This window comes from Elgaria multicarinata, chromosome 6 (genome assembly GCF_023053635.1).
Source record: "Elgaria multicarinata webbii isolate HBS135686 ecotype San Diego chromosome 6, rElgMul1.1.pri, whole genome shotgun sequence".
Lineage (NCBI taxonomy): Eukaryota > Metazoa > Chordata > Lepidosauria > Squamata > Anguidae > Elgaria > Elgaria multicarinata.
This window is the reverse complement of record NC_086176.1, coordinates 38,674,453-38,818,631: the sequence shown is the minus strand read 5'-3', so window position 1 is coordinate 38,818,631 and position 144,179 is coordinate 38,674,453. Positions and strand designations below refer to the sequence as shown.

The 144,179-nt window shown below is 43.0% G+C and overlaps 2 protein-coding genes and 1 long non-coding RNA gene across 3 annotated transcripts in view; all 3 read left to right on the top strand.

Annotated features, from left to right (window-relative positions):
- Nucleotides 1-3,953, top strand: part of LOC134400240 (uncharacterized) — a 15,269-nt gene extending 11,316 nt beyond the window's left edge. The window contains exon 3 of the long non-coding RNA XR_010025569.1: nucleotides 3,902-3,953. This is a non-coding gene — a long non-coding RNA (uncharacterized LOC134400240). The remainder of the gene's footprint in view (nucleotides 1-3,901) is intronic.
- A 59,519-nt stretch (nucleotides 3,954-63,472) lies between these two features.
- TYRP1 (tyrosinase related protein 1) lies at nucleotides 63,473-79,314 on the top strand. The gene is made up of 7 exons (XM_063129262.1): nucleotides 63,473-63,941; nucleotides 67,638-67,960; nucleotides 68,364-68,568; nucleotides 69,783-69,950; nucleotides 73,416-73,595; nucleotides 75,934-76,080; nucleotides 77,775-79,314. Exons 1-7 carry the CDS (start codon nucleotides 63,578-63,580, stop codon nucleotides 77,978-77,980), a joined length of 1,593 nt encoding a protein of 530 aa, XP_062985332.1. The 5' UTR covers nucleotides 63,473-63,577; the 3' UTR covers nucleotides 77,981-79,314.
- A 27,961-nt stretch (nucleotides 79,315-107,275) lies between these two features.
- LURAP1L (leucine rich adaptor protein 1 like) lies at nucleotides 107,276-133,276 on the top strand. The gene is made up of 2 exons (XM_063129263.1): nucleotides 107,276-107,687; nucleotides 132,783-133,276. Exons 1-2 carry the CDS (start codon nucleotides 107,409-107,411, stop codon nucleotides 133,158-133,160), a joined length of 657 nt encoding a protein of 218 aa, XP_062985333.1. The 5' UTR covers nucleotides 107,276-107,408; the 3' UTR covers nucleotides 133,161-133,276.
- The last annotated feature ends 10,903 nt before the right edge of the window (nucleotides 133,277-144,179 follow it).

Sequence of the window (144,179 nt, the reverse complement as noted above, 5' to 3'; positions counted from 1 at the left end):
TGTAGCAGGCTAAGGGTGCCTGCTTAACACATCACCAAAAAACGAGGAAGTGCATCACCATAAAGGATGGGGCAGTTTTACATGAACTTTGCATTTGCTAATTCATATGTAGAGATGCAAATTTAGAAATTATTATCAACAATGAAATATAAGTACAATAATATGTCTCACCATAGTAGGGAAGACCAGGACCAGGTCTGCCTTCTCTGTCCAAGCTCCTAGCATACCCTTACTATGATTCTTTAAACTGGACCTGCTCTAAATAGCCCTGTGAATAGTCCTGTGTAAAGTAGGCCATGACTGCCATAAGGAGACTGCCTTGCCTTGTCTCCTGACCATCAGCCAGCCTTGACCACAGCTTCTGCCTCTGGCCCATCTGTGTCTCATCTGCCTTCTCGTGATCCTGTCCCTCAGCCTGACTTTGACCATGTGTCCTGCCTCTGGCCCTTTCACTCTCACTGCTTGTGACAGAAGAACTAGGCTTTTCCTTAGCTATGTCTTGCCCTGGTGGAAAGCCAGCCAATCTTGTGCTGAGTGTACCACATGAAAGAGACTAAAATATAGGGGGGGGGGGGGGTGATCCGCTTCTCTTAGGATCAGAGAAGCAACAGCGAATTGGGCTCATCCGACTTCTCCTGAGGCGGAGGAGAAGTGAGTCGGGGGGCTGGAGGAGCATGGCGAAGAGAAGCAACCATAGGCGGAGCGCTCCTCTTTTCACGGAGCGATCTGCCCGCCATTTTGGATTTTTTCGCCCATAGGATTGCATTGCGGAAAAGATTAGTGGATAACTTTTTTGTTTTTCAAGCTATCTATTTGAAACTCGCTGTGCTTAGAGAGTTGTGGGTGGGGGTCATTTTGAGCCTATTCTCAGCACTCTGCGTGGTGCAGTTTGCTTGCTATAGTTTTTTAAAAAATAGGGTAAAAAAAGTGGGAGAGGTACCTTTTTGAAGTGGAGAGGCAGATTCAACTCCCAGTCATGATCACCTGATGAAGCATCCTCCAATCCCAAAGTTGGAGGTGGGGATAGGCAAAACTGGATACTTAGTAACTTGGGATACTGGGAAACTTCTCTTTCTTAGTCTCTGAACAGACTTTTCCCAGTGTTTTTTTTAAACAGTAGCCCCACCAAATGCACAAACACAACCTGAAATCATATACTAAGCAAATAAATAACAGATAGGAAACACAGCACTGCTACCCACCCTAACCTTGGTGAACAACTGAATAGATGTGGTGCAAGGGGATGAGGTCCCCTAGGGCATGTGGATGTGCCCAGTGCACACACACTGTCCTGTCCTTGGAGGGTCATCAGAGCCCTCCAAAGAGTAACCAGTGGAGACTGGAGAAGCTAATGCCTGTCATGAGTTGAAGTGACAGGTAGCTTCTTAAAGACTGGTACTTACTTAGGGCCAGTCAAATTGGCATATCCCCCTCCCCCTGGGCACGTCCACTTTCCTCTTACTGGTAAAAGACAGACATAGTCTTTTTTTAAAAAATCTTCTTGTTGTTTATTCAGCAACACTGCTGCTTTTAATTCCACCCCTCCTTTGTTTATTTATTTATTTATTACATTTTATATTTATACACCCCTAGCCCAAGCTCTCCTGGCTTTTCCTCTTCAGTGAAGTCAGGCAGGCTTTCATTGTGATTCAACTCCTTATTGTTGTTGTTGTTATTGCTATTAATATTAATTAGTACTGCTATTATTAACTTTACTATTGTTGTTGTTTAATAATGGCTGTGATCACAGTGCAGTCAATCAACTCTGAAGCAAGGATCACAAAGCTTTACTCTTATCCTCCTAGCCTCCTAGTTATGGGATGCAAAAGAAAAGGCATCTCTCTGTGCTGCTCCCACCTCACAGGGATGGTTTGCATTACTGGCTTTGAAACAATCCTTGGCTCACTTCCTTGTGCCCCCAGAAATGTCTGCTGCCTGCCTGCCTGGCTGCCTTCCCTCCCTCCTCCCCCTGGGAGCTGTACTACATGATGGGCTTTGTGGTTCGTGCCCACCAGCCTCTGGCATGCTTGCTGTCAGTCCTTCTCCTCTATGCCTGCCTTGCAGGGATGGTTTGCAATGTGCTACTGCTGGCTTAGAAAGAAACAAACAATCCTTGGCTCACTTCCTTGTGCTCCCAGAAATGTCTGCTGCCTGCCTGCCTGGCTGCCTTCCCTCCCTCCTCCCCCTGGGAGCTGCACTACCTGATGGGCTTTGTGGTTCGTGCCCACCAGCCTCCGGCATGCTTGGTCCCAGTCCTCCTCCTCTGTGCCCACCTCGCAGGGATGGTTTGTGTGTGTCTTGCTTTGACTCAGGGGATAAGTCCTTCCTGCGCTCACTTAGACTTTTTGAAGTTCCAAATAAATTTTTCAAGTGTGGAAGAAGATTCATATTTAGGTTTATCTACTCCCCAATTCATGGCATGTTGGGATTTCCTTTGAAATGGCCCCATTGAGCTGTCCGCAACTTTAAATCCCTGAGATACTGGGGTGTCTGATTTTCAAAAATTCCCCAAAAATCAGGGGAGGCTTGGATTTGCTTGAGGCTTGGCATGCATGTGTATACATGCATCAGGTGTCATGGTGCCTAATTTGATGTTTCTAACATGAAAACTGACGTAGTTCTAACATGGTATTTCATTTGGGGTGAGTTAAAAGGTTAAAGCCCCACCAAAAATCAGGGGATGATGGGATTTGCTTGAAACTTGCCATGAATGTGGATCTAGATGGCATCTGTGAGGGTGCCTGCTTCCAAATTTTTATCTGTCAAAATGTCGGAGTAAATCCCATGTCTGAAAATGGGGTGTCCGATTTTCAAAAATTCCCCGAAAATCAGGGGATGCTTGGATTTGCTTGAGGGTTGGCATGCGTATGTATACATGGATAAGCTATCATGGTGCTGAGTTTGAGGTTTCTAACATTAACAGAAAAAAAGTTGAAGGCTTTTTTGGATTCCAATGCAAGTCTATGGGGGGGAAAGCGGAGCTCCGATCCGGAGCTTCGCAGCGAACCGGAGCGGACTATAGGCGGAGTGGAGCAGAGCGGACCCGATCCGGAAGTTGCGAATCTGGAAGAGAAGCGAATCGGGGGGTCCGTGCACACCCCTAGTAAAATACATTCAAGGGTTATTTAACCCACGATGAGCCACAGCATTTGTCAGAGGTGTGTAGCCACTCTTTTCAATACGCAACCCCCAATTGAGATTATTGGGGTTGCGCAATGTTGTCCGAACCCAGCCATCGTGGTTTATTTGAGCGTTAAACAACCTTTGCATAACCCTCAATTAGTACTAGTATTTGTTTAATCCACAAATAACCCATGTTGGTTGGGTTCACATGACACAGTGCAACTCCCAATCACCCCGATGGTGGGTTGCATATTCAAAACGGCAGCCACACGTACCTAGCAAATGATGTGGCATTCATTAAATTACCCACGATGAGCAAGAAATGTTGTACAAACCAGCTCAGTGTGATTTATTTCACCATATCCACAAAATGGAGTCTCTCTCTCTCTCTCTGTCTCCCCCTCCCTCACATACACACACACACATTTTTACACATGGATCTCAGTTGTAGAAAGGGTCCTTATGTAAGGCTTATGGGCCAACATAAGTTCAGCAAATAACAAATATAAGAAATGATCATTTCCGATGGCCTATTTCTGTACAGTTCTCTACATGAGAGAAGGTGACCCAAAAAGATCACCTCAAGTTCTAAAACATTTTGTAAATCCCATATCAGCATAGCCGAAATCATCAGATATGAAAGATGACCTTGGGTTAACTACTTTAATCAGAATGCTTCTTATTTCAAAGTGTGGGAAAGAAATTTAAAAATAGACCTGCCCCTTTGTGTGAAACTTTTACCAAATGTAAAGCTGGCCTCTTTTTTATTTCCATGAAGGAGGAGGAGCAGTCAAAGAAAAAGAAAAAGAAGAAATCCTTCAAGAAACCAGAGGACGTATATCAAGAGGTTGGTAGAGGAGAGGAAGAACACTGCTGGGAGGTCACTTTTGGTTTGGAGGATGAAGGAAGAGAGGCAACAAAAAAAGAGAATAAGGAAATAGAACTGAGAATCTTAACATCATGAGATCTCCAGTCTCATAAAGTAATTATTCAGAGAATATAAATAAACTGATAAAATTAAATAAGAGGATTCATATTTTTGCTTGCATGATTTTAATTTCCCCACAAAAAATAAACCACCTCTTTAAGGAATAGATTAGGCCTGCACAACTTTTGATCCACAAAGCTGCAGGGACTATAGTCTGACAGGCAGCAACATCAAGAGGTTTACAAAGTTTTGTGGGCCAACAGGCACGGTTAGTGATCTATATTTAGTGGATTCACAAGTTGTGGAGGTCTGACAGAGCTTGTGAATATCTCAAATGGCATCAGTTTCCTATGCCCTTGCTTTCCAGCATTTGTCTTGCAAACCATTATTCACACAACAAAATGGTGCTGGGTGAATCACTATTGAGCGTTTCACACAAGAAGTGGGATGTAGGATAGCTCATCCCCATTCCTGCACCACCACAAATGTGGCTTGAGTTATGAGATGAGAACCAATCACACAACCGCTTCACTACCTGATAAATTTAGCACAGTTCAGCTTAAAAGTGGCTGGCTCAAGGTTTATTAGGGCCCTCAGGAAAGTCACCCACCCCTGTGTTAGTGGCTAGCTCTGTGATTACCTGGAAGCAATGGCAGGAGCAGGTGGCAATTTCCATTTCCCACAATTCTCACTCCAAGGCATTGTAGAAAATTAAAATAGAGCCCCCCACTGAAGGGTGGCCATTTAAATTTCCCACAGTGTTCTAGAGACCATGCCGTAGCATTACTCTGGGGCCAAATTAAAATGGCCACCGGCCACTGCAGATCCAGCCACCTGAGCAAGCACCATCAACATGGCATCTGCCCAAGATACCAGGTGCCAGTTCTGGACCTGATCTTAACCCACTTACTTATTCTGTTATTTTCTTCATGTGTTTGTGCCATCTGTTGCTCTCATCCAGAGGAAAAGTGAAATAGGCAAAGCACGATTAACACCAGACGGAAAAAGAAAGAAACACTCCCTGTGTCTTCCTATCCCATGGCACCATCTGAAATTGATAAGTCCTTCACAGGGCATTCCCATTGATTTCAGTGGGGACTACAACAAGAAATAATTTCTGGGCCAGATCTACCCATTGTGTCATATCGATACAATCCCATCATGGTGATGCTATATCCCTCTTACACATCTATACCTTGTAGGACACACAACGTCATCTGTTGCAGTATTTTGGGTAATTCAGAGTAAAAAGCGGGAAATAATGCTTTAAAAAGCGGTATACAGAATGCCTAATATGCCCCAAGAGTTAACAGGGCACTTCAATACCGATAAAAAGCAGTGGTGTACATCTAGCCCTGGTCTATAATAATTGCTCTTTGAGCTATTTAATTGTGGGGTATTTTTTATAAAATGATACATTGGGAGCTTTAAAAAAAAACACCAGCCACATCTTTTATGTTTGTGTGTTTGGCTATTTACTTCTCTGTGTAGTTCTTATAAAAATAACTCTTATTTTTAATTAGCACCCAGCAGTTGGCTGGACCAAGTCATTTTGCTGCCTGAGGCAAAAAACAAGATGGAACCCTCTTCCATTCCATGTACAAAAGATGACTAGACTGCTAGGGTGACCATATGAAAAGGAGGACAGGGCTCCTGTATCTTTAACAGTTGTACTGAAAAGGAAATTTCAGCAGGTGCCATTTGTATATATGGGGAACCTGGGGGAATTTCCTCTTCATCACAGCAGTTAAAGCTGCAGGTGCCCTGCCCTCTTTTAAATCTGGTAACTCTAGTATAGCTCCTGCAATTTAACTGTTGTGATGAAGAGGGAATTTCACCAGGTTCTCCATATATACAAACATCACCTGCTGAAATTCCATTTTCTATGCAACTGTTAAAGATACAGGAGCCCTGTCCTCCTTTTCATATGGTCACCCTACTGTTTCTGCAACAGTGGTGATGGGACAACATCCTCCATTGAATCTGAAGGCAGCAGACTAGCTTAGGGAGTATGGGGCAGGCCGGGAGGCACACAGCTCTCTCCTCCAACACCTTGTTGCTACCTCCCAGCATCTGCCACCTGAGGTGACTGCTTCATGCTGTCTAATGGTAGGGCCGGCCCTACATCCCTGCTTCCTGGCTGGCCCAACACTAATATCTTCCCAGGGGGGTGGAATCTAGCATGGTGCATCAAGCAGAAATGGGTGGCTGGGTCAAGCTGGCATTTTAATTTCTCACAATGCTTGCAATGTAGAGTCATGCAAATTAAAATGATGGCGTCTCCCAGGCACCCTGTGCTGACAGATAATCCCATCCTGCCTCACCCGTGCAGCCCAACCCCCTGCAAGCACTTTGACAAGGGGCCCTTCAAAGCTGGAGCTGGCCCTGAGCAAGTTATAGTTCCAGTTTTCTCAACTATGAAGGCCCCAGGGATCAGAAACAAACCTCATTCCAAGTGTAATACTCTGTCTGAACCCAGACAATTTGCAGAGTACAGCCTTTTCTGTTCACAATAATACAAAAGAGGGGGGTGAGAATCTAAGCCACCAAAATGATACAGTGTATGGACCACTCACAGTTCAAAATTTACTTTATTGCTTTGACAGTCGTTTGGCTCAGCTCTTTTAAGGGTCTATATCTGTCCTTTAAAATAATGGTGTAATCTCTTGACAGCTCTCCTGATGGGTTAGCAACTGCTTTTCAATCTCCAGGTAATTTAGCTCTCTCCTTTCTATTTAATCCAAAGCATCTTGACAAAATAAGTGAATGAATGCCTAAAGATCCAGTGAACGCTCTGCATGGAAACTGCAAAATAGCCCTCTACTAAAAGTGGGTTATTTATGAATGCTTAGCAGTAAAGAAGATTGGGGAGATTAAACAAACAACATAAGTACAAAACTGCTAAACTGACATTTTAGTTTCTGTTGTAATAGTGCTATTTGAAGTATCTGGCTCAGACTTTTTCTTCTTTTTGCCATTTACGGCAGGGAAATAAACAACCCCCCTCAAGGTTTGATTAATCTTCAGGGTGACATTTCATTAGCCAATTGGAGCCACCATCTTTTCCCATCAAGAATATCCCTGGTGGTAATAATGTTAACCTGGTACACATGACATGCCGCAGCTTGCTGTGGGTTATTTAATTCACAAAAGTTGTTTGGCCCTCGCATAACCCATGATGTCTGGGCTCACATGACACAACAACCCCCAGTTGGGGGTTGAATATCCAAAATAGCAGCCAGCAAACACTTTGACAGGCTGTCATGTCATGTGAACTGGCCCATAGTGCCATTCCTATGGGGCACTGTGTCCCAAATTAGAAAGGGAACACTGTTGGGCTGCTGAGGACAGCCAAACCTGAAGAAGAAGAAGAAGAAGAAGAAGAAGAAGAAGAAGAAGAAGAAGAAGAAGAAGAAGAAGAAGAAGAAGAAGAAGAAGAAGAAGAAGAGAGCCTTTGGCCACCTAGTCTTTAGAGGACTCTTCTCCACCCGACACAGACAGACAGACAGACACACACACACACACACACGTACCTTCAGATGTTCTGAGGATGGAGCCATGAAAGGGTAGGATTTGGGGCAATCCTTAGTTGTAAAAATTCATAGGAATACAGAATGCTGAACAGTGAGACATTTACTATTCCTAGAGTCCTGTAACACATAACAATTTTGACGTGATTTAACAAGACTTAAATAGAAGCAGATTTTTAATTATTTTTTTAAATACTCCATGTTGTAACATTGCATTTAGAGAAATGCATCCAAGTGTTTCTTTAGATTAAAGGGAAATCATGTTGCCTTACCGGGACTTTGTTTCCAGTCTCTTGTGCAATTGTAATGGGCTTCAATACATGGGTGGAGAAGGGTGACCACATGTTCTATAATTGAAAACTTCCCCTCCTTTCAGTTCTCATAGCCTTAAATAGGTTAGCACCCTCTAGTGGGTGCTTTGTAGTGTAACTTTGGTTGCAGATGATAGGAAATCTCGTGATATTTCAGAAGAATCAGGATATCCAGGGGTAGTAGAATGGAATAACCAAGGGAAGGCACAGGAGATGTGCAGGACCAACAAACTTTTGAGAGTGGCCAGTCACAAGCATGCCTTATTTCACTCTTGTGAAGAGCCCCTAGATCAGAATTACAGAAACACTGAAGGATGTTCAGCATCCATATTCTCACAGCTCAGAATATTCTCACTGCTTTGTTTTCTCTAAACGGTGGCCACTTTGCATCACCAAAAGAGACAGCACAGGTTTGCAAAACATTTGCATATGCTAATTAATATGCATGCAAGTAAATGTGTGGGGGGGGACTGAGCTAGGTTCAGGAAATTTAGGTTACCTTTGTACTTCTGTATCTGAATTATTCCAAACCAGTTTTCTTACAGCCTAACATCTATACACTTTTGAGTTTTGAGTTCATTCCTCTAACTTTTAGAACAATTTTTCTGCTTGCTTATTCACTAGCCAGGCCATTTCAATACGAAAGCATACAAATCTGTCGAGTATTTACATTTCATATAGGCAACTGCGGCATAGCACAGGCAATCAGTTCACATCACTTGTGTTGACAGAATTAATTCTGCTTTGAAAGAAAAATTTCATGGTGGACCATTACTTCAGATTTTTCTGCCTGGCACTCAGAGCAGCTATACTTCCTGTCAAGTAAATGATTTCTCTGACAATTGGGGGTGCCTCTGCTAACGTGACACAGGCAGTAACTACAATACAGAGCTTTTAAAATACAAGCTCCATTTTTGTTTCCTTACCACTGTACTTTTTGGATTTTCTTTTGTTTTACTGTTCGTTATGTTAAGAAAATAAAGACAGATAGACAAACTGCCAAAGATCAGAAGTCTGACCCTATCCCTATTTACTCAGATGTACCAACCTGCCAGGTCAATGAGGTCATTCGAGGGCATACTCCTGGTGTTCCACATAGACCCATCCTCCGATTGGCGTCCACCAAGAGAAGAGTCTTCAGCGTGGTAGCCCCTCTCCTATGGAATTCCCTGCCTCTGGAGGTCAGGCAGGTGCCAACTTTGTATTCCTTTCGGTGCCTGCTGAAAAAACGTTATTATTCCAGGAAGCCTTTCCTTAATGACCAGCCACGGTTCACTGTACATTTTGCTTCTTTTAAAATCTATTTTAGAGTGTTTTATTCTGTTTTTTATTTTATTTTCTCTTGTATACAACCCCAAAATTTTGAATGGGGAGCAGTATATAAATATTGTAAATAAATACATAAATGTATGTCCCACTGATGTTAATGGGCCTTACTAATAAGTGTGGGCATAGAATTGCAGCATTAGTGGAATCATGTGGGGTTTTGCAATGTTCTTGTAATATGCATATATTTCCCAGGCTCTATCATCAGTATCATCATTTAATTTGTATGCTTGCTACTTTCCCACAAAATGTGCCCAAAGTGGCTAACAACACAACAGCAATACAAAAACAAGAAAGCATACCAATACATGAATTGTAATAGCTCGGGTCCAGGTTATCTGAAAGACCGTATTCTCCCTTATGAGCCTGCCCGTGCTTTGAGATCTTCTGGGGAAGCCCTTCTTTCAGTCCTACCATCTTCATAGGCATGCCTGGTGGGAACATGGGAGAGGGCCTTCTCGGTGGCTGCTCCAGTGCTCTGGAACTCTCTTCCCAGGGAAGCTAGACTGGCTCCCTCCTTGATGCGCTTTCAGAAGCAGGCAAAAACTTCTTTGTTCTGGCAGGCCTTTGATGAATAATCTGGGCCTCCATCTATGCTAAGGACTTTTAAAATGTATTTTAAATGTTAATGTTTTAATATATTTTTAACTTTTGTATATATTTTTCATAGGTTTTAAAATGAATATGTTTTAAAAAATTTGTAAGGCCACTTTGAGGCCCAGTATTGGGCAAAAAGCGGAATACAAATAAATATAAGAATAAGAATAAGAATAGTTTGTTAAATAAGCAACCCAAACAATTCAGTTCACAAACATTGTAACATCTAAAACTCATTACAAAATGGTCCATATCAACCATTACAACACAATATTCATTGTTATTCATCAGTACAGCATGACCCAGAGCCAAATACACCAAACCTTTCCCAGTGTCATTGGGGCAGCTACCCCCCAAAGTACCAAGCGCAGGAAATTGCAACCAGATCTCTTACAGCCTGCAGCAGCTGAAATATCTTTCCTCTTTCAGTTAATATACTACGCAGTATCATAGTACTAGGGTAGCTGCAATGGAGCATTGAACTGGATGTTATCCTTTATTTGTCATGCAGACAGGTGATGGGCAAGTGAGTTCCAGGTACATCTGAGCATAGGATGCACTGAATGATCTTTTCACAGAAAATGCCCTATACTGATACATGTGTACTTCTTGACATAAAGTTCCAGCACACTGGGGGTTAACACGCTCCGTACCTTCGTGTTTTCGTTCCTCAGTTATGAGCACGAGACCCATTGAGTCCGCTGTTCTAATGGCGCTGCTTCGCCTGCACACAGCAGAAGAGAGCAGCGATTCCGAGTTTTAAAAAAAACATCGGGCTTAATGAGAGTTTTTTTTGTCATGCAAGGAAGGCCAGAAGGGGTGGAAGGGGCGCAGGAGGCAGATGATGTCAAGTGAGGGACCTGAGTAAACTCTGTGAGTGCCTAGTAATGAACGTGCAATAAAACACTCGTCAGATGGAGCTCATAAAAGGATGTCAGTATCAGGCATAGCCTAACTTTCCTACTCCAGCTCTTTGTTTGTGGATAATTAGAGCTAATGTTTTGAGCCAGGCTGCATATATGGGTATCTGAAAAGGGACCGCAATACTGTTTTATAACAGTTTATAAAGGCATTGACAACTGTTGGGGCCCATGACACATTCCTTATGCAATTTTCAAAAATGCTTTAAAATCTTGCTTGGTATAGATCTGGCCAGGTCATGGTGGCCAACATGCAGCATGAATACCATAAAGAGCACAGACAATTGTAGCGTATTTGATAAGGAGTAAGTGAGCCCATGGGCCTGATTCTATAGCATAGAATCAGGCCTACTCATCTCTGCAGGTAGTGGTGCACTGCTGCCTAAGCCCCAACTCAGTAGATAAAGGCAAACCTATACCAAGGTTCAGGGACCTCATAGGTACTATAATGTGCAAAGGAGTGGCACTATCTCATACACTGGGCTTGTTTGGAGATGTAATAGTCTCATAGATTGACTGCCACTGGAGTAAGTCCATTTAACTCCCAGCCTTACAAACCTGTGTAACATTATGAGATGCATGCTCGTGGATGAAGGGACAGGAAATTAGCGAAGCTAGAAATCTAAAACATGGGAGGGGGGATTAACACACTAATAGCACTACTAGGACATTACTAATAGCACTAATATGCTCTAATAGGACTTTAATAGCCACTGTTCTAAATTTCTAGTTTTGTATTCTGATACAACAGCATCTCAAATGACCATTCAAATTCTGCTCTAAATTCCAGGGTCACTGCTATGAATATTTTACATGAAGATGTAAAAAATTTTAACGTTCCTAAAAGTCACATTCTGTAAATTGGCTAGTTTTTTAAAAAAGGAAGGAAGGAAGGAAGGAAGGAAGGAAGGAAGGAAGGAAGGAAGGAAAGAAAGAAAGAAAGAAAGAAAGAAAGAAAGAAAGAAAGAAAGAAAGAAAGAAAGAAAGAAAGAAAGAAAGAGGCTGCTTTCTGGATAGTGGCCCTTGTATTCAGATTGCAGCCAAATGGGACTAAACATATTACTCTAGCTCTGAAAGGTCATTTTTCATCTAGATTATATGAGAAAATAAATCATTTGAAAACCATCCGTTGGATGGTTCCTGGCCTGAATGTCTTAGAACCTGCATTAATAGCCACCCTATCAAGGATGCAAAGGAAGTAGATTTTCGTTTCAGAATGGTCTAAAGCTGCCACCTTCTGGCAAATAAATGACACTCACCTGTAGTTTAACAAAACTGCCACATTGTTTCTGTATAATAATCCAATTATTTTATTTATTTTATTTTATTTATTACAGCCTACATATCACAAGTATTACTGTGCAGAACTCTGATTTCCCCCCTTTTCTTTAGAGCCCTTAGGGAAGAAAGATCCATCATTCCAGAGCTGCCTGTACAAGCAGCAAGAAGTGTCTTCAGCATCTTCTATCCACCTTCTATTGCTGGGATGTGTACCACAGTGACAGCAAAGCATCTTATTTCAGCATCTGTTTGTGTTGTCCCAACCCTGCAGCACACATATATTCCATAGTATTCCTTCTTAGAATTTTTTTTCAGAGCACATGCGTTTATTTCACAGAAGCACCTGTATTTCTAATCAGATCACTGGTTCTATGTACCAAGTCATGACTATTATCAACATCAAAACAACAATAACACATATTTGTTCTTATTTTTCAGATCCACACACAAATCTTTGTTTTGCTTACAGAGCTTTATTGTCTATTATTGTCCTGCTTCAGAATGGCCATACAATGCCTGGGAAATTTATTTGATAGGCTTCTCATAAATACAACTAATATATAAATAGTAGAGCAGTTTGAACACTGTAACTGTACTATATAAAGGCTAGGCAGTATTATTCCCAAAACAAATAAGTTTATTTTCCACCATCTAGATGAGTAGACTTGATATGCCTCAATATTATATGCAAACAATGGTAACAAATATAGAAATAGCTGTCCATATGGCAGTGTCATGCATTCCCAGTTGGCCATTGTAACACTAAAAGTCTCAAGGAAAGACTGACACTGGCTGCGTTCTGACAACACAATATTCAATGGTGATTTAAGTCATTAACCGTTAGTTGACCTGTCAACAGTTGGTTATTGTGTTGTCTGTCAGGCAAAACCCACCCCACAGTTGAATATTTCCCCAAAATAACCAACTAAGAAACACAACGTGCTGCACAGTTGACTAGTCACACAATCGTTGGTTAGCGCGTTGTCTGTCAGGTTCAGTGGACTATTTTGCAGGGTTGAGTTGACTATTTTGGGCAGGAGTGGCCAAAACCATCCCAGCTGCTCTGCTGCAGCTGGCAAAACTTGCAGAGGCTGCTGGAATAGTACTGGAAGGACTGAGGGAAGGGAGAGGGGAGGGGCTGTGTCAGTCAAATACCAGGTGACTATTAGTCCACTCACGCCAGCCCCAACCACTCCACAGTTGTATAGGAACATGTTGGCTGAGTTCAGACAACACGCTAATCCATGGTTGTTTCCCATTCTGTTCCTCTTACCCCCCCCCCAGTTGATTAGCATGTTGTCTGAACTCAGCTGTGTTAAGTATATGAAAGAAATACTTGCTTAGTCATTAAAATTGTGTGTGTATGGCTATCTCAGGGTTAAACAGAGAAAGTCTATCTGTGGGCAATTACCTTGAGATAGAGGCTGTTCTGGGAACCTTGCCAAGATTCTAAGTTAGCCTCATCACAGCTGTATGTAATGTAGATAAGAATTGTGTAGATCTGTATATAGTTTCTCACTTGTGTAAAATGGAACTGATCACTGCTCTCTGATCACTGCTCTCTGATCACTGCTCTCTGTGTATGCCTCAGTGTGCTGATCTGAACTGATCTGAATTGAACTGCACAGAAGCCTGAAGGAAATAAACCAGCTCTGCTGTGTAAGACCTGCGTGATGTGTGTTTGTTTCTGAGCACAAACAGAGTTCCAGAGAGAGAGAAGTTCTGGCACAATAACCCAACAAAGGTTATGGGCCCAGTCCAGTCCAGGAAGTCTACGCCAGCCTAACCCAGGCAGAAGAACCAGAACTTGGTGGGAACGGTGCAGTATCAGAACCAGAACCAGGAGTCTGCTAAAACAGAAAACTGTTAATGAAGGAAGACATCAAGCTAAAGCCAGTGCTGCAAAGTGAGGAAAAATCTCAGTCGGCTGACTCTGAGGAGGACTCTGAGCAGAAGGACGGTGAGATACCAATTCCTAAAGCAGAGGAATGGCAGGAGCTAATACGTCTGGTTTGCATCAATTGTTAGAAAAGCTGAATGACTCTAACTATGCATTATGGTCTTACAAAATGCAAATGTATCTGATTCAGGCTGAACTGTGGTATGTAGTCACAGAGGATCCACCAGATAGAGCAGATCCACAGAATGCTAAATGGTTTAAGGACGATGCAAAAGCAATGGCAGTTATTGCATTAGCTGTGGAAGACTCTCAAATTTCCTTCATTCAGTTTTTGAATACATCAAAAGAGTGCTGGAATGCGCTACAAGCTGTATATCAAAGAGAAACAGCAGGCAGTAAAATAATTCTAACCCGGAAGCTGTATGGAATGAAGCTGAAACCAGGGGAGTCTATGTCAAACCATTTGAAAAGCATGAGAGAAATCTTCAATCAACTCAGGGCACGAGGGATGGAGTTTACAACTATACACCAAGTCTATGTGATTTTGTCAAGTCTTGATTCATCGTACGATGCGGTTGTCACCATGATGGAAAGTCAAGAGGAGAAAAATTTAACCCTCGAGTATGTAGCTGGAAAACTACTGGAAACCTATGAAAGAAGACAAGCTTCAAAACAACAGAGCCTTAAACATCCTGTGGCTGAATTTCAACAAAGCCATAAAACTTCTGATGTGGTGGCTGCATTAAAGGCAAGGAAATGCTTTAATTGTGGTTCCACAGAACACTTAAGGCGGGATTGCAACAAGAAGAAGAAAAAGCAGTCGACAGCAAAGTGGAGAGAAGAAAACAACATGAATGAAGCTGAATCAACAAAGAAGTGTCTTCTAGCAAGAGTCAAAGAAACAATGAATCCTTGGTTTTTGGACTCTGGGGCTTCAATAAGTATGGCAAAAGACAAACTTTCATTTGTAACCTTGGAAACTTCTACTTCAGAGCAAAAGTGTGTTACCCTTGCAAATGGAACAAAAATCCAGATTTGTGGTGTGGGTAATGTATATTTTGATTGTCTGGGAGTTGAACTACAAAGTGTTTTATATGTACCAGAATTGGAAACAAACCTTCTAAGTGTGTTTCAGTTAACAGAAATGGGGTATGAGGTTTGTTTTACTGAAGAAAATTGTACTATAAAACAGGGAAACAAGGTGTGTGTGCAGGGAATAATGAAAGAATCTTTGTATGTGATTAATACTTGTACAAAAAATGAAGTTGTAGCCAGCAAAGTCACAACAAAAACAATAGCCAATTGCAAACCACACCAAGAGTGTATCCATTTAACTCATAAAAGGTTTGGTCATGCTAACTATAAAACAATTTCTAAGATTCCAGAATTGTGTGAAGGAGTGAAAATCAAACCATGTTCTAACTATGTAGAATGTAATGTATGCAGTGAAACCAAGTGTCATAAGTCAAACATTCCAAAACATAGTGAGAGAACAACAAAAAGAATTTTTGAATTAATTCATGCAGATCTTGCAGGTCCTTTTGAGACAAGTCAAGGAGGAAACAGATTTTTCTTGTCTATTGTTGATGATTACAGTAGATTTGGATTTGTGTATGTGTTAAAACAGAGGAGTGAAACTTTTGGAAAGTTTAAAGCCTTTGTTAAGTGGAGTAAAAATAGATTTAAAGAACCTATAGCTAATCTAAGAACGGACCGGGGAGGTGAATTTCTTAGCAACCAATTTAAAAAATTCCTCAGTGATGAGGGTATACAACATGACCTTACTGCTCCATATTCACCATTTCAAAATGGAGTTGCAGAAAGGAAAAACAGAACCTTGCAGAACATGTTAAGAGCTCTATTGAAAGAGTCAGGATTGTCTAATCTGTTCTGGGCAGAAGCTTTGTCCACCTCAAATTATTTGTTAAACAGGCTTTACCACTCTGTACATGAAAAAACTCCATATGAAATGTTTTACAAAAGAAAACCTAGAGTGTCACATATAAGGGTTTTTGGAAGTAAATGTTTTGCTCATATTCAGAAAGAAAACAGACCAGGAAAACTAGCTCAAAGAGGTTTGGAATGTAAACTGTTGGGATATGATACACAAACAAAAGGCTATCGTTTGTGGTCTCCATATCACAAAAGTGTAATTGTGAGCAGAGATGTAGTTTTTCATGAACAAATGCAGGAAACAAAACAGTATGTAAGTTTGCCTGTAGAACAGAAAGCTGTAGAAACAGAAGAAATTCCTGAACAATCTCAGCAAGAGAGGGAGGGGGAAGAAACTGTAAAGGAGGAAACTATGCCTGTAACTATGCCAAGACGATCAGAAAGGGAACGCAAAGCTCAAATTCGTTACTCAGATGAATACCAAAGCAAACAGGTTTCTCATAGAGCTTTACTAATAGCCTATGAACCTACTTCATTTGAGGAAATTCAGGAAATGGAACCTACAGAAGCTCAGGGCTGGCATGAAGCAATGTCAGAGGAAATCAGAGCAATGGAAAAAAATGAAACGTGGGAGCTAGTACCTTTACCTGAAGGTCGCAAAGCCATTACCTGTAAATGGGTATTCAAAGTAAAACAAAATGAGAAAGGACAGGTGGAACGTTACAGAGCAAGATTGGTAGCAAGAGGATTTGCTCAAAAATATCTAATAGATTTTGAAGAAGTTTATGCACCTACAACAAAATACTCAAGTGTAAAACTTTTGTTAAAAATTGCAGCAGAAAAACAATTGAATGTATTTCATTTTGACATCAAAACAGCTTTCTTATATGGAGATTTAACAGAGGAAATTTACATGACTCAACCAAAAGGTTTTGTTAAAAATCCAGGGTTAGTTTGTAAATTGAAAAAATCCATATATGGTTTGAGGCAAGCAGCAAGGTGTTGGAATAAGAAACTGGACAATGTATTGATCAAAATGGGTTTTAAACAAAGCAAAGCTGATCATTGTTTGTACACAAAACAGGATGGTTCAAATGTAGTGTATTTGCTGATTTATGTAGATGATTTGTTACTGGTTTTTAATGAAGAAGAACAGAAAAACACATTTGTAAACCAGCTGCAAAGACATTTTGAGTTAAAAGACCTTGGTTCAGTGAAAAGTTATTTGGGAATGCAAATTTCAAAAGATTCTAACACAGGGTCATTTCTGATTGAACAAAGTGGCAAAATTAAAAAATTGCTGGAAGAACACAGCATGGAGAATTGTAAAATTGTTGCCACTCCTATGGTCACTGATTTTCAAAATCAGACAGACAGTACTGAAATGGAAGACATACAGAAATATCAGAGTGTGATTGGAAGTTTACTTTATCTAGCAAACCTAAGTAGACCAGATATTACATTTGCTGTAAATCTTTTAAGCAGAAAAATGACAAAACCTTCTGTAACTGATTGGACAGCTGTAAAACGTGTATTGAGATATTTAAAAGGTACAATCAATTACAAATTGGAAATATCTACACACAAAGATGGAAATTTCTGTGTTTATGCAGATGCTGACTGGGCTAACGCAATTGATAGAAAGTCTACCAGTGGAGCAGCATTCTTTTACAATCAATCCTTGATTGATTGGTATACAAGAAAACAAAATTGTGTAGCAACCTCTAGTGCAGAAGCAGAATATATCAGCTTATCTCTGGCTTGTAATGAGATTGAGTGGTATAAACAATTATTTGCTGATCTAAGGTTGGAAATTGAGACACCAGTAACCATATTTGAGGATAATCAGGCATGTATTAGTATGGCTACATCTGAAAAGTGTAAACCAAGAACTAAACATGTGGATGTTCGTTATTCTCATGTGAAAGATATAATTCAGAAGGGCTGGATTAAGCTTGAATATTGTCCATCTGAAATGATGTTGGCTGATTTATTCACAAAACCAGTATCAATGGTAAAACACAAAGAGATGCTTTTAAAGCTGGGTCTCAGATTGTAACACAATTTAAACAACATGCGCAAGAGGAGGACTGTTAAGTATATGAAAGAAATACTTGCTTAGTCATTAAAATTGTGTGTGTATGGCTATCTCAGGGTTAAACAGAGAAAGTCTATCTGTGGGCAATTACCTTGAGATAGAGGCTGTTCTGGGAACCTTGCCAAGATTCTAAGTTAGCCTCATCACAGCTGTATGTAATGTAGATAAGAATTGTGTAGATCTGTATATAGTTTCTCACTTGTGTAAAATGGAACTGATCACTGCTCTCTGATCACTGCTCTCTGATCACTGCTCTCTGTGTATGCCTCAGTGTGCTGATCTGAACTGATCTGAATTGAACTGCACAGAAGCCTGAAGGAAATAAACCAGCTCTGCTGTGTAAGACCTGCGTGATGTGTGTTTGTTTCTGAGCACAAACAGAGTTCCAGAGAGAGAGAAGTTCTGGCACAATAACCCAACAAGCTGATGTGTGGGAAGTTCCCCCTAGTTAACCAACTGTGAGTTGACTATTCCCACCACCATTGACTACTGTGTTGTCCAAATGCAGCCACTGTATTCCCACATTGTTACTTTGGTGTTTGATGAAGCAGGGCCAGCCAAAGACGTTTTACTTTGCAAAGGACATGATTTCCCTCATATTCCATGTATAGAGGCCAGCCAGAATGACATGTGAATCTTACCTCAACATATAGTGATTGCCCTGCCTGTCATGCACTAGGAGAAGCCAGGCCAGGCTAGCAACAAGCAAGCATCGCAGCTACCAGAGCATCAACTCAGGAAGTTGGAATGGCCAGAGACTCAGAAGGAATTGTGACAGCCACCTCCCATCATCTGCTGCTTGAAACAGCCGTTTCATTCTGTCTAATGGTAGGGTTGGCCCCATCTCTAATATTACAGCCATGGCTCCCTAAAGGATTTCTTCCTAAACTGAGGAAATGATTTCGACGCCCACCCTCCACTGGGTTTACTTCTGGATCACTTTACTTCTTTTATGACTCCAAAGGACCCAGCTCAGGTGCACTCATTAAGGCTAGAGATGCCAACTCTGTCTCTGTGGCATGCCTACTTCTGCTTAGGCCCCCACAGCAGCACAGATCAGCACCTTTGACCCAACCTTCTCCCTTCCGCTGCCACCATATGATTACTTGTACCCTTCCCCAGGTACTCCAACGTCCACACCAGGTTTAAATGAATGTTATTTATTTAACAAGATGAATATGCAGGTTCAAAGCTTATTGGTTTCTCTCAGTGACAAGCATATGGTTTCAGAGCATTAAGTGTAATGGTTTCATGGGTTACTTCACTTTAATGTTTCACAATATATAACTTCAAGTACTCCTACCTACTGTAAACTACACTGTTCTCATTCCATTTCCCACACTCTAATCCACCAAAACAACAATCACGCAGCCCCTTCCTATCTCTATCCCAAACCATTCCATACCTTCTCACCTCAAAAGCAACCTATATATATTCTCCACAGTCCTCCGACTCTTCCCCTTCTCACAGCCAATCCAGACACTTCACACAAACATCCAATCAGCACTCTCCTTCCATCCAGCACTCATTCCCCCATCTATGGTTCATACTTACCAATCTGCAACAACCATACAGTGAGTAGTTACTTTAAACTCTGCAAACCTTAATAAATTCTTATACTTTACACCTAATAATATAGGCATAAGCAGTAAAACATCACAATCAGTACTGAATGTTAGATTCTTTTTGTGGAAAGGAACTGTAGAAGAATATGGCAATGTTTGGGGCAGTTAGGATACAGTATATCACAATTTAGAAAATTGGCAAGAAATCATTAAATAATAACTTGCCTGGTGAAGGTGCAAGGACTGAAATTTATAAGACAGAAAGATCAGATTGGGTGACATAATTCATCATTTCTTGTTACAAAGCCAATGAGCCAAATTTAAACTTCAAGCTCTGTGGAGTTTTGGAGGTTAGGGATCTTTCACATTTTTCAGGTCAAGATCTGGGAACTTTATTTAGCTATTTATTGGTAGCTAAGTGTCCAAGACAAGAATGATGATGATCCATGGCAAATTATCACATGTTGATAGATTGTAGGAATTTCACATGTCGCAGCATTGAGGCTGTAGTGCAGCCTTCCCCAACCGTATGCGCTCCAACTGTGATGGACTGCAACTCACATTATCTGCGTTGGGTCATCATTTATGAAAGGGACAATAGTTTATGGCACTGCAAAATATATCCAGTACTTCCATGTACTGGATATATTACACTACGTTCAACATCTAAGGTCCTTCTCCAGGTGCCTACTACGAGGGACACCTGGAAGACAGCAACAAAGGAGAGGACCTTCTCTGTGGTGGCCCCCCAATTATGGAATGATCTCCCCATCAAGGCCCGCCTGGTGCCAACATTGCTATCTTTTCGGCGCCAGGTTAAACTTTTCTTTTTTCCCAGGCATTTAACAATATGTGATGAGCTTCATTAATCTTGGATCTGTTTTTATCGTTGGTTATAGTTATTTTTAGATGTATGTTTCTGTGTATGTTGCATGTAAACCACCCAGAGTGCTATGGCTATGGGGCGGTATAGAAATGTAAATAACAATAACAATAATAATAACAACAACAACAACAACAACGTCCCCTAATTCAGCCATAAAACGGCATTAGGATGAGTGTAATCAACCTTAAAATGTTACTGATTTTGCGACATTCCATCTTGTATAGCAGTATAATGATGGGTGTCATTCTCTTTGCACAGGTTCTGTCTGCCTGTAATATACATCAGAATGGGGCTTCAAAATCCACAGTACTATACAGAGAAAATTAAGATGTATAATTTAGCTGACAACTGTATTTCAGTTGTTGGAAACTTGTCAGCTCACAGCCCCTCTTATCTTTAGTTTGAATGATGTTCCAAAGTAGCCGACATTGATTCTCCATCCCAACTTAGATGTGATCGTGCATTTAATGCAATTGCCTGCTGTTCCAGGGAGGAAGGAAAACAGACGCAAATCAGGATGATTTGAAATGTTGCACAAGACATATCATTCAAATAATTGTTTTCCCCTAGCTTCGTAACAGATTATCTTTACAAACGTATAAAAAGCCCACACAAAACCCCATAATCTGCAGGAATAAAAAGCCCAATAGAATATGTAATATACATGATGATATGAATAAAGATCCATAAAGTTCTTTGTAGAGAAGTAGCTTCTACCACAAAGGACTCCAATTAGTGAAGAGTAATTGCTCTTAAAGGCTCATTTATGCATCTTATTTTTTAAAGTACCTTAAATACACTATTTCATACATAACCGGTAGGATGCAATGAAGCTATGTGCTTTATGGGTGATTGTAATTCAATGGAAAACTGGAGAAAATGCTGTACTTTCATTTCCAGATATCCAATATGATGGAGTCATGAAAATATGTGTACACATATACGGATGGCTTGGGGAGAGCAGGGACGTAGTATTCAAGTTACCCTGTAAGAATAGTATATCTATGGTGATCATATGAAAAGGAGGGCAGGGCTCCTGTATCTTTAACAGCTGTATAGAAAAAGGAATTTCAGCAGGTGTCATTTGTATATATGGAGAACCTGGTGAAAGTCCCTCTTCATCACAACAGTTAAAGCCACAGGTGCCCTGCCCTCTTTTGTATCTAGTCAAGAGGGCAGGGCTTCTGCAGCTTTAACTGTTATGATGGAGGGAATTTCACCAGGTGCTGCATGCACACAAATGACACCTGCTGGAATTCCCTTTTTTACACAACTGTTAAAGATACAGGAGCCCTGTCCTCCTCTTCATGTGGACACCCTATATCCCTCAAACACTAGAGGGTGTTTTCTTTTTCAGGACACTGAAAGAGGCTACCTACATGTTCACAGTTGCCGAGTCTTGGTCTGGCTTTTTGACGCTCTTTACAGGCAATGGACAGGCATGGTTCAACTTACAAGAGGTTTTCTCGAGGTACACAGTAAGGCTCAGATGCTTCGTAAGGCAATATAGCACCAGTGGATCATCTTTACTGTCCCGAGGCTCCCCATCCAGATTGGTGCCTGCAAGACAAAGGGAAAATGCGGCTGCATGAAGGGTGAGTTGCAAGCAAGCACAAACGGCGACATTCCACAATAGCAATACTCATCACAGAGCACATCAGTTACGGCATCGGCTTTATCTTCCAATTTTCTGGTTTTGTGGAGCTTGAGCCAGGGGACATCTCCACAGCGTTCTGAAGGCACCCCAAAGCCCCTTGAGGGCGCCCCGAAAACGCTCGTGTAGTATGTACCTTAATCGTCCCCAGAAGAGGCGGAGGAGGAGGCGTGCTTCGGTAGCGCAGACTTGCGGGCGGGCTGCTCCAGGCTCCGTTTCCCTTTAGCCAGTAGGCCTTGCGAGAGCTCCCAGCAGCGGGGCTGGGTCGCGGGAGGGGAGAGAGCGGACGGGCGAGGAAAGGGCGGTGGCGGCGGCCCCTGCGCGGTCCCGGGGGTGTGGGAGGCGCCCTCCCCTTTCCTCACTTGAGATAGCCTTAACTCTGGTCCTAAACTGGCAAGCTTGTCTTAAGAATTGCATTTTATAAATTATGAATAATTCCACTTTAAGTATCTTTAATAATTGGTTGGAGTTCAGAGGTTCTCACAATGGAAACTGATATTTGAAATAGGCAAAACATCAGTCATTTAGGCAATATTTTAAATGCTGAAGCAGTCTTCTTATTTTTCTTTTTACTGGTGAGGCTAGAATTGAGGAAGCAGGCAGTAGAGAAGCTATATAAACTACTACATACATATTTTCTGGTGCCAGTGAATGCAGCTCTCATTTTCTGTCTCAGAACTACGTGGAATACATTGGATGATGTGTCACAAGAGAAGCCTGACTAATCTGTTGCTGGTGTGCCTGGCAGTGTACCTGATCAAGCAGGTGAGTCATTCCTCTCTGCTCTGTGAACCTGAACAGAGAAATGTTCCACAGAATAATAGTCAGTGACACTAAGTACAGCAAGTAGACTTTCAGTCTTTCCCCTACCAAGCTATAATACCAATAATGTGCATACAGCATCGCCAACTTCATTGGCAGGCCTTCATATATAACTGGCTTAGGTTGAAGATGGATGTTACATTTTAAGTGCGTGGTGGAAGGGGGGCATCAACATACACCCAGTTCATTCTGTGGTAGGAAATGTGTGTTCAAATGACCTCCACCACACTTAGAATGTACATCTGGCCTTAGTTATTGCGGTTTGGTTGGTGTTTGTTAGGATTATTCATCGTTATTGTTATGTGGTGTTTCTCTTACCAGTTTGAGAGTATGCACCAGTGGTAAAAGTGGCTAGTAGGGTCAGCTGCAGCCTTTTAGGGGGTTCCATGTATCTGTAGTTTGGACTTTGGGATGATGCCATTTTCTCTTGGGTTTTGACTTAAATATAATGACATATTATTATATTTTAGTTAAACTAGGGTGACCAAATGAAAAGGAGGACATGGCTCCTGTAACTTTAACAGTTGCATAGAAAAGGGAATTTCAGCAGGTGTCGTTTGTATATATGGAGAACCTGGTGAAATTCCCTCTTCATCACCACAGTTAAAGGTGCAGGAGCTATACTAGAGTGACCAGAGTTAAAAGAGGGCAGGGCACCTGCAGCTTTCACTGTTGTGATGAAGAGGAAATTTCACCAGGTTCTCCATATATACAAATGACACCTGCTGAAATTCCCTTTTCAATACAACTGTTAAAGATACAGGAGCCCTGTCCTCCTTTTCATATGGTCACCCTAGTTAAACTATCTGTATGAAACTGTATAATGGCTGGTTGCTAAATACAGTAAAGTTGACTTGAACTTAAAGAACAAGCATGGGCAAAAATTGGGAATGGGTGGTATTAAACGTGCATAGTTTAAGGAGATAGAGTAGAGCTATAAAATAAGACTGATGGCAGCATAGCTTCTGAGTCCAGGGTATTGGCTTCATAGGCCTTAGCGAGACCTACCTTTTATTCCACAATAGAGGAGGGAAGATCCCACGATGTGATTATCGTGAGATCCCTCCTCCATTTACACATGAGGCACAACGATCTCAGGAGGAGAGGCGTCACGCCCACCATTTTTTTTATTTTTAAAGTGACTGGAGCGCACGAATGCTCGTGCACAAAAGGTAAGTCTGTTTTTTAAATTTTAATTATTCCACCACCACCCCAGACCACCCCGATGGGTGCAGTGCCCCCGAGGAGTGCTGCATCCTGTGCCTGCAGCCGGGTCAACCCGCGGCAACGGGCCACATGTTCCGTGGTCTCAGGCTCAGCCTGAGACTGCAGAAAAACCGGGGCCAAATGGTAGGGTGAGATCCCGGGGCAAAGGAGAGATCATCCCTCCCTGATCCCGGGATCCCCTGTGCGTCATGTGGATGCACAGGGACGATCCCAGGGTTTGCCCCGGGATAAAGCCCTGTCTAGCTAAGGCCATATAAGCCATTGCTAGATGAGGGTTTAGCCCGGTGCAAAGCCCGGGCTACCTGCTGTGCATGCAGACAACGCACAGGGGATCCCGGGGTCAGGCCAGGCTAAACCCTCCCTTGACCCAGGATAACCGGATCTGCTTATGGCCCAGTTTTTCCACAGCCCCAGGCTGAGCCTGGGGCTGTGGAAGGTCTAGTTAGTTCCGTGGCTTCCCCCGGCTACTCGCTGGAGTGCTGTGCCCATCGGGCTGGGGAGGGAGAGCATGGACAGGGGGGCGGAGGGGGCATCGGACATGGTGAGTGGGCGGGCAAGCGGGGGGTGGACAGGTGAGCGGGGGGTGGACATGGCAAGCAGGCGGGTGAGCGAGGGGCATCATACATTGTGGGGGGGAGCGGGGAACCCTTTTTTTAAAAAAAAACAAAGACTTACCTTTTCGTTGGTGCGCTCCTATGCATATGGCCCTTTAAGTTTTTTTAAAAAATGCAGGACATGACGGGGCTTTCCTTTCCCCGTCGTGTCTTACGTGTAGAAAAGGGCAACGGCCCACGCTAGCTGCAGTGCGGCCTCGCTCCTTCTCCTCTCCGCATTAACTGGTAGGTCTAGCAAGGCCCATAGAGGCAATTGGATGAAAGACTACCCACTTTTTCACTTCATGCCCTGAGAATAGGATTGTGTCCTAAGGTGCAATTCAGAATTCATGTATATCAGAGGTGGGAAAACTTTTCAACTTGAGGGTCATTTCCTTCAGGGAAATCTTCCAAGTGTCACATTCCAGCAGTGGGCAGGGCAAAGTTTAAAGTGGGTAGAATGAAAGGCACATCCCATTTGCGCACATACACAGTTCCTTCCTTCCATCCATCCACATTTCTAGTCTAAGATTGCTTTTCAACATAAAGATCAATTTTCCCCAATACAGTAATAGCATCCGCAAATATGAGCCACCACCAAAACACAGATCCATCATATAAAGCTCAGTCAGCAGACCAGCCAAAATCTCACTTTCATTTCCTTGTGCACAAGCACACAGAGTCACAAAGCTCACATCTCCAAAGGGTAGAATTTAAAATTCTCTGCAGTGAAAAGTTTAGCTGTGACTGAGCAGTATGTGCTGGGGTGAAGGCAAGCAGGCAGAGGTCCAGAGAAGATTAAATGCAGTTGTGGAGAAGACCAAACATGTGGTTGTGGAGAAGTCCAGAAAATTCACGAAGCACTCAACAAACGAAGGAAGAACATGCAAGAGAACAGCATGCACTTGAGACTTCAGGGTACATGTTTTTAGACCCAGGTTTCAACCATACGGCTAACGCATATGCAGAAGGGCCATTCATGAATGGATATGACAGATGAAACAGTTTGGCAAAGGAGAGAGGCCTGGCCTGGCAGGAGAGCTCGGTGGGCCAGATAGGAAGGCCTGACAGGCTGGATCCCACCAAAGACGAAAGGTTCCCCACCACTAGGGTGACCAACTGTCAGGATTTCCCCGGATTTGTCCTGGTTTTTGTTCTTTCCATGGTGTCAGGGGGGATTTTCTATAATTTTCAATAATGTCCTGGAATGACACACCTTCCCCTTTAAGGCTGCCATTAGCATGGCAGGAGGGAATGACATGCTTTCTTGAGGCACATCATTCCCCCACCCCGAGCTCCAATTGAGGTCTTAAAGGGGAAAGTGGGTCATTCATGGACATTATAGAAAAGGCCCCAATTGGAGTGGATGGTGGTGGTACAGAATGAAATCCTTTCCCCTCCTCCACTCCAATCGGGTTCTTTAAGGTGGCGGGGGAATAACGTACTTTCTTCAGGACTCAGAAAGCTGCTTCCCCCCACACACACTAGGTGTCCTCTTTTTTGGTTTCCCAAATATGGTCACCCTACCCACCACTGGTGTAAATCATTAGCAAGATTGACATCAGAATTAGACCTGCACCTGCACACCTGATGGCTAAAACAGTGCAGAGGAGCAGGAAACCACATACAAGCCCCTTCTCAAACATCTCCAGGCACACTTCTCAAAAAGACCTTCCTGTGTTGAGCAGGGGAGTTTGCAAAGGGATTCTACACCCATTCACCTAAGCAGGGTTAGGAGCCTCTGTGCATTCATAAACCCTGCCTCCGTTAGGTACTCGCTTCCAATGCTATTGCTGATATCTGTCAGATATCACAAAGACTTTTGCCATCTTTCCACTCAAGAGAAGGACCCTCTGGCTTCACATGGCAAGCTGCAGTCTTCTTCATCGTCTTTCTCCTCCTCTTGAGTAGATTGTTGACAGCAAAAGGCTCTAGCTCCAGCCTACCATTTCACACAGCATGCGGCACTAGTAAGAATTTCGTTTCAGTTCGGTTTTGATAAGAATTTACCAAAATTTGTAAAAAATAAATAAATCCTTATTCAGGACAAAAACAACTTGAGATTATTATTTTTTAAACTGAATGTGGGAGAAATGGAAACGGACAGATTTAGCCATGCAGGCCCAGTTCTTTGACTGCTTTCCTCTTTAAACCCTGGGTTTGAATCCCTGCATATCCGGCCATGTTTGTGGTACTGAATAAGACACCTCATCTTTAACACCTATATGTCAGGCAGATACAACATGGTCTTCTCCATGCTGGGAATAGCTAGACCTATTCAATTTGGCTGGTTCAGATGGGTAAGAAATTAGTTTCAGTTCATTTTTTGATAATAATTTACCAAAATTTGCAAATCTCTTCATATTTAGGAGAAAAAGAACTTGAATTTTTTTTAAAAAAGGTATATGGGAGAAAGCAAAGCTAACAGTTCCGCCCATCTGTAGCTGCAGTTCTTCCTTGCAACAAGATCCACTTTCCGGGAAAGGCTACGAGACATGACAGGCTGGAACCTTTTACTGCTGGGGAATTGGGGGAGGGTGAACAAGCAATGCTGCAGATCACTGGGACCCTCCAAACATGTCTGGCCACTCGTCTCAGGCCTAATTCCTATTCATGTTTGCAATCGCTGCTCGCTCTGCATGAACAGAAAGCTTGTGCAAATTGAGCCGCAATTGAATAGGAACTGTTTGCAATTTCCTGCAAATTCATGCAAACCTTCTAATTTGTGCCATTTTCCTCCTTAGAGTAAAGTGGGGCTGATTCTTTCTGTGGAGGAAATTTGCAAATCCAACTGGAATCAGAAATGAGACAAACGCAAGCACGTTTTGGGCGACTTACTAATGTTTTGGGTGGACATCTGCTCATGTTCAGAGCTTCAAACGGGGCAGGTTCCCATACTTGCAAGCAAAACAAAATTCTCATGCATCTTTATGATGGCTGGATTTATGAATGTTAGTAATTCAGGTATGGATTTCATAGATGCCAAAAACAGCATGGAAGTGGAAGGACAAACTCAAGGGAGAGTTCCCTCCTCTCTAGTGAAAGGGCCTAGAGAGACACTATTCCATCTATAATATCTTAGTTTTGGGGCAGACCCTTCTGGGTAAAGCAAGCCAGTGCAGTCTGATCAACACCATGTGCAGTTCTAGGTGTGTACAGCCTCACTTGGGAGTCGTTACAAAAAGAAAGCAATTATACAGCAATATCGGGGCAATAGGGAGAACCAGCGGTACATGTCACGTTCTGCCAGGAAACCAGAACTACAGGAATTGTGGAAGACAGAACAAGAATTATGTTTCTTTGGTTTTAATGAGCAAGTATCCTAACCCTCATTAGTTTTACATATTTCCAGGAGACACAACCAGCAGTAATTATTATACAAGTTGCACTTGTACTATAGCTTTCATAAATGCCTGGAGGCAGGGCTAATTGCATGCTAGTCGAAAAAGATCTAACGTCTTAATAACTTGCACAACTCCTTGTCAGTGCGGCTTATCTTATTATGCATGTGATAATGGACCTCATTTTGACAGTCCAGAGTACGATACCAGCTTCCATTTCATCCTCTGCCAAAGAGTTCTCATAAGGTAAACGCTGAACAAATTGGTCTGGGACAACGCAGGGCACACCACAAACTCTACAGATAACGGAAGGATCACATCACAAGCTCTTGACAAGTGGATGATGTTCCTATGTTTATTTTCTGCAGGATATGGAAGATATTTTAAAAGGCACCATGTGTGTGTGTGTGTGTTGTTCCCAATGACATCCATTGAAAGAAATTTGCTATTTTAAGCAGCACAATTTTGTCTGAGTCATCAGATCACCTCTGAAACACTCAAGAAGTGTTCATTCAAACACCTCTTCAGAAGTGGGAGGACATTCAAAATATAAGGTGGGGACTGAAGGAGTTATTAATTAACTTTTAATCAAAGCTATGGTTTCAAAGGATATTTATTTTAAATACGGCATATCCTGAAAAGAAAACTTTTAATAAACATGTCATGATCACCAACTGCCAGCATTTGGATATTTATTTTTCTTCCATCATCGTTAAAGCTAAAAATATTTTATTTATTTATTTATTAAATTTATATACTGCCCCATAGCCGAAGCAAAGCATTAAATACACTGAGGACTGCATGTGAATGACAATGCTTCTCACCTCCTAGCCATGACAAAGGATATATAAGCTTATCCCATCTTGTCACATTTTCATCCCCACCCAAAAAGTTGCTTTATATACAGAGGCAGACCTCCTGACCATGTAATACAACTGTGAACAGGTCTGAAACAGCTTTCTAGGACCTATGGCACCTATTACTATGGGCCCCAGTCATGTGCTCAGGGGGCAATAAGAAGTATCTTCACGCTTGTGAGCACCTTCCCTGCCATGATCTTTATCAACAGGAAGGAATCATGACTGAAATGAGGTGATCCTACATATATTGAACACAAGGTCACCTCATTGTGTTGGTAACGTCTGCCTGTGGTAAGAGAATCATGAGAAATATAACAATATGGTTAATGGGTGTTTTTCCCTCCGCAATTGGACATAACCCTCTTAACATCAATAAATGTTTACTGTTAATTTGCACTCAATGAAGTCCACCTCACTTATTAAGGATACAGTCCTATTGCTCTTAACTGGAAGTAGAATCATAGAATAGCAGAGTTGGAAGGGGCCTATAAGGCCATCGAGTCCAACCCCCTGCTCAATGCAGGAATCCACCCTAAAGCATCCCTGACAGATGGTTGTCTGAACTCAATGGTACTTACGAGTATGAGTGTGTGTACAGATATAGATTTATAGATACAGATCTATGATTGCACTAGGGAACCTGGAGAAATCCGCCATGGACTCAAATGAGGCCCGATTCCGAAGAATTTGACCCTGGAGTCCACAGCAGACCAGCTGCACTCGCCTCCGTGCCCACAAGAGTTCCTGTGGGGCAGCTCTCCATCTTTCTAAGAGATGTGGTAGACTCATGGCAGTGGCCATTAGACTATCGCAGGAAAATTACAACCATAAATGGCATATTTCACACCATTTGCGTCCGTAAAGCATTTACTGTTACATAAATACAGCCGTAAACGGCTGCAAATTAAATAAAAGTAAGTGAACCATTTATGGCTGTAATTTTCCTGCAATAGGCTAATGGCAGGTGCTATTAGCCTATCCCATCTTTTAGAAAGCTGGAGAGCTGCTCCTTGAACTCCAGCAGACACAACAAGGTTCTAGGGAAATCCACAGGACCCCAGGCAGTCTGGATTCCCCTACACTTGATCCCCCACATCCCAAATTGCACTGTTAAATTCTCGACCCATTGAAGTATATGGGATATTTCCTGAAATTAACTTTTAATAGGGCCTCCTCCAGTAATTATTTCAAATACATGTGTTCACTTGTAGGATCAATGTGTAAGCTGTTAATGAGTTGTCACATAACTTAGAAAAAGCACTCCGCAACACCAAAGTCCAGCTGAGAAAGAACAGATGCACAGCCTCCGTTTCCTCTGCTACCGCTCTCGGTAATAGATGGTGCAAGAGAAAATATTCATTAACTGTATGTTCACTTCTAATTTTAGATGGTAAATAGCAGTCTCTGTGATATATGAGGATTTAGCTGCATGACTCCAATTAATATAAGTGGGAATCGTGCTGTTTAAAGCTCATTTGTGGAACTGGATACATTTAAGACTCTCATATTTTTTAAAGAGCTGGTCTTTGATCAGATGCAATTACAATTATGTATTGAGGTTAATTATCCTGAATTCAGAAGAAGAACAAAGAGTACGCATCCTGAAGTGCCCTGTAGAGAGATCTGTGTTTGTTTTATGTGTGTCCTTCTTTATGCAGCTCCTTCCCTGACTTCACCTTCAGTATCAAAGGCCTAATTCCACATGACTGCTGCCAACTGCCCAAGGGAAATTTGGACTTCTGTTTTTGAAACAGTAGCCCCTGAGGTCACATGCGACACAGCAAGCCACTTTTGAAGCGGAGCGAGGTTTAAAGAACAGTTAGCATAGGGCATTGTGGGCGGGTTCTGTTGATCAAAAGGGGAAAAGTCAAACATTCCAGGTATCATCATGTGGGGGGATCGTGTTTCCTTACCCTCGCTCTGGCTTCCTGCTGCTCTTATGCTATACGGATAAGCAGAATCGCACAGGAGAGAAACAAGCAATGACTACGTGGGACAGCGCCCTCTGGTGGGCAAAGTTTCTCTGATCCAAGGGGGTCACCCAACATGTTTCATGGCTAAGTAGGGGTTTGGACCCATCTTCTCCTGAATTACCACCAACACCTTTAATCACTTTGCCACATTGGTTGTCCCCAACAAAATATGTAGGTGAGAATTCATTCTCCTCCCCCAATAACCATCTCATTAAAGTGTTCCATGGTCCCCATGACTTTGAACTATGTAACGTACAGACGAAACATCTTATAAAAAGCAATCGGACTTGTTGACATATGGGATTAAGTGCATCAGAATTTTTTGATTAATCTAATAGATGAGAAAGAATAACTAACTGCAGTACTTTCCACACTACAGAGCTCCCACAAATGAGCTTGATTGATCCAATAGTCTAGCATGCGCTTAATGTTATCTTTGCACTCCCGAGTGTCCCATCATAGCAAGTGTACTTAGCATCTCTCTGAATATCAGCATGCAGAGTAAACATCAGCATGCAGAGTAAATATCAGCATTCATGAGCATTATGTTGAGAGAGTGCTATTAGCTTGTTTCAGGGGGGAGGGAAGCACCCTCAAACCGTCTATGTGATGCAGGCATTTTAATTCAGGTGGGGCATTTAATTTATGATCCAAATTCATAATTCAGAGAGTTAGATCGCACGCAGGTGGAGGCGGGGATTGGCATGAACGTGAGGAACTTGTGGCAATAGAAATAATAAATGTCTGAGGGCCCAATCAAGTTGGAAACTCTCCTGCACAAGCCCCATTAAAATGAATGGGAAGCGTACAGGTTTGCCGGATGACTTCCCACTACATTGTGCCCTAAATAGCATGGTGTTTAAAACTCTCTTTAGGAACTAGAATGTCACAAAACATTCAGGTGGCATGTGGGGAAATGTGATTGGTTACCCTGGGAACATGGTAATAGATGGGTGTGAATGTCATTGGTAGGGACAGTTTGTCCAAGCTAACCCCCTAGCTGGATATTAATAGATGATAGCCAGAGGGGACGTAACAAATTGCAGTGGAACATACTGGTAGTGTGTGGGTATATATATATATATATATATATATATATATATATATATATATATATGATTTGTTTAGAAATACTCACACTTGATATTATTAAACCAGATCCCTGCCATTCATGAAGCTTTTGCACCTAATGAGTCGGGAGGATTTTTTTTTTTTCATCAGCCAATGATATATTTTGAATTCTTCAGACACTGATATGAGCAGGCAGATGCATCCCTTAATGCTGCTGCAAGTGCAACGGGGAAAGAAGAATGAGCTTAATGAGTTAGTTTTTAGTAAACTGCCAGGGAAAGAACAAACTGATGGGAATAATAATAATAATAATAATAAAAATATTGTCCAACCGAGGGTATTGTTTAAGGCACATTTAGAAACTCAGTTTCTGGTATCAAATAATGAGCCTGCCCTTTTTTAACCAAGGCAAAATTCCAGCTACCCCTACATAAATGAATCTACACAACACGCAGTCTGTACAATGCTGTCCTGAACTATATTTACTTAATGGGCAGCAGCATCTTTTTCTACACAAATATTATCTAATTTTGAGCTTGTGGAGACCTCTCCTGGTGAAATGCTTCGGAATGCAATTTTGCTGGATGACTAGGAATTTGAATTAGATTAGCTGGAATAGTTACATCCATTTTGGGCCATACTAAAATGTTTAGCATGATATAACTGGTTTTTAAAAATCCATTGGCCATCGAGGTATTTGAAAGCATGTAAGCATAAATAAATAAATGCTAAAAGACGAATCTTTGGGGGTATAATTTGTGTATAAGCATATTCCTTCATGGTAATTTGGTTGTCTAGACTTGAAGGCTGAATTTATAGGCTGTGCTACAAGCCACACTCTGGGCTTAATTTCAAAACTCTATTTCTATAGGTCATAAAGAGGACTTTTGAAGTAATAATGAAGAAATGAGTGCCTTTTATCATGTGCTTTTTTTAAAAAAAAAATAACATCTGAAGAATCATAATCAGGGGTGCTTCCAAACAGAGGGCTCCTAGCACTACCAAGAAGGAGGCATGGTGCAGCAATTCCATGGTGGTCTGTTTTTCCTGAATGGATTTTCCAGGGTAATAAAAAAAAAGCAAGAAGAAGTGGTGGGAAAACACGGAAGGGTTATGAGTGGAAGATGACAAGATCTGGACTCCATGTAAAAATCTGTGAAGGAGGCAGTATGATGTGCAACGAAAGCCTTAGATTGAATTCAGGAGCTGCCTTCTGCAAGAAGAAGGGCTCCATTCATGGGAAGTACTTTTGTCCAATCTTTGGGAACACCCCCCCCCTTCTGAACCCACCATTCAGCATGGTTTCCTGACTCTCTGTGTAGAATTTTCAGGGGCCGGAAGGGATGGAGAAGTCAAATTCTGTCAGCAGTTGATCCAGCACAAATCTGAATCCAAGCCTTAGCAGCATTCAGACATCAGTTTAAGCCATAATGGGTTAATAAGCTACTTACAATAGCTTATTTTGACAATAAGCTACCGTTAACCCCCACATGATCAGAGAAATAAGCTACTGTGCATAGCTTATTAAGGAACTGTGCATAATTTGAGTCATCTCCCCGCCCCCTGTCCTGCTTAGTCCTCCTGCCCAAGCAGTGGCACTGTTTCACTGATTGACAACATCACAGCAGCCTGTTTAAACCTTCCACAATATACCAATGAGAGAGTGGAGGTTTATTCAGTGCTTCCAGCATCACACAGACAAGGGTAACGGGGGGCTCTAAAGCACTAGAAGTATGCAGGATTGGGACCAAACTTCATACATGGGCTCCCCTAGTCAGGAGGCACCAGATGCACCATCGAAAACCTGCAAAATTACATGAAAAGGAGAGAAAAAAACCAGGAGTGGCGCAGATAAACCCTTGGAAGTTTGCAAGAACTTCATACACAGCCTCTGCTAGCAGGGATACACATCAGGCCCATTAAAAACCATGTTTAGTGACAAAGCCATGCAAGCAAAACCACCTTTTCACCCCAATGGGAGATATAACTCCATGAAGGTTTGCAAGAGTAGGACATACACAGCATCCCCTGGCAAGGATGCACGCAAGGCAAAATGACAAGCCTGTGCAGCTGCCACCACCCAACTGAGATGGCGTTTGACACATGTGGAGGTTGCAGAGTACACTGCTGGGGGAAGAGTTAGGGTGGGGTCAGGCGGCAAGTGCAGTCAGTTGCTAGGCAGATCATGGAAGCAGAGATCTGCTGGCTGGAGGACAGTGGCAGCAGCAATTTTGGCTGCTCTTGTGAAGTAACTCTGTAGATGACCAAAATAACCCAATGTGACTGCCACACAATACGATAACCCATGACGGATTAAATAACTCACTCTGCAGACCGTGGTTTATCAGAGTAGGTTATTTTAGCCAAAGCTATTGTGGGTTAAAAAAAAAACTCCCAACAGACATTATGATAATCCATGGGTTAAATAAGTCATTGTGACATCTGAGCCCAGTCAGTGTCTGAAATCCCAACATTTGGGAAAAGAATGGATTCCCTAGGAACATTCTGATACATCAGATTTACAGATTGACCCAGAACATCTATCTGAGCCTGTGTTTTAAGTGTTTATTATCAACACCAACTTTCTCAAGGAAAACTAATACTGCTGGGAAGAGTGAATTTCATAGAATCATATAATAGTAGAGTTGGAAGGGGCCTATAAGGCCATCAAGTGCAACCACTGCTCAATGCAGGAATCCGGCGTATCCAGCTTCAGATTCAACCAACACTTATCATGCCACAGTCTGATTTATAATGAGCTTGATTTTCTTGATATTCATAGAGATAATCAGTTTCCTGTGTAAATCAGTAGTATGACCATTAATTGAAGAAAAAGTGTCGGACTAAAATTTTCATGGCAAAAGTGGGAGGTTCATAATTACCTTAAAAGCCTGTGAGAATCCTTGTCTTCACTCTGGATAGAAATCATTAGAGTAATCATGGGTTTCTAATGAATGTCCCATTTGGCTTTTTAAATGAGGAAGGTGCCAAAGCTAGTAATGACCAACTTGCAGTTAGCAGCAGGAAAAAAACATTTTCCCTTCTTCAAATTCAAGCCTGGCTCAGAGAATCAGATGCACCAAAAAGCCATTGAGCATGTCATTATCAAATCAAGTCATGCATGGTGATCAAACTCATGTTCTGTTTACTGACCTGGATAAAATCTGCCATTTTTCTTGTACATATGCCATGGGGACCAATGTTGAAACCTGACTCGAAATGAATTTTGGAGATCTGTGTGATGTTTTTTGTTAGTTAATATTTCACTTACTGCTGCTCCTGATGCTAGGATACCAGCCACTGCACGTCTGTGGAAAAAGCCAGATTTGACCAGTTTTGTTATCATGAAGACCAATTCACATGACAAGTTGTGAGCAACTGTGTTTGCAGTGAATCTGAATCTACAGCAAGTTGCTTTACGTTGATCCCAGATCAGCAGACAACCACAAAACATGGCAGAGGCATGGTGACCCATTAACTAGCTGCATAATAAAATGCTCAGATGATTGGCCATATGGTGATGGTTAAATAGGGACAGCAAGGTCTCCTACATTACAGAAGGCAGTCCTCTGTCTGATGGGCCATCAAGAACATGTTTGGTGTAAAGTTGAAGAACCATAAGAAAGGAGAGCAGGGGTCCATCAAGCACCTGGACAGCACAGTGGGGCTTAATCTACACCAAGCAGGATATTGAAATATGAAAGCGGTATATAAAAGGCAGGAGCCACACTATTGCTTTATAGTGGTATTGAAGTGCACTGACAACTGTTGGGACCCATTGACACATACTATATATTGTTTTCATACCGCTTTCATGGTGCAATATCCTGCTTGGTGTAGATTAGGCCTAAGAAGACGCACAGGTCACCTAGCCATTCTTCCTCATTATGGTGAGCTGTCCTATGTTTCTATCTAAAGGATAGTTATTATCTATAAATTTGCATTCATACACATAAATTAGCATATGCAAAAGTAATGCAAATTGGGGGCTTCTTCTTTGGAGATTTGTTTCCTCTTTTTTGGCTACCCTACTGTTTAACCATAGTAACGCCAACATGGCAATTTATCTGGGATATTTCTGGAGGTAAGTTGAAATTCATGAATTCACTTTTACTAATCAGAAACAGCCATGCTTCCGGGGCATCAGGTATAACAATTTCAATATCATTGTCAAATGTTCCCAGGAAGTTCCACTTTCTGGATCCTGTCTTGTTCTGCTCATGTTTCAGTCCATTCTGATATTGAGGGTAGGACAGGGAAGAGTTTCTTTTAGTTTTCCTGATTTCCATTTGAAGTAGTATTAGGCTAGTGGCATCTCACTATCCACAGGTGGGCATTCAGTCAAGAACATTCTCTGCCACCCATTATAGTAGTCATAACAATGGCTTCTGGTAAGAGCTACCTACCAATGTCTCTATGGCTCCGTTGTGCACATAATTCTAGTTAACACCAATGATATAACACCAGTAGTATAACATGGTTATGATATGCAAACAATTGGTTATTTATTTCATTTTATTCTATTTAATATTGCATTTATATCCCACCTTTTTTCCTCCAAGGGACACAAGGCGGCATACATTATCTAGGCATGTGCTCCGCTCCTATTAGAAGCGCAGAAGTAGGAGCGAATTGGCCTGCTCCGCCTTAACCAGAGGCGGAGTAGAAGCGGACCGTGGACCCCTAGAAGCAAGGCGAAGAGAAGCGCCCATTTTTCGGAGCTCCTCTTTCAGGCGGACCGCTCCGATCACCATCTTGAAACATCTCGCCCATAGATAACTGGGTTGTTTTTGAAGCTATCGTTTTGAAAATTCTTGTGCTTAGACAGTCGTGGATGGGGGTCATTTTGAGACTACTCTCACCTCTCTGCGTCATGCGGGTCGCGTGCTATATTTTTTAAAAATTTGGGTCAACAAACAGGGACAGCGCGGGTCAAACGGCGGTTTTCGCCCATAGGATTGCATTGCGGAAAAGAAACGGGGATAACTGGGTTGATTTTTAAGCTATCGTTCTGAAAATTCTTGTACTTAGACAGTCGTGGATGGGGGTCATTTTGAGACTACTCTCACCTCTCTGCGTGGTGCGGGTCGCACACTAGAATTTTTTAAAAAGTAGGGTAAAGGCAGGAAAAAGATTACCTTTTCGATTGCTGAGGGGCGGAGTCAACTCCTGGTCATGATCACATTATCCCAAAGTTGGAGGAGGGGATAGGCAAAACGGGTAACTTGGGATTCTGGGAAACTTCTCTTTCTTAGTCTGAACGGACTTTTCCCAGTGTTTTTTAAAACAGTAGCCCCACCAAATGCACAAACACAACCTGTGAAATCATATACTAAGCAAATAATAAGAGATAGAAACACAGCACTGCTACCCACCCTAACTTTGGGGAACAACTGAAAAGATGTGGTGCAAGGGGATGAGCTCCCCTAGGGCATCTCATTGTGGACATGCCCCCACTCTCTCCTGTACTTGGAAGGCCATCAGAGCCTTCCAAAGAGAGTAACCCGGTGGAGCAATGCCTATCATGAGTTGAAGTGAGCGGTCAACTTCTCTTAGTGGTGGAGCGATGCCTATCATGAGTTGAAGTGACAGTTCCACTTTTCTGTTGTGGTGGAGCAATGGCTTTCATGAGTTGAACGGACAGCCTTGCTTCTTAAAAGACTGGTTGACCAGTCAAATTGGCAGCTGCTGCTTCCCCCCCCCGGGCACGTCCCCCTATTGCTGGTAAAAGACAGATATAGCCTTTTTTTAAAAAGTTCTTCTTGCTGTTTATTCAGCAACACTGCTGCTTTTAATTCCACCCCTCCTTCGTTTATTTATTTATTTATTTATTCCATTTTATATGCATTACTGGCTTATCCTTGGCTCACTTCCTTATGCCCCCAGAAATGTCTGCTGCCTGCCTGCCTGCCTTCCCTCTCTCCTCCCCTGCCTGCCTTGCAGGGATGTTGTGTGTGTCTGGCTTTGACTCAGGGGAGAAGTCCTTCCTGTGCTCACTTGGAGTTTTGGAAGTTCCAAATCCATTTTTCAAGCGTGGAAGAAGATTCATAGGTTGATCTCTACTCCCCAATTCATGGCATGTTGGGATTTCCTTTGAAATGGCCCCATTGAGAGGTCTGCAGGTTTAAGCCCCGCCAAAAAACAGGGGATGATGGGACTGCCTTGAGTCTCAGCGTGCGGCGTATGTATCCCTGGATAAGCTGTCATGGTGGTGAGTTTGAGGTTTTTTTTTAACGTGCAAATTGACGGAGCTATTGGAAAGGGGTGTGAATGGGTGTTGGATTTTCATAAATTCCCCAAAAATCAGGGGATGATGGGACTGCCTTGAGTCTCGGCGTGCGTATGTATCCCTGGATAAGCTTTCATGGTGGTGAGTTTGAGGTTTCTAACGTGCAAATTGACGGAGCTATGGAAAGGGGAGTGAATGGGGTGCCCGATTTTCAAAAATTCCCCAAAAATCAGGGGATGATGGGACTGCCTTGAGTGTGGGCGTGCATGTGTATCCCTGGATAAGCTGTCATGGTGGTGACTTTGAGGTTTTTTTTTAACGTGCAAATTGACGGAGCTATTGGAAAGGGGTGTGAATGGGTGTTGGATTTTCATAAATTCCCCAAAAATCAGGGGATGATGGGACTGCCTTGAGTCTCGGCAAGCATATGTATCTGTGGATAAGCTTTCATGGTGGCAAGTTTGAGGTTTCTAACGTGCAAATTGACGGAGCTATGGAAAGGGGTGTGAATGGGGTGCCTGATTTTCAAAAATTCCCCAAAAATCAGGGGATGATGGGATTGCCTTGAAACTTGGCATCCATGTGGACACATGGATAAGCTATCATGGTGGCAAGTTTGAGGTTTCTAACGTGCAAATTGACGGAGCTATCGAAAGGGGTGTGACTTAGGGTTATGGGTGGTGCGTTAGAGGTTAGAGCCCCGTCAAAAATCAGGGGATGATGGGATTGCCTTGAGTCTGGGCATCCATGTGGCGAGTTTGAGGTTTCTAACGTGCAAATTGACGGAGCTATGGAAAGGGGTCTGAATGGGGTGCCCGATTTTCATAAATTCCCCAAAAATCAGGGGATGATGGGATTGCCTTGAAACTTGGCGTGCGTGTGTATATGTCCATGAGGTGTCATGGTGCCAAACGTGAGGTTTCTAACTTGAACCAAAAAAAAGTTGTATACTTTTTTAGCTTTCAATGCAAGCCTATGGGGGGGGAAACGGAGCTCCGATCCAGATCCGGAGCTCCGAGCGGAGCGGAGCGGAAATGGGCGGAGCGGGGGCGGGGCGAAGCGGCCCGATCCGAAAATCGCGGATCTGGAAGTGAAGCGGAGCGGGGGGTCCATGCACACCCCTAACATTATCCTCCTCCTCTCTATTTTATCCTCACAACAACCACCCTGTGAGGTAGGTTGGGCTGAGAGTCTGTTACTGGCTCAAAGTCACCCAGTAGGTTTCCATGGCCGAGTGGTTACTAGAACCCAGATCTCCCAACTCGCAGTCCAACACTTTAGCCACTACACCACACTACACCACTGATCATGGTAAGTAATATTAAGGTCTTGATCTTCACCAATGACAAATAAGCAGAGATGTGACCTCTTTTATTAAATCTGAACCATTAGGAAGTGCTTATATTAGGGAAAGTTTACCCCCTTGCATTCTTCCCATCAATATTTTCAAGACAAAGTATCATTTGAGAACCTCATTCACAAAGCCCTTGTAAACTCATAAAGAGCTAAGGAGCTTAGCTTCCTATACCCTTCTTAGGAAATTGTTTGACTACTTAATTTAGAAACACATCCCAAAGGGTCTATTGTTAGGAAACATACCAAAATATATTTTCACTCAGTGTTTAAAAATAAAACTCAAGAGACAGATGAATACCATCTGAAATAAAAGGTGTGAAGATATTTCATGTCACACCAAAGGATTGGTGTTTATGTTAAGTTTGAACATTGCTGACTGATCTTAATTTGTTTTCCAACCAAGACAACTAAATGTCTGCTCAACAGCCATCCTCATGCCCAAGCACAGATGGGGGGGGAAAGGGGGACCCTTTACTTAGGCTTGCAGGTCCAAGGATATCAGTCTGAGCTGGAACCCCATTAGCATTAGTCAGCTCAGTGGAGAACACTGTCCCATCATTAGTGTGGAAGACAGATTCATCTGCCAGTCCAGTCAGCTTATGTACATGGAAGAGGAGGGGGTGCCATCTTGTTCTTTGCCATAGGCAAAGTGTGGTGAAGTGGCTAAAGTGTTGGACTGGGAGTCGGGAGATCCAGGTTCTAGTCCTCACTCAGCCATGGAAACCCACTGGGTGACTTTGGGCCAGTCCCAGACTCTCAGCCCAACCCACCTCACAGGGTTGTTGTTGTGAGGATAAAGTGGAGAGGAGGAGGATTATGTACACCGCCTTGGGTTCCTTGGAGGGAAAAAGGTGGGATATAAATGCAATAAATGACGATGATGATGATGATGATGATGATGATGATGATGATGATGATGGGAGGCAGCGAAATGTCTTGGGCCGTCCCTACCCAGGAGATTGCCTCTGCCAAAAGCGATCTCCAGGACATCTTTCCTCGGGAGCACCCTCCTGCCCACTATTAGCTCTGGCTCAACAGAGAATGGGACGCTGTTCTGGAGGACAGCATTTGGGACTGGCAGGCTCCCTGAAGAGCCACCCTGGCCACTTTCCCCTGCCGACATGGCTCTCCAGAAGTCGGGTGGCAGAGGCAGTGAGTGGTAGCGGCCCAGCCCTGCTGAACCCTGGACACCGGGCCTGTTGCTGTGCAACCTACCCTTCCTTTTCCTTCCAATTGGCTAGATAGGAATGAAGAGGCAAAGTGAATCACAGCTGAAAGGTAGCAAAGGGGGGAGCAAAAGCAGGAAGCCAGGCAAGAATATGTGAACTTTGCTGCAAACATCCGACTGGAAGCAGGTAAAGCCTTGTCCTTTCGTCCAGACACTATTTCTTATTCTTTCTGAGCAGCTTCTTTGGGATAAAGGAGATTAACGCATTAGAAGCAGCTGCAAGGGGCCTCTCATGCTTTACTTTTTATTAACATAATCCCACTGGCATCTCATAAAGAGGAGCTGCCCTGGGCCTGCCTCTGTTTCTTTACAGTGGTTGAACTGAAGAATGGAAAAATTCCTTAGGAGCAGCCACCAATCCATTCAGCCACGCTTCTACCTTGACCTGGTTTCATGATCACGTTTGTGGCACCTGTGGGAACCAGTTTGCCAATCCAAGCCACCACAGCAACTTGTGATTACATGCAAACCCAGGAAGGATAGGTTGTTGCGATGGTTAACAAGCCACCCAGAACTCATGGGCTGTTTTAGGGTTACAGGTGACTTGTCAACCACCCAAACTACCCACCCTCACCAGATTCACATGAAACAAAAAGCTACGGCCCGCCCTTGCCTGACCCACCCCCGCCGCCACAAGTATTCAAAATGGCAGCCACCACCACAACAAGAAGCCCTGTGGGGAAATTTACCCATGGTGGCTTCTCCTTTTGTGTGAACTAGGCCTTCCTCTGGGCATCTCTAATCAAAGCTTTTATCATGCACTTGTGATTGGTCAGTCACAGAAGTTTGCAGGTTCTTTACATGATGTCATCAACCTCCAGAGTGTTTCCCATGCTTTATACCCTTTATCACATTTCTTCGAAGATCTGTGAAAGTCCAGCATTTTTTCAAGAAGTTCAATAAAGCGCTGCAATGGCTGGGTATACTTCCACAATTCTGCTATACCACAGTGCCATATAGTGGCTGGGTCTTGCTATTTACTGTTTTACTCTGTACAGCACCATGTACATTGATGGTGCTATATAAATAAATAATAATAATAATAATAATAATAATAATAATAATAATAATAATAATAATAATAGAACTTGCAGAGAAAGGAAATCCCTGAAAACAAAGCACATGTAAGCAAATGGAAAGGAGCCAATCTTAATCCCACAAAGAAACCAAAAACAAAAGCCTGAATAAAAATGCAGGATAAACCCTTGGTGTAGAGAAGTCCTCTGTTTCTCTTCCCTAGCACTCAAAGGCTTATCTGAGTTTCTTTGAATTCTCTCATTTCTGCTAGGCCTATGGGGACTTGCTTCCTCCAACCTGACCCCTTCATTGATAGTACAAAGATGAAAAAATTAGGCAGGGTGTGTACATGCTCAGGCTTCCCTTCCACGTGCACAACTACACTCTGCTACCACAGAAACACAATTCTTAAAATCTTAGAATTGGAAGGGGTCATTTGGACCAGTGGTCTTCAAGAGATCCAGACCCGAGACCCACCTCAGACTCCCAACATGCAACATGGAACCCACTTTCACAATTATCTCCATGCCCAACATGGTGGCAACAGCTTTGCTGTGACCCATCTAGCCTGATCTTGTAACCCACTTTGAGTCGCGACCCACAATTTGAAAACTACTGATTTAAACAATGGAGTCCAACCATCCGCTTAGTACAGGAATCTAGGTTAAAGTATTCCTGACAGATCAAAGCCCTCAGAACTTGTAAACGCCAAAAAATCATTTCTTTATCTTTGTCTTGGTTGTTGTTTTGTTTCAAAAAAAATATTTTTTGAAGGATGTGGCTGAATATGAATCTTTTCATTTCTATATCATTAAATATACCTGTCAAAATGTATCATACATACATACACAGGGTGTATTAATAGTGCTGGGGCAACAGTGCCTGGAAATTTATTTTCACTGCTGCTTCTGTACCTATTAATCTTTATTCTCATGGAATAACTGGGTTGTTAAAAAAAATTCTGGTGCTTCCAATTGAATGCCTCTGGGCATGTACAGAACCTCTTCCTCCAAGAAATTTCCTTCCTTCCTTTTTGTAGGACCTAGAGGTGCCATTAGCATTCGGGGGGCCCTCAACAAGTTGCTTTCCCAGGGACTCTGCCATCACCCAGCGAGCTAGGCCTCCCCTTTCTTTCTAGCCTTGGAATGGTAGTCACTCCTCCTTTTCCTCTTTCTCCTTCTCGCCTGCTAGGAAAAGGAAGCACTGCAGCAGCCAGAGAAGCTTAGTCCCAAGCTCTCCTTCTTTTCTCCGCAGAAAAGAAGAAAGGTCTTGGCGGTGAGAAATCCACCTTCCCCTAGGCAGGATGTATACTACTGCTTTATAAAGGTGTTGAAGTGCACTGCCAACTGTTGGGGCCAAAGACACATTCCATATACCATTTTCAAACTGCTTTCATAGTGTCATATCCTCCTTATTATCTGGGGTGGGGTGGCGGGGAACAACCAAGAGGGTTAAGGCAGATGTCCCTGTGTGTATGGGCAGAACAGGGCAAGATCCATCCTACTAGAACATTCAATGGCTTCTCCACTACCCATCTTGGAGAAAAAAGGGGCTGTGCTTCATCCCCACAGTGTCACAGATTCTGCATCCTGTGTAGCTGTTTTGCTTGGTGTGAATACCTTCCGTTAGCCCCTTGCCCAGCCCCATTGGACTTGAATCCCACATTCCTCACCCAGGGTGCTTCCCAGATGGAGGGCTCCTGGCACTACCAATTGGAAGGCATTGTAGAGCTATTCCAGCTTTTTTCTCCGCAATGAATTTTCTGCAGTAAGAACAAAGGTGTGGTAAGAAAACATGGAAGGTTTACGACGAGTGAAAGATGACATTGTCTGGTTGTCCTGAAAAATCTTGTAACTAAGGCAGGGTGATGGTGCTATAAAAGCTTCATCCGGAAGCACCCCCATCATGGTCTCAGGGTCAAACTGGACATTACGTTCATTCTGTTGCAGCATGTAGCTCTCTCCCTCTTCTTTTCGTTTACTCCAAAGTAAGCACGCAAGGGGCCCAGTTTGGACTGGGACCACTGTGGGGGGGGGAAAGGGTAGGGGCACCAATGGAGGCTGGGGGGGGCTTTCTTTTTTAAAACTGCCCTGTGGTGGGATGGGATTTGGGGACCGAAGCAACTAGGGTGGGAAGGAATAAATCTCTCCTCCCTTAGTGTGAGGGTCCCAATCCAGATCAGCCTCCCACATGCTTCCTTTGGAGTGAATGAAAATAGAGGGGGAAGTAATTAATGCAACATGCAATTTGACCCTCATTTAGACTTCCCTTGTTGAAGAAAATTTTTTTTATAAAACTTTCAATCCTGTACAAAACTGCCCTCATGTTACAAGTGCTCTGCTAACATGGCATTTGGCGAAGCATGTGCCAGCACATGAAAAAGGAATCTGTAGGACCAATACTACAATTCTTCTCCTTTTAGAGTTTTATGCACACTTCAAATTGTCGTTCTATAGAGCCTCCGCCGTTAATGGTGCCCTTCTAGGATCATCTGCAGTTTGGAGAAGTCATGAAAGGGGGGGATTGTAACTTAAAAGTAGATTTGCTATACATGTGGCAATCCCGTGAGGAACCTGGCAGCTCTGAAGTACTGTACTAGCTGGTACAGTACTTCCCCTATGAGTTATTTCATATTGTTGTTGTTATAAAGCAATGATTATTTCTTTAGAGGCATACCCAAAGCACATGATATGGATTTTTCTTTCCTCTTACTGAGCTCATTTTGGTTTTTTTTTTTTTTTTTTTTTTTTTTTGCTAATTAAATGAGCAATGCTGACTGATATGTACATATTACAGAAATCAGCCAATCAGATAAAAATGTCTGCATGTATACTGCAGTGATTAACAGAATATATGACATGGCAGCGCACCAGAATAGAAAACTCTGGGGGGCATAAATCTTTCACCATTGAACATACTAGGACTGAGTGGTTATTCCCGAAAGTCATATCTTGTCTTTCAGGTCAAAACCACAATTGACAGCATATCAAAGAGCCACAGCAGTCGTCTTTGAATTGTTGGCACGCCTTTGTCATTTATTGGTTTAACAAAATTAAACCGCATGAAAATACAAAGCGAGAAGATTATTTAAAATTTAATGGATGAGGATTGCATTGATTTTGAGATCGATCATCTTTTAAATGCCTTTTTCGTTTCTTTAACTGATTTTGTAATTTCTGTAAAACATTTGTTTTTAAAAGAGCTATGGCTACATCAATAATAATAATAATAATAATAATAATAATAATACCACCAATGGCCGAGGCAATCCTGTGTGTGTGTGCTGGGAAAGGGTAGTCTGTGGCAAAGGAGCTGGCATTTCCTAAGCCCTGCCAATTTTGTGCCAGCCAGGTTGGAAGGTGGGGCTGGGGGATAATCTTTTTTCTTCTTTGTCTTTCCCCCTCATGGTTTGTCTCTCTCCCCATTGATGCCAGTGGGAGGGAAAATAACCACACCAGTAGCGTGGCCACCTCCATATTGCCAGAGGAACTGCATCACCAAAAAAGGACTGGAGAGGACACGGGTTTGCATAAAATGTACATAGGATAAGTTACTTCCCTAGATTCAAATTTAGTAATAAGTACTATAATTTCAGTAGGAATATAACTTCTTGTGGCTGCAAAAAAAGCAAATGCTTTTTTGCGCTGCATTCATAGAAGTATAGCTTCCAGATCATGCAAGGTTCTGGTTCCCCTCTATTCAGCACTGGTTAGGCCTCATTTTTATTTTGACCAGTTCTGGGCTCCACACTTCAAGAAGGATGCAGACAAGCTGGAGGGGGTTCAGAGGAGGGCAACGAGGATGATGAGGGGTCTAGAAACAAAGCCCTATGAGGAGAGACTGAAAGAACTGGGCATGTTTAGTCTGGAGAAGAGAAAACTTCCTGACTGTTAGAGCAGTACGACAATGGAATCAGTTTCCTAGGGAGGTTGTGGGCTCTCCCACACTAGAGGCCTTCAAGAGGCAGCTGGACAACCACCTGTCAGGGATGCTTTAGGGTGGATTCCTGCATTGAGCAGGGGGTTGGACTCGATGGCCTTGGAGGCCCCTTCCAACTCTACTATTCTATGATTCTATGATATGATTCTTCTTATTATTATTATTATTATTAATTGCATTTATATACCACTCTCTGGGCAGTTTACAAAGACTAAAACAGGAACATTCAAAACAAATATACAAAATTTAAAACCATAAAAACAGATTACATACAATATCTACCTATTCTCATCTCATAGTGGGGAAGAAGATGGTGACCAGGTGACCTGTCCTGGTGTTACCTGCTGATGAGCAGCGTCAAGGCCCCCGCGCTCCCTTCTTAGGATTCTGTATCTTTAAACTGTATTTGGACTGAGCAGCCCTTCAAACAGCAGAGACCTTCAAGTGGAGGACAATCCTCTGACAGCCCTGCAAAGAGAAGATTATCCTCTGTTAGGTAGGACACATGGCTAGACCGGCTGATATTCCAGGGATCGCCCCGGGATCGTCCCTGTGCATCCATATGTCACACAGGGGATCCTTCCCTTTCCCTGAGATATCACCCTACCCTTTTTTTGCAGTTTTTCTATGGTCTCGGGATGATTCCAAAACTCCGGAAAGTGTGGCCTGCCGTCATGATTTGTTCCAGCTCCTCATGAGTAATGGCAAGGAGCCGGGAGCCAGGCATGGGGCACAGAGCTCCTCAGGAGCTCTGTGACCATCGGGGGTGGAGTGAAGGGAGTGGGAAATTATTATTATTTAAAAAAAACCTTACCCTTTTCCTCAAGAGTGCACATGTGCTCCTTCTCTTTAAAAAAAAAAAAAATGGCGGCCACAACATTCTCTTCCTCCTAGGATGTCGTGCACTGCATGTAAACAGAGGGGAGATCTCACAATAACCACATCGCGAGATCTTCACCCCTCCGTCGGGCTAGACCAGGTAGGTCTAGCCATGGCCTGAGAGGGCTTTGCATCTGCCAGATCCAAAGACTCCCCCAGTCTGCCCTTGACTATCATTGCAACGCCCTCTTTTCCTTTAAGCAACCTCTGTTCACTTCCATTGAGGCAGCACCATCTAGAGGCCAAAGATCCCGCTTTGTTTCAGAAGTTACCACTTTAAAAGTGGTTCTTTTTATGTGATTTTTTTTCCAACAGAGGCCACAGGAGATGTCCTGGTTGTTCACAACATTGTTTAAAAGACCCGCAAACTTTTTTGAGTTGCCAATCACAAAGTGCAATAAATTGCTTGTTTAGACAAGCCCCAATTGTTAGTAGCTCTTTTCATGCCTATCTTGTGTAGATTTTTAAGTACCATAAATGATGGGAAAGAATGAGAAGGAACTCCGTATGATAATGTCCACAGCTTGAACAAAGTCACTTAACAAAATCTTCTGTGACCAACATGTATTAGCATAATTGCAAACCTGTGCTTCAAATTCTCAACAACGATCTCAAATGGTCAAGAAGAATCTGATATTCTGGAAGTATCCAAAGCTGCTGAGACATCAACATAGTAGCACTTCTCCTGTCCTCTTTCAGACAGAGGCAACATCAAAGCAGTTTCATTCTCAAAAACTGCTTTAAACCTGGATTGAAATAGATCCAAGAAGTCAGCTTCATCCAGGAAATGGCTAGAGCCAACCAAATGCCATCTATTTGACCCCTTTCCCCAAGAATAGTCAGTTGGAGAATGGATTATGATTTCCCCAGATAGCCTGAGGCCACTCAGGGCTACCCCCCCCCTCCAATAGCAGAACAGCCTCTTTAAGGACTCTTAAGTAGTACACCCACCCCATCACAATTCTGCCTCAGGGGCTTTCAGTACAGTTGGTGAGCCCATCAAAAGGTTCCTTTTCTTTGTGTATCAGTGAGTACAGGAGCCGTTCACCTGAAGCAAGAGATGGGAGAGAATTTCATTTGGTCCACGTATTTAAGCCACCTGGCCTAATTTGGACTTCTCAGACTACTATGTGGATTTGTACATGGCTATCCTTGAGATTCTTCACCTCTTCGAATTTTGTAATATAGATCTCAGCTCAAAACTTGCATGCAAAAAATGTGTATATAAGGGAGAGTTTCGTACAACAATAAATGGAAGTTTTTGTGCATTTTTGTAAAACAAACAGAAAACAATTCACAGACCGATGGGGAAACTGGATGGAGCAGGCTTGTATACATGTGACGCTGAGATGGACTGGATATAGACTGCTGCATCCATCCCTAACTGCAGCCAGTGTCAGCAACTTCCGTTTCCTGCTGTCCAGCAGGAAGGGAAACAGCAGCTCTGTTTATATTTGCAGATTTTTCACACCTTTTCTTAAAAGTGGGCATTGGCTAGAGGTGAGAAAGGACAAGCAGCAGCACAGCCCTGAGTTTAGGGAGAATGTCACTTGGATCAGTGGCTACATGAAAGAGAATGAAGAGATGTTTGTGTGAGACGGCCAAGGACAATGCATCTTCATTAATTTTAATGACAGGATAGGTTAATGAAGTTATTAATCACCTAGCTCTAAATTAAGATGCCATTATTTATTCCCTTAATCAGTGTCACAGTCAAACAGCCATTAAGGGTTTAAGTGAAGTTTGTAATTGTAAGCTATGGGAAACGTGTGTTTGACAACCATTTCATTAACATGCAGAATGATGTATGAAGACCAAGTTCTAACCCAGAGCGTTATTAAATTCTATGCTAGCATGTTCCCAGCCTGACTCCTTTATTTCCCAGCTGTCTTGTGTGACAATAATAATTCTTCACACACAAAATCTGAAAGTGTAACATCAATGCTCCCACTAAAAATACATATTATCTAGCCTCCAAATTCTGAAATGAGGAGCTGTAACCTCCCCAAAACCCTCCAGAACAGGTTGAATATCACTTAGCCAGTCAGACAAACCACCCACTAACAATACTTACATCTTATCTGGTTTGAGTCTCAGTTTATTGGCCCTCATCTGGTCCCTTACTGTGCACAGGCACTGATTCATCTGGATTTGATGAAAGGGGGAGATACAGCTGGGTGTCATCCAGATATCCACATATGGTGACATCTCAGCCCACACCAGTGGATAACATCTCCCAGTGGTTTCATGTAGATGTTGAACACCATAGGGAATAGAATAGAGCCCTGTGGAACCTCTTAGCATAACTGCCAAGACTCAGGACAATAGTCCCCCAGCACCACCTTCTTCACACAGCGCATAGTCAAACTATCGAATTCACTACCACAAGACACAGTGATGGCCACCAATTTTGATGGCTTTAAAAAGGAGTTAGACAAATTCCTAGAGGAGAAGGCCATCAACTGCTACTAGTTGTGATGGCTATATGCTACCTCCAGTATTAGACGCAGTATGCCCAAGTACACCAGTTTCTGGGGAACATGTGGAGGGGGTAGGTGCTGTTGCATTTATGTCCTGCTTGTATGTTTTCCATGGGCAGCTGGGCAGCTACTGTGTGAACAGAATGCTGGACTGGATAGATCCTTGGTCTGATCCAGCATGACTCTTCTTATGTTCTGGAATTGGCTATCCAAGGAGTGGAACCATTGCAATTCAGTTCCTCCAATTCCCAGCCCAGAAAACCTATCCAGAAGGATACCATGGTCGATGGTATTGAAAGCCACTGTGATGTCCAGCTATGTGATGTGAGTTATGGTGCAGTTTGGTATGTATATTTATGGTAATATTGTTTATGTCCTTTGTGTAGAGTTAATATGGAAAGTTAGTTAAGGCAGGGTGAGGGAGTGAATGGTGTATGATTGGTGGAGAGCGTGGAATGAGTGCTGTTTAAATGGGGGTGAGTCGGTGGGTTAAAAGAGAACAGTTGGGGTTTAGAGCTAGAGAGTGCAGGGGCAATCTGTTTGTTGTTTTGAGATAGATACAGAGGGAGGAGTTAGATTAGGCGAGGAATAATTGAAACGTTAATTTCAGAGCTTTTTTTTCACGGTACACAGTGCAGCATCTTTCATTTCCCCGTGCGACCAAAGGTATACCGCCCAGAAAGCTTCAGCTATGGGGTGGTATATAAATGCAATAAATAAATATTAGATAAAGGTTATATGGTGGCAGCGGTAGTAAGGGAGTGGTCAAGCCTAGCAGGGAAAACAGTGTTCCCTGTACTGCGTGTGGGTGTGAATAAAGGGAAGGTTTGACGTGTAAGGAGAGACCCTTATTTTATACCAATCAAATGTACCCATAGCCTCAGGGAAGGCATGCCAAAGGGACGGGGACAACAGCCACCAAGACAGCCAAGGGAATCAGGGTCGTATTCCTCCTGTTCCTCTCTTGGCAAAGGTCAACCTACTGGGCAACCAAGGAAGTTTCCATTCCAAAACCAGGCCTGAAGCCCAACTGAAAGGGATCTAAATAATCAGCTTCATGCAAGTGTGCTTCTACTACATCTTTAGAAGAGTTATCCATGAAGTCTCAAGGAATTTCACGTTAGTCAATCCTTTTAATGTGAAATTCTGCAATATCCTATGATTTTTACACTTATCTAGGTAATGAACAGTGATCTGAAGTTATGAAATCCCTCCGTTATGAAACATTGACGTTATGCAACCAGTCTTTTTCTGTCTAAATGCCAGTATTCTTTTTTTCTTGATGATACTATCTTATGATTCTTAGGGCATGCTGCTAGTTCTAGCTATAAGATGTTGATATAGTTATAAATAATTACTATAAGCCACCCTGAAATTTATTGTAATGATGGGCAGTATATAAATATTTAAAATAATAAATAAATAAATAAATAAATAAATAAGTGTTCGTTGGGATCAGAATAGTGCTACTCTCCATTAATTTAATTTAATTTCCAGTACAATCCTTCTGCTAATCTCCATTAATTTAAATTAATTTACAGTACAGTCCTATCCATTTCTACTCAGCAATAAGTCTCAATGAGTTCAATGAGATTAATTCCAGGTAGGTGTGTATAGGATTGCAGCTTTAATTGAATCATATTGCCAGCAGACTTTTGCTTGTATTCAAATGTTCATCAGACTCATTGCCATCTATCTCCTCTGTGAACCTCTCTGCCCTCTGCTCATGCAGATAACTTAGCAACAATAACAAACCCTGATCGGTCATGAACCTCCTTCAGTGCTGATAGCAAGCTGCCCACATTTAACTTTTTAAGCGCTTAAAGGATATTTAATAAATTACTGGTACACTCCTGTGCATGTTAAGACAGAAAAAATGTCCTACAAGGCCCAGCATGCCCCAGCCTGCATGGCAGGCTGGGCTGGGGCATGCTGGGAGTTGTAGGACTTTTTTCTGTCTAATGCATAGGATTGTGCCTTTAATTGTCTTTTGTCTCCTTATATTTTTAAAAGGAGTGTAAATGTTAAGCAAGTTGCAAAACTGCTCTAGAGATGGGAGGAGGGATGGTGAAATGTTCACTAGCTAGTCAGTGCTGTACACAGATGGTTTCTGCTACGAACGGATGCCACCAGATTTTTGTGAATCCATCCCTGCAGAATAGGTATACTTAATAAGAACAGAGTGCATGTGCTTCGAGAGTGTCTACCCAGCACTCACATAATTTGCATTTGTATGTAAGAATCAAAGGGAAGGGCAAAAATACACATTACATTAAATGTATCATTTGGGCTTGTGTCTTACAAACAAATAGCAATGTGGGAAGGAAACACGTTGGAGTCAGGATTAATCCACAGGCATGATTGCTTTAAACAAACACACACACACAGGGAAAGAGAGAGAGGCCATAGCTAGATGGGGCGAAATCCCGGGGTGACTCTCCATCTGAAGTCATTGCGCTCCATGTGTGAACTGAGGGGGAGATCTCACAATGAAAAAATTGTGTGATCTTCACCCCTCCATCCCATTAGACCGCGAGGTCTAGCTAAGGCCAGAGAGACTCACATGAACCTGCTATTTGCCACAGCAGAGAAGTTGCTAATGGGACCAATAGCAGCATCCCTTCTGGGCAGAGATCATTTTTGTTAGGGCATTGGTGATAAAGGGTTACCACCAATGCAATCCATGTGGGGAGGATGGTCCTTCAATTCCATTTTTTTAAAAAAGATGTAAGTGCAAACCATGTGTTTAAAAAAATGTCTAATTTGGCCCTGAGATTATCAGGAGGTTGAATTTTGCATCTTGTACCAAAACCAGTGCTTCTGTAGAATGGCAGCATTAATCCAGCTAGGTCTGAATGCAATGGCATTCATTATCCCCAGACTCAAATAGAAGTGACTGTGCTGTTGTTTTTTATTTCAGCCTGGCTGACCCAAAACTGTTTAGGAGATGGGGAGGACTTCATTCACTTCTATTTTTGTTGTGTGTTTTTTCCTGCACTGCATTTAACCTTCTCCATGAGATAGACTCATGACTAACTTCACTGACTGACTGCCCATAGACCACCCTAATACCTGCAGGAATTTCAGCTTCCTAATCTAACCACCACATGATGACTATAAGGAGCTAGAAACTTTCTGATTATTACAGTGAGTCCATAATATTTTGTTGTCAAGGCTGCCCTACATTGGGCGAGGATGGGGAAGGCCCTTGAATTTTAAAAACAAACTTTGTCAAAAAAAATAAATGTGAAACTCCTTAAAGAAATAGACCTGTGAGCAAATTCAGGACAGATGAGAGGAAGTAGCATGTCACATGATGCATAGCTAATGTATGGGATTCACTGCCACAAGATGCAGTCATGGCAGCTGGCTTAGACAGGAAGCACTATCGCTCTGGAATACGGCATATGCTTTGGATTGGGGTGTTGAGCTGAGGCCTACTGGTCAAATCATGCCACCAGGCATCCCACCCTCGCCTTCCAGGGTTCCTCATATGGCCATGCCTCCTTCCTCTTGCCCCGTCTCCTTTCCCCTGGCTGCCGATTTGTCGTTGGTTTTCCGGCTTTTGCACGCTTCTTTCCCCATTCTAAAACGTTGAAAGTTACTGGGGGTAACTAAGGGCTCATCTACACCTAAGGGTGTAGAGGGAGGGAGGAGGAGATATCATGGACTTACCTGCTTCCATGATCCTCGCACAGCATCTAGATGGCAGCACGATGTCCCAGAAGGAAAGAGAGATGTTGCGGCTGCCTTTTTTTTTTTTTTACAGAAGAGGAGCTGCGTGCGGCCCTGATCCACCCAAAAAAAACCACCCCTGGGGATGGCAAAATTGCTGCCCCCCCCAACCCATGGGCATGGAGCCACCCCATGCTCCTGTGCTCATTTCAGGCCCCAGGAACGCACAGCACACCAGCCGCAATCCTCAGGATGGTCCCAGGACCATGGGGGAAATTGGGATAACTGCAGAAGCAGTTATCCCAGGAAAATGGAGGGATCATACCTGCCTGCCCCCGGGATCCCCTGTTCTTTATTTGGATGCAGAGGGATGACCCAAGGACAACCCCAGGGAAAAAGCATGGTGTAGACATGCCCTAAAATATTTCTGGTATTTGTGGCCCTACCCCTTTTGCCTTTCCCCCCTCCCCCCAGGATGTGCCCCCCTGAGAGCTTCTCAGCAGTGGAGTTTGGCCCATGGGCTAAAAGAGGTTTAGCCAACCCTGTCGTTGGCTGCAGAAGTTTGCAGGATCAATCCCTGGCATCACCAGTAAATGGGTCCGATTGGGTTAGAGCCTGCAGCTGATCAGCTGTTCAGCGGGCAGGAAGAGGAGAGAGTTGCTTCCTGGCCGTACCAATCTTCTTCCATCCACACAGACCTTTCCCTCCCCTTGACCTCTTTGCTGTGCCATTTCCCCCTCCCTCCCAGCCACTATTGCAACTTCTCTCCCACTACTTCTTTTGATTGGCCAGGCCCCTGCAGCAGCCCTTATGGGACTAGCCCCATCCTCCATGGGAACCATTGTGTGGTGGTGATCCCGGCAGTTTCTCAAACTCCCAAAAGTGCACATGGGTCCAAAAAGGTCAGGGACTCCTGTAATACTGTATATAGGTAAAGTAACGAAGATTTCTTTGCAGCTAAAGGATGTGAAAAGGTTCAAAGACATCACTAATTTGACCAAATGGAGTAATGTGTAGCATATGACTGGGCATAAAATAAAGGCTTATTCAAAGGATTTTGCTTTAGGATATGCACTTAACAAATTTGGCATCTCTTAACCTAGTGAGCCACAGTTCTATTATTGTTACAGAACAGAAAAAAAGTCATCTGAATATCTGCTGACTGGTAATTATGTGCAAAGGTGGCTTCAGAAAATATATTCTGCTGGTCAGGTTCCGTCATCCAGTGTATATAATTGCTATTTGCAAAGCTAAATGGATATTTGTTAGTATAAGTTACAGTGTAATCCTCTTCCTATTTATGAACCACCCAGGGAGCTTCAGCTATTGGGCGGTATAAAAATGCAATAAATAAATAAATAAATAAATAAATAAATAAATAAATAAACCAGAGTATGTTTCACTGTGTTCAGTGGGACTTACTCCCATACTCACTTATGTGAGAGTAAGCCCCATTGAACTCAATGGGACTTACTTCTGGGTAGGCATGTATAGCATCGGGCCCTAAACTTCACAATATAGTTTTCATCTGGGTTATCACCAGCAAGTCAATATAAGTTAGAAAGGCAGCCCTGTTGTTTGGCTAACATATTGTTGTTCCTATTTGGGTCTTGTTCGTAAGGTGGTCCTGTAGCAAAGATCTGCGAAGAGCCCTCCCAGCAAAATGCAAAGCCATGTCATTACAGGAATAATGAACAGTGCCCATGGAAGAAGCTATCCTTATTATGAAATGCCCTGCTTGCATGACAGGAAGAAAGCAAGGAGGCAGCGGCACCTACTGCTCCCTCTTCTCACTACCACCATTGTCTGGACCAGAGAGAGAGGCAAGTCAACAAAGATTGTAGGAGTGAAGAAGGAGCTCTCGTCAATGGGCACCTACTGGGGTTTGGGTCCTAGCAGATCCCCAACACTGCCTGCCTTTGACACCAGCTCTGCTACTAAAATGGGTCAAGTGTTCAAAACAGACGGGCCTGAAAATGCCTTCCATCTTGAATGAGTCCAGTGGGGGCTCATTCAGCAGGGTCACCATTGATTTCAAAGGGCAGAATTAAAGAGGCTACATGCCTGAGAAGAGGGAGGAGGAGGCAAACTTCAGCCCACTGCTGAAGGCTTCGTTGTCCAAAGGGCTTTTAGCAGTGGGTGGGTGATTGCTGCCTTTGAGCTACTTTAGCAGCTACAACCTCTTTAAATCTCTCTGTTAAAATCAATAGGGATGGAATGTCTCGCTTGTGTGGGAGGAACTGGTGAACATTTGTTGGGAGCACTTTGAGGTTTTGTGAGAACTCGCAAACAACGCTCACAAATCTCTGAAGGATTTGAGGTGAACAAATGGGTGTTGTTCCCCCATTCCTATTGACTACACGCTTAACATTGGATTCCACAAGAGGGATGCTTACCTGATGCTTAGGTGTGTATATATATAATCTCCAAAGCAATTAGGTAGAAAAAACGTGTTGTTGTTGCTTTAATGGTTACAAAACACATGGAGCATGACACTTCAGAGAAGAATGCCTTCCGCAGTGCATAGATTTTCTTTAAATAGTTGTAGGTTTAAAGCAATTTAAAATTCACACTTCTTTCTGAACATTTTGTGAGCTACTATTTTTGTCTTTCAGGTGCTCCCTGGAGCAGTCTGAAGCATTCTCTCCTGCTGTTGCAACTGGTCCCAGGCAGCAACAGAGAAGGAGAAAGAACAGGCTTAAAACTGGGACAAACAATATGAGGATATGCAGAGTGACTTGATACTGTAGGTAGCCTGTGAATGTTTCACACATCATCTGTGACAAGTTGCCATTCCAGGACATCTGTTTGAAAAATGGAAGACATTCAAAAAAAAAATATTTTTTTTTAAATTAGCACAATCTTTTAAACACTTAGCTAAGAGTAAGCCCCACTGAACTCCCTAGGATTTACTCCTGAGTAGACATACCAAGGATTGCTCTGTAAATCCCCCAGGTACACCCCCTAGCTCAAGGGTAGGCAACCATTTTGTGCGATGAGCACCTTGAGAAACTGTTCTAGGCACCACCACAAAATGGCTGCCATGGGAGGCATGGCAAAGGACAAGTAACCAGCCCAAGAGACTGATTGCAAGGCAGTGGTGGGGTCTAAGCCCCAGCAAAATAAATGACTGCTTTGAAGCCACAGGTTTCAGTACCAACAGAAAACTATTTCACAGCAAAATGTGTTAATTTAAAACATGGGAGGGGGAGGGCATCTTGGCAGGCACCAAGAAAGGTGTCCAGTAACACATTGGTGCCCACAGACATCATGTTGCCTGCCACTTCTCTAGCTACTATCCTCGGTGATATTAAGTTTAGATGGACTGGCTATTTAAAATCATTGTTTTGTTTTAGGATGGGTTTTATTTCTAAAGTTGCTTTAGCAAAGATGGAGATGTGACTATGGGCCTGTCCAGACAACATGCTAAACCATGGTTAGGCCACGAACCCTTTTGCAAAGGGTTAGTGAGCGTGATTAAATGGTGGTTATGTAGCCATCATGGTTAGGAATGCTTCACACGACACTAAGCCATAATGTTTAGCTCAAAATGCTTAACCACCATGGCTTAGTGTGTTGTCAGAACAAGGTATTAATCAAGGTATCAGTGATGTGCATGGTTTAAAACAGACTTCTCCAACCTGGGCCAGATCTACACCAGGCAGGATATGACACTTTAACCATTTTAAAGCAGTAGTGTAGATCCTGCCCTGGTGCCCTCTAGATATTTTGAGCTAAAACACCCAGCATTCCTGACCACTGGGTGGGTCTGATGGGTGTTGAAGTCTAAAACATCTGTAGTGGAGGCATGAGATTGGGGAAAGCTTGTTTAAAATAATGTTCAGTCACATTACAATTATACCACAAGAACGTCAAGTGAATATTTTGTCAAGATGTTCTCAATTTAATACTGAACTCGTGAGGAATGGGAAATTTAGCTTCATTTTCCATTAAATGGGATAAAACATGCGTTCCTCCATGGTATATCTTCCTGGTATTTCAAAATAAAGCTGCAGTAGAAAGGGAGGTGGAGGGCAACTTAATATTCTGGAGGCAAGCAAATTCACAAAAGTATTTTAGAGCATCTGTAGTTAAGATGAAGGGTAGGTAGGGAAGTGCATTTCTTCTGTCCTGCCCTTGATGTGTTAACGAATGTCTCTATATTAAAGGGGGAAAACCTGCACCTTTACCAGGTCTCGGGTCTTTCCGCATTCACGACGGGTTCCTTCAGACAGTGACCAACGGTGACCATGTGATTTTGAGTTGAAAAGTGAATACTATTCTTTTAAATGAAACAGAGAAATGTAAAATTTCCAAAAATTTTGAAGCCGTGGGAAAAAAACTGGGTTTTTGGTTTTTTTCCCAGAAATTTTCAGAAAAATTGAAATAATGCAATATTAGCACTTTTTACAGGTTGAAAGTCACTTTGTTACTTTAGTAACATAAAATGGAATTATGTCCAAGTTGGTTTGGCATAAAATTATTACATTTGGTATATTAAAAGTACAGTGTATTCAAACAATTATTACAAATTTAATTTGCTATTTTACTTTTTTAATTTTTTATTTTTATTTTTATTTTTTGGTAAAAAATGGAGTTACAAGCTCCTGAACTGTAAGGAACCTCTTTGGTTTTGCCAGTTTATGAGGAGCAGGCAAAAAACAATTTAGAAAAACAACAACAGAAGAAACCACCAACATTAGTAACAAAGAAAATTATTTATGTTTCCGCTAGTCCTCCAGTGTCAAAACATAAAGCAGCCATAAAAAGAACTGAGAAAAAAGGGATAACCAAGATTCAATGAATAATGCATGAAATTTAACCAGACTCATTTTCTGACGTATAGCTATCAGTATTAGTTTCAGTCTCTGCTTCAGTGGCAGTGCCCCCTAGAGGCAGAAATGCATCTTCCTCTTGCATTTGAGAGTTGTAGTCTCAGTTTGCAACCTAGGACTTGCTTGTCCTTAATGCACAGACATTGTAATAATCTGATACTGTGCCATTTTTAGAAATCATTTGGAGAAGTAAATATCTGAACACCTTGTCTTAAACATTTTATTCATCATGCTAAAATAAAACATCCCGTAATCCATTTTTTCTTCATTTTTTTAAATTTTTCAGAAAAAAACCAAAAGAGGCTTCAGGGAAAAAACGAGGGTGTGTGTGTGAGTTTTTTCTGAATTTTTCAGGGGGAGGGTGTTCCAAGCCTTCACATCTCTAGTGCCATCTAGTGGCAGAATAAATCCCCCAATATATTACTGTAGATAGTCCATTATCTCTGTGTTTTTAAAAACAGGATTACCAGACAGACAGGGTTAGCATGGGAACTGATATCCAGCCAGGCTGCAGGTTGCTGGCATGGGAATGCTGTACACATTGGGCTGGCCTCTGCTTACAATACCCAGATGGTCGAGCCCCTGCCCCTGTCAAATGGATGGCAGCCCTGCCGGCTTCTTTGTGGTTGCATAGCACTGTCTTTTGCAAGCAAGGATTGTGAGGCTTGTCAAGCCCCGCAGTCTGTGGCTGCAAACGGCAGAGACATGATGCAAGGCCTGATTTAAGTCAGGGCAAGCTGGAGCCTGCATGTGCCTCATCAGTCTGCTGTCCGAGTGCTTAACCCTTGATGAGCAATTTCAAGGCCCTTGCTCTCCCTTCTTACAGTTCTTCAGCTTTACATCAGACTTGGAGCTTCTCTACACAATCAATTTATTCCATGCTCATGATTGGTCATTGATATAAGTTTACAGGTCCTTTACACAATGTCATCAACCTCCAGGATGTCTCCCACATCACACACACACCCTTTATCCCGCTTTTAAAAAGATCGGAGATAAGCCGTATTAAAAGTTAATGATGCCATATCATTACACCATACATGGCGCTGTGTAGATCATTGCTGAGAAGGGAAGTTTTCAATTCCAAATCATGTGTGCACCAACTAAAGGAGCCCATCATAAACCCAGAAAGACTCCGGAAGAGGAAAACCCAGTAAGAGTGCTCAGTATAGAGAAACACTTGGTCCTGACAGCCCATCAAATAAAGGACACTTCCAAATACAGGACTGTCCTCTGCCTTCTGTACTGTAGGGGGCCTGGCCATCTTACACACAGTAAACACATTGAGATGAAGTGCCGCCAAAAGAACAATGTAAGTCCTCCACATGGCCGGCACTTCATCTCAATGTGCTTTACCATGGCCAGCATCCCATTTAAATTGTCCTTTGTCACTGCTAAATTGTGCCTTGTCACTGGTCTATCCTATGTATCATTTTCTAGTAAGCATGAATGGTATAAGGACAGTGTTCTGGCCTTTCAGTCATTTCAGAGCCCACTATAATTTCTCTAACTAAGAATCGTGTCTCCATGCTTAATAACTCAGGCTCATATGGATTGATACTCCGAAAAACAAATAATTTCTCAGGAAGCTTCATCCAGCATTTCAGGCTCTGTTTTCGTTGCTGCAGCATTTAGGACCTGAGAATTGGTGAGAAACACTTTCCACTCACATCATACAAATCAGAACCTCCAGGGGCCCTGGTGACAGCTGTTATTCTGGAACTCTTTCAAAGTGTCTACAACTGACACTTTCTTTTAATTTACACCTTGCCACAATATTCTTCCCGGTCTCCCTCAAGCCTCAATGAGTCCCAGTTTGTCACCTACCATACATCATCCTGAAAATCCAGATATGCCTCGACCTATTAATACGCTGTTTGGTGAAGGCAGTCAAGGCTCCAGTCACTTAAACTGAAGATGAACTCAGGCATGAAACTGGAGATCCAGCACATGGTAACAGTGTAAAGCAGAAGTCCCAGGAGCCGTGCTCTTGAGTTTCTCCGGCTTCGGGCCACACGTCGGAAGGCAGCCAGTTCAGATTATCAATTCATATCTGACCTAAATCTGACGGGCTTTCAGATCAATCCATTCTGAGCCATAATTATTTCAGAGTCAGTCCCATCAATATGAAAGGGATTTAGGCATGCAGCCTTAACTTTCATTGTGGTCAAGAGTCAAATCATCTGGGGACCCCTGTGTTCACACAGCGCATGAAATCAACCATAAATAGGTGATACTGTGGCTGATTTCTTCATTTATAGTTGATAAAGCACCAGTCGCATGCAAACATTAAAATACCAACAAGACACCCTCTTCTTCACAACACTTAAAGCTTCAGGAGCTATACTAGAGTAACTAGATACAAAAAAGGGCAGGGCTCCTGCAGCTTTAGCTGTTGTGATGAAGAGGGAATTTCATCAAGTGCCACATGCATACAAATGACAACTGCCTAAATTCCCTTTTTTATACAACTGTTAAATATACAGGAGCCCTGTAACTCTTTCCATATGGTTACCCTAGGTCATGACAAGCCATGCCCAACGAGGGTAACTATGTAAATTAGGCAGTGTGCAACTGGCACACGCAGGGAGGTTAACAAGCTACCATGGCTTATTAACTAGGGCTGTGCTCCGCTCCGATTCGGATCGCAAATCCAAAGCGAACTGACCCAATCCGCCTCTGCCAAAGGCAGAACCAGATTGGGTCAGGGGAGCTGTGGATCGAGCTGCGGATCCATCCGGAGCTCTGAACACAGATAGCAGGGGAGGGGCTCACCTGGCGGTGGTGCTGCTGCCGCAGTCCATACGGCGACAGCGGAGGAGCCATATAAAGGGGGCAGGGGGGCTTACCTGTGTCTGCTGCAGTCCGGCCCGGTACTCAGTTGAAGCTTGTGCTGGACCATGATGGAGGCAGGTAAGTGGGGGGAGGGGGACTTGCCTGGCTCTGCCGCCGCAGTCCATGCAGCAATGGCAGTGGAGCCAGGTAAGGGGGCGGGGAGGAGGGGGCTTACCTGCCTCTGGCGCAGGCTTCAACTGAGGGCCAGGCCTCAAGCCGGAAGAGCAGGCTGCTGCTCTATGAGGCCTGGCCCTCAGTTGAAGCTGGCGCCAGACCATGATGGAGGCAGGTAAGTGGTGGTGGGGGGAAGGGGCTTACCTGGCTCTGCCAACGCTGTCCATGCAGTGACGGTGGTGGAGCCAGGTAACAGGGCAGTGGGGAGGGGGCTTATTCAGCCCCCATTTTGCCCCCTTTCCCCACTTACCTGCCTCTGCTGTCTGCCACGGAGGCAAGTAAGTAGGGAAGGGGGGCAAAATCTCGATCCGCCCCTATGGAACTTGCTCTGTGGAGTACAGCAGGGGAGGGTGAGATCGACCCAAATCAGATCGGCCCAATCCGAAAGATGCAGATCGGGCCACGAAGCGGTTCGGGGGGTCCGTGCACAGCCCTATTTTTAACCACCCTGTGATCATGCGAACCAGGTGTCTGAGTCCCTCCAAATCGTCAAGATTTTTCAGATTTCCATTGTGTCTACTTCTGAGGAGGCCCCCTTCAATATCTCCCAAATCTGTCCAAATCGGGTCAATTCTGTTCAAGATTTGGGATTCATCCAAATCCTAAATTCACCTCTAGTTGGCCCAATCCAATCAGATTAATGGAGTTGATTAATCTTCTTTGATTAACCACTTGGCAGTAGTTGAGCTAATGAAGATCCAGTCTCATGCTGATCACTAGCAAACCTTCAGGCTGCTGGATAAATTAAGCATGGAGGGGAAACATTGCTTTAATAATATGCCTTTTCTTCCATTGTGAGGTGGCTGAAAAAGGATTCTGAATAAAGCCCTTGTTTGAAAACTGGGGCATTGTGAATGCATTTATAGGATGTGTAGTCTGAGAAGCGGAATTTGTAACCAGTGAACTTTAAAGCTGGAATTTTCATGCAAACCAGAAAGGAGTCAGGAGCCTACAATCACTGGCAAAGATCAGTAGTTGTGTGCCTTCAAAATTAAGGTGACCATACGGAAAGGAGGACAGGACTCCTGTATCTTTAACAGTTGTGATGAAGAGGGAATTTCAGCAGGTGTCATTTGTATGCATACAGCACCAGGTGAAATTCCCTCTTCATCAGAACCATTAAAGCTGCAGGAGCCATGCTTTCTTGTCCAGATAAAAAAGAGGGCACTGCTCCTGTATCTTTAACAGTTGTGATGAAGAGGGAATTTCACCTGGTGTTGTATGCATACAAATGATACCTGCTGAATTTCCCTCTTCATCACAACTGTTAAAGATACAGGAGCCCTGTCCTCCTTTTCATATGTTCACCCTACCATATGGAAAGGAGGACAGGGCTCCTGTATCTTTAACAGTTGTATCGAAAAGGGAATTTCAGTAGGTGTCACTGTTATACATGCAGCACCTGTTGAAATTCCCTCTTCAACACAACAGTTGAAGCTGCAGGACCCCTGCCCTCTTTTGTATTTGATCATGCTAGGCAAGGCTCTTGCAGCTTTAACTGTTGCGATGAAGAAGGAATTTCACTTGGTGCTGCCTGCATACAAATGACACCTGCTAAAATGCCCTTTTCTATACAACTGTTAAAGATACAGGAGCCCTGTCCTCCTTTCCATATGGTCACCCTATTTGTGTGGCCCCTAATGCATGCCTAATATATGGCAGCCATTATTCCTGATATATTGCCCAACATGCTAGAAATATCATTAACTTGAAATCATTTACCGTGGGCTAATTTAATGCAGGAAGTCAGCTGGGCCATCATGACAAAGAAGTTGATAGTGGCGTGGTTTTCCTTGTGTGAAATTGGAGCCCTTGATTTTTAACAAAGAATATTTCTCTATTCTGTGGCGATTCGCCTTTGCTTCACTTCCCTCCCCACAATCTCCTTGCAGGCCTTCCTTTGCATAAAGAATAAAGAGCCTCTTCAGTTTGGGTTATCTGTTTTCCTTTCAATTACGTGCCTCTGACCTTTTCTAAAATTTGTAAAATCACAAGGAGATCAGCATGAAAAGAATCATGTGCTGTAAGAGTACTTATCCAGGGGAATTCATTGAAGTAGAAAGGGATTAGGAGGAGAAAGAGAGAGAGAGGGTCACGCCAAACCAAATTGTTGGCAAGACCAGGATTAGAGAGCAGACAGAAACCCAAAACAAATTAGCACTGCTTGGTTCAGGGCCGGAGCTACAGGAAAAACTGGAACTAAAAGAACAATCAACCGAGGAGCATTCAGGAATTCAGCAAAACTATAAGTAATTTCTTTAAAAAGGTACAAGGCAGAGATGCTCTTTAAAAAAATACATTTTGGAATTTTTCCATTTCAACAGAAAATAAGGATGATAAAATGCTAATGCATGGAATGATTGGTTTAGATGCTTTGGGATTCATGGATACTTCTACTATAGCAGGAATGTATAGTGACATATCGCAAGAAACTGGCTGCCAGGACCCCTGTGATAATTAGTGCATGGAAAGTTTACTTGCTTGTTGTCCTGGGGAACTATGAATGGGAGATCATTCATAAATGCAATTGTGATTGTTGGTGTTGCAGTAAGGGGTGTAGCAGGAGGTCTTAGGGCAGAAATATCTGGTTTAGAATGTACTGATAAATGCAGGATCTCTGCCTTCTCAGAGAAAGGTCTTAATATTAAGCATTTGAATGGTTTCTTTTTGACTTGCAGTTTGCATCTTTCTGTTGTCTCAGATCCTGTACTTAAGTTTGTATGTCCAGCAAGATAAGACCTGTTCTAGATATTCTGAAGAACTCACACTGCAGTTGTTGATGATGAACATGATGATAATTGCATTAAGTTACACTTCAAACACATAGAAAACAGATCTGAAGGGTCGTTTCAATGGGTGAAGCGATATCTTATGACATCTTCTGCAGCATTTTAATTCCCTCCTCCTTTCTTGTTCCTCTGTTTTAAAGTTTGCATCGCTAGACAGAAAGCAAAGCGAGCTTTCTGGATACCTGTTCACAAGAAAGGACGCAACGTCAGATCCTTGTTTTTGTTGAATCTGGACTTTCGTTATGCATCTATCCATACTACTTCTCTTCAGCCTGTTTGGAGCAACACATGGTCAGTTCCCCCGGCAGTGTGCTACAGTTGATGCACTGACACGGGGCGAATGTTGTCCAGACCTGTCTCCAGTGGTGATTCCTGGTTCGGACCGCTGCGGATGGACTTCTGGAAGGGGTCAGTGTATACAAGTGATGGCAGATTCTCGACCCCATGGACCTCAGTACATGCATGATGGTCGGGACGACCGTGAGCAATGGCCTCTACGCTTCTTCAACCGAACCTGCCAATGCAACCGAAACTTCTATGGATACAACTGTGGGTCCTGTCGACCTGGCTGGAGTGGACCTGCATGTGATCAGCAGACTCCAATAGGTAAGGACAATAAGAAGAAAGAGTATGTTTGTACTTCCGTTGTACCTTTTAGCTCAACGGTTGTCTCCCTTTTCTTTCAGTATTTCAGCATTTCTAATAGCTAACGTTGATGGTTCTCTGAAAATGGATTATCCATGATGATTCAGTTTTCAGAACTTCTGTGAGTGAACTTGCAAGTCAAACAACATGAAATTTCAAATGTGTTAATATATACCCCTACAGACTTCTGTTAGCAGACATTTGAGTCTCTAAATCAAAAAGAAAAGCAGAATATATTTCAAACAAATAAAGTATAAATAAATCCCTTTTGGGGGGAAAGTATGTATTATAATGACATGATTGAAAGTATGTATTATAATGACATGGTAATTTAGTGCCAAAGTCATTGCTTCTGAGTTCACTTTGAATTTGTAGGGGTGGCACTGGTCCGATTTTAGCTTCAGTCCATCCTAAGCTGGAGGGCGGGGAGGAGATCAGCAAGACTGAAGTGATGCTTTACTGTAATGGAATTTCCTTGTGCAGGGTTTTGAGAAGCTAGAAATGTCATGTCCTTCTCTCTTTCTAAGTCCTAATGCCTGTTGTATCAGCATCCCAATTCCTAAATTCAGATGTCCAGCAGGCGGCTGCAGAGTTTTGAAGACATCTATTCTTTTGTCAACTCATGATTTGCACTAAGTTCGGAAGTAAGAGGGTGCCGGGACAGAGTTCAACAAGTTTTAAGGATATTGGGGGAAGCATCCAGCATTGCCCCTCCACTTGCACCACTGACGTAGTGCTAGCATAAGCAACCTCTAAGGTTTGTTGGAGCAATGAATTTATGGGGAAACCAATATACCCAGCATACACTATTGGTGTTGTGGTAGAGGTTCCTTACGCTAGCACTACATCAATGGCATAAGAAGAGCAGCAGCATTGGAAAATGCCCTGGGTTATTAAAATTGGTTGTTAAATTATAACCGATGTAGAATGAGATCTTGGTGTCACTGTGGACATTTTTCTCAAGATACAGCAGATACCAGAAAAGGAAACAAAATGGTAGCAATTGGTAGAAAAGATGCAGAAAATAGCTCAGAAACCATCGTAGGGATACTATGTAAAATTGATGGTGCATTCACAGAGTGAGTTCTGTATGCTGGTTTGTTCTTCTTAAAAAGAAGACATTCTGAGCAGGTCATCAAAAGTTTCAGGGAGATACAAAGGAAAGGGTATAGAAGCAAAATAAGGGCCCTTCAGTGTACAAAAGAGGGTATTATTGTAATGCATAAGATTATAAAGAGATTGGAAAGTGTAGACAGGGATAATTTACTTATCCTGTTAGAGTATACCTGTGGCCAATGGAGTTACAAGTTGTTATTCATCTTGGTACCTCTTACACACATGTGACCACTGATTTTAGGGATTGAGATATGTGAAAATGGCCTGTTCCTAACATGTTTGCACAGCAGCTTTTAAAGCTTTTTTGCTTGTCATTTCAGTGCATTACCAGAAATGTGGACAAAAAAGCTTCCTTCCTCATTATATTTATCTACTACCTTCCTCTGGGGAACTCTCCATAGTTCTCCATCCACCATTTTATCCTCACAGCAACCCTGAGAGATAGGTTAGGCTGAGAGGTGGCAACCAGCCCAGTGAGCTTTATGGCTAAGTACGGATTTAAATGTGGGTCACTCCTGCCCAAATTCAATGTTTGAACCACTTCATTGCACTGTCTGTCAAGTGCTATATTATGGGGTACAAGTCCTCATAGACCTACCATGAGTAGGGGCAGGCAGACTACACAGCCTGGTCTCCCTGCCACAGTCTCCCTGCCACTCCCTGATAAATTTGTGGAATAGCTGAGGAGAATTCCTAGATGAAGACCCCATCAATACATGCAGAATTAGATGCACTTATGTGTGGATTGTTGAGTTGGACTGATCCCTGAAGGGGATTCGAGAATTCTCGAGTGTCTTATATAGTTGCTGATCTCTGTGGAAAGTATAGATAAACAGACACCTAAGCAGTTTACTATTAAATGCCTCCTGTTTCTTCTCATTTTGTATTTGTGTTTTTAGACTGTTGGTTGTTTTATTATGGTTTTAATTTTTGTGAACCGCCCAGAGAGCTTCAGCTATTGGGTGGTATAAAAATGTAATAAATAAATAAATAGATAAAATAAATTCTGAAGGTTATCAATAATAGAGGCATGACTAATAATGGCCATGTCAGGGAAGACAATCCTGCAATTTTGTCATATTTTTAAAATGGATGGATGGGCTCACAAGAAGAAATACAGACCTCCCCATTCTGAATTACTGATTTTTAAAAGCTCATTTAACATTCTTAGAGGACTTTCAAATGGGGGGAGGGGAATCATGTTTCCTTACCATTGCTCTCATCCAGGTTCTCTTCCGCGTTTGAAACTAGCACCATTACACAGGAAAAGAGAGCAGCGACCACGTGGCCTGTATATTTCAATGGGACATCGCCCTCTAGTGGGCATTTTATAAAGCAGCTTAAGAAGAGTTGGGTTTTCTGAGGTTTACTTTGTGACGCTAAAACTGAGAAAAGGAGCGGGAGTGCACAGGAGGCTAATAGTGTTGTCAAAAGGACCCACGAAAATCCATGAGTAGCCAGTAATGAGCACATTATAGATCATTAATTTAAAGAAGCTCTTAAAGTTCTAAGCCTAGAAACAGAATTGAAAGTTTTACCTTTCACCACCATCTTCAGCTTCTAATGCAGGGATAGGGAGGTTTCTGTGCCATTTTTGCCGCTGTGCTAAAAACAGGGAAGGCATTGCAAACTGTTAGAGAGCACCAAAAAGGCCAGAATTAGCTTACAGACAAGGTAATTTGGCCCTTCGTGGACAGTGTTGCAGCTCTAGCAGCCACATATAACTATATCTATATATCACATTTCTTTTTAAAATTTTCGGGGTCTCCCTGAATTTCTGTTGGGGCTGCAGGACCATAGAATCATAGAAACATAGAATGGTAGAGTTGGAAGGGGCCTACAAGGCCATCGAGTCCAACCCCCTGCTCAATGCAGGAATCCACCCTAAAGCATCCCTGACAGATGCTTGTCCAGCTGCCTCTTGAATGCCTCTAGTGTGGGAGAGCCCACAACCTCCCTAGGTAACTGATTCCATTGTCGTACTGCTCTAACAGTCAGGAAGTGTTTCCTGATGTCCAGCTGGAATCTGGTTTCCTTTAACTTGAGCCCGTTATTCCGTGTCCTGCACTCTGGGAGGATCGAGAAGAGATCCTGGCCCTCCTCTGTGTGACAACCTTTTAAGTATTTGAAAAGTGGTATCATGTCTCCCCTCAATCTTCTCTTCTCCAGGCTAAACATGCCCAGTTCTTTCAGTCTCTCTTCATAGGGCTTTGTTTCCAGACCCCTGATCATCCTAGTTGCCCTCCTCTGAACACGCTCCAGCTTGTCTACTCTGGGCATATGTTGCCCAGCTCTGCTGTAATGCATGTGTAACATTTGCAATGCCAGTAATATTCAAAACAGTCAGATCTACAGTAGACATAGGCATGACATTTACAACAACCATATAATTTTGCAGAAGCCACATTCTCACTTTGAATACTTGGATATAATTGACGTAGATAATCCTTTTGAAATAGGAAATAGATATCTGTGGAACATCAATCTCATACTTATACTTCTTTTCACTCCTTAATACATTTTTACTTTTTAAATTTTTAGTCAGAAGAAACCTTCTGGATCTGAGTAATGAAGAAAGGGTTCGTTTTTTAAGGATCTTGCAACAAGCCAAGAATCGTGTGCACCCTGACATTGTGATTGCCACAAGGAGACGTGAGGAGATCATGGGGCCTGGCGGCGCTACACCACAATTTGACAATGTCACCATTTATAATTATTTTGTGTGGTCCCATTATTACTCTGTCAGAAAAACATTCCTTGGACCAGGCCAGCAGAGTTTTGGTGGAATAGATTTCTCCCACGAAGGGCCAGCATTTCTCACCTGGCATAGGTATCATCTACTGCAGCTGGAGAGAGACATTCAGGTAAAGTTTATGTTATTTGTCTCCTATGCTGTCAAGTTAGAGCCTTTCTACCTGATGCATTTATTGTGCACTCTTCATTCCCCACTCACAGTTGTTTATGGGTTCTTTAGACAATGTTGTGACCCTCGAGTTTTGTTTTGAAAATGTCTATATTCATACAAAAATAAATTAAAAAATTCCAAAGCAGTTTAGAAGGCAGCTTCTAATTTATGGGTTCAAAGATGTGCATTGGAACAGGGAAACACCCAATATTTGTTGTGGGAAAGAACCATATTATTGGCCATGTATTCAAACTTGCCTGGAGTAGCATAGAAAGAAATGAATGTTTTAACCATCTCAGAATTTCAACTAGTCTTGACTGCAATACAATGTAGCTTGCCATTAATCTGGTATTCTTCACTAGGATATGCTTCGGGATCCTTCTTTTGCACTTCCCTACTGGAACTTCGCAACAGGTAGAAACACCTGTGACATCTGCACAGATGATCTAATGGGAGCTAGAAGCAACTTTGATGTCTCTCTAATAAGCCAAAACTCCATCTTCTCTCAGTGGCGAGTTTTGTGTGAGGATGTTGATGACTACGATACTCTGGGAACCATTTGCAACAGTAAGCCTAGATTCATAAATATACTTATTAAGCTGTTGCTAGGCCACTTTCTCCCCAAAAGTTAACAGATTCTAGATCATTTTTCAGATTCTGCTTGGGTTTGATATAAAACCTACCTGCCTTCATCCTTCTCTTAATCTCAAGTTTCCAGAAGAAGAAATATGTTACCTTCAGAGCTTCTGAGGATGGGAAAGCTCTTTTATGATTAATCGTGACACCTCAGATAGCACGGGAAATGTCTCTGCTTTGGAGAGCTGAGGAATGTTCATCTGCCTCACAGATTTCTACTTGTGGTGCAAAAACCAGGACTTGTGTCCCTGATGAAGGTGATATAAGGGCTTGCTCTTTGCACCCCAGGGATTTGGTAGGTGTAGGGTGACCATATGTAAAGGAGGACAGGGCTCCTGTATCTTTAACAGTTGCATAGAAAAGGGAATTTCAGCAGGTGTCATTTGTATATATGGAAAACCTGGTGAAATTCTCTCTTCATCACAACAGTTAAAGTGCAGGAGCTATACTGGAGTGACCAGATTTAAAAGAGAGCAGGGCACCTGCAGCTTTAACTGTTGTGATGAAGAGGAGATTTCACCAGGTTCTCCATATATACAAATGACACCTGCTGAAATTCCCTTTTCAATACAACTGTTAAAAATACAGGACCCCTTAGAGCATCATCACATGGGGGGAAATTATGTTTCCTTACTGTTGCTTCTCTGCCTCCGCTTCTGTCCCCCATTACTTCCTCTTTCCTACCGGAGAGAAAAGAGGAAGTAAACAAAGACTACATGGCCCATTCAGGGGCCGTTTTTATCGCACCACTTTTCCTGCACACAGCAGGAGATCACAGCACATTCTGTTTTTTGTTTTTTGTTTTTGTTTTTTTAAAAAAGTCAGATTAAAAGGGGTCTATTTTGCGACGGAAAAACAAGTGGAAGGAGTGGGAGGGAGACGATGTCATCTAAAGGACGCGCGAACGTCCGTCAGTGGGCAATAGCAAGCGTGCGATAAAACGCTCGTCTGATGACACCCTTACAATAGCCAAAGCGCTCTTGTGGTATGCAGGGATAATTCAGAGTGCCCCCTAGCCAAAAACTAAAGACACTGCCCCTGTTTTGCCTAACTCTAGCTCATCACTGTATTTCCTAGATTTTGTAACAATCTCTGTAGCACATCAGACTTTTGCCCTCTTCTTTTTCCCCTCGTTCATATGCCAGGCACAGAAGGTGGTCCAATCAGACGCAACCCTGCTGGAAATGTTGCCCGGCCAATGGTGCAGCGCCTTCCTGAGCCACAGGATGTTGCTCTTTGCTTAGAAGTCGGATTATTCGATACGCCTCCCTTCTATTCAAATTCCACAGACAGTTTTCGTAATTCGCTGGAAGGCAAGTAACTCTCAGATAAAAGGTCTGGAAACAGAGGGGCTGTATCTTGTGCGCTCATTGAGTTTGCATCAAAAGAAAACAGGTCAAATCTTTTTGCAGAACGAAAGAAAAAAATGGAAATTCTTTTAGGAAATCACATTTCCCCCCTTTCAAACCCATCATTATGTGAAGAATCTAAGGTCTGGGAACAAATAGCATGAGATGGAAAACCCTTATATTATTCACCAGGTTTTCCCAAAGTGGAATAGGTTACAAATATGCCCTTTATTTTAAAAAGAAGGGAAAAGCCATGAATCACTTCCTATATCATTCTTCCCCCCCCCCTCAATTAGGATAATCAAAACAAATGATATGACATCTTGTCAGTACTGACAAGTAATACTTCCGATGGCTAAATATTGGTTTACAGCAAACAACACTTTTTCATTCTGATATATTGATCCACATTAAAAAGAATTGCATATTAGCCTCCGCAGCAACAGCAGCAACCACAACAAATTAAGCATTCCTTTAGTTTAGTTTTACACATATCCCTCATACACACACACACACACAGAGAGAGAGAGAGAGAGAGAGAGAGAGAGAGCTTTATCACACCAGGGTTATACTGTGCAATCACTGTGAATTGCGTGCAAAGGATTCCGAAGTTTTCCATTTTATAATCTGCTTTTATTGTGAAGTACTCTGAAGTTTTCCAGTTTATAATGTGCTTTGACTGTGAAGTACTCCCATGCATCCTGCTTTAATTGTGCTATAAAGCCAAAAGACCCATCCTATTTTGATACCCCTTTAAGAGCGAATCATTTGTTGTTTTCCGAGCGGCGACTGGGGGTGCAGGAGCAGGATTTGATATGTTTAAGGAAAAATTAAACAAATGCTTACATCTGCATAAGTTTTAAAGATAAAGACATCAAAGTTGGCACAGTAATAGATATTAAGGAGAGCTTTAAGCATACCAAATTTGAATCAGATTGGGTCATCTGTTGGTTTTTTGTGATTTTTTACATTTCCCCCTTAAACCTATTTCCTGGTATGCAAAGGATCTTAGGAGTGCTGCTGCCTGGGGTGTGATTTAGCTAGCAACAACAACACCGACTGCTTAGCACTGTAGGGGATAATTGAAGGGAAACAGGTACGTGGGATGAAGCTAACAGCCCTGTGCATCATGTGAACACACAGAGACGATTCCAGGGATCGCCCCGGGATTTCTCCCCATCTAGCTAAGGTCCTAGTCTTATGAGCTATAATCCCTAACTAGCAAGAGAAGAGACTGAGATCAGCAGATTGAGTCAGATCCACCTACATATTATGGTTTGAGGTACATTATCTGGTAGTAAGGAAGCAAGATGCCATCATTTCAGGCACTGCTCTTTTGGTGTGAATACCAGGAAGCGAACAAATTATGTCATCCCTCCGGGGGGGGGGGGAGTGTTAATCACAGTTATTGCGTATTCAGAACATTGTATTTCCTCAGAATTCTGCACTGCATATTAGCTTCTGTGTCCCTTTCTTTGCTTTCTTCACCTCACAATCTGACAAGAGTTGGTCGTGAAATACAGTTGGTATTTCATTCATTTACTTTCTTATGTACTTTCAATCATTGATGTGCACGGAGCTTTACAAGGTTTCGCAAGCAAAATGACAGGTCCCTGCCCTGAAAGCACTGACCACTGAAACATCAGCAGTGGGGTAAACAGCAGCAGATGGAGGACAAGGGTGGGCAGAAAGTGATGAACGCAAAGGCATTGACACGTGACTGGGCTTGATGGCGTTTGTGGCTACAGTTGGGGATGAGTATTACAGGGTTAATTTTGTGGGAGGGCTCTAAAAACGAGAGTCAGGCACCAAATAGATCAGGGGTACAGAACATTAGTTGGGTGGTGGGATGGATTGCTCCCCACCAGACCTTTCATGGGCCGGATGATGTGAGTGGGCATGGCCACACTCATTGGGAGGAGGAGCAACGGGCAAGGGATTCCAAGCTCCACCTCCAGGAGGTGCCACAGGCCGAATTGGGGGGGCCAAAGGCCTGGATTAGGCCTGCAGGCCGGGGGTTCTGCACCTGTGAGATACATGTTTAAAGACAGAGCTCTAGCAGGAAGGAGGAGATGATCAATTGGACAGAGATATCCAAGACATACGGGACTTTACATCATGAAGTTCAAAGGAAGGGATATATTAGAAAAATATTAGAGTGGTCTATTTGGGCTAACCATACCACACTTAGTTTTATTCACCCCAGTTTGAATTGGATTTTCCGCATAGAAGCATTTTAGGTCTTCTGAAAACCAAGATTCTTACATTCTAAGAATTAGTTCAGCAATGCTGGAGCATCAGCATGGGGAGTTATTGGACTCCCTGAAGCATCAGCTCCCTTTCCAAAGTCACTCTGCTGGCAGCCAGTCAGGAAAAGACATGTGGGGAACTGAAGAAACATCTGGCCCATTAGGAGACATGAGAGCATCTTGACACTTGTGTCAGCAGTTAGAAAATGCATGTGGTGGTTTCAATTATGTCCACTGCCATTTTGATCCAAACGCAAGAGCCTTAGCTCAATGCTAAAAACATACACACCAAAGAAATCAGATGTTGGTATTTCACCACCATCAATGTGCAACACTTCACGTGTACAACAAACACATAAGCAAGCAGGTCACTTATTATTCATCTAGTGTTATCATCTTACTAGGATTCATTTGGATCTCAAAATGGGCTTTTCTAGGGTAAAAGCAGTCATATGTTTAAGGCTGGGATGGGAAACCATATTTCATCTGGGGGCCAGCTTGTTTCCCCAGTCCCTTCCACAGGCCATATGATATCAGGGAGAGGCCCCTGCTGGTGATGGCATGGGTGGGAGGGGCCATAGCTCAGTGCGACAGAGCACCTGCTTTGCGTGCAGAAAGTCCCAGGTTCGATCCCTAGCATCTCCAGGTAAAGTGAGAAAGAATCCTGCCTGAAGGCCCTGGTGAGCTGTTGCCAGGCGGAGTTGACAATACTAGGCTAGATGGACCAATGGTCTGAGGTCAGTACAAGGCAGCTGCCTGGATTCCTGTATCATTGGACCTCCAGAGTCCCCACTGGCAGAGGGAGCAGCATGCTGCAGATCAGCAATCACAGATCAGAGAACAAGGGGGCTCCTCTCCCCACTTCCTCCCAAAGGCCCCAGTAGCCTCAGGTCTGATGCCGTGGCTTGGGGAGGGCTGTGGGCAAGCCCCATCAAGGGAGTCCAAGCCTCTGCAGGCCAGATGGGAAACTTCTGTGGGTCAGATTAGGCCTGCAAGTCAAAGGTTCCTCATCCCTGGTTTAACAGATTGTATTGGAGGAACTAAGCAATGTCCTTAAATAAGTCAAGAGAGCCGCCTGGCATCATGCCAGACAAAATCATATCCCACTGGGAATGGTGCTTTGGCAGAAGATCTCCACTAGTGACTCCAACTTGTGCCTCTTCTTTCTTTTTCCACTCAGGCTACAGCAATCCCTCAGGAAAGTACGATCCGGCGGTGCGCAGTCTTCACAATCTGGCCCATCTGTTTTTGAATGGCACTGGAGGGCAAACCCACTTGTCCCCAAATGACCCTATTTTTGTCCTCCTGCACACATTTACCGATGCTCTCTTTGATGAATGGCTGAGGAGGCATAACCCTGGTGAGATGTTTTGGCTTGTGTAATTTCCCCACAATCGAATCAAAGAAACCAGTTTACCCACTGCAACATATTGACCTGATTCTCATCCCAGACAGGGCATGAGATCCATCGGCCAGCTCCCTATCTTGGCCTGAACCAATGCCACGATCCCATTGCAGCAGTGCAACCAGGGTCAGAGCCCCATGGCACAACTGCATCCTTTCCCTCCTGCCTCTGGAAGCAGAACAAAATGCAGCCATAGAAGGAGTTATTGTTGCGGATGCAGGATAAACCACACCAGATCTTGAGGCATTTTCCCACATCAGCTGATCAGAATAACGGAAATAGCAACATTCCCTGTTTCTGTCTCATAACTTTACAAATGTAGGCCAAGCACTGCTATCCATAATCCTCGCTCCCCATAGCCCTCCCCCCAAAAAAAGAGAAAAGCAAAACAATGGAGTCACTGTTGGAAGGCACACATTTGCAGGTACTCTTGAAAAATCTACACTTTTTCATAGCAAGTCAAGTGGCAAAACTGGCAACTTCCAAAGAGCTGTTTGTTAATGCAGGAAAATCACATAAGTTCGTGTCATGTTCCCTTAGCAAATACAAAACAAAAGCAGATGGCATGGCAGGAGGTAGGCAGTCTCTTTGTCGGTCTGGGCAAAGACAGGGAGAGGAGAAGTGCATTGGGTTGTATTGCTAGTCTAATTTAAGTCCTATTTATTTCTACGGATCTCCTCTAAGTAGGACTAACAATGGATACAGCCCATAAGCTCCAAAGCACGCTTGAAGGCAATGGTTTTCCAACTGCACTTAGGGGATCCTGAGAAGATTATCTGGGAAAACTATTAATGATGGATATATTTCCTTGATCAACTATACTGTATTGATTTTCCCCTGCCCAGAAAAGTGTTAGGCATGAGGGGCATTTCAGCTTGTGTGAGGCAATAGTGAGACCAGATGGGCACCACGGGTGTCCCTAGTGCACTTCAGAATGTGCTCCTTAATGCTTTCCAATCCATGGAGCTTCTGTAGAAGATTCAGCGGAACTCCTCAGTATAGAGACTAAAGGGTTCCCTAAAGGTAGGAAGTTTCAAAAAACAAGGCCCAGTGTGTGTGTTTGTCTTGCAAGTCCTTATCATGGACCCTTTCTACACCTAAGGATTATCCCAGGAAAATGAAGGGATCATAGAATCATCCCTGCCTGCTCCCGAGATCCCCTCTGTGTCATTTGCATGCACAGGGATGATCCCGGAAGATCCTGGGATAAATGGCTGGTGTAGACATGCCCATGGTAATCCAGTTCTATATATTTATTTTATAGCATCGACCTTCTACCTCAAGAACCAGTGTCCTGCCTTGTTGGTGCCTGGCCGATGGCTGGTTGGCCACTGTGTAAACAGAGTGCTGGACTAGATGGACGCTTGGTCTGATCCAGCAGGGCTCTTCTCATGTTCTTATGATCTTAACATACAAAACAATGATAGCATTTTGTATTGGGCCTGTCCTTGAGCCAGCCTTAAACTTTGAGAGCCATAGGATATACAAAAGCATGGATGGTTCTTCATAGGAACCAATTCTTATTACTTATTGCTGAAGACTTAGGCCAGATCTAAACTAGGCAGGATATGACACTTTGAAAATGGTTTAAAAACTGTGTATATAGTGTGTCCTGGGCCCCAACAGTTATCACTACAGTTATAAACTATTTTAAAGGAGTAGTGCAAATCCTGCCTTAGAGCTCCTTCAGACAGGGAGAAATCACGTTCCCTTACCTTTGGCTCTGAAACTGCATCTCTTCCACTTCTGCAACGAGCTGCAATTACCCGGAGGAAGAGAAGCAACCATGTGGCCCATTCAGTTTAGTGGGGCAGTGCCCTCTAGTGGAGATTTATAGCAAAACCTCTCCTGCACACAGCAGGAAATAGCGATGAATAACGTTATAGCTCAGAAGAGTCACATTTAATGAAGATTATTTTGTAATGAAAAAAGTGGTGGAAGGAGTGGGACAACATGAGCGGGAGATGCATAGGAGGAACACAGTATCATTAAAATGACCCGCGAAGATCCAGGAGTCACGAGCATGCTTTAAAATGCTCATCTGAAAAAGCTCCTAGATAGTGAAGCTAAATGCTTGTTCAAAGACTGACCATCTAGGAGTCATTTTATGAATGTTACCCACAGCCACATTAATAAAATGGATCCTAGATTATCAGTCCTTGAACAAACTTTTAGCCTCATCTTATCGGGGCCTTCAGTCATAAGAAATAAGAATCTGATTCCCATGAAGAAGAGACATACCAAGCTACCCAGATCAAGTTCCTGAAACTGAACAAACTTGTTTTTTCTTTAGATATCTCAATATACCCACTGGAGAATGCCCCCATTGGACATAACAGACGATACAACATGGTACCATTCTGGCCCCCTGTGACCAACAATGAGATGTTCGTTACAGCACCAGAAAATCTGGGCTACAGTTATGAAGTTCAGTGGCCAAGTAAGTTATGTGACTTCTCCTTTTTTTTTTTTTTTTATTGTGTAACACACTCTTTTTCTCCTCTGGTTAAGTGGTTCAAAAGTTGGCTTACTAGTATTTACAAATGTATTATGTGTGAAATAACTCCAAGGGCTGTTCTCATTTCTGCAGTTGCTTTGACTTGGACAGTGTCCCATGAAATGCCAGCTGAAGCCCATCAAAAATACTGGGTTTTTTTCAATCTGTGTCGCCTGCTTGACCTGTTTTAATCAACAAGGAAATGGCAGGGCTGAGGGGAGAAAAAAACACTCATTTTCAGCATCAAGATAGGATAAAACTGAACTCCTCCCAAGTCCATGGAACAAACACACACCACACACAAAAAAAGAGCAATCATCTTTATTTGATAAGGAGAATAGGAGGCCCATAATAATACACTATCCATTGAGCAGAGTTATTTTGCCCCTTGTTTAGTTCACCAATGATTTCTGGCTCAGCGTTGTCTCAAGCAACTCAGGCTCTTTTCTGAGGAAAGGCAGTTTGGTTGTATATACATGCACAAATTCTGACATTTCTAATGACTGTCTATAAATAAAGGGTGTTTCCTCGTTCTGATTTACAGAGCAAACAGCTCAGGATAAATGAGCTGAATTAAGCCTCTTAAGCTGCAATCCTATTCACACTTACAAGGAAGTAAGCCACATTGTACTCAGTGGGACTTACTTCTGAGTAAACCCACATAGGATTTCATTGTTAAAGGGGCATTACCCATAACACAATTACTGAGTTGGTAAAACCAGTAAAATCTATTATTGTGGAATTCAGGCATCTCAATGGGGCATAATACAGAAGGGTAATTTCTAGTGGGATATACTGCAATAAACAGTAAATTGAAATGATTGGGACTTGGTAATATACACAATCTCTAAAACAGAGTGACCGTATGGAAAGGCGGACAGAGCTGCTGTGTCTTTAACAGCTGTATGACAGCCCTGCTTAGCGTGATCAGATACAAAAGAGGACAGGGCTGCTGCATCTTTAACTGTTGTGATGATGAGGGGATTTCACCAGGTGCTGCATGTATACAAATGACACCTGCTGAAATTCCCTTTTCTATACAGCTGTTAAAGATACAGGAGCCCTGTCCTCCTTTCTGTTTAGTCGCCCTATCTAAAGCAGGTGTCAGCATCATATGTCTTGTGGGCCGCATGTGAACCCACCCAGCCTTTTTTGGAGGGGGGCTACTCTTACCACTGGAATTTGGTGTTAGGTGAACAGCAGCAATAAAAGTTGCATTTTGCCCCTGAAATTTGACCATAGTGGCAAAAAAGCAGCGGATTGAAGCTGAAATTTGGCATCATGGTATTGGCAAAAAGGACTATTTTACATGACCACAAGGTGGGTGGGGAGCGCAGACCTTCTTTGCAAGCAGAATTATGCTCCAGTAAGCCTTTTGCTTGAAACCACGTACGTTTCCACCCCCCACCCCCACCCCGGTGCCTTGTTTTAAAGGAAACTGGCTGCTTTTTGCAGCCGCTGCACTGCCGAATTTCAGCAGCCAAATCGGCAGCGCAAAAAGTGGGGGCGGAATTGGCCCTTGGACTCACCAAAGTTACCCAGCCCTCCTCTAAAGCAAAGTAATCAAGTGGATCAGCCTTTTATATGCACCATTCGAGACTTTAACATCATGCGCCCTTTCTTATGCTTCTTTTTAGGCCGGGCGCTCCAAGTCACTGAAATCATCACGATTGCCATTGTAACTGCACTGATCCTGGTTGCAATTATATTCGCCGGTGCCACATGTATAGTTCATGCCAGGAGAAAGAGGGACGAACTTCACCAGCCTCTTCTCACTGATCAATACCAGACCTATTCAGACGATTATGACAGCATGCCCACCCCAAGCCAGTCAGTGGTGTGAAGTGGCGGCCGCTTCCCTGCGCTCCGTGACATCCCTTTTTTCTGATCTAATTGACAATAAAGAACATTAAGCATGACAAAACCTTGCTGGATCTCATCACCAGGGAAATCTCAAGTCATTTGTGTCAGCAATGTGTTCTCTTTCTTTCAAGTTGATCAACATTCCCCCTGGTTTAACCAATTGTAATGCCTTAGCCACTTAGCCATGGCAGGAAATAAATGCCTTGAAATTTCCAGAATGTAAGAGGCTGATGGCAAACATTTTATACAGAAGCTTGAGCTAATTATTGGGAATGCTTCTCGCATTTTGGTTCTTCTTCTTCTTCTTCGTTAGAGTTGGATTCTTTTGTTCTGCAAATGGAGAATAATGCAAAGATTAGGGTTGAGCTCAAATGAGAGGGTGAGTTTCTTTAACATGGTCAATAGCATTGAAAAGCACCTGCCCTTTCAACAATTTGTTGTGGATTTTAGTGAAATAGGATGAATATAGGGTGACCATACGGAAAGGAGGACAAGGCTTCTGTATCTTTAACAGGTGTATAGAAAAGGGAATTTCAGCAGGTGTCATTTGTATGCATGCAGCACCTGGTGAAATTCCCTCTTCATCACAGCAGTTAAAGCTGCAGAAGCCCTGAACCTCACTGTAGTATAGCTCCTGCAGCTTTAACTGTTGTGATGAAGAAAAATGTGTTCACCTATTTAGGAACTCTTGCCCTCACTCTGAATGGACTGCTTTCATTCTAAATTGGAAGCACTGTTTTCATTCTAAATTGGCTTTGTTTTCCCACAGTGAAATCAGCTTTCAGTCAAATCTAATTGGCTATGTAGCATCATTGTGTCATCACATTCACTCCCTGATGGCTGGGATGACTTTAAGAAAAAGGAAGAAAAAAAACCCTAGCTAGGAAAAATAGCACAGAAGCTGCAGCAGGTACGTGAAATAATGGCAACAAAAACAGCTTCACACACACACACACACACACACACACACACACAAGACAACATTCACACATTTCAGGGGTTTTTCACGAAATATATCTGCCCTTCTCAACACTGCTTTCAACCCTGAAATCAAAATGCCTGAATCAGTCCAGGTAAAACAAGGACACCATCCTTCCCAAATGCTCACACTATGTCTCTAAATCTACATGCACTAATCTTAGGGTAACCGTATGAAAAGGAGGACAATTGTATAGAAAAGGGAATTTCAGCAAATGTCAGTTGTATGCATGCAGCTCCTGGTGAAATTCCCTCTTCATCACAACAGTTAAAGCTGCAAGAGCTATACTAGACTGACCAGATACAAAAGAGGGCAGGGCTCCTGCAGCATCAACTGTTGTGATGAAGAGGGAATTTCACCAGGTGCTGCATGCATGCAAATGACTCCTGCTGAAATTCCCTTTTCTATGCAACTGTTAAAGGTACAGGGACCCTGTCATCCATTCCATATTGTCACCCTACTTATCTGTTCTTGCTGGGATCCCACCCCACAGCCTCCACCTTTTTCCAAAAGTAATGTAAATGTTCTATGTACATGCAACTTAGATTACTCATTCAGTTACATCCTTTGAATGCAGTTCTACTAAAAAAAAAAAGTTGATTTGATCTGCTCTCATATACACAGAGCCAAAATACATCCACATCTTTTATATGCTTTGGGTATTTATTTATTTATTTTTAAATGACGAACCATTATGCAAGACTGCCACAGGGTGGCAGTGCACAGAGCAATTTACTCCCCGCCCCGAAAAGAAACCGAATCTAGTCTTTACAATTCTGTTGCGTAAAGGGATTTTGTACAGCAAAGATGTCCAATATCTGATTTAATATTCATACATATACAAGGGCTATAATTTCTACTTTTAAGCCAGAAACAATTGTAATGTGTGCTGAATTTTTTAAAATCTTCAAGTGTGACACTCAGCTTCTTCTCTCAGCATGATATTATATGAATGGGGATTGGCTCTTTTTTAAAAAGAACTTACCAAAAATTCACAAATTTCTTCATAAATGTGACAGAAAGAAAACTTCCTTGCACTATCATGAGAAGTTCTTTAGGAAACAAGTAAAGAATCCCTTAATAAAGAGACATGTCGCAAAACATGTTGGGAACAATATATTGGTACGCCTCTCATTTTAGTTTTGATCATGGGTACCTCTTAAGGATTCTTCACCTGATGCCATCCTGTTCTGCTTTAGGGTATGAATTCATTTTCCGCATACACATGAGACCATATATCATGTACCATCCTAATTTTTAAGGCCAAGCAAGAATGCCCTCTCAGAATTTCTTTCCCCTGTGTATTAATTTAGGATAATAAGTCAATCCTGGTTTCGCAGCACCTGTGTATTCCTCTCCCTCTGGAGACTTGCCCAAGTTAAAACATGAACATCTTTTGGAAGCATTGGAAGACCTTCTGACTACTGCTAGCTTCTCAATGGCCACATTTAAACTGATGCAGGAAACAGGCCTTAACACTTGTCACATTTTCTCTATTACATTACCTACTTTAAACGTGCTACTGTATTGCTACTTGGGATCTCCTAATTGTCATAAAAGAAGTATTCCATAGTGGGTGGCTAAAAATAATTGTTCCGAAGTTCACCCTAGTCTGAAAATACTGATAAGGTAACAACATGCTTTAAAACAGAAAAATATTAAGGTATTAATGACTAAAAGTAGAAATTTAACTGTAAACGTCAAGTCATGAGTATAATATAGTTCTGGTTTTCCTAAAAGTGATTCAGGCAACTTTTGAGAGTAAATGTTGTTATTCAACCAAACATATTCTTATTCTGCAGAATTAAACATTGTGATGGCTGTTGTGAAATATGCATATCACCGTGTTGGCAGTGGTGTGTGTATAATAATGTGGTGGTTTTTCTTTGTGCTGCACTGGTAGCCAAAAATACATTCTTTTGCGTTGCTCATCTTTTTGGGGGATACTCCACATTCAAGAGCATTGCGCTTTTTTCCTGATATCAATAAAAAGTCAAACATCACAGCTCTTTTTTCCCTGTTATTTGCATTGGCATGGCAGTGATGTATGATCGTGGCCTTTCCCAACCAGGGATAGGAATTATAGTCCATCACATCTGGAGGACACCAAGTTGGGGAAAGCTGTTCCAGGTCTTAACTAGATGGGGCAAAATCCCAGGGCGATCACCGGGATCATCCTTATGTGTCCACATGATGCAGAGGGGATCCTGGGATCAGGGAGGGATGGTCCCTTCCTTGCCCTGGGATCTCGCCCTACCCCTTGAGCCCGGTTTTTCCATGGTCCCAGGATGAGCCCGAGACTGTGGAATGTGTGTCCGGGCATCACGGTTTGTCCCGGTTCCTCAAGGTTCCTCGCAAGGAGCTAGGACCCAGGTACGGGGCGCAGAGCTCCTTAGGAGCACTGTACCCATCGGGGGTCGGGTGGGGGAGTGGGGAAAATACTTTTTTTAAAAAAAACTTACCTTTTGCGCACGAGTGCTTGTGCGCATCTTCCCCTTTAAGAAAAAAAACCAAAATGGCAGGCGCAACGCCTCTCCCTCTGAGGTCATCGCACACTGCATGTAAACAGAGGGGGGATCTCACAATAAAAACATTGTGAGATCTTCACCCCTCCGTCGTGCAATAACAGGTAAGTCTAGCTAAGGGTCCAGTCTGTCTGTCTGTCATTTCCTAGTCTGTCTCTTCTTTTTTTCACTCCCTGTGATGTAAGTTAAACTATTGTCCTCCCATTACTGTCCACACCAAAGATGGGCAAGCTCCCCAGGGCTTGATTTGGCATGGGCCCAGCAATTACAAATGGCGCAGTTCAAAACCATTAGGAAAAAATCCAAGCTGGAAAACCTCAGCAACTCAGAATGCTACCCCTACAAACAATACAAACTTCATGACTTGCAAGTTGATAAAGTTTGCATTGTTTCGAGAGCTTGCATTCTGAGTAGTCAAGGTTCACATTCCAAACCAAGGAATGACAAAACTTGGTGGCATCTATAATCCTTATAAATAGGGTTTAGATTTTTCTCTTTCACATGAAATGCAGAAATGCTAGGATTGTGATGAGCAAGTTCAGGACGTGGAGGGAGGCGGGAATAAGAAACATATAATTTAAAAAAAAACCATAAACATTGGCATGAGCAACAACTGGTCTGGCTATGAGGACAATGATCAAGAAGCATACGTTTTGCATAGGGACCTTGTAAGTTTTTTTTATTTCTTGGAAGCCCTGGTGGCAAACTTTTAATCACAAATGCCCCTCCCTCTCCACGCCCCTCTTCTGCCCATGTTCTGGGAAGTGGGTGGTGCAGGGGGCGGAAGGTCATTTTTAGCCCCAGGACCACAAGTATAGACATACAGCTGCTTAGCAGTTGGCTAATAAAATAAGGGCCCTGGAGTTCCTAGGTCAGAGGTGGGCAGAAAACAGATGTTTTGGACTTCAACTCCCAGCACACAACCCTGCACCAGGCCATGGGTTCTGGATGGCCTCAAATGGTGCTCTAAACGTAGCAGCCTGTGAACAGAATGAAATGAGAGTGAAGTGGAGTATGGTACCATGTCAGCTGAGGAGTAGCTGTAGCCTTGGGGGTGACGGGAGGAAGCACCTCCTGAAATGTATTCTTCCAGGTGAGTAAACTCTTAGAATTGTCCTCAGTGGACGCTTTAAAGGTAAGGCAGGTGCCTATTTAGCATATATTTGGTATAGGGTTACTTGCCTTGGAGAAGGATTTGACTGACTGAGAGCCCTCAAACTACAAATGGTAGTAGCAAACCTGTTTGCTTAAACCCAGTTCCACTTCAATCACAGATAAAATGAGGAAGTTTTTAGAGCAAAAGTGGGGAATGCTAAATTTTCTCCTCACCCCATTTTCCCCAACCTGGATCTGGGTCTGAACTGGAAATGAACCCAGCTGTAGGAGTGGGGAGCACCTAAGGGAAAGACTAGCATAGGGATTGGCAACCTGTGGCCCTCCAGATGCTTTGGCCTACAACTTCCACCATCCCATCTGGAGAGCAACAAGTTGGCCACCTTTGGGCTAAGTGGTGATAAGCAGCACTGCATGCTCTTTCCGCTATAAAACCCGCTAAACGGTTTGGGGCCAGGTTATCTGAAGGAACGCCTCCTCCCATATGTACCTGCCCGGACCTTAAGATCATCTACAGGGGCCCTTCTCCGTGAGCCCCTGCCAAAGGAAGTGAGGCAGGTGGCTACTAGGAGGAGGGCTTTCTCCGCTGTGGCACCCCGGTTGTGGAACGAGCTCCCCAGAGAGGTCCGCCTGGCGCCTACACTGTACTGCTTTCGTCGCCAGCTGAAGACCTTTTTATTCACTCAGTATTTTAACACTTAATTTTAACTTAAATTTAAATTTTACTGTTTTAACTCTGTATTTTAATCTTATAATCAACTTTGCTGTGTGGTTTTATCCTGGTTGTGCTTTTTATACTGTATTTCGAAATTGTGTTTTTAACCTGTTGGATGTTTTTTGTGGTTTTAATTTTTGTGAACCGCCCAGAGAGCTTCGGCTATTGGGCGGTATAAAAATGTAATAAATAAATAAATAAATAAATAAATAAATAAAATCTATGGCCTCTTACTCCCCCTTTAATTGTGATTGGGGCTGACCTGGGTTTCAAGAACCAGGATCGCCACTATCATGTGTGGTTGGAGCCTGGAACTTCAAAAGCTTATTCCAAGACCTGTAATTTGTATAAATGCATATTATGCTTCGTTCGCTTTAAAGAGCAATGTACTAACTATGTAATTTGGCAGCTTTTAAAGGTAGACCTAGACTCTATAATAGTACTGAAATCGGAAACAGAAATGATACGTTTTCGGGGTGTAAAATGATTGCTCCCTTTAGCATAGTACTAAAATACTCATTTGGCCCATTTAGCAACTACAAATAATAGCAGCTCAATACAAGAGAGAGTTTATGGATTGCCATACAGCTAAGAGAAAAGGATAGGCCAACAGTGCAGTTATGGAGAAAGAGATTCTCATGTATATACATTATCTGGTTCTGATCAGATCTGCTGGGTCCGTTCCAACTTCCACTAAGACCCTTCCAACTTTTATGATGAAACTGTAACTATTCCAAAAATCTATTTCCCATTACTCAAGCAGAAAATGTGAACTAGTTTGTCTTCATTCTCTTTGCCCCCACCCCCAAATATAATTCTGCACGTTTCGTACAAGCCAGCCAAAGCTAGTAGCCCGTACAACAGCACATAATGTGAATACTCACCCATGATACAAGCCCATTCAAATATTGGCGGTTTTAAGAGGCCATTTGTTCCCATGGGATTATATATATATATATATATATATATATATATATATATATATATATATACACACACACACACACACACACACACACACACACACACAGACAGGCCTTGTGCTCTAAATTGATCAATGATGTAACTCACATAAGGTCAAAGGACTTTATACCAGAGAGATCGATTTGGCTTGGTAAGTTTGAAGGCACATCTGAAGTCCCGGGCATTTATCCAAACCAGGACTGAAAGGAGACAATGGGATTTTTGAGCATACACGGAATCTCCAACTTTTAATGTATACTTCTTAGGAGAATTGCAATAATATATTGCATCCTCCAAGAGTGTAAATTATAAACTCTCACTGTGCGTTTAGTTTCTGCTTTGGATGAATGCACTTTCTCTGCACCACAAACTGCACTCTGATTACACATGCTTTACATCCAAAATAGCTCTCTAATGTCATTACATTTAAAACTAAGGGCTCCTTCACAGGTTCCAATTGAGGGGATGTATCACCTCTGTGCATCTAAAAAAATCACCTGTCATATGTACAGCCAAAGACGGGGGATGGGAATGGAAGACAGAGCCATTCACCAGTCATCACTTGGGGACTGAGAAACAACTTAAAATTTGCCAGAGAAAGATGGGAACCATGTGGTGTTGTACTATTTATTGCTATTTATCTATGTTGTAAATGCTGTTTGGACTTCGAATGGTAAGTGGTTAATCCTGTTGGGAGGGGGAGTAAGTGAATGGAATGTTGGAGTGAATGCTGATTGGTTGTTAGATTCAAGTGTTTGAAGGGGAGTGGCAGTTAGCAATTAGAAGTGGTTGAGTTGAGAGTTGAGGTGGAGAGTTGACAGAGAGAGAGAGTATGGGTTTGTCTGCTGATGGGGTTAGCTCAGAGTAGGATCAACATTTTACAGTTTTTGGAAAATCGGGGATAGGAGATAGATTTGACTTGTGGGTAGAGTAGGCAAGGATACATGATATACTGTATTGTAACAAACAAGTATTGCAACAAATGAAACCACAAGATTGATAAATTGCATGAACTTACTTATTGTTAAATAGAAGTTATTTTGTTTCATAAACTGGATTGGATTCTTACGGTACCTGAGGTAAGGTACTGGGATATATGGTGGCAGAGGTGAAGTAAAAGGGTGAATAGAGTGGAGCACAGAGTGCTGGGCTGGTTGCTGTGGGGCCAAGTCGGGCCAGTAAAACACAGAACCAGTGAGCAGCAGTATTCCAACTAAGTCCATGGTTGGGATCCTTTAGAAAAAGAAAGGTAAAAAGGAGACCCTAAGGGAGCAGTTGTGACAAACTACTTATGCATTTATTAGCATTATTTATTTATTTATCCTATACTGCATGTAGAAAAATCACGTAGGTGGTTTCCTGCCTTACTAACACTTTAAAACTTGGGTCTATGGAACTCCCTACCACAAGGCTCTCTCAGCTATAAAACCTTTCATGACTGTCACTAAAATAAACCGTTTTAGAATTCCAGAACCTGGTTCCTACGGTAAAAGCATGGGATTGACACCACCACTGGAGACAAGATGAACCAAACTAAGCTGTGTATTAAGGGAGTTATTTATAAAAGAGAATAAACTGTCACTCCTTAAGCAATAGGTTGAGATTGCATAAATGCACTTAAATAGAATAGGCTTGATCAATGTTCCTGATAAGTAAGGGAGTCTTCCCCAGCTAAGTTCTCAATAGCCTTTTTCTCAGGACAGATTTTCCTAAATCCCACCTTAACCAAGCTCTCAATAACTAGGAACATATTCTCTCCAGCAGCCTTCCTCTGCCTCCAGCTCTTTCTGCGGCTTCTGGCTTCTAGGAGGATTTAGGTTCAAGGATTACTTACTGAGGTCTCCTCTAGTCAGACCTCTGACAGAATCCCCCTGGTGCCAGGCTCCGCTAACTGCCTGAAGTTATCACCACCTCTCAGCCAGGCCTCCTGCTCGCCTCATCCACCAGCTCTGGACTCTAGGGTCGGGTCTATACGACATCGCTTTGCATCCTGATTCCCATCAAACCCTGCAGCATTGCTGCTGCAAAGCAGCATTAATATGTTGGCATGGCAAGACTAAGCGCAGACTATCCGGAGAGGAAAAATCGCAGTGCGGTAGTCAGACGGCAGGAATGGGCAGCAGAACAAAAAAACCCTTTTTGTTTTGTTTTCTGGGAATTCTGTGCAATTCATGTATTAGACATCACAACTGCCCTTACTTTCATTCCCCAGACTTTAATACAGCCATGGCGTCCATTACTCGCCTTGTCCAGCCTGCCCCCTGCCCCAGTTCCTGTGCCTACCCTACACTGGGAACTGCCCCTAGCTGTGCCCACTTTCCTAATCCCAAGGAAAGCCACCAGTGTCAGACAAAAGAAACAACTTGGGCCTTAGCTAGACTTACCTTATAGTCCGCGACGGAGGAGGCAAGATCTTGCATTGTGATTAACGTGCGATCCCTCCTCTGTTTACATGTGAGGCGCGATGACTTCAGGAAGAGAGGCATCGCGCCTGCCATTTTCTTTTAGTTTTAAAGAAACAGCGGTCGTGCGCAAAAGTAGGTCCTTTTTTAAAAAATAATTTAATTTCCCCTCTCCCCCCACCCTACCCCCGATGGGCGCAGCGCTCCTCCCAGCTCTGCGCGAGGTGTTGCGCGGAGCCGGGTCAAGCCGCGGCAATGGGCCACACGTTCCACGGTCTCAGGGCAGCCTGGGACCGTGAAAAAAGTGGGCCCAAAGGGGAGGGCGAGATCCCGGGGCAAAGGAGGGATCATCCCTCCCTGATCCCGGGAACCCCTGTGCATCATGTGGGTGCACAGGGATGATCCCGGGGTATGCCCCAGGATTTCGCCCGGTCTAGCTAAGGCCTTGGTGACATCAGGACAATTGAAAAAGTTGTGGTAAAACAGCATCATGAAAAAGCACAGTTTCAAGGGGAAAAGCCTGTAAGCCTATGCGGCAGGGTCTTGCTATTTACTGTTTTACTCTGTATAGCACCATGTACACTGATGGTGCTATATAAATAATAATAATAATAATAATAATAATAATAATAATAGTTGGCGGTTGTGTCATATAAATTTTGAGAGAAAATCCATCTTAAAATGCGCATTCTAAGAGAAAAGACATATTGTGTGAGAGAAATACAGTTAAAATATATATTTAAATAGTATTTAAATGTGAATTCTCTTATGGATTTGTAAAACAAAATTACAAATTTAAGCAGAGACAGAACAGAACAGACTTGTGGGTAAATACATTTGTAACTGGCATGGATTGGAAATGGAGTTATCAGTCCCTAAACACAGAATTCAACATATTTTGGCTTCCACCAAAGTGTCTCTCATGGTAATGCCTTCCAAAATATTATTGTTGCATTGCTTTTCACAGTTGAGTTCTGGAGCCTTGACCAAAACTAAGGCCTCAATCACAGTGATCTGGCCTTACTGAAATTAATCAGTTCAGACTCCCTGTTCTTAACTAGCCAACATGAGGCGATGAAGGAGTCACCCCACTGCTATCTCTGGAAATCTGAGTGAGTCCAGCTGAAGGTGTAGAAGGTCAATTGACTTCAAATTACGAAAGCCTGAGCCCTAAACCACAGCGAAGAAATGTCAGGGATTTTGAGCAGCTTAACATAAAAGTCGAATGTCCTGCTGAGAGGTTTGTTCATGGTTCCACAATCCCGTTAAACTGCTGCACTCGATTATCACGTAGTGTAAGTTTATCAGCTAATGACGGCTGTCTCAAGTGAATGACACTCACAGGTAGAGGGTGCCCAAAAAGGAAGAAATGCATCCCCCAATAAGAAGACAAAAGAAGGCACAGATTTGCATAACATATATATTTAGAAATAATTGCTATAATTTAAATACAATTACATCATCTCATCACAATAACTGTAACCGGGTGATCTGTGAGACTGTTCAGTCTGCTGTCCAGTTGGTAATTGTTATCGGGCAACTTCAAAGTCTCTGCTTGCCTCCGAGGGAAGCTCGGAGGATGGCAACAAGGGAGAGGGCCTTTTCAGTGGTGGCCCCCCAATTATGGAATGATCTCCCCGATGTGGCTTGCCTGGAGCCAACATTGTTATCTTTTCGGTGCCAGGTTAAGACCTTTCTCTTCTCCCAGGCATTTAACAGCATTTAACAACATATGCTAAGTGTTGTTGTTTTTAATGGACCCCAGAACTGTTGTTGTTTAAAATGGATACTGTTTTATATTGTTCATTTTATATTTTTGATGGTTTTAAATTTTGTATACTTTTTAATGTTCACTGTTTTAAACTTTTGTAAACCGCCCAGAGAGCTTCAGCTATGGGGTGGTATATAAATTTAATAAATAGATAAATTTATCTTTTGAAGGGACTTGGATTGGACAGCCCTTCAAATAGAAGATGCTTTCAAATAGAGGACTGTCCTCAGTAAAGTAAGAGACACCTGGCCACCCTAGGCAGATATAACACCACAGACAGAACTTTAATACCTCCTCATCTTCAAATGCTGTGCTTTTCAGTTAGACTATTTGCATATTTATCTGCCAGACATTTTTATTTATTTATTTATTTATTACATTTTTATACCGCCCAATAGCCAAAGCTCTCTGGGCAGTTCACAAAAATTAAAACCATAACAAAACAACCAATAAGTTAAAAGCACAAATACAAAATACAGTATAAAAAGCACAACCAGGATAAAAACACTCAGCAAAATTGATATAAGATTAAAATACAGAGTTAAAACAGTAAAATTTAAATTTAAGTTAAAATTAAGTGTTAAAATACTGACTAAATAAAAAGGTGAATAAAAAGGACATCAAGTGTACCATTGAGAATCACTGGCTAGCAAGTAGGATATAAATGGGAAAACATAAATATAGAAATCCACCATACATGTAGAAATCAGATTACATGCATGCCTATGAACTAGGCCTTGAATTCAAGCTGAGGTCATCAGTGGGGCCAAATAAACCAAGCTGGCTGGTGAATTGTGCCAAAGTCTCCAGCAGCGTATTTTTAGCTTCTGACAAACCTATATTAAGACTCTTCGCTTTCTCGGAAGGTCTTTAATTTTCAGTACACTTAAGAAATATGTCAGATGAAACAAAGTTAAACCAGGAATTATTTTTGCAAACCTCCACATAGGAAACATCCAGAAGAGACAAGGATGCAACCTTGTCCTCCGTATATATTTTTTCTAGATCATCTTGACTTGACCTCCTTCATGTTTCATTTGAGAAGATTTCCCTCCAGCTTCAGTCCTGTCTTTCATGCTTGTGCAGCAGAGAATGAGTGCATTGTGCTGTATCGATTTTAGTGTATTTCATTGATGTTTTTCAGAAGTACATTTGAACTTTTCCAGCTGGTGGTTCCATTGGGAAGCATGAAGTGAATTCCAGGAATCAGTAATATTGGACAACCATCTGTAACTGTGCATCGTTACAGATAACAATAGGAATAACCACCTGACAACACAACGTTAAAGCCAAATAAAAGGACAGGAATTTGTCAGAGGTGGAAAAGAAGTTGGCATCTCACAAGCCTCACAATTTCTTTGAGAATGTGTCAAAGCAGCACCTAATTAAGCATGATCCTTAGGAACCAACTATTCTTCGAAGCTTACAGACATTTTGAAAAATCTGTTTAATAGAAATGTAGATCAGAAATTCTACACCTCATTGATTACAAGCTAAGGCAGGCATAGGAAACAAGGGCCCTTTCTACACCTAAGGATTCTCCCAGGAAAATGGAGGGATCACCCATTTGGTGCCTGGGATCCCCTGTGTGTCATTTGGATGCACAGGGATGATCCTGGGATAAATGGCTGGTGTAGACATGCCCCTGGTGTCTGCCTGGTGTTCTGGACTACAGTTCCCATAAGCACTGGGTTGCCTACTAATTTAAAGGTATCTTTTGTGATTGGTTCCCTGACTCCCCCATCCCTGGCTGTAAGTTTGAAGAACTATTAAAATCTTGGCCTGTAGATTTTTCTTATTGTTTGCCTTCGAGCCAGCTCCTGGGTTGGATCCAGATTTAGCCATACTGAGAGTAGGTGCATTGAAATCAGTAAGACTTATGCTAATCATGACTAAATAAAGTCCTACTGATTTTAATGGGTCTACTCTAAGGGTATTTTTACATGTGGCCTTTATCCCACACTCTACTGGGCTTCAGCTTCTGGATTCTTTGCCCTAATCTACACCAAGCAGAATATTGCACTATGAAAGTGGTATATAAAAGGCAGGAGCCACACTACTGCTTTACAGCGATATTGAAGTGCACTGACAACTGTTGGGACCCATTGATGCATACCATATACTGCTTTCATAGTGCTATATCCTGCTTGGTGTGACTCCTGCCTTTTGTATACTGCTTTCATACCACTATCATAGTGCTTGGTGTAGATTAGGCCTTTGTGAGATTAAGGCCTCAGCTAGACCTACAGGTCTAGCGCAACGGAGAGGTGAGGATAACAATATTGCAAGATCTCCCCCTCTGTTTACTCGCGGCGCACGATGACCTTGGAGGAACAGGACATTGTGACTGCCATTTTGTTTGTTTGTTTTTCTTAAAGGAGATGAGCACAGGAGCACTCGTACGCAAATTGTAAGTTTTTTTTATTATTTAAAACAATTTCCCCACTCCCCCGCACCCCACCCTGAGGACCTCTGCGCCCCGTGCGCAGTTCCCAGCTCCTAGCAAGTAACCGCGAGGAGCCGGAACAAACCATGACGCCCGCCCACAAGTTCCACAGTCTCAGGATCATCCCGAGACTGTGGAAAAAGCGGGCTACAACTGTAGGGCCATATCCCGGGGAAAGGGAGGGATCATCCCCCCTTGTTCCCGGAATCCCCTGTGCGTCATGTTGACACACAGGGATGATCCCGGGGCGTTCCCCGGAATATTGCCCCGTCTAGCTATGGCCTAAGATCAGCTCAATTACACTTGCTTTTTTCAGGAGGGTTTCTTCTCTGCCTTTCTGTATGTTTCATTATACAGCCACTAAATGGCACTGTGGTATAGTGGAATTGCGTAATTATATGCTATAAATACAACGTCATTCAGAAAAATACTGCACTTTCCTTGATCTAAAAAAAATCTGTGATAATGGTTGCGAAACACAGGAGATGCCCTGGAGCATGATGACATCATGTAAAGGACCCACAAATTATTATGGGGAGCAATCACAAGTGCGAAATAAAAGCCCTGTGTAGAAAGGCTCTAAATCTAGATCCAACCCATCATACATAAGAAATAAAGTACATCCCTGGTTGTCTAGAAAGTGAAGCACAAATTCATCCAGGTTGTCCTTGGTAAATGCAGTAGGTGTGAAAATGAGTAATTCTCCTTTCAGATTACAGCCTGAGTCCTATTCTGACATTTTAGCTTGGATTCTTTCATTGTTGCTCACAGAACGACACCTCCAGTGCCCACACCACCATTCCTTTTTAAGGTGGGTCCACCCCAGAAGAGAAGCGTTGTGTTGATCACAAAACCCTCTGTGTCTCTAAACACGGTCCTCTTTTGTTCTAGTCGTCAGTGAGTCAGGAAACGGATGTGAGCGGTGGCTGAGGGAAAGCACTTTTTGATGCCATATGTCACAGCAAGTGACAGGAATACAATACTCACTCACCCTCTGTAATGCCATTCAAAGCCATGGGCATGGAACAATACAAGGGAACCGTAATTCAATTATAGCAATGACAGCCATTGTGCAGAGGTCACTAGGTGCCTTTGATAAATCAGCTAAACGCAAAAACACTTGAAGATTATTTCTAATTGGTTGTGTTCATGCATCTTCCGGGTAGCTTCTAATAAAATACATGTCTGCTGAAATGTCATTATATTCACTGCAGGAGCCCTGCCCTCTTTTGTATTTGGTCATGCTAGGCAGGGCTCTTGCAGCTTTAACTGTTGCGATCAAGAGGGAATTTCACTAGATACTGCATGCATACAAATGACACCTGCTGAAATTCCCTTTTCCATAAAACTGTTAGAGATACAGGAGCCCTGTCCTCCTTTTCGTATGGACACTCTAGTAAAACAAAAACAGACACACAATGGCACTTTAACATAGCATGCAGTGTGCATGTGTGCTAGACTGGCAGATGCCTGCTTCCCTGTAGTAAACTAGCATGCATGTAAATTTCATATGCAACACCAACAGTTATATACTGCATAAAAGCAATGCACAGGACTAGCGGACTGACCCACCCACATTGCTGCTAATTTGTGGACAAAGAAGCAAGAGGGCAGGGGGAAATATAGCATAATTCAAAAGAGGTTTTCTGCTTTTAAAGAAAACAAGAAACTAGTTTTCCCCCTTCATTCCACCCCCTACCCCACCCCGCATTTTGCTGGGCCTTAACATTTCTAGTTCTACCCCTTTACCTCTGGGCCCTGTCCCTTAACAACCGGGCTACACTCCCACGCCCAACACACAACACATGTACCAGATGTTTAACTTTCAAGGGTCGCAAACCTGGTGCCATCAGCAGGCCTTACCTCTTGAGTCTCAGCGTTTGGGATGCTAGAGGCCCAGTAACCTTTGTTGTCCGGGGTGTTAGAAACGAGTTCTTTCTCCTGTGGGCGAGGCCGATCGAAGCCCAACAGGGGGACATGCTGAGGAGATGTGGGTCAGGGACAGACCATCATTCCTCTGACATCTAGTTTAGTCCTCACTTCCTTCAAATGATCTCTCCCTCTTTCTCTCTCAGAATTAGATGTTGCAGCCTCAAGTACTCACATCAAACTCCCTAAGAATGGATTGGTTTTCACATGTTAATCACAGGTATAATGTAATAGAACATAATTTGCTGTAGTTTCTGCAGCTGAAACTCTCCCCACGGCCTGAGTTCAATCCCAGCGGAAGCTGGTTTCAGGCAGCCAGCTCGGGTCGACTCAGCCTTCCATCCTTCCGCTGTCGGTAAAATGAGTACCCAGTAAGCTGGGGGAAAGGTAATAACGGCCAGGGAAGGCAACAGCAAACCACCCCGCTATAAGGCCTGCCAAGAAAACGTCAGCGAAAGCTGGCGTCCCTCCAAGAGTCAGTAATGACTCAGTGCTTGCACGAGAGGTGCCTTTCCTTCCTTCAGACCTGGAACTCATGAACTCATAATAAACAGGGGAAAGTCTCCTACCGTGTGACGAACCCCTGCTCTTTAAAAGAGAATAACCCCAGGATTATGGGATATGCGATTTGGAGACAGTACAGTTACTCTCATGACTGTGGAAGGAGGGACCACATTCTAATCACAGCTGTCTATTAACATTGTTTCAGTCATTTTATTTATGAAATACAGAATTGGAAAAGAAATTACGATTGCCTGATTATCATTATATGTCCTTCGGAGCCTATTCACTCAGAGTTAACCCTGTCCTCAATAAAGAGGGATTTGCTTCCTCATGATGTTCTAGATTATGTTTGAATGGACATCAGGAGAATCATGGGCTCCTCTAAACAAGCAATTTATTGTACACTCATGATTGGCCACTCACAGAAGTTTTGGTGTTGATTTTATGATGTTGTCAACAACCAGGTAATCTCCCATGGAATCCTCTAAAAATTAGGGGTGTGCACGGACCCCCCGCTCCGCTTCACTTGCAGATCCGCCATTTTCAGATCGGGCCGCTTCGCCCCGCCCCCGCTCCGCCCATTTCCGCTCCGCTCCGCTCAGAGCTCCGGATCCGGATCGGAGCTCCGTTTTCCCCCCCATAGGATTGCATTGAAAGCTAAAAAAGTAAACAACTTTTTTTCTGTTCAAGTTAGAAACCTCATGTTTGGCACCATGACACCTCATGGACGTATACACACGCACGCCAAGTTTCAAGGCAATCCCATCATCCCCTGATTTTGGGGGAATTTATGAAAATCGGGCACCCCATTCAGACCCCTTGGGATAGCTCTGTCAATTTGCATGTTAGAAACCTCAAACTCGCCACCATGACAGCTTATCCATGTGTCCACATGGATGCCCAGACTCAAGGCAGTCCCATCATCCCCTGATTTTTGGCGCGGCTCTAACCTCTAACGCACCACCCATAACCCTAATTCACACCCCTTTCGATAGCTCCGTCAATTTGCATGTTAGAAACCTCAAACTCGGCACCATGATAGCTTATCCACGTGTCCACATGGACGCCAAGTTTCAAGGCAATCCCATCATCCCCTGATTTTTGGGGAATTTTTGAAAATCGGGCACCCCATTCAGACCCCTTGGGATAGCTCCGTCAATTTGCACGTTAGAAACCTCAAACTCGGCACCATGATAGCTTATCCATGTGTCCATGTATAAGAATATAAGAATATGTTTAAGAATATTACTAAATGTAGGGAAATGGGACAAGAAGTGTGTGTGTGCTTTCCCCAAAATGCTCAATCTGTGGCTGTTGCACTTCACAAAAGCAGTGCACACAATCAGGCTTTAAGAGAGGGGAGGGGAGAAATGAACCAACCAAACAAACACACTCCAAAATAAAGTTTATATTAAATCAAAGTAAGGGAAAAACACAGAGCAAACTAAGCAAAAAGTCAGAAAGAAGCAAACAAACACACGCGCCAAGCTAAAATCCTAATCTATCTCCAAAGTACACAGCAGCAGCTAGCTAAGTAGACCCTCTCCCAATGAACGAAAAACCCACAAGACGCTGAGAGCTCAAAGATCTCAGGATGACTCTGCCTTAGTCCCCCCCCCTCGAACGCTGGGATTGGAGGATGCTTCATGAGAAGATCAATTCTCATCAGGATTGGGAGTTGAATGTGCCTGTCATCGCTTCAAATAAACCCCGCCGCGCCGCAGCCGGTTTACCCTATCGTTTGTATTGTAAATGTACCCGATTTTTTTAAAAAATATTGCACGTGAACCACAGGACGCAGAAAGTTGAGAGTAGTCTCAAAATGACCCCCATCCACGACTCTCTGAGCACAAGAATTTTCAGAACAATAGCTTAAAAAACAACCCAGTTATCCCCGATTGTTTTCCGCAATGCAATCCTATGGGCGAAAACCGCCGTTTGACCCGTGCTGTCCCTGTTTGTAATGTTTGTTTACCCGATTTTTTAAAAAATTCTAGCGTGCGACCTGCACGACGCAGAGAGGTGAGAGTAGTCTCAAAATGACCCCCATCCACGACTCTCTGAGCACAAGAATTTTCAGAACGATAGCTTAAAAAACAACCCAGTTATCCCCAATTGTTTTCCGCAATGCAATCCTATGGGCGAAAACCGCCGTTTGACCCGTGCTATCCCTGTTTGTAATGTTTGTTTACCCGATTTTTTAAAAAATTCTAGCGCGCGACCCACACGACGCAGAGAGGTGAGAGTAGTCTCAAATGACCCCCATCCACGACTCTCTGAGCACAAGAATTTTCAGAACGATAGCTTAAAAAACAACCCAGTTATCCCCGATTGTTTTCCGCAATGCAATCCTATGAGTGAAATGTTTCAAGATGGCGACCGGAGCGGTCCGCCTGAAAGAGGAGCTCCGAAAAATGGTCGCTTCTCTTCGCCTTGCTTCTAGGGGTCCGCGGTCTGCTTCTACTCCGTCTCTGGGCAAGGCGGAGCAGGCCAATTCGCTCCTGCTTCTGCGCTTCTAATCGGAGCGGAGCACATGCCTACTAGAAATCCAGGACGGGCGGGGGGAGAGAGAACCACTTTTAAAGTGGTAATAGCCAAGAAACAGCAGAATCTTCCACCACTAGATGGCACTATCTCAATAGAATTCAATGAAACTGAATGGAGGGAAAGTATTCAGTTCAAACCCCTTGTCGCCCCTCTCCTCCTGTGTAATGCAGCTTATAACAATTGCGGCAAAGAACCAGGAAGCAGAAAAGCCCCAGGTAAACAACGTGGCTTCCCTTAATGTAAAGAGACTCCATTACCGAAAATCAAATCCACTCAGAGGGAAGGACTTCTAGCATGCCTCCAGAGACAGCGTGCTGACATCATCCCAAACATCTGGATCTGCTCCCGATGTTGGGCTAGAAGACATATCCCCCCCATCCCCCTGCCATGTGAAACTGCAGCACTTCTACTGCTGAGGAATGGTTAGCTGCAGTCCTTCCACAGAGCAGGGCAGCATTGCAAGCTGCAGGTTCAACAGAGAACTTACTCATAAATAATCACTACCGCCTGGTGTATAATATGAGAGTCTGGGGTGTTTATTCAGAAGTAATCCTTACAGCACACAGATAATGAGGGCTGTGGAGTAATAGCTCATCTCTCCCGGATGGTGTGAACAGCCCCAAGGCCTGATAATGAAAACATCCAAGGTAGGTATATAATAGCTCTTTCACCCTCCATTTTCAGCTGACTTCGATCTTATGCTCTAGATAAGAATACCCCAAAAAAAACCAAAAAAGAAAGAAAGTCGTAAATGTTGTTTTCCTCAAAGACAAAAGTAATATAGTAGCTTTGATCACCTTAACTATCAGGAACGAGATCCTATCTATCTCCTACGCATAACTCAACCCTGTGCGAAGTTCTTCCTTATACTGGGAATGATTTCATTAATTTCAGCAAGGTGTGTCACGGAGTTAAGGAGGATTTGCGATGACTAAGGATGACAGAGTCCAGTCATAAACATTTACCTGACCAAATAAATGCCATTCCTGAATTCAGCATCTCCCTCTTCCTCATAATAGGCATTAGCTGATTTCAGGAAGTTGATAAGTCTGCCATCCTTTGATGGAGATGTTTGTATGAAAGTCACTCCCTGAATGTAAGAATTCTTTCTTCTGTATCCTGCATTTTAAATGTACTTTGAATTTTAAGGTTCCTAGATGAAAGATGCAAGGCCTAGTCCTGTAAGACAAGAGTAGGCAGAAGAGATGTGCCCCCAGCACCCTAGCGTGACCATACGAAAAGGAAGACAGGGCTCCTGTATCTTTAACAGTTGCATAGAAAAGGGAATTTCTGCATGTGTCATTTGTATATATGGAGAACCTGGTGAAATTCCCTCTTCATCACACCAGTTAAAGCTGCAGGTGCCCTGCCCTCTTTTAAATCTGGTCACTCTAGTATAGCTCCTGCAGCTTTAACTGTTGTGATGAAGAAGGAATTTCACCAGGTTCTCCATATATACAAATGACACCTGCTGAAATACCCTTGGTTTGTCATGCTGTCCAAACCTTCCACCATGGCTTGTGCCAAGTGGCTTTAGAGCAGCAAAAAAAAAATTCCACAGTTGCTCTTCGCAATGTCGCTCTTCACAATCTTGCCAGTGTCGCCTCCAGCCTCCCACACCAGTAACTGCCCCTCTGTCAATGCCCTCTTTTATTGTGAATTTAACAGAACCAAAAAGAAATCATGAAAAGAAAAAATAGGAGGACCCAGAGAATTACATGCATAGAAATATCAATATTCCATCAAGTACAACATTCTTTTAAAAGGGGGGGTATACATAAGTTTCAAGTAAAGCAGACCAAATATCCATATACTGTATTCATCCACTTACGAATGGCGCCTATGTACCACCCATTCAAACATTGATAAGATTGTTACATCCTCAGACCATTGCATTATGGGAGGTGAACATTTATCTTTCCAACGTTGTAATATCAGTCTTTTGGCTGTCATAAGGGCTTGGAAAACCCATTTGAGCTGACCATATATGTTAACGTCCAAGAAATCGGTAAGTAGTTTAGGTGGACATGCACATAATTCAATATTAAAGCCTATTCCAATATGAAGTTTATCTGTATTATGACCTCCTCCCAAAGGAGGCGACTATTGGGCATTGCCAAATCATATTATTATTATTATTATTATTATTATTATTATTATTATTAATTTATTTATATAGCACCAACAATGTACTTGATTGAATGAAACTATGAATGAAAGAAGCATTCGATGCATTACCTCTCCAACAATTATGCAAATTAGACAAGCCCTGATTAAAAAGGCATTGTGTAGTCCAATAAATCCGAAAGAAGTTTCTTTTCGCTGAATAAGGCATAGCCTAAGATCCATAGAAACTTCAGGTACAGACACTAAAACAACAATCCATTGATTAGGCAAAACAAAATGTTCCCATTCTCTATTCCATTCCTGTCTTAGACCCTGAGTATCATATTTATTTATTGATGCCAAGGACTTATATACATGGATCATGGGTCAATATGCCTGTTCAGCCACTATAAGTGTTCCCAATAACAATGGGGGTTCTGACCCTGAGACATTACACTAATAAAACATACTGGGAGGGGATCCGCACGTCGCTCCCAGAGCGCTTCTATGTGACCCCAGTGCACCCCGAAAACGATAGTCTGACTTCTCTGTAAAAGAAACGAGGAAGAGCCGTCCATGCCGCCGCCAGCGAGGAGAGCTTGGCAAAAGAAGGCGGGGTAGAGAGCTTCTTCCGCTCTTCACCCTGCCTTCTTTTGCTGAGCTCTCCTCGCCGGCGGAGAGCTCTCCTCGGCGGCGGTGGCATGGACGGCTCTTCCTCGTTTCTTTTACAGGGAAGTCAGACTATCGTTTTCGGGGTGCACTGGGGTCGCATAGAAGCGCTCTGGGAGCGACGTGCGGATCCCCTCATGGTATTGCTAAAAGTTTTTCTGGGTGAAACTGCTCTCTCTAAATATTTGAAAAATCAAATCTGTAAGGGAAGCTGTGGCATTACCCACATTTCTATTCCCTTAGGTGAGTATGTCTAGAGAGTGCAGAATGTTGGACTGAGTGGGTGTGGCTGGTGATGCTATGGAAAGGGGGGAGGAGTATATATATGGGGGAGCTGAGTGGTTTGAGATGTTCGTTGGTGATTGGGTTTGGAGGGTAAATGTGTTTAGCTGTGTGATTTCTTGTTAGGAGTTGTGTGAGGAGTGAGTGAAAATAAGATCATAGGGACTAAGGATTGTTATTATTAGATTGGTTACCACAAGTATTATTAAGAATAGGCAGGATTGGAATATAATTCAAAGGAACTAAGAACTGTAAACTACAATAAACATTTTCTTTATTTTGCAACCATAAAACCACATGTCAGTTTGGCTGTGTCTCCTGCTCTATTCGTTCATAAATAGACACATTACATTAAACCTTCAGCCGGCTATATTTACAGAAAAGGCTTTTTCCAAATCTCCTTACCTTTCCCCTCTGCTATAAGGGAAAGGTTATATTTTTCTTTTTAGCCTTCCTTAGGTATTTAAGTGGTAGTGCTTAGCCTGAGGGAGGAGTGTGCGTCAAAGCCTTGTGTGTGAGGTGGTGGCATCGCAGAAGCCCTCACTGCAAATTACTGAAGGCAGTACAAGTTCAAGATCTGCTTAAATATGAAATATGAAGCTGTCATCTCTGTGTGCTATGACAAGAGGTGGCAGAGAAATTTGCAGTGGATTTAAATGAGTTCAGATTTCTATGAATCTCACCAGCCGTCATATTCCACAGCAGATCACCTTTTTCAGAGTCATGTGGATTCCATGGACTTGTGGACCAGTTTTTCACTTTGAGGGGGGGATTTGCGGTACTTTGCATTAGCACTAATGCATATCAACAAATGTGAATTACCACAATGAGCAAATGACAGAAAAGACACCTGACAATCCATGAATCACAGACAGAATGGATTTAACAAAATCCATACATACCCAGCTACAACTTCTTATATTTTAAGGTGTTTGAAAGTCAGACTCCACCAGTGAGATACCGCTCCACTGGAAGCAGCCATAGCTAAACACCCATTGACCTTGATGTAGAAAGGAGTTTTCCCTGCATGGGTTGGAGACCTGCTCAGTTCAATATCAGGCCAGCATTTCTTCTTAATCAAACGTGGTTACATCTGAGCCTACTATTTTACAAAGTGTAAACTTATGTGATTAGGAACCACACAAAGCATGGCTATTTGGTTACATCAAGAAAAAAAAATAAAAATAAAGAAGAGCTGAATAACAGAGGCGGTCTCCAGAAAGTGATCACGTGTTTTTTTCCTAGCCCATATCCATTTCAGCATGATGTAATGCCAGGTTAAATATCAACTCAGCCATTCTCTGAGGAAATCTTTGACCCAAAAGAAATGGGATTTTCTGTGAAACAGACAATAGGTAAAAAGGAAAAAAAGGGTAAGAAAAGCCTGGAATTGTGTACCTGTCGCCATTAGGTCAAGACACAATTCTAGCTCATATGTTCATACTCATATTCACTCCCTGCCTAAGAGAACTTTCCAGAATTCAGTTTGAAATGGACATACAAAGCGCAGTGGGACAAAGTGTACAGACTGAACAAGGTCAAATCATGTGGGACTTCCTCACTGGGAAATGCTAGGATGTGGGGAATATGTGGCCCTCCAGATGTTGTTGTACTGCAGCTCCCATCAGCCCTAGCCAATATAGCCAACGGTGAAGGGTGATGGGATTTGGCTAGACTAATAGACAAACAAGACGCAATAGCCCAGTACTGACACAATTGTATTAAAAACATAGTGTGGGTTCTGATTAATAGAGCATACACATGTGAAGGGAGCAGACTTCCCACCCTTCCACCCCCAACCCCGATTTCTCCAGGCAAATTCACTTCCAATATTGGAGCTCAACTGGGGTGGGGGAGGGGGGACCTGCAAGACACAGCCTCAGTATCAAACCACATGATTACTTTATGTGTAGTTTGTTTCTGAAAAGATTTCTTTCCTTTTACTTGATTACATGGCAGTTTTTATTAGGAACACCACAAACGAGGGAAGGTTTGGTCCTGTCTTAGCTTTGCTTAGGGCTCCCAAGTGAGACCAGGTGGCAGCAGTGGTGGTGGAAGGACCAGATCACCTTTGGAATCGTAGAATCATGTCCAGCGAGACAGGATTTTGTCCAATGGGCAAGGGCTGTCAGCAACCTGGACAGATCACTGTGGCAGGGAATGGCTGGAACTCTCTCAAGAAGAGCAGTTGTCTCAGCAACATGGAGAGGCCTTATGAAGGCTGGACACTACCAAAACAATGTGAAAATTGGCTAGGATATTCATCCGACTTTAAGGAAATCTCTTCCATGTTCTATCTTACAACGAGCTTCACACATGCATACAAATAGCAACAAGGTGCTTTGGGGTGACATATGAAAATGCTTGGAGTCAGAAATATTATGTTACAGAAATGTCAAGAACAGTTATAAACAAATGAAACCTGCAACAAAGTGTTGTCATGTGGGATGCTTCCTGCATAGCAGGAGTAGGCAACCTGGTGCCCACCACAGATTTTTGACTACAATTCCCATCAGCCCCAGCCAGCACGAAAAATGGTCAGGAATTATGGGAGTTGTAGTCCAAAACATATGCTGATCACCATGTTGCCTATCCCTGCTGTACACAACTCTACTCCATTCCTCTTACCCCCCCCTCCCACAATTTTCTATCCCCCCCCCCCAAATATCAGACAGAATTCTGTGGCTTAATCCTCATTATGCTGTTTTGGAGGGATCTCACACAGATGGGTTTTCCCTCCCCCTAAAGCAGCGGTTCTCAACCTGTGGGTCGGGACCCCTTTGGGGGTCAAACGACCCTTTCACAGGGGTCGCCTAAGACCATTGGAAAACACATATTTCCAATGGTCTTAGGAAACTGTATTGACTGAACTACGCCATGTTTCATCTTTTGTATTATTAAAGCTATTGTTATGTATTATTTTCATTAGCAAACCATCCCATGACAATGGATCGTGTAGAGAAGAACGAAAATAATTTTATGGTTGGGGGTCACCACAACATGAGGAACTGTATTAAAGGGTCGCGGCATTAGGAAGGTTGAGAACCACTGCCCTAAAGGTTTTTTTGTCCTCCTGCAATCACCCCCTCCCCTCCTAGTTTCCCAAGCTTCCTGATACTTCCTTCTTGTGCATGTGTGGTGTTGTTTTGGCTAAATAAGGAACAGTAACCAGAGAACTGAGATCACCATTAGTATATATGGCATTGTGAAATAAAGAAGGTAAAAATCACATTAATCTGAGAATGCCAGTATGATAATTTACACTTTTTGCATAAACTCCTACTTAACTGCCACTTTATCATTCTTTTGTTCTAATTCATTTCCCTTCTCTTGTCCTTTTTTGGCAATTTCTGTTCTGTTGTTTCATTCCTTGGAAAGGTTGCAGGTCCAAAACGTGAGCAAACAGAAGCTATCTTCAATCCATTATCGATAGTGGTTGTTTTGTTAGGATAACTGCATGCTGTGATAACATGTGAAACATTAGTGTTGTCCTAAGCCATTACAATACGGCCCACCAAGTCTAATGGGAGTTTAAAAAAAGAAAAGAAAAGGGGGGTAGATTCTGATTTATCTAAGGGCTCATCTATACCAAGCAGGATATTCCACAATGAAATCAGTATATAAAAGGCAGGAACCACACCAAGCAGCATATAGCAGTATGAAAACGGTATATAGTATGTCTCAGGGCCTTGCTAGACGAGGCCTTAGCGTGCCTTGAGAGCCGGTTTCCGTGCTGTGCGTCCACATGACGCACAGGGGGATCCGGCTCCAGGCCGCACTGAAGCCTCCTCTAATGTGCCATAAGCGAAGTCGCTTATGGCGTGCCTTTTCTGCAGCTCCAGCCTGAGGCCGGGGCTGCTGAACGTCTAGAGACTTCCGTGGCTTTTTGCGGCTACTCGCTTACTTGTGAGCGAGTAGCCGCATTGGCCGGGGGGGGGGGGACACACGGAGGGAGAAGGGAGCACAGACGACACGGGACACACGGAGGGAGAAGGGAGCACAGACGACACGGGACACACGGAGGGAGAAGGGAGCACAGACGACATGGGACACACGGAGGGAGAAGGCATGGGAAGGGATCAGGACCTGATGGGGGGGGGTTAAGTAAAAAAAAACGGCTTCCCTTCTCCGGAGTCTTCGGGCCGCACGTGGCCCCTTTAAACTTAAAAAAAAAAATGGCGAACCTGCAGGGATCCCGACGTCCCTGCGCGTTCCGCGTCTGGAAGCTGGGGCGGCGCACGCTAACATCAGCGCGCCATCGCCTCCCTGCCAGCTTATCCCGGCAGGTCTAGCAACACCCTCAATGGGCCCCAACATTTGTCAGTGCACTTCAATACCGCTATAAAGCAGTAGTGTGGCTCCTGCCTTTTATATACCACTTTCATAGTGGAATATCCTGCTTGGTGTAGATGAGCCCTAAGTCAAAGATAGGCTCCACATGTTACTGGACTACAACTCCCTTTTTCCCTGGCTACTGATCATCCTGGCTGGGGCTGATGAAAGTTTGGATCCAACAGCTTCAGGAAGTTCTCCACCTCTAAGGTCTAAGCTACACATGACTTCAGACATTCTCTGCACGTAATTACAACCTTTACACATGCACACGCACACACTATATTCCATGCACTGGGTAGAGGGAAGATTTGAAGCCGGAAACCTATTCTATGCATGTAAAGCAGGCCCCATGCTCCTGACCTACCCACCCCCCATGCATGGACGGGGTGGGTGGGTGGAAGCAAAAAAAGTGACTATGGAATGGAGGCCAACGAATGCAGCCCTGCAGGCCTCCTACCCCCCTAAAAAGGGGAATTCAGTCATGTAGATTTTGTACCCCATTGTTGTTTTTTGCAGCCATGAAAGCTGCAAAATGAAGCAGGGGGGAAAGCAATGAAGTGTGGGGTGGGGTGATATTTACGGGAAAGGAGCCTATGGGCAAAGGTTGATGAACACACACGCATGTGCCAGTTATACGCTTTAGATTTTGTAAAACAACCAACACACAACTGTCACATGTCGTTTGGTCCCAATTTGTATGTAACCTTGCAGATTATTTTAACAATGGGCGTGTGTCTTGATTATGTAAAGAGATTAGCTGCCCTGTGATGTTTTGGATTACAGTATTTCATTCTCCATGACAAAGACAATATCATGTTCCAACCGTACACGTTGCTGAGGCCTCAAGGGGAAAAAACAAAACCAAAAAGACACCAGATCAGCCGCTATTCTTTCAAAAGGCAGCAAAAACAGGCTGTGTGAGATAGAAGCAAATAAAGACCAGGTAAAGGAGTTCAGCTTGTTCCCTGTTGTCCAGCAATAATAATAAATGTAATAAATTTAGGGAAACCTTTATTCATCGGCCTGAGTGGAAAAGAAAATACAGCAAGTAAAGATGGCCTCTTTAAACCCAAGATCCTGTCACCATTGTAAGGTTACAACACTACTTTATTGGTTTTAGTGACACACAGGAATTCAGTTGTCCTCTTTAACGAGCCAGAATTTGTTCATTACTAGCAACTGAGAAACTAGCAGTTTTGTGTGATACACCCAATTCACCTGTTATACAGCAGTGGCAGGGGAACTGCTTTGGTAACATGTGTACAGAGCAGCATTTCTCAAACATTTGATACCGGGGCAGGCTTTTCCTTCTGATTCAAAATTGGTGGCACACTTCATTCTTACACTCAAAAGGTTATATATGTTTTTTATTACTGAAGTTATCAGCCTTTTGGGACCCTTTTCCTTTAGAAAGGTGGGATACTCAGTGTGTGTGTGTGTGTGTGAGAGAGAGAGAGAGAGAGAGAGAGAGAGAGAGAAAAGGAGAGATTGATTTATTGATTCATGGACCAGCAGACAGGCTCCCTCTTTCCAATTGTAGAATAGTCCTGAGTGGAATGTACCACTTTGGATTGTAAATGGGGGTGTCATTTTAAATGTTCCCCATGGAGAAAATTCACTGCATTTTTTTTAAAGTCTCTTGCTGCCAGTATATGGGCAGAGAGGGAGGCGGGATCAAAATTCAGGTGGCAGCATCCAGAATGGTGTCCAATGGCTGCATGATCCCTGACCACATGACAGTCTCTGAGCTATGGAGCCTCAGAATTGAACTCACTGGGAACATATCAGAAGGGTAACACAGAAATAAATAAATAAATAAATAAATAAGAGATTCATCTGTATCCACCCACGTGCTGCCCTATATCAGGCCCCAGTAATAGCACCCCTTAGGAAGCAAGAAGTTGCACTGACAGTAGTCTGAATGAAGTCTAGACTTTATTACCTGGAAAATTACAACAGAGAAAAGATGATATCATAAGGTAGCCTAAAAGTGAGGTGAAATCACCTTGCTCTCAAAGATCAAGACTGACAAACTGAGGCTGGAGGTGCCTGGAAGATGGTGGCCAGGAGTCACAAGCACTCTACGAGTCTTTCGGCCTGTTTTTGTTTTGGAGTGTTTGGTGATTGGATCAGAAAATAATGTGTAAGGTTGCATAAAACTTAGTAGGGCCAATGGGGGTTCTACACCCACCCAATTAAGCTTCAGAAAAGGGGTTCTCCTCAGTTAAATTCCCCCTCCACATGCCTGTGATTCCAATAATTTTTAGCACTGTTCATACTATTTAGATTTAAAATGCTAAGTTACATTTGGCTGGGCAAGGTGCTGCATCTGCAGGGGGTGGACTAAACAACCTCTGAGATCCCTTCTAAGTCTATGATTCTGTCTAACTTTAGGGAGGGAGGGAGCATCAAAAAGAAGTTTGGGAAGGCAATTCAAATTATTGTTCTGTTTGGGTTGTTTTTAAACACCAACATTTTTAATGTTCTGTGTCCCACAGCACTTGATTGCCCCTTTTTGCTGTGTGTATATTAGTATTAGCATTATAATCATCATCATCATCATCATCATCATTAAATACTGAGCGACTGTATACTATATACCAATGGTAGGCATCCTGGTGCCTTTCAGATGTTTTGGACTACAAGACCCACCACCCCTGAACCTTGGCTAGGGCTTGTGGAAGCTGAAATCCAAACTCCCAAAGGGCCAATTTCTGCTATATACTAACAGTTTACTCATTTTCTGACTGTAAATACTTATGGCGCCCAATGGGCACTTCCTACACCCAGGAATGAGCGATCAGCAATACCGAGAAGTCCAAGATTTGCAGAAGTACACAAAATCTTTAGGAAATAAAACTTCAGTGGGGGGAATCCCAAAACAAACCCAAACTCCATTTTATTCTGTAATTGTGATTGTGTCATGGCTTAAGACAGTTTAAAATGTGAAGCTGTTCACGCCCTGAGTATTTCTGGTTTTAGTAGGTTTGGCAAACTTTTTCTGGCGTTGTTTGTTTGGTTTGCTTTGACGCAGGGGCTGGGAAACCTGTTCATGAACTACTATTCCCATCACCCCTTACCATCATCCAGGTTGGTTGGGACTGTAGGAAGTCCAGCAATATTGGAGGGCTGCAAGGAAAGTTCGTTGTGTGAGTCAGTACTGAATACACAAGACCGTCTAAAGGGGAGGCGGTGGGGGAGAGGGTCCCTTGTAAGACCATTGAGTCCAGGGGGCTAAAATTACCTAGCACTGCACTGCATCATCGTTGGATCGCAGCTAGACCTTCGCTTTGCTGTTTAAGGAAGATGGGAAGGAGTCCCTTGTCTAGGCATTACGGTAGAAGGGTTGTCCCTTCTCCGGTCCACCTGCCACTACGGTTTAAAGTTTCAGGCCTTTCGGGAAAATGCCAATGACTCGGATCGAACCGGCTATATCGACAAGCCAGACTGGTCGTCCCGACGAGGAAGAGAAGCAATTGCATAATTGCTGGGGGATATAGACGGAGCTCTCCGCACAGGCGCGCACTGAGATCGGTCATCAGGCAGGGTTGTTATTAATCCAGGACGTTCATTTCAGTATAACACAAGGCTATTGGAGAGAAAAGGAGGGGGGGCGAGAGAGAGAGAACGAACTCTCCAATAAGCCCCGTTTTGCCGCCTGATCTTCCAGGGGAGTTGCCGCTTGCTAGAGCAATGCAAACACTAAATCCAGCAGGAGCGAGGGAAGAGGAATAGCCCCCGCGCGCTCCGCTCTGCAACTGCACTGGGCTTTGCCCGCGTCCTGCAGCCGCCCAATCTTGTTTTTTGCTCATGCAAACTCCCAACGGCTGGAGTTTGCAGTCCAGATAATGCAGCTGCTGCCGGAAAGCAGCACCAGCAGCGGCGGCTATTCCTGCAGTCTCCCGCGGCGGGTCACCTGGCTGGCTTGTTGTAGCTCCCCTCCCGTCCACCCCCGCCTCTGACTGGCGCTGCTGGGGCAGATTACCTAAACTGGACTAACATGGAGAGGTCGGCGAGCGCCGGGCGGTGCGGCTAAAGGCTTGGATCTCCGTCGTCTCCTCTGCCGCCGCCGCCGCCGCTTGCAGCTCCCTTAATCCGAAAAGCCTGCTTGATTAACAAGCCATGGAAGATTGCGCCCTGCTGCCAGATCTGCGAGACATCGAGCTCAAGCTGGGGCGCAAAGTCCCCGAGAGCCTAGTGCGCTCCTTGCGGGGGGAGGAGCCCGTCGTCGCCCGCGACAGGGAGAAGGACCGCGAGCAACCCGGCGGAGGTCCTGGCGCCACCGGCTTCTCCGCCTCCCTGGCCCCCAGAGCCGCCATACTCAGCAGCAGCAGCAGCAGCAGCAGCTCCAGCGCCCTAGAAAGACTGGAAACCAAACTTCACCTCCTCAGGCAAGAAATGGTGAGTCCCATTCTCAGTCACACGCGCAAGCTAAGAACAACAACGCACCACAAGGGCAATTCCGGGGTGACCACTACTCACCACTCCTTTTTAACCCTCACCCTTAACCGTCTGCAAGCCGTTTGCGTTTATTGGGGAAATGCATGGGGTTCTCTTGCAGTTTTCTGAGCCCCTTCCGTTTTATGTTCACTCTTTTCTCCGATAGATAATGATAACGATTTTTAAAAATATAACTTTCGAGCGACAGTAATTATAGCACTTCGGTTTTGATTTAAACTAGGGCTGCGTAAAATGCAATGATAAGTCCAGAAACCCCCACCCTTTTTTTCTTTGTAATGCTAGTGAAATGGACAAGAGTGCCTCTGAGCATGGACAAGTTTTGGAGTCATCGCAATCAGAACCCTACTGAGACTGAATCCAGGCTTCAGTCTCATAAGGATACTAGATACAGTCAACCTGAAACCCAACTCCTCTTTTTAGCAACTAATCCTTGAGAGAGCTTATTTTATCAGTATACAACCCCCGCCCCTCTGCCCCCATGTGTGTGTGTGTGTGTGTGAGAGAGAGAGAGAATTGTGCTTCCAGTGTGTTCATTTATTGCACTTTGTCTTCATAAGGCACAGCCAGCCACCTGCCTACAAAACAGATATTGGCAACAGTTGATAGGAAAAGCAGCTGAATCCAAAAGGTGGGAAGTGGGTGTGAAATTACCATGTAAAAACTCAAGACACCTTTTCTCCAACACTGCCACATATCCAGTGCTCTTGTAAGTCTAAAATCAAGACTAGGAAACTCTCTTGGAGCCATGCACTGTGTGTTTGTGTATCTGTGTGTCCATGTGTGTGCGTTAACTGCAGTTCATCATGAATTTGTACCTTTTTACTGGAGCATTCTGCCAGCATGTAGATATCTGAATACTGTCTCGCTCAGAATCCATAACTGTATTATCTTGAGCTCGAATGCTCTGAAATATAAAAGACAGCTCTTATCAAAAGGAGTATATGCCATTGAAACTAAGGGATACTCCCGAGTTATGAGTTTGGCAGATTTCTTATCATAGTCAGATCAGACTTCTGCTCAATACAAAATGGAAAAATAAACTATTTAAAGAGAGGATTGTTTCCGTAAGTCAGATGTTTCCCTGCTTAAGAGGCTTGCCAACATAATTTTTTTGACTGTGTTTGGAATTTGCTTGTTTCCACCCCTTGTCCCCAGAAATGGACTCCACTCCCACAACCCATCCTTCTTCCTTTTTTTGCCTCTTGCACTGCTCTCAAGGCCTTAATTTGTACCCGGATATAATCTTGAATCTCTTCTCAGTACCATGGCTAGTTCCCAGCATATTTTGATGTAATCATAAAGAAAGGAACCACTGGGCACATGCAGAGTATATTTTCTTTGCGACTCAACAACCGCAGCTGCGCTCTTAGAGTAGCTTGAACCCAGAACCTTTCTCTTCTTCTTTTTTTTAGAAATTAAGGAGAACGGTTCTGTTCCTAACAACCCGTCGTGGAGTTAAGTAAGGCATGTGAGATAAGTACACAATTTTCCATGGGAAAATGAAAATGAAAGTTATGAATGCTGACAATACTTTCAAAGTACTCCTCAATGCAAGGGTGGGGAACCTGTGGCCCTCCAGAAGTTGTGGGACTACAATTCCCATCATCCCTGGCCATTGGCCATACTGGCTGGGTCTGAGGGGAGTTGGAGCTCAACAACTGCAAGTTCCCCCTGCATTCATGGCATATCTGAGTTTAACACCACACTGACTTTTGCTTGCAGAACTCTGGCCACGTTCTAAAAAAAACGAAATCAAAATATGCATACATTGCATTCTATAGTCAATATTCTTTTTATATATTTACTCAGAATGACTTAAGAAGTATGATTCCCCTTTTTCCCCCTCCGTGAACTGAGTGCAAACATTAGCACTGTGCAGTCTCCATTTGTTACATCAGTGCTAACATGGGGTTCCTGATCGGGCCCTCAAGTAGAGGGGTCAGCTAATGGGCCAAATCTGTTGCAAACCCAGGGGGTGTCTTCACCAGGTTGGCACCACATCCCTTGGAAACTCTGCGCTTTCCCACTCCCAGGGTGGCGTCTGGTAATCCCGACGCTGAGGATGAAGCGCGGAGTTTCTATTTATTTATTTATTTGTTTATTACATTTTTATACCGCCCAATAGCCGAAGCTCTCTGGGCGGTTCACAAAAATTAAAACCACAATAAAACACCCAACAGGTTAAAACACAATTACGAAATACAGTATAAAAAGCGCAACCAGGATAAAACCACACAGCAAAGTTGATATAAGATTAAAATACAGAGTTAAAACAGTAAAATTTAAATTTAAGTTAAAATTAAGTGTTAAAATACTGAGTGAATAAAAAGGTCTTCAGCTGGCGACGAAAGCAGTACAGTGTAGGCGCCAGGCGGACCTCTCTGGGGAGCTCGTTCCACAACCGGGGTGCCACAGCGGAGAAAGCCCTCCTCCGGGGACCGGAGCCGCCCAGCCCTCTTCCTGGTGGAAGGCAACCAATCGCAGGTCACTGTCCACCAGGCACTGCCTGGCCGTGCCTCCGCTGCGACTCTGGAGCGAAGCTTTGGGGCTGTCTTGACACTGTCTGGAACATCTGCCCCTCACTCCAGAGAAAAAAGTGGGGTAAGTCCCTGACTTTTTTCCTCCGTAACTTCAGCAGAAAGCCCTAGGCTGGGTGTATGATTGCAGCGGCATCGTATAATCAGCACCCTGCCACCGCACACCCACCCTGGGTCTTTCCGAGTGTTTAGACATTCCCCAGAGAACAAAACAAGGAAACAGCAGTTGAAATGAGACTTGGCAAGAGACCCTTGGGTGAATGGAGATTGGAACCTTGGGCCACTCTCTCTCAGCCCCTTCTTAAAAACCTCTGGCCAAACGAGTTGCTGACCAGGCCCCTATTGAAATGGCTGTTCACCAGCAGTGTTTGGTGGACTGCATCTGTTATTTTTAATTTTACTCTCCATTTTTTAATTTTTTTTGTTCTTCCCAGAACATAGGGGTGCGGTTGACCTATCTTTGCCCACACAAACAGCACCAGTTCTGACCATTCCGCTGATATATTTATTTTCCAGTCCGCCAAAGACTGCAAGCTGAGCAGCTCAGTGTGCTTGTTCAAATGTCTAGCTGTGGCAGAGCCACTAGCAACATTTTATGCATGTGGTTTAGCAAGGCCCTTCCCTTCTGGCTCAACCCGTTCAGCATGACTTGAGTTGGTAAATCCCTCATTGTGGCGTGCTGTTGAAAAGAGCACCTGAGGAGCATGCATAAGGCAGCTGCCCTAAGCGAAAGGCACACACTCAGCAAATGCTGCCACAGTGGCAACGTTGCACTGCTCAGCTGTTGGAAGCAGATCCCAGATGCGTGGCTTTAAAGATGCGTGTCATGCCATACAGTGAAATTTGATGGTGTTCGGGCAGCTCATTTTACTATTCAGCTCCTACTCAGCAGAGTTGACAGCATGCTCCTGTTTACAACTAACCTGTCCAGTTGTAGATGTTGCTCACACTCAGCAGCAATCCTTAGGTGAGCGCTCTGATGCGTAATCCATGAGCAGTCCCACCAGTGGAGGTTGGACTAATGAAAGGAATTTGCCCCAATCCTATAGACTGTGAACAGGGTTTGAGGTTGCCTTGAGAGGAACATTCCCCAAATCCTGTAGTCCAGGGGTGTCAAACCTCTTTCAGGGAACCCCAGAGGGCTGGTTTGGGATCCCAGGCAGGCTGGATTTGGTCTGTGGGCCTGCGGTTCAACACCCCTGCAGTAGTTCTATTTCTGGATGCAGTTCTGGACCCAATCCAGTGATCTTGAATTGCAGCAGGAGCCTGTCACCCTATACAGCTGCAGTCATGTAACCACCCTCCCTCCCCTTCTGTGTTGACATGTGAAATCTCCTTCTGCTCTCCTGTTCAGTGATGCTGTTGAAGGGAATTAGGGTTTTATTAGTGGCCATTACTCATGACAGCTAAAAAAGGGGATCTTCTATGTTCAGTGGCAGTATACCAATGAACACCAGACGAGCAGGACAAAATACCAAGCATGGTCATCATGACATTCATGCCTGACCTATAAGCATCTAGAGGCATTTGCATGGCCACTGTGGTGACACATCTACACCAAGCAGGATATAACATTATGAAGGTAGTATATGGAATGTGTCATGGGCTCCCAACAGTTTTCAGTGCACTTCAATACCACTATAAAGCAGTAGTGTAGATCCTCCCTCCAAGACAGAATGCTGGTCTGGGTAGATGGTGTTTCTGATCGAGGCTCAGCAACACAATTTGTTGAGGTCCAGTGTGGTTAGAGCATTGGACTAGGGCTCAAGAGACCCAGATTCTAGTCCCCACTCAGCCATGAAGCTCACTGGGTCACTTTAGGCCAGTCACTGATTCTCAGCCTAACCTACCTTGCACAGTACTTGTGAGGATAAAATGTAGAGGAGGAGGAGGGTCATGTATGCCATCTTAGGCCCCTCAGATGAAAAGCTGGGATATAAATGTAACACATAAATAATAAAATAAATGTATATTCTTATATGCTCTGTGAGGGCATTAATCTCATAGATCTCTGGGTGTTATGTTGCTGACTTTGAGTTGACAGTTGAGATTGTCAGCTTGTTATCCTGCAATGACACCTCCTCACCTGCTGACTAGAACAGGCAATGCAAGCTTACTTTAGGCCCACACGCCCTCAGTGTCTATTTTGGATTTTTCCTAGATACCGCTGCGCTTTCAGTGGCAATGTGAACTCCTTTAGAGATAACAACCCTGCTATTGTCTCTTGCTGTTTTTCTTAGGAACATAGGAAGCAGCAGCACGCGGCATCCTCAGCCAGCTGCTGGGCCCAAGCATCCGAACCAGGCCCATTTGTCCCACTCATCCTCCTGGTCTCCATGGCAACAATGACAGTGGCTGGGAAGTAGTTTCGATTTTCCCACTGTGCCCTAGAAATTACGTAGCATTGCAGGAAAATGTAAATAGCGGGTGACTTGTTGGACTTAGCCGCAACTGCCGGCTAAACCGACATCTGAGGGAGCAAGTAGGCGATTGGGGAAGTGATCAAGCAGACATGAGGGCCCAACCCTGCACATGTTACTGGAGTCCGCAGTAACTTCAAACCAGCCCTGGTACAAGAGAAAGTATACAGGCAATATTCTACCAAGTTGCTTAGTGCGAAATCCTGTCTTTACTGTCTGCCCAGTGGATGCAAATGCACTGGAACTGACAACTTTAAAAAAGTTATGCAATTAAATTATATTTTATTAATATTTAATATAATTAAATAACTTTAGCTACTTGTATTTATGTTCTGGCTCTTCTGCAATGATTCTCCACTCCCTTAGGGATGTCACAACATAATATCTTCCTATATGTCTGTCCCCAGAAAACTTATTATGTAAATAGAGCATGTGTTACTCAACTACACTCCCTTCCCAGTGCAGTATTAGTAGGAGTAGTTTGGGGAAATATATAGACCTCATTACTTCACAAACCCTAATTGTTGTTGTGAGGAGTTGTAAAACATTCCGTACTTCAAAAGCCCTGCAGAAGTTTTCTTTAGCAACTACAATGTTGCAAAGTATTCATTATAATACTCGAAGACTTGAAAACATAAATAAAGTAATTCTACATTCAGACCATGCCAAAAATAGTTCTACTTCTCCCTTGAGAATAAATAGATTAGATTAGAATATAAATACTAGTTTGCCTTGGCTGCATTTAGAATCTGTGCAGTATTCCAAGTCTTCTATCAACAATCTCATGTTAGCATTTCAATACTGTGCTTGTCTTTATACTAATTAATAGTACTTTTCTTTACTAATTTTGTTGCAAGGGCCTATGGGTAGAACAATTTAATATATGCAATGTCTCACAGAAAATTGTGCTTTAAAATACGTTAATAGGGCAACCGAGCAAGCAGACATTTCATCGTTCTGGGGGGAGTAGAGGCCTGAATTTCAGTTAACCATGTTTTTAGAGATGTATATTAAAAATTGGGTGTGGCCAAGCAAAACATGTGTTCACATTGTTTTTTCCAAGGAAGCACAATCAGGCAGGATGATAATAGAGATGGCCCTGTTGCATTTCCCCAGGATACGTCCTGGTTCGCATGTAATGACAACCCAGAGTATGGGTTGAATATGGGTTGTTGAACCCAGGGTTGTTACATGCAATCCTGGAACTATGGGCTAACTATGGGTTGCTAACTATGAACAACTCAGGAAGAGAAGCCATGGTTTGTTGTTGGGTTGTGAACTCTGGGTTGTTTTACGTTCAAACCCAGAATCTCTGTTAGGCTACAGAGGTGATGGGCAAGAGTGTTAGAAAAACCTGGTCCCTCTATATGCCGCTACTACAGCACTGCAAAGCCATTTGGGATATAGGGAGGGAGTTGGCAGAGGAGGAGGCAATCAAACAACCCAGGCACTGAAAAAAACCAACATACGTTTTGCACTATCATCTAACAGTCAAATCATGGATAAACATTGCATGAAGTATTTCTTTAGCAATTTAGTGAAGTGTAAAGGAAGCTAGATCAGCTTCCTTTAATTTAGCCAGCAGTATTCCCCTGTTAGGAAAGGTTAAAGATTCAGCACCCCACAGGCGGAGGGGAAAGGGTACCCCTCCTACCTTGGGAAAGGGGTATGACTCGAGTAGAACAAACAATGCAGATATGAATGAGAAGGGCCCAGATCCAGTCCCTGGGGTTTAATGTTATAAGAGAGCAGGTGGAGAACTGCTGCTGGATGGAATGGACCAGCCTTCTCTAAGCTTGTGCCCTCCAGATTTGTTGGACCACAACACCCATCATCCCTGTCCATTAGCCATGCTGGCTGGGCAGATGGGAATTGAAGCCCAAAATATGTGGAGAGCACTAGGTTGGGGAAGGCTGTAATAGAACATACTGGGCTAGATGGTCTAAGAGTGGATGGTGATTTATGGAAACCGTCCCCGTCCCTATAAGAGCCTGTACTAGAGGAGAAGGTTATCATGATCATCTTCTCCATCTTGTGCCTTAGAACAATAGAACCATTGCTGTAAATCATGGCTGGGGAACCTGGGGCCTTCCACGTAATGCTGGACTTCATTCCCTATCAGCCCAAACCAATGGGCTGATAGGGAGAGATGTTGGTAGTAGTAGTTCTAGTTCATCAACATCTGGAGGGCCACAGGTTCCCCTCATCCTGCTGTAAATCTTAGTAAGATCTGGGAGTATTTGACAATCAGTTTTGTCTTGTGTGGTTAGAGCTTATATTTTCTGGTCATGTCTCCATGACTGAAGCAAGTGAAGAATTGCCCTTGATGAACAGACAGATCAGAAAACACATCAGAAACATTGGTGCAACTGTTTTGGGGTCTTGTTTTTGGCTCTTGTGTGGGGGTTGTGTGTGTGTGTGTAAATCTTCTGAGCCCACAATGTCTCAGAAGCATCAGCAACCTTTTAAAACTCTGTTTGTGTTTATGTAGTATTCATTTTTTAGGAAACAATTTCTGGTACTCAAAAGAAACAGGACACCTCCTCTTTAGACTCTTAAAACACAGTCAGCTGAAGGTGTTTTAAGAGTTCAAATCAAATGTTCCTCAAAATCATGTGGAATGTGATGTATAATTATATTTCGTATTTATTTATTTATTTAATTCGTTTTGAATTGCACACTCTGTATCCGGAGCAATAAACAATAAAAAATACCATTGAAAAGCTCATATAAACATTATTGCAAAGAATATAAATTATTTTCTTTTTTTGGACCCTTTTTAATTTCCATTAGTTCTTGTTTTGAGTTGAAAATCTGTTTGGGAAAGAGCAATGTATGCATAATAGCACATAATGACCGACTTGGTAAACATATGGACATTCCTTGTAAATTTTTTAAATTGCTGTTTATGCAAGGAAAGGAAAAGAGTAGATTTGGCTTTCATGTAGGTTTTAAGTCCAAAAGTATATAATCAGCATCCTGGTGTACCAATTCCTGAGGTGAGCTATTGTGCGTTCACTATTATTAAGCTATCCAACCCCAATAGACACTCAGGAAAATAATATTTAGATGTGTTTAGGGATGGAAGCTTATAGGCTGAATTTAACTAGTTATTATTTACCAGATACTTGGGAATGGGCTAAATGTTTATCTGGTAAGCTGGGGGTGGGGGCTAAAGAGAGCAGGAGGTGACTGCAGCATTAAACCAGCAGGGGAGTTAGGAAAGCCAGCAGGAAGCCCATGATGAGGGGAAGTAAAGAGAGGTGTGGGGGCTCGAGGAGCCATGTAGAAGCCCCCGTGGGGGTTGGGGAGGTTTATCTGCTTCTGTGTCTATAGATGGAGGCTGCCTCTGTGTGTGTGAGAGAGAGGGGGGTGGACTAGGGGTAGTACAAAGAGGGAGATTTGGAGGTGGGGAGAATCCTGAAAGAGAATGTGTTTTCTCATGTGGTTGCCATGAGGAGAAGGGAGGAACGTGTGTGTGTGCGTATATGCATGCATGATTACATGATGGATACATGGTGGGTGGGTGGGTAGGTGGGTGTAAGAGAGAGAGAGAGAGAATATGGATGGTGATCTAGAGGGAGAGAAAGGAGTGGGGGGCGGTGAATAAGTTGGCTGGCAGGGTGAGGGAAGAAAAAGAGTTCACCTATGAAATAAGTTTCCGGTGGCATGAAAAGCTCTGGGTTCAAAGGAGTTGTTTATAGTGTTGGGGTTCAGACCCCACCTGTGCCTTGTACTCAGTCCATTGTGACTAACCATGCCTCCCACCACCATTTTGTGGTGGTGCCCAGGACAGATTTGCAAACTGTCAAAATTGCCAACCGTCCCAAAAAGGTTGGAGGCCCCCGGATCTAAACAGATACTCATGAAACTTACAGACTAGTGGTGGGGAACCTGTGGCCCTCCAGATGTTGTTGGATTATAATTCCCATCATGCCTGACCATGTTGGGAGGACCACAGGTTCCCCAGCCATGCTATAAGAGCAATAGTAATTGAATGTAATGGGCATGCTGGGATGAAAGAGTATTTCTTTGGGGGGTTGTCATGGTGAGGTGACTGTATACCACTGAATGCTATGGGACAGTTCATACAGCCTCAAATCTGGAAAAACTGCATGGGTACCAGGCCAAGCTGCATATGTGACATCTGGACCCACGTGAACACTATTCATGCAATTGTTGTCTCTCAAAAGTAAGTGAAAGGTAGTAGTAGTAATAAAGCTTTATTGTTTCAACCTATGGTTAACAACAAGCATAATAAAAACAATACTAAAACAAATCATACATACAAGGTCAGAAATTTTGAAAGGATGTACTGTTACCTGCTTGCAACATGTGCTAGTTGTATGCAGGAGATGTGAGTGCTCTGAATCCCTCCACCTTATACAGAAGTCTCCTGACTTGAAACTGTCTGAACCAACTCTATGGTTTTTATGGACAAATCCTTCACTGCATTGTGCAACAGTAGAGCAGGGTAGTAACTGTACTGCATACTACAAAGGTCTCTGCATGGTGCAGTTCAGCTGAAGCAAAGTGCTTTCTGGATGTGGAAGCAACAATGGAAGAAGAAGAGTAACCCATCAGTATGGCTGTTCACTGTGTGAACTGCCCTCTTTTGTATCTGGTCACTCTAGTATAGCTTCTGCAGCTTTAACTGTTGTGGTAAAGAAGGAATTTCACCAGGAGCTGCATGCATACAACTAACATTTGGTGAAATTCCCTTTTCTATACAATTGTTAAAAGATACAGGAGTCCTGTCCTCCTTTTCATATGGTCACCCTACCCATGAACCCGTGGCAACCAGGGGGAAAATATATTTTACCTTCCAATTTGCTCCTACTAAGGTTTGTGTGTAGACATGAACATCTATTTTTAAATCTGAATTGAACTGTTTCTCATGACCCAACACTCTGTGATCACAAGTACACAGTGCAAGGCTTTAAACCAATTAGATTAAGAGGGATCAGCAGCTCAGAAGCATCATTTACCTATCCGAATTCAGGCACCAGCAAAAGGTGTTCCCACTCAGGCTGCACGTGTTGTAGTGTAGAGTACCTGCTTTGACAACAAAAAAACAGTAATAGAAGGAGTGGGATGGGGGTGGAGGTTTGTGTCACAAAGATAGTCATGGATAATGTGCATATTTAAACCCACCCACCCCTGAATGTTTATATTACTCAGGCACAGTTCAGTCTAGCTGGTCTAGACAGATGTCCTGAACACATGATAATGATACTATCATGTACCATCTGCTTTGAAATTTTCTGACACCAGCGCCTGCTCCTGATTGCTGGGCATTGACCTAAATGTTTACACTTGTATTATCATGTCTGACAACATCAGTACGTTTGCATTAGGGGTTTTCTGAGCACGTCTCTTGCTTCCATATGATGAGAAACGTGTGCTGCAGAAAATGTAAACTTTTCCACTCCTGCTTTTTTATTTTTAAAAAAACTACACTAATTCAAGACAGCTTTGAAGATTTCCAGTCCATCTGACTCGGTCTGTCTCTGTTTTTCAAGGACATGAAAGGGAAGAGGAAGCATTTGAGTTTCAATCACTCGCTTTTTGTGTCAGTGATCTTCCTGGTACCGTATGCTAGACATCTGTCTTTTAATACATTCAATCTAGACTCTTTCAGGGATAGAAGTCATAAATTACCCCCCTATTTATACTAATTTTCACCTACTACTAAATAATCTTTTATACAGATAGTAGTCAGTAACCTTTTATAGAGGTCTTAATAATGCCTTCAGCCACAACTTTGGCTTTACATGTGAGCTCTTAAATCAGTGGATTTTGCCAGATTGTAACGGCTGCTCTGCAGTTCACTTCCGCCATTTCCCACGTCTTTGTGGGAATACGTAAGGGCCACCCAAGCCCATAAAGAATATGGGTGGGGATGGAAGAATGCCGGCATCACTCCATCTTTATTGCTGTACTTCTCCCTGGATTCCAAAGCATGGGTGTTGTAGCCAGTTTTTCCAGCCTGTTGCATTCCTTCACTGCTATGAACTGCTGGAAGAGCAAAAAGCCTTGTATACTGTGGCCACTGTGAGGGACAGCAGAGATCAGGGAGATCAGGCAGAAATTGGAGAAGGTGTGGTTGAAGGAGGAAAAGTGGTGTCCAGAAAAACCTGTGGAGTAAGCAAAGTGAAAAAGAGGGTAACAGGTGGGGGTGCAAATGTATTTGTGGTACATAGAAAGAGAAAGCTGTGGACTCAGAGCAAGAAAACATGATGATGAAGTGCAGAGAGACCTTTGGGGAGGAGAAAGAGGAAAAAGGATGGATGGGAAATGGGGCTTTCAGGAGGGATGGACAAATCTGGCAATTTCAATTCCATTCAGTTTCTTCTTTTTCCTATGTTACGTTGCTGTGTCCCATTTCCACATCAGTTTATGGATTAGTTTTTTTGCAGTTTTTCTGCGGTCTCAGGATGATTCCAAGACCGCGGAAAGTGTGGCCCACCGTCGCAGTTTGTCCAGGCACCTTGCAAGTAACCATGAGGAGATGGGAGCCAGGCACAGAGTTCCTCAGGAGCTCTGTGCCCATTGGGGGTGGGGATCGAGGATATTTTTTTTAAAAAAAAACTCACCTTCTGCGCACGAGCGCTCATGCGCTCCCTCTCCGATTAAAAACAAAATGGCAGCCACGATGTCATGCGCCTCGTGTAAATGAGGGTGATGATCATAAAATCGCAAGATTGTCACCCTTTTACCCCCTCGTCTAGCTGAGGCCTTAGGGTAGGGTGATATCCCTGCTCCCGGGATCCCGTGTGTCATGTGGACGTACAGGGACGATCCCTGGGATATCACCCCATCTAGCTATGGCCTAAGACTGGGAAGTCCTGGGTTCAAATCCCTTCTTAGCCATGAAACTCACTGAGGCCGTTTCTACACCTGCCTTTTCCCCCAGGATTGTCCCTATGCATCCAAATGCCACCCAGGGGATCCTAGGAGCAGGCAGGGACGATCCCTCCATTTTCCTGGGATAACTCTTAGGTGTAGAAAGAGCCTATGTGAGCTTGGACCAGTCACCATCTCTCAGCCTAACCTACCTCACATAGTTAGGGTTTAAAAAAAAATGAGGGAGGGAGGGAGAAAATCATGTGTGTTACCTTGAGTTTCTTGGATATAAATGTCATGTATGCATGCATACATACATATATTCATACATAGTCAATGGTGTAAACTGGCTATATTTCTCAATGTTGTGCCTTGGCTTCACTAGTTTCACTATGTGGTGCCCATGGCACTTTTTCAAAACGTCAGATGTGCCCGTGATCCCAAAAAGCTTGCCTATCCTTTCATTAAAATAATCAGGATCACAGTAAGGGGTGTTAAAGTCTCCCTACTCCTGTGCTAAGATGCTGATCCAGATTGGGTCCCTGCACATATTTTAGATTAAATAAGGTGTGGGGAAAACATGGTTGCTAGCTATGTTTTCAAAGCAATTTGTAGCCTCAGCTGAAATCTACGATGAACCTTTTCGTGGGATTGGGTTCCATATGGATATCTTGTAAATATAGCCATGCAACTCCAACCTTATATACTTAACACCAGGTTCCAGTTTTTGCAACGTAGGTATATATAGACAAAATGATATGCAAGAGCTGAATGTGCTTATAGTTAATCCAGATTTCATTAGGGTGGTCCATTTTTTGTAGTCTTAGTGATTTCTACAATCCCTTGAAGCATGAGCAAGAGCAGTGATGATCCACACTGAAGAAAATCATAGCCAGTAAGCAAAATTTTGCATTGAATAATGAGAGTTCTTAAGACACACAGGCTGCAATCCTATGCTCACGTACCTGGAAATAAGCCCCAATGGTCTCCGTGACTTGGTTCGGATGACAGGTTAACCAACGATGGAATAAACCACAATGGTTTGTTTAACCTGAGATGGCTTAGCATGTCATCTGTGAATCCTTTTCCCTACCACAGTAGGTGATTTCCCCCAAATAAGCCACCATGGGAACCCACAGTCTGCAGAAAGGGTTATTTTACCTATGGTGGGTTAGTGTGTCACACTAGTGTGGGTTATGGAGATCATTACAGAGCCACCGGGCAAGAGCAGCCAAAAACGCTGTCGCCGCTCTGCTCCTCTCAAGCAATCTCTGAGCAAGCTTGTTTTCCTGCCACATTCAGCTATGTCTCCGACTCCAAATAAGTTCCCCCCTGCTGTGTGGTTCCCAAACAGTTTCATATGTGGATAAATCCTCACTTTTCCATGAAAATGAAAAGTCACGTATTTATCCAGTAGTGCATGGGGTGGCTCCCCATAAGAGGAATTTGTATATTAAATTTCATTCCATTTCTGCAGACTTTTAGTGAGTTAGAGTCCCCCTTTTTGTTGCACATGGATGGAGAAAAGAGATCCAGGAAAGGTTTGAAAATCTGCTAAGAAAGCTGAGATACCTGCCCAACTGGGGGAGAAGGGTTGGGGAACAAATTACGCTGTGCAACTTATTTATCCGATCGTCTGTCAAGACACCGTCGGCTATTTGAAAAATAAGCTACTGTGCAGAGTTTATAAACTGCCATAGATTAACGTGACGTGTGAACAGGCCCAGAGATTTACTGCTGGGTATTCATGTATTAGCTTGCACCAAAGAGGTACAGACTGTGAGTATTGTTCACATCTCGTGTTTTAGTGTATTGTTTTGTTTTTAATGTTTGGAAAATCTAAACTATATTCCATGCAAAACAAGCCTAACCCAAATATAAAACATAAATTTGGAATTGTGTATGTGTGCTGTCAGAAATATTTTCCATATAGATAAGAGAGGAAATTAATGAAAACATTACAGTAGGAAAATAAAGCATTAACTTTTTGATAAGCCCCATGAATGGAAACATGTAATAAAACAGAATGATCGAGCCGCAATAGAGAACATTGCAGTTTTAGTGAATCATATATGCTTAGATTTATTGATTCATACATGCTTTAAATTGCTTTGTAGACTCAGAGCTATGTTAAATGCATACCATGTAGTGGATCCTAATGGTTTTGGTTTTGGTTTTACTCTAATGTAAGCATGCAGGACCCTGCTCTGGATCGGGACTCCTGCGTGCAGGTAGGCTAGGTGTTAAACCTTCCTACCAGGCTGTTTCCCCTACTAAATTCACCCACCCACCCCCGCACATAGGAGCTAAAGGAAGTTGAGGAGTGTTTTTGTCTTTAGCCCCCACATGGCGACAATTAAGGGAGGAAAGTGTCTGGGTGGGAAGGTTTAACAACCCACCTGTGTGTGGTGGTCCCAATCCAATTCACATTCCTCTGCACGTACACAAAAGTTTTAAATGAGTTAGAATCAACTGCACGCTACACATTTAACACAAGGTGTAGTTTAGTTCTTACAAAGGCCTTCTTTGCCCTTCCATTTCCACAGAAGCACCTGTCTGCTGAAATCTCCCAGCTCTAGTCCTTTCTCCATGCCATTAAATAAGCCCTAGCCATTGATGCTCAACTGCTCACCTAAAGGCACTCATACTCCCTGCCCTCCCCTGCTGCAGTAGCAAAACACAAAACAGGCTCCCTAGAAGATACATTTCCTGGCTTAGACACCCTTCTCCCCAATTCTAGAAGCCTGGTTATATTCTCACATGCTTGTTCATCACTTAAATGTCCTTCAAAAGTATTGTGTTTTGTGGGTGATAGGAACGTTCCAGGAATTTGTCTGTGATGGGGGATTCACACTGATGAATATGCATGGATAAACCCAGCATCACATGATGCTGTAAATCATGATGAACGTGATCTGATTGAATTCTTTTCTTTATTATCACGCACCTTGTTTCAAAGCTTTCACATGTTCTGTTGCCGTTAGGACATATTTTAGAGCTAAGCCCTAATGCGATCCAGCAAAAATGAAACATTAACTAATTTTCAAAGACATGCCATTTATTGCATTATTGAGGGACCAAACAGTTCGTTTTCTTGGTTGATGAGGTGTAGATCTGGAAATTATTTTACCACTGTGAAGGAGGTAACATATTACCTTGCGGATCCTAGAATATCCCAGGGATGATAGTGTTTTGCAAGTGATTAGAGGTATAAAATAGCATTATACTGTATCAAAATTATGTAACTATCAAGGACAAAACACTTAGTACACGTCTTGCATGAGTTAAAGAATGCATTTACTTATTCAACCTTTAAAATAAATAAAGCCCAAAATACAGCCAAGTTAAGCACTTTTAATTCCAGTTCATTTCAGTGGGACAATTAAATAAGTTTATTTATTTATTTTATATATTTACAGTATTTATATACCGCTCCCTATCCAAAGATTTCAGAGCGGTGAACAAATAGCAAAACTAAATAAAAACAGAATAAAAACACTATTAAAAATGTCATTGGAATCAAAAGACAATGTTGCCCATGTATCCTAATTCATCAACAACAATACCATAGAAAGTATTTATTCCTTAGATATGAATCCAGTGTGGTCCAGTTCTTTCTGTAACATATTTCTGGTGCTGAGCTGTAATATTATGTGACTGGCAAAAATGAATGAGATGCTATTTTGTTGATTCCCATAAATTGAATTGATTTCGGCATCTCTGTTTACTAATCTGGTTCCAGTGGTGAAGTTTAAACAACTGGATGCATTCCAATTATGTCTAGACTAAAATACCAAGAATGTCCCTTTTATCTGGAGCTTGATATAATAATTCATCTGAGGGAGATTAATCCTGTCTGAAAGAGGCAACTTTTAAACAAGGCATTTGGAAGTATTGAGCAGTTTACAGATGGGGCAGCAAGGGTTTTTTGCTGGATGAGCATTTCTGCCCAGGCTACTACAACAGTTGGACAGTGTGTTAGGCCTGCTAGGCCATATCACAGGAGTCTACTGCAGCCCTTCCCCACACTAGTGCTGCCTGTCCTAGAAACAGGGGCAAAGATGGTGTGAGGATGAACTTCAGTTTGGACTCCTCCCATGTGGTCAGCAGATTCTCACATTATCTTAGAAGGCTGGGAATATATGTGCTGTTAGAAGTGAATGTGGGAGCCTATATAGGTGAGGCACTTCTGTGTGTACACTGCAATTCCTGCACCTTCATAGGGTTGCCAGATTGCTGTGAGTGTCTAGAAATCCCTTCCCATTAGCAACTTTTGCATTTGCATTTAACAACATAAGATAAGGGCTATGTGGAATCAGACCATGGGTTCATCTAGTCCAGCACTCTGTTCACACCAGCTCTTTCTACACCTAAGGGTGTTGAGGAAAGGGGAAGGATCATGGACTTACGTGCTTCCGCGATCCTCCCTGGGCATCCAAACAGAAGTGTGACATCCCGAAATGAAAGTTGTGCCTGCCTTTTCAAAAACAAAAACAGGAGCCAGGAGCGCAATTGAGCTCCAGTGAAATGTAAGTACAAAAAAAAAAAGGGCCGACCCCACTCCCCCCCCTCGATGTCCCTGGACTCCCCACCCCCCGCAGAGGCTCCTTCCCTCTGCTGACCCCCACTACTTGCAGGGAGGGGGGAAGAAGCCAGGACGGGCACCCACACCGCCTGTGTTCCTCGGGATCGTCCCAGGACCATGGGAAAAATTGGGATAACTCCGGAAGCAGTTGTCCCAGGAAAATGGAATGGTCATCCCTGCCTGCTCCCAGGATCCCCTGTGCAACATTTGGACTCACAGGGATGACCCAGGGACAACCCGGGGAAAATCCACAGTGTAGAAAGGGCCACAGTGGCTAACCAGCTGTCGACCAGGGACCAACAAAGCAGGACACGGTGCAACAGCATCCTCCCACTTACTTTCCCCAGCAACTGGTGTATATAGGTTTACTGCCTCTGCTACTGGAGGTTGCACTTAGCATCAGGACTAGTAGCCATTGATAGCCTTTTCCTCCAGGAATTTATCCAACCCCCTTTTTAAGCCATCCAAATTGGTGGCCATCACTACATCTTGTGGTAGAGAATTCCATAATTTAACTAAGCGCTGTGTAGAAAAGTACTTCTTTTTATCTGTCCTGAATCCCCCACTAGGCCTTAAAGCAGGGCTGGGAACCTATGGCTTTCCAGATGTTTTTGGACTATATCTCCCATCATCCCTGACCATTGGCCATGCTGGGTGGGGCTATGAGTGTTGGAGTGCAACAGCATCTGGAAGAGCACAGGTTCTCCACCCATGCTTTAAAGATGACGCATGGCAACATTTTGGAAGCCTGAAGAGCTGCTGGATAAAATCCCCAGGGAGTGGAGTTTCTGCACCCTGAATAGCCTTTTGCCCCGTCTGATGACTGGCAAAGGCAAAATATCCCCTCCACAAGCAAATCAATGGGATTTGTGGGATCATGCTGTACATTACATCAGTTTTTCACTGACTAGTGTTGTCATCACCGCTCTTAGGTGTTTGACTTCCCTTTTAGGAAACTGGTCACCTTGCTTACAAGATAATATTACAAATGGGAGGAAATTTGGTCATGTTATAATGATAGTCATTTAGGTTGGGTGGCTCATTATTGTCGGTGTTGTTATTATTTCACATTTTGCTGTGTATCATGATTTGGCATATGGAAGGGTAATTTATGCAAATTGGATAGGGAAAGGTGAGTCCTTAATCACAATAGCATTTTGTTTCTAACATAATGATAGGTTGGTAATAACATTAGGGTTATGGTTGACAATACCACTGAATCTATTTCAGGATCCATGACCTGGGTAGCGCATGTGATGCTGCTCTGCTGATAACTTAAAATTTGTTTTCATGGAGGCGGGCAATACGGAAGTTAACAAGGGCACTAGAAAATCAGAAATAATACTAGTGATATTTCTGAAAAGTCTGCTTTTCTGTATTTTGATGTATGAGATCCAAATCTGAGGTGCCCAGGTGGCAAAGAAATGGGTGGGAAGGAGGCAGGACTACAACTGTGGCTATATAGAAAAGGGCAACCCAAATGGGGCTAGAGAGACTCCCCTCTGAGGAAAGTTTACAACGTCTGGGACTATTTAGGTTAGAAAAAAGGCAAGTATGAGGAGACATGACAGAGGTATACAAAAGTATGCAAGGTGTGGTGAAAGTGGATAGTGAGACATTTTCTCCCCTCTCATAGTACACAACACATAGTTAAACTATGGAATTTATGTAGAGATGACATCAACTTGGATGGCTTTAAAAGGGGATTAGGCAAATGCATGAAGAGTAAATATTTCAATGCGTACTATTATCTTGTTTGCTGTTTGTTACTCCAGTATGCCTAGGTACACCCGTTGCTACAGAACATGGCTGGAAGGGGGCTGTTGCACTCATGTCCTTCTTGTGGGTTACTCACAGGTAGCTGATTGGTGACTGTGTGAACAGAATTCAGAACTAGATGGATCTTTTGTCTGATTCATCATGGCTCTTCTCATGTTCTTACATGCTACAACTCCCAAACCAAACTTTAGAATCCAGTCATCCAATTTGATGAAGTAATGGTGACTCAACTATGGATGGAAGGAGGGAGAGGGGGAAATGCAGTTAAGAACACAAGAAGAGCCATGCTGGGTCAGACCAAGGGCCCATCCAGCACTCTGTTCACACAGTGTCCAATCAGGGAACCACAAGCAGGACATGGCTCCCACCCATATTCCCAAACTAGTGTATACAGGCTTACTGCCTCTGATACTGGAGGTTGCACTTAGCCATCAGGATTAGTAGCCACTGATAGCGTTCTCCTCCAGGAATTTATCAAAGCCTCTTTTTCAAGCCATCCAAATTAGTGGCCATCACCACATCTTGTGGTAGTGAATTCCAGAGTTTAACTATGCGCTGTGTGAAGAAGTCCTTCCTTTTATCTGTCCTGAATCTCCTACCAATAAGCTTCATGGGATGACTCCTGGGTTGTAGTATAATGGGAGAGGGAGAAAAACGTCTCCCTATCCACACTCACTACACCATGCCCATAGGTATATCCTCACTAGTGTCCAATCTCCCAGTCCCAACTCTGTTCCGAACCATTGACTGTATCAGTCAGTATACCTTACTGACTGACTGGATCCAGAGTGTAAATGTAGAATTAAGACTTGCAGGCAGAGGGAGCAAGAAGAACGAACTAAGTTGTAAGATGAAACAAGGGTCCTAGGGAAGTTGGGTGGGTGATGTCGAGGACAAAGGTGGGGCGTGGAGAGTGAGGGAGGAAACACTTGTGGAGTGTCCATGAAATGTGAGAGGAATATAAATGGAGGAGGGAGTGGAACAGATGTGGGAATTGTGGAGGAACAGGAAGAACACACCAGTCCTTTGGCCAGTGGTCAGGAACCATTGATCTAAACCACCAGAGCAATAACTTTAAAAAAGAAAAGAAAAGAAAAGAAAAGACGACAGTGTGTAATTCAGGATAGTTTGACAGACCTGAGACTTTGAAAGAATCCATGGAAAGAATTATATGCAAAAAGAAAGAAAAAAAGGCTTCTTGCCAAAACAAGATAAAAGAGCTCACTTCCTCGGAGTTTGGAATTATGATTTTTTTCCCCCTCCAGCTCATTGTGAGTGAACAATGCAGATGTTATATTCATCTATACAAAAACAGAGGGCTGAAGAGAGCTGTATATAAAAGGCTCGACTACACAATAAATGCCATTCATTTTTTTTTTAAAAAAAACTTTGTTGACTAAAACCCATGTCTGCACTGTTTATTGGTTCAGATTTAATTACTAAAACTGTTTATGCTGTCCCACAGGATAATTAATAATAATAATAAAAAAATGTATACTAGTGTGGGCATATTTGTACTTATATCCTCATTGGGAGACAAAATGTTTTTCAATGTTTGGGGTTTTGATTGAACACCTCAAGTTGTTTTCATTTATTCAAACATGTTGCAGATTTGCATTTAGAATATTGAAAGACCACCACCATCCTATGCAAATTATGGTAAAAATTAATGATTGCTCCAGTTTTGCAGGGTGTGCTCATTAATTTCTGGGGGGGGGAAATGTGTTTTCTCCCCATTCATTTCTACTGAAGGTGTATCACACACTGGGTGTGAAGATCCGTTGAACATTGGCATTGTCCCCCAAATTGTTGGAACTGGGATAGCAAAAACTTAGGCTTTGGCTAGACAGGGCAAAATCCTGGGGTGATCACCGGGATCGTCCCTGTGCGTTCACATGACACACAGGGGATCCTGGGATCAGGGATGGATGATCCCTCCCTTGCCCTGGTATCTCGCCCTACCCTTTAGGCCCGGTTTTTCTGTGGACTTGGGAGCCGCAGTTTGTCCCGGCTCCTCGCGGTTCCTCGCAAGGAGCCAGGACCAGCGCACAGGGCGCAGAGCTCCTCAGGAGCACTGCACCCATTGGGGATGGGGGGGCAGGGAAAATATTTTTTTTTAAAAAAAAAAACCCATAAATTTACCTTTTGCACACAAGTGCTCGTGCGCATCTTCTCTTTTAAGAAAACAAAAAATGGCGGGCGCGACACCTCTCCTTCCGAGGATGTTGCATGCCGCGTGTAAACAGAGGGGGATCTCGTGATAAAACCATCACGAGATCTTCACCCCTCCGTTGCGCAATAACAGGTAGGTCTAGTAAAGGCCTTAGTCGTCTCAGAATAAAAATGCAGATATTCTGGATTTTTCTCATTAGTACTGCAGACAAACTTCCTAGAAGTCTAGAAGCTGTGTTAGTGTTTCTATACATTCTACGGCAATAAGAAGCAGCCTGGCCTGGCCCAAGGCAGGCCACCACCTGAAGAAGAGGCCTACCACTGCTGCCTTCCCCTCCCGATCTGCCCACCCACTGGCTTACCATACTTGGCGTGCCTACGTCTTGTTTCTTTTCATTGGTACCCATTCTTTGAACCAATTCACTGTAAGGAAGGGGCTCTGATGGAATTATACCCTCCCCACAGGTGCAAAATTTAACCCGCCAGTGTGGTTAAATCTGTAGGGAAGAAAGCGTGAATGGATACTTTAATATGGCTCTCGAGATTTATTTATTTAGTAAATTCATTTGCCATGCTTCCATCAGGGAACCCAAGACACTGTACATGTACATGCCGTGTACTTACTTAGTATAGAATCTGAACTAGCAAAAGCAAGACAAGCAGGACTGGCTATCCTCAGTCTGGATTGGCAACCATCTGGGAAACTTCAGAGAACAGCAGGATTTCACTGTACTAAATTAATGTAGAGCCAGTTGAAGTATCTATTCAAGCTAGTAAGATACTCTTCCAGATACCAGTTTTAACATGCTTAAAACAGGTTAGACATAAAAAGAGTCATGCTGGATAAGACCAGGGCTAGTATCAAATATTAGTCCTATGTAGAGTAGACCCATTGAAATGAATGAGACTTAAGTTAGACACAACTAACTTTATTTCAATGGGTTTTCTCTATGTGGGACTAACACTGAATACGATCTCAAGGGTCCATCTAGTCGAGCGGTCTGTTTACACAGTGGTTGACCAGCTGCCTATGGGAAACCCCCAAGCAGGAGGACATGAGTGCAACAGCACCCTCGTATCAATGTTCCCTAGCAACTGGTGTACATTGGCATGCTGCCTTTGATATTGGACATAGCATGTTCTGATCATCTTAGCCAATATCTGAGCTATGATTAAGATAAGAAGGAATGTGCTCAGTGTAAAACCTTAAGAGGAGGAGGAGGAAAAGCTTCCTGTAATATCTGTTTCACTTCAAAAAGACTGCTCTAGGAAGCTTTGATCCTTCTTCCTTGGAGTCCTTAATGACAAAACCACTGTGGACAGTGCGTTAGTCTTAGGCTGGAAAGTCCTGGGTTCAGATCCCTCATTCAGCTACAAATCTCACTGAGTGATATTGAGCCAATGACTACCCAACTTCACTGGGCTCCCTGAAAGAAGAATGGGATGCAAAAGTGATAAATAAATGTTGGACATGTTTGGGATTCTTTTAACAATTCTGCTCGGTGATGATGGTGGTGGGTTCATAATGACTCACTGGGTCCGTCCACCTAATTTAATCTCTATGTACGAGTTTGTACACATCATGGCACATGGCAGCAATGAAAATTTTTGATATGTTATTTATTCATTTATTCATTACATTTCTATGCTGCCCAATAGCCAGAGCTCTCTGGGTGGGTCACAAAAACTATTGAGGGAAGCAAAATTATATCCTAATATATTTGTCCTGATTTGCATCACTTTGCTGGACCTGCCGAAAAGCAGGAGGATGCAGGCACACAGATGGCAGAATATGGGGAGAGTGCTTCTTGGTCCCACATCCATCCGGACCATGAAGCGGCTGTTCACTCGCCTGCATGACTCCCAAATGTGTGCCTGCCTCACCAGGGCACTGCCCCTGAGATGTTTCCACCTTCAGGAGCCACGTGGCGCCTGCACGAGATCAGGCAAAGTATCGTGACAGGTCCCTGGAAACACCTTAGAGGCAGTGTGCTGGTGAAACAGGCACACCAAGAAAAGTAAGCTTGCAACTGGGGGGCACACAAGCAGGGCAGCAGGTACACAGGCAAGTGAGCGGCTGTCCCTTGGTCGTGCCGGTAGGCCGTGCTGGCGGCTGGCAGGCCCTTTGGAGAGGGAGAGTGTAGCTCTTCCCATGTTCCACCATCTGCTGCGCCCCCATCCTACCGCTTCATGGCAGGGCCGGCCCTGCTTTTCAGGAACTCCTTCCATCGGGCTTCCCAGCCCTGCTCTACTCCCTTCTTTGCTTCCTGCTGAATTTCTTCTGTCTCTGCCCTGTCAGAAACTCCCTGAAGTTCCCAACTTGAACAACATGGGGAGGGGGGGGGGCTTTTCTTCCTCCTTTCTTCAATCTCTCCTCTGCTTTGCTTCCTGCCACGTCCTGCATTGTTATTTCTGCTCATAAGCTGGGAAGAGATTTAAATGTCAAGAAGCGGCAGATTCCCATATTCCACCACCTGCTGCGCCCCCACCCTCCCACTTCATGGTAGGGCCGGCCCTGGAAGCAGCCTTATTTTTTGATACATACCATCACCTTAATGTTACTTAGAAAAAATGATATCTAATTTATCGGTAGCACCGCCTTTTGCATAAGTGAATGTTCTTGATAACGTCTGTGTCTTGATAATGTTCAGTCTTTTATGGCTTAGCAGAATGAAAAAAGTGGGAAAGCATGGGAGGGTTACAAGTGTGAGACATCACTGCCTGGGCTTCCCGTAAAATTACACAAACGAGGCAGGGAAATGGCATGATAAAAGCCCCACCTAGATCCACCCAGTAAGTGAGTCTGTTGCTTTCTTTTCCTGAACAAAGATGGTGGTGCGATCAGAAAGCAGACGGGAAGAAAAAAAACACAATAGGCCAGTAGACCAATGTCCTTCTTCTGCCCACTAACATTTGTCTCACTAGCAACATCCATCTCTCCCAAGCAGGCAGATTAGGAACATAGATGTAGGGAAAGAAAGATAAAAGCTGGGCTAGGCTGAATCGAGGAAGCAGGACCCTCTAGCATGGGAGAGAAAGGCAAGGTAAAAATAGTATGCAATGCTGCAATCCTAATACCTGCCTAGTCAGAAGTAAGTCCCATTTAGTTCAATGGGATTTACTTCCAGATAAGTGTGCATAGGAGTGCCACCTTTAATAAATAAACCTGGCAATAGGTAAGGGAGGTTGGGGCTTGTACTTGCTAGCCCATTCAGCCATACCAGATATTTGTGGGCCACGTTTTCACACACAGTCCAGCTTTTGCTGGGCATTTTGCTAGCTATTAGTATATTGCTCAAGCGGTTACCCTTGTGTGCTCAGCTTATGTTGTATAGGAACCAAGGGAACGAATAATATGTATAATGTTAATTTCAGCATTGGCCTCATTTTGCTCCTGTTTATGCTAATGAGAATTTAACTGATTACTTCCCAGAGAAACAGAGCTAATTAGGCAGGCCCTGTGCAGTTCCAAAAAATCCTACTCTGCGCAATCCCTGACATATCATAAATACTAATGAGTATGTTCTCACAGCATGCACAGTGCCACCGTTGTCCTCATTTTGCCAAAGGGATATTAAGTCAATTGCTTGCTCAGCTTCTCACCGGAAGGCAATGCACTACCGAACTTAAATGTGAATCTTTGGAATCCCACAGCCAGCCATGCCCAGGCAGCATTGCGCTATTTGAAAGTCAATGCTGGGTCTTGTAAAATTTGATAAAGCTGAATTTTTAAGTGTTACAAGTTTACATACAGATGGATTTAAATGCAACAGACTTAAGTGCAGTACAGCATAGGCACAGGAACCTTTTCATCCTGAATTCCATTTTGCAGACTGTCTTAGGAGCCATATTCCAGCGGTAGGTGGTGCGACGTTACACCTATACCAGGCCCACTGCATAAACCCTTCTCAGGCCAAGCACCACCACTTGAAAACCTGAGGGGAGGGTTAAATAAAACCTTTCCCCTAGCTATGAGGGAAACAGGTTATATATAGGATCTGTTTTTAAATGTACTGCGGGTATATTCTGGTGAGGGTGTTTGATAACTGTGAGGCAGGTAAATAATGCCAAGCTGACACATGGTAATTGGTAGCTATCAAAATAATAATAAGTTGATTGTTAAAAGCTTCAAATGAAAATATAATGCTTCCAATCCTGCCTAATCCAAAGTTCCCAACAATCATCTCTCTCTCTCTCTCTCTCTCCTCACACTAATCCTAAATCCCTAGCAATTAATCTTCTCTTACTCCACAAATAATTCCTATCTCCACTCCCAATAACATAACCAACCTAACAAACTAACATACCCTAACTCCTCCCCTTAGCCACTCCTTTATATACTCCTGCCCCCCACCCTACCTATTACATCACAAACCACACCCATACTCCATTCCATACTCACCAGACACATTAATCTAGATGTATACAGGATACTCAATTGTGGGGTAATGCCACAGGTGGGACCAAAAATGCCATCCTATTTTAGCTTAAAACTCTGATTGCCAGTAACTAAGAGGCATGTCAACCTTTTGGAATTGGCGGGGGTGGGGGGACTGCTCAAAAGCCTAGAAACTATCAAAAATGGGTGGTTGGGGGAAAGGGCCGGTTTGGGACCCCCGGAGGGCCAGATCTGGCCTCTGAGCCTGAGGTTTGGCAACCCCTGCAATAGACTGACTGGTTGTTCTTCTGCCTGCAGATGGATCTCCGAGCCACTGACGTCAAGCTAATGCGACAGCTACTGATCATCAATGAAAGCATTGAATCAATTAAGTGGATCATGGAAGAAAAAGGCGCCATCACCAGCAGGGGCAGCAGCTTGAGTGGAAGCCTTTGCAGCTTGCTGGAGAGTCAGGAGACCTCTCTGAGAGGCAGCTACAACAGTTTGCAAGACTGCAGTGATGGACTAGATGGAATATCCGTGGGGAGTTATCTGGACACTTTGGCGGACGACGTCCCAGGCCAGCGTACTCCTTCGGACATGGACCAGTTCAGTGACTCTTCTTTCATAGACGACTCACAGTCCCTACATAAACATCCCAAGATTGAGTCTGACGAGTACTACTGTTTCGGTTAATAAGGCGAAACTCTAAGAGAGACACGTGTGCACTTGTATTTATGGTTCTTCTATGCTGCTATTCGTTTTAAGCATTTTTAAAGCACCTTTATAAAAGATAACCTATTTTAATTAAACCTGCTTAAGTTTATCTCTCTGCCGTTGCTCCTAGATTTTTTCCACCCACCCCTCGCCTCCTGGATGGTTTTCCTCTTTTAGTCCTCTTAATTTATTGCTGTGATTTCTTCTTTCTCTTTTATAATACCACTTTTGACTATTTTTTACAAGAATAAAAGTGAGGGGAATTAACTTGATCTTCAACACAAAGCATGAAAATGAAAAATTGACTGAATTCTACATCTGACTGACAATAAAACACTTTCCATTATCTGTGGATTTGAGTTAAAGATTCTTGGCTAACAGCATTTTTAGTTATTATGGTGTTTTTGATGATGATGAGCAGTTTTACATCGCTCCTCAGCCAAAACAGGCTCCCAGAGTATCTTACAACAAATAATAAGACAATTCTTTACTTTAGAATTATAGTGTAAGGACATGACCCAAAAGACAATTGGTTTGAGAGGGGGGAAGTGTCATAATTATAAATCTCAGCTGTTTCGTAACTCGGCTGGGAGTGGTCATGAAAAATATCCTAACACTGGCAATTTGTGGGTTTTGATGTTTGGGGATCAGAGGGAAAGGCCACAAAACCCTCCACATAAAGCCAATGCACACATTTATTTTATTTTTTTTAAAAAAAAGCCTTGTGATAAAGCCCTTGAAGGACTTTACTGCCTCAGAATAGAGGTCACACGTTGGAGGAGGACCTTTATAAAAAATACAACAACAAAAACCTCCCTATACATTGAAATCCAGCATATCAAGGAGAATGCTAAACTAGAATCCTTTTCTCTGATATATTAGAAGGGAATAGAAGAGTATTCAAGAATTCATGGCCGTGGCTAGGCCAGGCCTATATCCCAGGATCATCCCTGTGCATCCAAATGACACACACGGGATCCCGGGAGCAGGCAGCAACGACCCCTCCATTTGCCTGGGATAATCCTTAGGTCTAGCTAAGGCCCATGTTTCCCATTAGCATTCTGAAAGAAAGCACTACACCATGCTTTTATTGTTATTATTTTAAAATATATATCCATTTTTTCAATGTATAGATTGGCCTATAGCTAAAATAGTTGTTTTTCTGTCCAATATGTAGCCTTGTACTGCTTAAAAAAAACAGGTATCCTCACCAGGCCCAAAAATTTAACGAATCACACCCAATATAATAGGCCTTTTGTTAATTATATTTGGGGGCCCATTCACCATTTCTTCTCCTCCATAAGCCTCTAGTCCTTAGGCAATATAACTGGCCTTTTGTAAGTGTCTACATTTATTTATTTATTTATTTATTTATGCATTTATATCCTGCCTTTTTTCCTCTTAAGGAACCCAAGGCGGCGTACATAATCCTCCTCTCCATTTTTATCCTCACAACAACAACCCTGTGAGGTAGGTTGGGCTGAGAGTCTGTGACTGGCCCAAAGCCACTCAGTGGGTTTCTATGGCCGAGTGGGGACTAGAACCTGGATCTCCTGACTCCCAGTCTGACACTTTAGCCACTACACCACACTGGCTATGAGATTAGATACGTTCAGGTGGAACTTAAATGATTTGACCTAATGCCTTAGGCCCTACTGACATGAAGAAGCAACATGCGTACAAAGGGGCAGCTGGGCCACACCCTCTTGGTGGCATGGTTTCTTCAACTTCCTATGTGTTCAGGATGAACATCTGCAGTGGGGGAACTTTTTCTCCTTGTGTAGGTGGGCAGTGTGATTTCCCAGGCTTCTAAATTGCACGGGGAGCCTAGATGACGCTTAGGGGGGCCACTCACAGGTCCCTAAAGAGGAGGAAATGCTTAACCCAAAAAGGAAGTCACTGATTTGCATAGCAGTTGCATATGCTCATTTATATGCGTAGATGCAAATTTAGAGATACTTATCTTCATTTAAATAGAAATATAGCACATCACCATATTGGGAAGTACCGTGACTATAAGTGACCTGTGTGCCTTCTTGTTTGGCCTGCTATTCAGATGCTTTTGGGCTGGGCAGGCCTGATGTCTAAATAATAGAATAAATTATTTTATTGCAAGCAAGTCTTCAAAAATATATAGCCCTTAACTAAGCTAAATTCTAAAGGAGGGTTGTCATAAACTTGTTTGGCTGCATGCAGAAGAATCATCTCAGAAACCCGTCTGCTACGTCTTCTGCTAATGCTAGTGATTTGTAAGGAGATAAGGTCTGTTGAGAGACATCCTATCTTTATTGAAGCATTTTAATGATGGCTGATTAACCAGGACGTTTGTAGTTCCCCACCTCAAATATGGCTAGCCTAAAAATGTCCATTGTCTGAGCATGGAGGCTGCTTTGTCTAGTTGGATTAGATGTTCTTGAACCACAGAGACCTGAGACTGCACCTGTCTGCTAGATGCATGGAGTGACGTGTGACATTTCTAGTGAGAGCTGCACAAATTTTCCATGACCCTGACAGCACAGAACTGAGCTGTGGTTCCCTTCAGTGGTGTATACATGGGATTGAAATGTTCAAAAACTGGCACAGTGCTTCTGTTGCCAGAAAACAGTTGGACTATAACATCGGTGTGTCTGAGGGGTGGTGGGGGTGTCGGGGAGCATGTGTCAAGGGAACACTATTCAACATAGGAATGGCTCTACATCTTATTTTTATTTTGCTTTTAGGCTTTGCATTTTGTAACCTACCCTCTAAGCTCAGGGAAGGTTTATCCAATAACAACAATAACAACAACAACTAAATAACAAAATACTAGATAACATGGAAGAAAATAAAACATACAAATACTTAGAATTCCAACAAAACACAAAAATCAATCACTCCACAGTAAAAACTGAACTAAGAATGCAATATAAAACTTGCCTATCACAAATCCTAAAATCCAAACTCAACTCTAAAAACATTTTCAAAGCTATCAACACCTACGCAATACCCATCCTCACATACTCATTTGGAATCATACACTGGTCACACACTGAACTTGAAGGAACAGACTCAATCACACCGAACTCACAAAACACTGCATGCTCCATCCCAACTCATGCATTGAAAGAATGTAACAACAGACCTATGCAGGAAATGCCAGCAATTCCAAGAAACAATAAACCATATAACAGGAGAATGTAAAATTCTGGCAGGAATGGGTTATACGGACAGACACAATACAACTGCAAAAATAATTCACCAACAACTGGCCATCAAATTCAACCTTATCAAACAACCTACACCATACTATACATACTCACCCGAAACAATCTTGGAAAATGCAGATCATAAAATATACTGGAACAGAACAATTCATACTGAAAAAACAATACCTTGCAACCGACCAGACATAACGGTCATAGACAAAAAAGAAAAACACACATACCTCATGAACATTGCAATAATGAATGACAAAAATGTTGTTGAAAAGGAAAAGGAGAAGAGAGAAGAATGTACACCACTGGCCATGGAAGTCAAAGAACTATGGTAACAGGAAAAGGTCACAATTATTCCGTTAGTCATATCAGTCACTGGCATCATATCAAAAAACTATACAGAAAACCTTCAGAAATTGGGCCTACCACAATACATCCACACCAACATCCAGAAAGCAATCATACTTAAAAAATGCTCAATTGTCAGGAAATTCCAGGATCTGTAAAAGACAGCATGACTTGGCAATGCCCATCATGTCCATCTAGAAAAATCGCCATGAGCAAGAAAGAGATAATAATAATAATATATTTCTTACCCACCACTCCATCTGGATTGAGGCAGGGAACAACATTAAATACAATACAATACATAAAACTGGTTAAAAGGGCATATAAAACTGATACAATATTAAAATATCAATCACAACATCTTTAAATCCTTAGGTTTAAAATTCATCTGGGAAAGGAAACGATCTTATACTGAGTCAGACCATTGGTCTATCTAGCTCAATATAGTCAACACTGATTGACAACGGCTCTTCAGGGTTTTAGGCAGGAGTCTTTCCTAGGCCTACCTGGAGATACTCAGGACTGACTTTTAGGTCAGGGGTGCAGAACTTCAGGCCCCAGGGCCAAAACTAGCCCTCTGGGGTTCCCCACATGGCCACGCCCTTTCCCCAACCACTGATTATTGGATGATGTAATTTTGCATGCTAGAATGTTGAAATGCCTCTCCTAAGGCTTAGATACTGGCAGTAAGAGCCTTAAGTTAAAACATTTTAGACCGCCCCCTTTTGCCTTCAGCCCCGCCCACCATTGGAATGTGGCCCTCTAGACGTGCTCCAAAATGGAGTCTGGCCTTTGGACAGAAAGAGGTTCAACGCCCTTTTTTTAGGTTGACAGAAAATTACTGCCCCAAGGTTACCTGATGGCTGGCTAGGGATTTGAAGCTCTGTTGCCCTAGCCCAAATCCAGATAATCTGCCGTGCTGGATTTACTCTCCTTCTCTTGTTTGTCATGGAGATCTTCAAATTACACATTTGTGAGTCACCAGTCAAGAGTTCCTCTGGTATTTTGTGATTACTGGAGAAAGTAGGATTCATCCAGTATATAATATAGAATCTACTACTCAAAGCTTCAAGGGCAGGGAGGGAAATAAGCCTTCGAGAGGTTAAAAACTGCCTTATCAAGGCAGAAACAGTAATACTAACAGTTTAATAGAAAAGAAAATGAAGGATAAGCTTTCTGCTTGAGGCAGATCTGAATATGTGCTGGGTTTTTATATTTCCAAAAGGAAAGCATTAATTGTTCTTTTTGTCCCAGTAGCTTAATTAGTTTAGATCTGCATAACATTGACTGCACTCCATCTTAAGATCATTACAAACTGTAGGCTTTGGATCTTTTCCATCATCACCAGCTATCTCTCCCAGCACTGCAAACTTACTTTTTTATCTTGTTTCTTTTCTTAACATCCAGCTGTAAATCAGGTGAGGCAGTGGAACTGCTGACTTGCTGTCCAGATTTGGTAATGGATTCCATGAGGACCTATAAATTGAGCTCAACCCGGACGAGATGGATGTGCTGTTGATAGATGGTTTGTTTGTTTATTTATTTATTTATTTTATATCCCGGCTTTTTCCCAATACTGGGACTCAAGTCACCTTTACAAATTAAAACACATACAGTTCAGACAGATAGAGATATACAAAAAATAAAAAAAACATTAAACATTAAAACATTTTAAATATTTAAAATGTCCAGACTACTCCCTAAAGGCCAGCTGGAATAAGAAAGTTTTGGACCTAATCTACACCAAGCAGGATATAACACCATGAAAGTGGTATGAAAGCAGTATATGGTATGTGTCAATGGGCCCAAACAGTTGTCAGTGCACTTCAATACTGCTATAACCTCCCAGAGAGCTTCGGTTATTGGACAGTATAAAAATGTAATAAATATAAATAAATATAAATATAAAGCAGTAGTGTGGCTCCTGCCTTGGTGGAGGGACACATTAACCACTCCACTTACCCACATGGCCAGTCCTCCTCTGAGGACTGTATGCATGTCCTCAGAGGAGCATACATGTGGTGGCTTTAACCTCTCCAAGAATCCTGTCCACATCCTCAGGCTGTATAAATTGAAAAGGATCCAACAAAACTGGACAAGCAGGTGACAAAGTTACATCCACTGGGTCTGCATCAACTATAGCATCCAAGTCAGAGCAGATCCAAGCAAAATTGCTCACAGCAGGCTGCCGACAGGTCTGAATTCTCCTTTTGGGGGCCAGTGTGTAAAAGGCTCCTGACCACCCAAAACAGCTCTGCTGAATGGCTCTTTGGATGGTTCTTCTTCAATAATTCTGGTTGGCGTTACACTCCCCCTTGAAAGCTCATTGATGCACATGCTCATTGATCCAGCTTTGTCACTGGAGGCAGAGAATGCCTTTCACCATTTTGGGATGGTATGCTGATTACAAACTGTTCTGGGCAGACACAGCATAGCAAAGGTAATCCACATTCTGATAACCTAAGAACATAGGAAGAGCTATGCTGGATCAGACCAAGGGTCCATCTAGTCCAGCATTCTGTTGACGCTGGCCTTGTCTACTAAATAATATCACAGTCGTTCCTACCGGGCCGCATGATGTTCACCTGCTCCAGTGGTGATCTCGGGTTGACCCCTCAGTTATTCAGGAATATCACTGACTGCTTTTGTCATGTTTTTTTGGGCTCTCTCACTACGATCCAAAGTCTGTGGCTGGTATGCCCCCCTCTTTCATGAAGCTGTTGCTGTTTGGAGCGAGCTCCCAGCACAGTGAAGAGCCAATCCGCAGTGTGGGGCGTGTGCATGGGCATCAGCATGTTTCATTGCCATGTGTTCCCTTTTTTTTTACACAAATATATCGATGCACAGGAGCACATCTTCCACACAGTACCTATCCCCCCCTGCATTGCTTTGTGTTTGCGCTGATGCGCATCTCCGAGGAGTTATTAAAAATAATCTTGCTGTGCCCCATACCCATCTGTCCAATCCCGCCCACTTCTCCTGATACCCATTCGGAATTACCGTCACGGGACACACGTCCTCCCGCAATGGCTCCCGTTTATTTGCAGGAATCCTCCCTTGTGTGTGCCCCATGAGTGACAATCCAGGAAGCAGGAAGCCTCACAATTTTCCGTCCTGCATTGCAAAAGTGCTGTAGGTGTAGATCAGCCCACAGTGGCCGACCAGCTGTCAACGGGAAACCCCCAAGCAGGACATGAGTACAACCGCATCCTCCCGCCCATGACAGCAACTGGTACACTGCCTCTGATTCTGGAGGTAGGACGTAGCCATCAGAACTAGTAGCCATTGAACTCCTCCTCCAGGAGAACCTGTAGCTTAGACTGCTATAATATATTGGACTGCCATGAAGACTGTTCAGAACCTGGAGTTAGTTTAGAAGACACTTGCAAGATTGCTAACTGAGGCTAGATCACAATACACACTTTGGAAACCAGGAACCTTGCATGTTTATAAGCCTATATTACCAATGAGATATGCAAAGTGTTTGTTCATCTAACCCTTCCGTATCATCAAGTTCTAGCCATCAGTTTGAGAAACTCTTCATCAATGTAATGTTTCTTTAAAATTCTATCTAATTGGCAGAGTCCATATGTCCGTCTCAACATCTGGTGGGCAATGAAGACAAAAGAAAAGTCTATTGCCTTTATTTTATTTTTAGAACACCATCCAGCTTCTGGAAGTTCTCCAGTTCCACAAAATAATTTATTCAGGCACAAATCCACCAACTAATTACTAACCTTGCCTTTAAGATGAGGTGCTGCTGAGAATCCACTAAACCCAGCCAAAAAGTACTGAAGAATGTTTCAATAGGTAAAAATAAGAAAATTACAATATAAAATAGCTATGGTTTCTAATCTCTTGATATGTCAAGATCTAATCTGAAAATGAGAGTCTCTTTGGAACACAAATACCTTGAAAGGGTGTGGATTTGGCACTGCTCTATTGGAAATACAAAACTTTCAAACCTCTAGCATGTTATTTTTGGCCTCTCACAGAGCTGAGCTCCAAGCTTTGCAAATTATTTAACTCTGCAAATACAGAGAAAGAAAGTATGTTGAGGTTTTCAGGTCTGTTTATTTTGAGGGAGACAGTTCAGAAGTTACACACAGGAAACCTATTAACCTCTATTTCTGTTCACACTGCGTTCCAATCTCACAATAAACTGTGTTCAGATGTCACAATGAAGAATGGGAATGGGCCTAACTCCCCCCTGCTCTGGCACAACCCATGAGGAAAATGTTTGCTTCACCGCCTTGATCCAGAGGGAGAGGTGGATAAGAAATTATTATTATTATTATTATTATTATTATTATTATTATTATTATTATTATTATTATGTCATAGCTCATTCTGGTGTTAATCTTAAGTACGGTTTGTTTGAAGCAAGACAACTTCAAACTGAGGTTTATGAAGTTGGCTTGTTTCAATACATCATAGTTAAGATTAACCATAGTTTAGTGTTCTGATATAACACTAAACTGTGGTTAATTTAAATCAGAAACCAAGCCTTCCAAACTCCTCCTCATGGCTGCACCAGATGAGGGGAGGGGAGGGAGACCATGTGAGCCCAGGAAAGGCTAGACTTGTTCACATCAGGTCTGGCCCTACCATTAGGCAGAGGGAGATAGCTGCCTCAAGCAAGCTGAAGGTACTCAGGCAAGCTGTTTTGGGGTGTCATGAATTGGCACAAAATTGATAAACGCTGAAGCATATAAAATCAGTGCAATGATTAGAAGCACTAAAAATTCTTAAAGTACCTTGGAAAAGAAAAAGGTCTTCAACTGGCTCCAAAAAGACAATAACATAGGCACCTCACCTGTATTAGTTAATGGCCAGTGACCATTAATTGATTAACAGAATTCTAGACTGAGAATTCTAGACTAAGTGGCCTGGGCAGAGTGTTGCTAATAAAAATTCAGGTTTTAATGTGAATGCTATTTTAGGCAATACTTTAGTTTAGCTATCGGATTTTATTGGATATTTTTACATGGTAGTTTTCAAACTACCCTGAATACTATGGAGTGATAGAAATCTAAATATGTCAACAATACTGTCCTCGGTATGGCCTATCGCTCTAGAGTCAACATTTGTGAAGTACGATGTGGACAGAAGATATGAGCCACATGCAGTGAGGTGAAATTGTGTTTTCGGGAAACTTTGGGACATGAAGTGCTCAGTGGAAGTTCAATGCGTGTTTTTTAGGTAACGCTTTTCATTCCCTCACTATTAACAGTGTGGAGGTTGTATATTGTTCCAAGGCTAAGGTTTAATATTTAAGATGTTTACTGTATGGCTAACTAATTGAAGTCTCACTTGATTAGCATGGGTTATTACATTTTATTATTATTAATAATAATAATAATAATAATAATAATAATAATAATAATAATAATAATAAAATTATTTCTTACCCGCCTCTCCATTCTGATCTAGGCGGGGAACAACAATAAACCATAAAATACATAATACTCAATTAAAACATAATATACATTGTTAAAAAACATCCTAAAACATTTTTAAAACATCCTAAAATTCCACTGGATAGGCCTGCCGGAAGAGATCAGTCTTTATAGCTTTCTTGAATGCTAGTAGACTGTTAAGTTGACACGTCTCCTCCAGCAGGCCATTCCACAGTCTGGGAGCAGCAGAAGAGAAGGTCCTCTGGGTAACAGTTGTTAATCTAGTTTTTGCTAGCTGAAGTAGATTCTTCCCAGAGGACCTGAGTGTGTGTGGTGGCTTGTAAGGGAGAAGGCGATCCCGCAGGTAGCCTGGACCCAAACCATGTAGGGCTTTAAAGGTGATAACCAACACTTTGTACTTTGTTCGGAAACTAATTGGCAGCCAGTGAAGAGATTTTAAAACTGGTGTAATGAGGTCACCCCTAGGTCTGGCTGCCATATTTTGAACTAGTTGAAGTTTCTGGACTAGGCACAAAGGTAGCCCTATGTAGAGCGCATTGCAGAAATCGAGCCTTTAAAATTATTTCTAGGCTGCCTCTAAGGGTTAAACTATGAAAGAGCTATGGGACAGGCATTTCAGCTTTCCACTGGCAGATCAGAACTGTTTGACCCCTTAGTTCTCAAAGAGTACGGGAATCTTTTCCTTGGGGAATCTTTTCCAGTCTTCTCTGGTTCCTCTCACTACAATTTGTGTAGATATGTGAATTGGGCCAAAAAAGCAGTATCTCTCAACTCTGCTCTTCTGTCCTTCTTAATACATTATTAGTGGCTGTGTGCCTGGCCAATAATTTGTAGATGACAGTTCTGTCAACTGTTGGGATCATCCACTGACCTACATGAGATATTTTCTTTTTGCTTCCCTGGGGCCTTTTTCCCCCTGGGAACCTAAAACTACAATTAATTTTACTTTTACTGATTTCAGCACAGTAATGTCTCAGCAATGCTAAAGGGAAAGGACCATCATGTTAGGCCAACTGCCCCCCTTCTCCATTAAGGGAAGCTTTTCTCTTTAATTACCTTCTGATGAAACCTGGTGAATTCTGCCAGTTCAGATGTTTCTCTTTGGGTAAAATCCAATATAAATCCTATTTAAAGTAGACTCATTGAGATGAATGAGACTCCAGTGAGTCATGACCAACTTATATCCCATTCATTTTAATGGGTCTACTTTAAGTTGGATTTGCGTTGCATTTACCCATTGTTTCCACACATTTCCCCCACTAAAACTTGGTCATTTGTGAAATGCCAGTTGGTGTGACTCCAGGGATGCTTCCAGATAGGGTGGCCACTTTGGGGGGCATTGCCATAAAAAAGGAAGTGTGTCATCAAGACAGAGGACATGGACTTGCATAAAATTTGCATATGCTAATTTATTTGTCTGGATGCAAATTTGTAAATAATAATTATAACTTAAATAGGAATGTGATATATCTCACCATAGGGAAGAAGGCTGAGTAGGTGTCCTGTGCCTGCTCAGACTGCTGCCAAGGTGCTAACTGTTGATGGGCAATTTCATGGTTCCCAGTTGCTCTCTCCCACTCTCTCTTCATGGTTCTTTGACTTTAAACCAGGCATAGACTGGACATGTCTTCAAGTAGAGGGCACCTTCAAATACAGGACTGTCCTCTGCCAGTTCTCCAGAATAAAGGATTGTCCTTTGTAAAGTAGGACTCCTGGTCACCCTGCTCCAGACAAAGTTTTTATTGTCCAACCATTGACAGGATTTTACAGGGTGTGGGGGAGATGACCTTGTCCTCCATTTGTAACCATCCATATTTTCCTGCTATTTCTTCAGTTTCTTTTGGGGCCTGTTCAGACAACACGCTAAGCCATGGTTAGGCCGCTAACCCTTTTGCAGCAAATGGTTAGTGAGCATGTTTAAACTGTGGTTTATGTAGCTACCATCATTAGGAATGGTTCACATGATACACCAAGTCATGGTTCACATGACATGCTAAGCCATGATGTTTAGTTCAAAATGCTTAATGACCATGGCT

Excerpts from the sequence above, each read along its gene's own strand:
- TYRP1 (XM_063129262.1), top strand. The coding sequence starts at position 63,578 with ATGCATCTATCCATACTACTTCTCTTCAGCCTGTTTGGAGCAACACAT. Across the intron at positions 63,942-67,637 it reads TGATCAGCAGACTCCAATAG|TCAGAAGAAACCTTCTGGAT; the intron begins GTAAGGACAATA and ends TTAAATTTTTAG. Across the intron at positions 69,951-73,415 it reads TTTTCGTAATTCGCTGGAAG|GCTACAGCAATCCCTCAGGA; the intron begins GCAAGTAACTCT and ends TTTTCCACTCAG.
- LURAP1L (XM_063129263.1), top strand. The coding sequence starts at position 107,409 with ATGGAAGATTGCGCCCTGCTGCCAGATCTGCGAGACATCGAGCTCAAG. Across the intron at positions 107,688-132,782 it reads ACCTCCTCAGGCAAGAAATG|ATGGATCTCCGAGCCACTGA; the intron begins GTGAGTCCCATT and ends TTCTGCCTGCAG.